Source organism: Phaenicophaeus curvirostris, chromosome 8, assembly GCF_032191515.1.
Source record: "Phaenicophaeus curvirostris isolate KB17595 chromosome 8, BPBGC_Pcur_1.0, whole genome shotgun sequence".
In the NCBI taxonomy this organism is placed as follows: Eukaryota; Metazoa; Chordata; class Aves; order Cuculiformes; family Cuculidae; genus Phaenicophaeus; species Phaenicophaeus curvirostris.
In genome coordinates this window covers 10,206,221-10,328,116 of record NC_091399.1, presented here as the reverse complement: position 1 = coordinate 10,328,116, position 121,896 = coordinate 10,206,221, and the positions used below count along the sequence as shown (strand labels likewise).

The 121,896-nt window shown below is 44.6% G+C and overlaps 4 protein-coding genes across 20 annotated transcripts; all 4 read right to left on the bottom strand.

Moving 5' to 3' along the window:
• Positions 1 to 381: 381 nt before the first annotated feature.
• Positions 382 to 77,901, bottom strand: PRRC2C (proline rich coiled-coil 2C). 15 transcript variants are annotated; one of them, XM_069862373.1, is made up of 35 exons: positions 77,754 to 77,901; positions 56,707 to 56,874; positions 55,319 to 55,496; positions 52,935 to 53,044; positions 49,816 to 49,953; positions 47,582 to 47,832; positions 47,129 to 47,208; positions 43,800 to 43,933; positions 43,629 to 43,716; positions 43,210 to 43,351; positions 42,132 to 42,206; positions 40,736 to 41,363; positions 39,759 to 39,928; positions 38,923 to 39,169; positions 37,689 to 37,899; positions 34,589 to 36,955; positions 33,200 to 33,408; positions 32,138 to 32,292; positions 31,360 to 31,690; positions 30,819 to 30,904; positions 29,680 to 29,868; positions 26,769 to 27,020; positions 21,672 to 21,761; positions 19,867 to 19,968; positions 15,569 to 15,776; positions 14,467 to 14,670; positions 13,659 to 13,780; positions 12,972 to 13,108; positions 11,340 to 11,574; positions 10,754 to 10,876; positions 9,113 to 9,331; positions 7,209 to 7,312; positions 5,773 to 5,899; positions 4,522 to 4,758; positions 382 to 2,244 (listed from the first exon to the last, which is right to left on the bottom strand). In XM_069862373.1, the coding sequence occupies exons 2-35, from the start codon at positions 56,819 to 56,821 to the stop codon at positions 1,984 to 1,986; spliced, it is 8,325 nt and encodes a 2,774-aa protein (XP_069718474.1). In that variant the 5' UTR covers positions 56,822 to 56,874; positions 77,754 to 77,901; the 3' UTR covers positions 382 to 1,983. The 15 variants fall into 15 exon arrangements, with proteins under 15 accessions (XP_069718474.1, XP_069718478.1, XP_069718477.1 ...); XM_069862377.1 differs by having other exon boundaries at positions 10,769 to 10,876; XM_069862376.1 differs by having other exon boundaries at positions 13,659 to 13,771.
• Positions 77,902 to 79,383: 1,482 nt separating this feature from the next.
• LOC138723421 (dimethylaniline monooxygenase [N-oxide-forming] 4-like) lies at positions 79,384 to 86,544 on the bottom strand. Of its 3 annotated transcripts, none has more exons than XM_069862404.1 (9): positions 86,249 to 86,544; positions 84,938 to 85,099; positions 84,463 to 84,651; positions 83,927 to 84,089; positions 83,378 to 83,523; positions 82,818 to 83,017; positions 82,281 to 82,633; positions 81,906 to 81,975; positions 79,384 to 80,142 (listed from the first exon to the last, which is right to left on the bottom strand). In XM_069862404.1, the coding sequence occupies exons 2-9, from the start codon at positions 85,067 to 85,069 to the stop codon at positions 79,755 to 79,757; spliced, it is 1,641 nt and encodes a 546-aa protein (XP_069718505.1). In that variant the 5' UTR covers positions 85,070 to 85,099; positions 86,249 to 86,544; the 3' UTR covers positions 79,384 to 79,754. The 3 variants fall into 3 exon arrangements, 2 of the variants coding, with proteins under 2 accessions (XP_069718505.1, XP_069718504.1); XM_069862403.1 differs by lacking the exon at positions 86,249 to 86,544 and adding an exon at positions 85,995 to 86,151; XR_011337867.1 differs by lacking the exon at positions 86,249 to 86,544 and adding an exon at positions 85,995 to 86,151 and having other exon boundaries at positions 80,019 to 80,142; positions 81,761 to 81,975.
• A 353-nt stretch (positions 86,545 to 86,897) lies between these two features.
• FMO1 (flavin containing dimethylaniline monoxygenase 1) lies at positions 86,898 to 94,393 on the bottom strand. The gene is made up of 9 exons (XM_069862405.1): positions 94,307 to 94,393; positions 92,744 to 92,914; positions 92,366 to 92,554; positions 92,119 to 92,281; positions 91,268 to 91,410; positions 90,723 to 90,922; positions 89,857 to 90,212; positions 89,145 to 89,217; positions 86,898 to 87,904 (listed from the first exon to the last, which is right to left on the bottom strand). Exons 2-9 carry the CDS (start codon positions 92,867 to 92,869, stop codon positions 87,562 to 87,564), a joined length of 1,593 nt encoding a protein of 530 aa, XP_069718506.1. The 5' UTR covers positions 92,870 to 92,914; positions 94,307 to 94,393; the 3' UTR covers positions 86,898 to 87,561.
• Positions 94,394 to 105,765: 11,372 nt separating this feature from the next.
• LOC138723137 (flavin-containing monooxygenase 3-like) lies at positions 105,766 to 113,497 on the bottom strand. The gene is made up of 8 exons (XM_069862021.1): positions 113,363 to 113,497; positions 109,619 to 109,807; positions 109,142 to 109,304; positions 108,109 to 108,251; positions 107,770 to 107,969; positions 107,282 to 107,640; positions 106,753 to 106,825; positions 105,766 to 106,102 (listed from the first exon to the last, which is right to left on the bottom strand). The coding sequence occupies exons 1-8, from the start codon at positions 113,492 to 113,494 to the stop codon at positions 105,766 to 105,768; spliced, it is 1,596 nt and encodes a 531-aa protein (XP_069718122.1). The 5' UTR covers positions 113,495 to 113,497.
• Positions 113,498 to 121,896: the final 8,399 nt, after the last annotated feature.

The window sequence follows — 121,896 nt, the reverse complement described above, 5'->3', positions numbered from 1 at the left end:
GCACAAGGAAGCCTCATGTCAAGGCTCCCCTCCTGCAGGGAAACCTCTGGCTTCTAGTAGCCCCTGGCTGCCAGTCACCTGCTGGCTACCTGAGAGAAACCAGCTGGGTTCACCCATCCTCTTAACAAGCAGCTCTCCCCTAAGAAACAAAATGCAGCTCACCAGCAGGCTGAGACATTGTGCCTTGCACACGTGGGCTGGGCTCCTTCCAGAGCAAGATGGAAGCCTTGTCCTGCGAGACCTGTGCTGGAGAATAAGCCATCTCACACTATTTTTCTTCAGAAGCCTAGTCGTAACACATACTCCGCGCTTGGCACGTGATGTTCATGTGCTCTCCTCGCATCCTGCAGCACTTTGCTAATCACGAGATCACCCGGATACTTTATTTAGAGAATACTTTATTAGTTTCTGTAATCAAACCCATGTAAATAAGACCATACATATTTAATACAGTGCGTTACCCCTGTACAAATGGAAAAAAAATTAAGTTTAACATTTCTAGACCAATATGGCTGTTAATTTCTGTACAATGCCAACTCACACTACAAGTAGGATACTTTTTTCCAAAGTTGACATCACAGCTAAAGTTTCCAAAACTTCAAATTATATATATATTTATATAAAAGATAACCAATCGCAATTCACTAGGCATCAATAGCAGCAACAGCCTCTCCAGCTTCTGCAGTCATTTGAACAAAATTATACACATTAGAGACTTTCAACTCACTCTTCCTTCCAAAAAAGGTTAAAAAAAAAAATCCCAGAAAAAAACAGCAAATTCTGCTACTGATGTGGTACCTGGTGCTTTTTATTAGCTTTTTCAATCATTGTCTGGAAAAAAAATCTCTAGAATAACATTATTAAAACCAGCTCCAGTAAAGCACAGTCACTACTACATATCATAAGCAGGTACAGGATATCTTACATTCACAGAAGTATCATACAGTACTGTCCTACAGCTATAATACTAGAGAATACAATTAAAAAGGCATTTATTCAATTTGATTCTACTTTCCAGCACACTGTGGGCAAGGAGGTGGTGCGACGCAGCTCTGATATAAAGAATGCACCTTGTAGAGAAAACTCTCTTTAATCTGGTAAGATTTCTTTTATTCTTGTGGCACAGTTCTAAGTGCTTGTAGCTGTATACAGACATAAGCTGGTAACCGTTTAAAGATCACTCGCATCATATAAAGATAGCGGGACAGAGGTGAACAGAACAAACTCAACTAGGGATGCAATGAGCCTTTCAGCTTCAGAGGTGAACGCCTGAGGGGGAGCGGGTGTAGAGAACACAGGTGGCCAAGTAGCATTTTCATACAGTGACCTAAATACAGACTATCACCATCCAGGAAGCACCAGCCAGCAAAGCACTGCCTTCAGAGGGAAATTCAACATCATCATCATCACCCTGTGTTAGTGGAAGTTAGAAGTCACCTGGCAAAGGCAACTTTGCCAGCTACATTAATCCCTCTGTTTATCACAAGATAGAAGCTTCTTAAGTTACTAAAATCTTAACACACCTTACTTGGCCCAGCACCATCTTCAGATCTGCATGTTCTCATACTCATGGGCTTATAAAAGATAAATAGCAGCTGAAGATCAGAGCCTGAAGAAAACAGAGTATTCATCTTGTCAGCTAGGAATATGCCTCCCTGACCACCTTCTTCCCTGCCATTGCCATTTCTCAATTTTTTCCACTTTGGGGAGCAAACAGGTGTGTAAGCCAAAACGCGTGCACACGTGTAGGATGGGCACACACCACAAGCAGCCTTCATGCTGTTAGAGAAGATATAAGCCCAAAGAGCCTAGCAGCTCAGCTGGATACGCAGCAGTTTGCATCTGGAACTGCTGACAGCTTCCATGCCCCTTGCCACTGAGCTCTGCAAGGAGAGAAGACTGCTGTCTCGTCCTTTAAGCTACAAATTCATGTTGCTGTAATCTCACCCCTGCTCCCCTTCCCTCTCCACTGAAACACAGCCTCTAAGATTTTGTTTCTTCAGTTTTGATTGCCTGAGGTTTGATTGGTCCAGTTCTAACGGGTTTTGGTGTTGCAGCAGGTGCAGGGGTGGGCTTTTCCTCGGTTTTGTCCTGGCAGACTCCTGAAGAGTCAGCAATTGCCTCAGCAGGTTTGCTCCCGTTCTCGTCCACTTTTTGCGCTTTGCCTCCTATGGGTTTGCTCTGCTGCTGCTGCTCAGAAAAGAACCTCTGGGTGGACTGAAGCACCTCAGCTCTCTGCTTTGCCTTAAGAAAGGGAGAAAAGACATTTACTGAAGAGAGGGCATAGGAATAAAAGTGACTCCACAAAAGTAATTCCTAAATGAGAGGAAGGACTGACCACAGTGACTAGACTTTTCTGGAAAGGCAGTGTCCATTCAGTTCCTTCCCAGATGTCACCACATCTGCATGCTTGGCTCCTCAACAGTAGCTTAACACCATGCCTAGGCTTCTCTTGCTCTTCCTAATCCTCAGCCCAGAAAAGAGGATCAAGGACAACAGTTTGGAGCATTATCAAATACCTTTTTATGCCACTATTAATGCAGAGCTTAAAAAGCTTAACCACTGCCTACCACAGGCTCAAGCCAAAGCCTCAGTCAGTCAGACAAGACCAGAAGGTGTGCATGTCTGCTCACTGCTCGCACCCTGACTACCCCACTGCACAGGCACTGCCGGAACAGAGGGCCACACTCCACCTCCCCTGCCATGTGCTCTGGGCTTCTTGAGCACAGTGTCTGTAGGACAGCAGCAGGACCTTATCTAAGTACCTAAGTTTTTCCTTCTGGTGTTCTGGACACAGACTTCAGCGCCAGCAGTGGGGACACAAATGAACCTGGGTCAAGGCTGCGTTATATATAAACTGAAGCCTTATCTGCTTACCACTCAAAGCCAGTGTTCATTCCAGAAAGCACAGAAGCACAAATTACTGCCTAGCTTCCCTAAATATCCATCCTGTGAATTTTACTGGTAACTGTGAAATTCCACCTTTGTCACTACATGTTTTAGTTCTAGACTGGATCTTGCATTTGTCAGTGAAAACACTGCGCAGACCAGAGCCTTCAGAGCAAACACTTGGTTTTCCTGCCCTGACTCAGGCAAATGGGAGTGGCATGAAGAGTTCAATCTTTTGGAAGCTGCATGATACTGTCAAATGCCTTTTTAAAAATTAAAAAGGTATCTAAACAGTTTGGGTTCCTTGTATTGAGATACAAACAGACACTAAGCCTTGTCACACCTCTCTAAAGACCTTGCATTTTTTTTAATAGAAATCAGGAACAGGGGGGAAATGGGACACAACAGGGACATACACACACACACAAACCAGCAAAAGTCTGGAACAACAGGTCATGGCTTTAATACTGTGTAATTGCTCTAAGTAACTCAATCAGCAACAAAACAGAAAACAAATCTATCCACTCTGCTGCGCAGGACTGCAAGAGCAGTCTGATCTTACTGGAGCCAGACAGACCCCTGAAATCTCTTGCACATATTTCAGCCATCCCCAGAGGTTAAGGCTAGAAGGCTGAAGACTTGATCACAAAAAACCCACTGTGACAGAAAAGCTCAATCTGCATCCTTCTGAACAGTGTCTGCAGGGAGATTCAGAAAACCAGAACTGCATATCAGTATCTCCTATGACTGACTAGATTCAATTCACAATGTAGACTCTAGACAATACACTAAGCACCAATAAGCTAAATCTACAGCTACTGTAAACTGCTGGTAGAAAACTAACCAGACCAAACACTAGAATTTAAGAGACTATCAATTATTCTACAACCAGACATCACCAGGAAATGCACGCTCTCTTTGCTTTTACACCTCAATGGTTATGGCAAATGACAGTAATAAAGATGGTCCTTCATACAATATATTCATGCAAGCAACTCACTCAGCAGAGAAAAGGCTACATGTACAACAGTGTCCCCACACAGACAACCCAAACTGCAGTGATTGCTTCATCCTGAAAGGTCCCAAGTGCTTTCACAAGTTAGCTGACTCATCATCTGCTACTGAAATACTCAATGTGATAGATGGAGTGTATCACATCACTGCATTCTACCACAGGATCCTTCCAGGCATTTCATACCACTGGGGAATGAATCGCCAGGATCTCTGAGAATCGAGGCTAGCTGGAACATGAGAGTTCACACTGCTTCTCAGAGCTGGGGAAGCAGACATGAAATGACACCTAACAGTCACAGTTATAGGCTTCATCACTTATTCAAAAAATTCAAGCTTTTGGAATCTATTTCTGAGATTGCCCTCAACAGCAGCAGCAGCAGCTTTACAACCGCTCACCACAAAATCACTTGAGAAAGGAAGCTCCCTACCAGTCTGAGTCTCAAGTTGTTACTGAAAAGCCAGGGCTTAGAGAAGGTCTGTGTTGAGCTGTTAAAAGGCCCTGCTACCAGCTTTGGATCCAGAGGCATTTTAATTAAGACATGATTTGCAGCCACATTCCTGCCCTACAAACTGTCAAGACTGAACTGGTATTAGCAGCACTGCTGTTCAAATACTAACCTTCACATCTCGTTTAGCCTTCATCGCAGACTTGACCTGACTGCCTCTGGCTCCAGATACTGATCCACAAAGACCTCTGGCCACACGTGGCAAATCAGGGTGGCTCATAAGGCCTGTGGTCATCTGAGACGGCATCTGACTATGCAGTATTACTGGCAGCCTCTGAATAGGCGCTGGGAAGGTGTTAGTGTATGGGGCTCTTACCAATGGAGGGAGCAGGTTAGGTTGAGAGAGCATCTAAGCGGGGGAAAAACAACAAAAGAGACATTTTGCAATTAGAAAATTGCCAACTAGACTGCATGTTGGCATTATCTTAAAGGGGAAAAAAATCCTGCTCTGCCGCCAAACTGATATCAAGAAATAGGCTTTAAGCTAATAGAGGACCTTGCTTGAGCTCCAGCGAAACATAGCCCTGGAGTGCTGCTGTGCCTGGAATTAGTACCAACAACTTAAAATCAGCATGTAATAAGACAGAAGACTCATGCAAAGCAGAGGAGGAGTCCCTAGGGAAAGGCAGCCCTCAAAGGCCAGGTAGTCTCTGTTAGCAGCAATCAAAAAATTTAATTTCAAGTCCTGCAGTCAAACACTTCAAATGCTAAAAAGAAATAGTCTGTATTTTTAGGGAGGCTACGTTTCCCTAGCAGCCAGGCTACAGGCACCAGTAAAAAGGGAAGCACCACCCTTCCTTGTAAGCTGTCCTCTCTGGAATGCCAGAAGCAAACCAAACCCTCTGCCATCAGCCCCACTTTGTATGGACTATAACACCTCCAGAGACCCTCTCCAACCTGAACTGCTCCGTCAGTATCTCAGAGCCACATCTCAGACAGACAACTACAAATCTGCTTTGCCTTTAGAAGTTTAAAATATGCACTGGGACCTGACACACAAAGTTTTCCCACTTTCCTAAACAAATGACCTGCTCTTGCAGGATAAAGCGCACTACAGCTGCATGGGGAAACTAGTGGAACAACTGCTTGTTCTATGTTATTCACAACTTGTAGAAAATCCTCAGCATGCACAGAACTCTCAAAATTAAACACACCACAAAAGCCACGCTACTAGCTAGCAAGATCAGAGGGGTTTTTTTTGCCTTGATCTTGAAGTCAGTTTTCTCACACCATTTTTTTTTTCCTTTAAGGATTCCATTTTGTATCTCCCCATGATAAAGCCTGAGGAAACACAGCCAAGTTACAAAGTCACCAGGTCATACAGAGAAACAGATTTGTTTGTAGGAAGCCACCAGTCACCTACCTGTGGTGCAAATTGTGCAGGAAACGGCTGTGTCATCCTCACAGCGGCAGCTGCTGACTGAAACTGCTTCTGGTAGACAATGCTGTTCATTTTATTAGACTGATTGTTAGGACTTGTAGAACTGGCCCTAGAGAAGGGAACACCAGTTAGAATCACACTGCTCTCATTCAAAGGATGTTTTTGCCTTTGGTTACAACTTAAACAGAAATTGAGCACTGGTTGGGGGAAGTAATCCCTTAAAGAAGCTGGTATCATTCTACTGGATCTACTGTGACTTTCAAATGCAAACAAACTCAGAACATAAGATAAGTAAGAAAACTTAAAGAACGGCCCCCCATCAGAAATAGTTAGGATATAAAAAGATCCTAAAGTAAAGTCTGTATAAAAGTGACCTTTTCCAAAGGTATGTAACACAAAAACTGATGTCAGAAATGTGCTCCTCTTCCCATCCCTGCTATCTTTATGTTCAGCCTTGGCCCTTTACACTGTTTGCTCTATCATGTCAAGTTCAGAGCTTGTCACAACAGGCATTAAGCATGCAGGACAGAAGCTGAGAAGTGCAGCTTCTTCCACCCTGACCTCTGTCAAATGTTTCAAAATGCATTTGATCAGACTTCCAAGAATTCACAAAAAATCTTCTCCCCGTTTTATTTGGCTAAGAACATGACGCTCCACTAAAACTTCTAAGGGATGTCAAAACACCATGAATTACATGGCGTATGAAAGTTTGTCTGGAGGAAGGGCACTGAACACCTTTTGGAGAAACAGGAAAGCAAGCAGCCTTCTTCAGGAAATAGAGCTTGACTCGCAGAGAGTTCCTTATGCAGAGTGTTTGGGTGATAACGTAAAGTCAGTTATCGGGGCACTAGCAGCCAGCTAAACTTCCAACACACCAACATTTTGTAAGTCATCTCTGTTTAAACAGTCTTCACTTTGAATCCTTGAGATCTTTTCTTGACCTTCCCAGTACCTCTACACTTAAGAGCAAAAGCTTATGATAAGCCCTGCTTTGGCTGCTAGGAGAACAGACATCCCGTGTAGAATCTTTAGGCTATATACCATCAGGCCAATTGAGAATTGTTGCCCCAACTGAAATGTAAGCCTTCATCAGGTGTTTTTACTTCGAGCATCGCAGCTGTATTAAGAGGTTTATCCCAAAGTACAGCTTCCCTGCAACCTCAGTTTTCCTGGTGCAATTCCCACATCAGAGTTACACGACTTGTTTAGTATTTTAAACATTATATTTCAGAGCTATACGCTTCCAGCTAAGTACAGATCTGATAACCTACTGGAATGTGTCTTTCAGGCTAAGACTAAACACTATTTTACCTTAGTAGCTCCTCACCTCATACCTTTCAGAATTTGGCTGCTCATGCATGACTAGGTACATTTTCTAGCTCTGATTTCAAGGAATTTTGAGCTTAAGAGAGATTTACCGGAAAGGACTGGAGGTTGGAGTAGTACTTCTACCAGTAACTGGTGGTGTTCCAGGTTTAACATCAATGCCACCTCCAAAGCCCTTCAGGTCCATTTCTGATATCTGAAACATACAGCAGTCAACATGTTGGTTCTTATTCAAAAGAAAAATTAAATTTACTATGTAACTGTTAGCTTATCTAGAAAATAGGTCAGCTAAATGGAGGTGAAAGCCAGACTGCAAACCAGCTTTTTACAATTAGGACAACTCCAGCAGCATAGGAACCCACGTACAATTTTTCTGCACTATTTGGCACTTCCGGCAATGGTGCTGGATTTCTAACAATCTTCCTGCAAAATGAAATGGGATTCATAACCCATTTCACATTTGCACCCCCCAAGAAACATGTTGCAGGGTTAAAATTTCCTTCCCCATTTCTTTGGAAAATGAACACTTATTTCTACATGATAACTGTAGCAAGAAACACTGCTGCTTGGAAGATGCACTCCTAAAAATACAAAGGTGAAAAGGTTTGGCAAGATGCTATGAAGCTAGAAAACTGCACAGTGCAAAAATCACTATGTGCTCTTGATGGGTGACAGGATGAAAATGTCATCTAGGTGATCTGGAATTCTGGTTGCCACTGCTGTCCAAAATACAGAATTTATACCCGAGAGAGAGAGATTCTTCTTAGCACAGCTGTAAACCATTGGACAAGCATCGTCATGTTATACTCCAAAGCACTGTAAAATCTAGCGCAGCTCCAGAGCTAGACTGTTCCCTGCTACATCTGTCAGAAAGCTTAGCTGTGTTCATCTCCAGTGTTACCACCCACCACTCACACACAAGTATACTGCAACTGCATTGTGCTGCATACTATCAAAAAATCCCAAGGTGTTGTAAATCTGTGATTCCACCTAAGACAACAGACCTTGTGACTGGAAGCAAGTTCCACAAATCCCCTCACTGGCAATTACCACAGCAGCTCCAGATAAAGGAGTGAATTCCCTCTTAGGAATTCAAGTTTCCTGCACTATTTCAGTGTCTCCTTTCTAGAGCTGTCATTTAGTTTTATTCAGCTGCAAGACCATCCTTTTCTACACATGGAAGGTTCTGCCTTGCATACAATGCTACTTTCTCAATATGCACCTTGCTGTGCTATTCAGAAAAGCAGAGCCCCATCAACATTAGTGAAGTTAAATTTTGGTTTAATGTCACAGCTGATACCAGTCCACTGAAGACCCTAAACCTCCAGTTTGTTACAAGAGAAAGAAGTGATCCCTTGACATCAACTCTTGGATTCAAATTCCAGGACAGAAGGGAACAAGTTCTAATGTCCTTACAAAGGTACAAGGGGTAACCACACGAAGATGCATAAACTTGTCTCTTGCAGTATTTTTCATTTTAGCTACCTGACTGGAATTCTCCAGGACACTGATCAATCCAGAGGACAGGGCAGTATTAATAAAGACTAGATCTACCCTGCGCTGCGTGTGTTCCCTATCTGAAGGTACAACAGATACATGGCAGAACAGATTTGTTCAGCAGGAGGAGGCATTACAGACATGGTTGGTGAACTTGGTGGTTTGGAAGCGAGTGAGATCTTAGAACTCGTTCTTGGTCTCATACTGCAGCAAAGCAACCAACGTGCATGACCAGAATCAGAAACCAGGCCTGGTAGTGTAATGTTGTTTGCCTGTTGCTCAAACAACATTCTACTAATTTCTACATTGCTTCTACAAGAAATACCCTACTAGACCATGACTAATCTTCATTGGCTATATCTTCCCCTCCCTACCTTGCAAGGTCAAGGCAGGGTTTTAGATGCCAGAGTCAACACAGGTTGCCACTCTAGTTCTATCAAACAGCACACAGCTGTGCCTTGTATTAATTTTTGTACTGTAGATTTACTGGTATTGTTACCTTTCCAGTTGCAGCAATCATGCTGTGCTGAGTTCCTGCTGGGATTAATCCTCTGAAAGGCTGGGTTACTTGTGCAGATCTGCTTAGATTTTGAGCCTGGGCTTGTGGTGGCGTGTGCTGTAGTGGTGGCTGTAAAGACTGGGGTAGGGCAATAAGTGGCTGTGCTGTGGATCCAAAGTTGGGCAAAGAAATCTGTGATCCTGGCAAAGGCATCGTCACCTGGAAAAAGATACAAGATCACCAGTAACATATACACAAGGACTCTCTTCAATAGCTCTATGACTTCAGCCACATTAAAAAAAAACCAGCTTAATGAGTTCATACATTTACCCAGAGAGCTACAAGCAAATAAGTTAATTTGTTTACCCTATCTTTATCAGTTCTAACTTGGGTCTTTGCTTTTCAGAAACAAAGTTGCATGCTAGGTCCTACTTGAACATCATTCAACATGACTTCACTGTACGGAGAGGCAAATTTAACTCAACTCATAAAAGTGGAATTAATTAGCCGTGTGCATGTGTGGATGGGGTTGTTTACTTCAAGTAACTATAGGCATAAGGATACTGTTCGGGATAAAAACTAGATTTTCCTCGCCAGGAGTCCCAACAGCCAGCAATATAAGCTTCAAAAAAACCCAACAAGTTGCAATCTGTCCCCTGCTTGCATTAACATGGAGTGCTGTGGGCACAATTCACCACAGAAGAGTAGTGATAAACATGGAAATACGACAGCCTGCAAAATTATATTCTGAATGTGACTAGGAGAAATACATATTTTCCAGATGTGAAAAACTTACTAAGGCTCTGCTCTGAAGGATAACAGGTTAAAAGCATATCAGCAGCCAAGCTAAGGCTAAGGGTTCTTAAAATGTTATGCTACACCTTGAATAGATGAGATCCAATTTTTTAATACTCATCCAGAGATCAGTGTTGGCAACTTTTCATGTGTTTGAACTAGTCTATTATAATAAACCAGTTCAGCATATTTTTTTTAAAGCCAGTTATAAAAACATTTAACCATAAGATGAAAACCACTAAACAGCATCCTATAAATATGATGGAGTGACTGCCCATAGAAAATTAACAGCTCTTTCACAAAAGAATTGAAAAAGCTTAAAATTGCTGGAGTTGTTTTACAAACCTGCTGACATAGGTTACTGGCTACTGACTTGGTTGTCCCATTTGTCTGTATGATCTGCTGACTTCTCATTTGTTTTCTACATATTTGAGCTCTCTGACACATGCAGCAACTCTGTGGTTTCATCTCGGTGAAACCTGATGTTAAGAGCAGGCCGCACCAATCACGTGGAGTTTGTGTCTCTCCACCATCACTAACTGGTACCTGTCTCCATAAAGGCAGCCTACGCTGCAATCCATTAATAACAACGTGACAGCTAAATCTTTGCCTGACACTGGAAAATGAACTGTTTTAAGAGAAGAACGCCAGAGAAATGATCAGCATGGACTTGTAGGCCGTCCAACTTCTGAGCAATTCACTCTTTCAGTGCTGTTGCGGTAGGTCTCCTTTGCTAACAATTTCTTGCATTTTAGAAGAAATGCAGATTGTCTTAGTCCCCACCTGCACCCTCACCCCAAAAAAAACATCAACAACATGGTTTTAAGAAGAATTTAGGAAATTTACCATGCCATAGTTTACCTGCTGGAGAGCACTGGGAGACTGTGCAGTGTTGTAGAAATTGCTCTGGCCAGGCTGTTGAACTTGCCCAGAGTACAGATTTGAAGCTTGGGTGAGTGTAGCTCTGGCCTAGGAAGAGCGAAAGACACCGTTACATTGAGAATGCATAGGAGAGAAGTTTGGAGACAGCATGGCATGTTTTTCTGTATTTCAACCGGCACAGCAAAAACATAGCATAGGAAGCTGACAATCTGAAGGTTTCAGCTTGTGATAAAGCTCTCATTTACAAGTGGTAGAACAACCCTTTAAATGCCTACCACAAGAGAAATTAAACCTGAAGCTCCAATTAGTGACAGAAGTGCAAGGAGCCTTGTAGTCTGGGGAGTAATTCTCATTTCAGAGATTAGTTTCATAAAGGTACATTAGCATAAATGAACACTCTCTTTCAAAGAGTCTTAAGTTTCCAGCCACCTTGACTACCATACAGTTATCACAGAGCTGACTTGTCCCCAGCCTAAGCAATAATCGATTTATTATTGCATTATCCTTATCAAACTGCTGCAGAAGTTTTGCATTTTGGAGCATTTCCTACCTGGAGAATGTGCGTATCAATAAGCTGGGAGCCTCCCAGTCCTGAAGCCTGACCGAGCTGATGTTCATATAAGATGGGAATAGGTTGTGTATTAGAAGTCTGTTGAAATGCCAGGCTTGACTGTGCCTTAGCAAGCTCCTGGTGCTGCACTGCTGGGAAGTTGTGTAAGGCTGTACCAGACAGAACTACTGGTGATGGCTGAGACAAACCACTTTGCATAAAAGCTTGCTGGGATCTGCAAGAGATTAAAGTATTATACACAAAAATGCACAGAGTGCTCAACAATGAGCCACAAAACATTAAGAACATGGATTATATTCTTTAAACAGAAAAAGAACGCTTATCTCTATTGAACAGATTTTCACCTGAGAAAGGTAGGTTTTTCTATTTACTCTGCATACAGCAAAATAACAGATGCCACGGGAAAAAATGACTAGGCCTTTTATTTAAATGTTAAATTAGCTATTTAGATGTACATGCTAAATTAGTTTTTGCATAACTTAACTATAACATGCAGAAGCCACCAGTTCTTAGCTCCTGAAGCACCACAGGTGAGCAGTTCCACTTGATCATAAACTGCTTTGTTCTCTTCACGTATCTCCACAGTCTAACTTTTAATACAGGTTCAATCACTAGGCATTGACAATTGTAGATTCCAAATGACTGGCTTGTCTTCAAAATAGTAACACAGACAGACACTGTACCTTTAAGGGTGTGGGAAGAATATTCATACCCTTGTGAACAGCACAACTCAAAACTCCATTAACACTGGGATTGTGCATGACTAGGTCAGCCAGAAGCATTTATTTAATCTACTCCAAAAGCTAGAGTGATTGTGTTTCTGCAACTAGCCAACTGTTGGCAACAACTTTTGACAGCTGTGGCACAAGCAATATTTGATCCAATGTCAGCCAAGCACAAAGGCAGGATACACACGTAGTTAACTAAACCTGCTGTGGCTTCAGCCTTCTACACTGCAACAAGGTTTTCCCACAACACATGCAAATCCCTGTAACTGAATTTCCAAAGAAATTTTCTCAAAGTGAAACAAACAAAATTTGTCAGAATTATAACACAGTGAATCAGTTCTGATAAATGCAAAAACTTCTGGAGAGGCTTACGGTGGAAATTTGCCTGGCTATCAATTCGAGAGGCAGTGTTCTTCCTATTATCTTGTGTAGCAAATAGAAAACATTTATCTAGAACATACCCTGCTATCCCTTAGACATGTGAAATTAAGTTTACACCACCCATGGGGTTCAAACTAGGATTTCAAAGTGTTTCAAAGTTATAATGTTGCTTGGATTAGAGAATAACAGACAAATTACTGAACTAAAGGGATAGACTCTTTTATTGTTCTTGGTAAGAAAGACCATTTTCTTCAGCTTTACAGCCTGGTTTCCTAAAGATACAAATATCATAGGTAATTTTTGAACCTACACTACATCTACACATGCTGACTAGCTTGACCGTCTGCATACAGAGTTCTCAGCCAGACAAACAGTTGAAAAGAGATTTTTAGAAGTCAGGAAGATGAGGCAGCTACTGAAGCACAGAACACAAGTCTGCAGGGAAGCAAGTTCTATAAATTAAGCCACTCAAAACCCAAAGAAATTTGCATATACTACCTACCTATAAGGTTGTAAGGAGGAGTTGAACAACTCTTGTGCTTGTGAAACAGCTGGTGCTGCTCCTAAACTCAGCTGAGCTTGATGCTGTCCTTGCAGGGGTGCATAGATGGGGATGGGGATTTGCTGAACTGAAGCAGGCTGCATAAGAAAGAAACCATTAAATATACAAACGCAAAAAGTCATTTAGAAAAGCTACAGTTAGATGTGTGCCAGGATTTGTATAACATCAAAACCCAACACTGCATGCAGAGCATGTATTGCTCCCACTCAGGAAATTACTTTCTAGTTGGATTTTACACTTTTCCTTGCAAGTCACCAATGGAGACTGAATGACTAAGATTTACACACAAAACAACTGCATAAAATTGCATGCACATTTTGTAACACAGAAATTGAGTAAGCATGTATTAACATGGCCACATAAACCCTTCCTGTGAATATGAACTTTTACATAAAGTATATTTGTAACTGAAAGCTTATTCTCTCAACTTCCATGACAAATACTGTCATTCTTGTGAACAGCAGAGATCAAACACCACCCACATGCACCAGAATGAAATGGCAAGGGCAAGCATGACCCCGTTTTTGCAGAGTGTTTAGTCTCATTCTCACCTGCCCCCATCAGCTCATTAGTAGAGATTTAAAGGCATTATGGACAGGGAGGGGGAAAAAAGAAAACCCCAAATACCTGAGAAAGCCCTGGCTGAAAGCCTTGCTGTTGGGCCAGAGAAGGTGGTGCCAAACGTGCATGCTGGGTATTGAATAGATGACTTGTATCCATGTAAAATGCTGGGATTTGAGCTGCAGTACCTCAAGAAGAGCAATATAATTAGTACCTAATTCCAAACATCTCCCCGGTAGAAAAGTTTTCATCAAGAGTTAGACCTGCAGCCACTGTCAGCACTTCTCAGAGTGATACCTACCAGTCAGACTGGGAGACGGAACAGAACTGAAGAGCTGGGTTACAAACCAGCTTTGGTATCTTTTCCCAATTCTCCCCCAGAAGCTATCAGTTTGCCTGGACATCTTCAGAACCATGCAATTCTTGGGGGATAAGCAACACTCTGGCCAAAAAAGGCATTTGGGTGAAGGAAGGGGAAGAACATGCTATACCTGTCATGTAGTTTAAGTTAACTGCACGTAGGGCTTTCTTAAATGAAAAGTGCTGTGATTCTCAACTATCATAGCACTTTATGGAAGAAGTCAAGACTAAATCATTTTTGGTCTTAAAGAGCAATTTAAAATTCTGCATCAGAAAAATGGTACAACTAGAGATTCAAACCTACTTTTCTCAACAAGCTAACAACACAGCATTATCTTTATACTTATGGATAAACCTGTGTATTTAGAGTAAGACGATTAGTGAATATTTGCTTACAGAACACACTCCATCCTTCTGCCTTTACCACAGATTAAACCAGAACTAAATTCAACTCTCCAGCTTCAGAACTCTAAAAAGAGCAGACAGGTGGCTTCTCAGCCACAAATGCTATTACCTGCTGCAGACTGAGACACGTAGACCTGTGGACTTTGCTGCTGCTGGGCAATGAGGGATGGCATGCAGCTCAGCTGGGAAAAGTGACTGGCAGAAGCTAGGCTGCTTGTCTGCAACTGTTGTGGTTTCACTTTACATATATTGGGAGGGTCTGAGGTGCTTGCAGTCTTTGTACTCAGTGAAGAGGTTGTGTATGTTCCAGCTCCTAGAAAGAGAAAAGCAAGTTATGTATCACAAAACAGCCAAAGATATTTCAAAGCCTCAATGATCAGTTTTGAGACAGCTAGGCAAGCACATCACTACCAGTTAAGAACACGAAAACCTAATGCAGCTGCTGCCATTGGTGTAAGATGGACAGGGAGGACAACTCTGCTAAGTTTACTATAGGAAGCACTGCAACCATAATACGTCTCCCTTCTCAGGTAACAGGAGCATACAAAAATACTGAAGTAGACATCTCAGTTATGCAATAAAACATTGCAACATACAATAACCGTGCCTCTTGACTAAAAGTCGAACTCCAAAGAGGCCTTTTCAAGCTCTTCAGCTGAGATTTGGGCCTACGTGCTAATATTCCAAGTTGTGAAAATTTAATTTTTGTTCACTGCAAAGAACCAACGTGGAAACCTGCACTGTTTCTAAAGAGCAGCTGGACATTTACTCTGACTAGCGTGAGGGGGTCTTGGTATGAGCTGTCAAAGCTTTTATTACAAAAGCAAGAGCACAACTGAAAGACTGCAACTGTATATCAGAAGTACCATGTAATCCAACGATCTGCTTGCTTGCCTTCATTCAGCTGATCAAAACGAAGCCAATCAGGTAGCCAATAGGCGAAATCCACCTCCTCTTTCAAGCCCATATAAGTAGCATAGGCAAAGAGATGTTGTCTTAATATTCTTTTCAGCTGACTGAAGTGGAACAGAATAAATATCTCCTTGCTAATGAAAAAGAATTTGGGAAGCAACTGTGCAGATCTGACATTACATACAAGCATCAAAACTTGTTAATTCTGCAATAAACTTAATTCCAAAGGGAATCTAACCTCTTGAAAAACATAACCAAGGAACTATACAACAGGATACCACAATCTTGACATCTAGTACCTGACAGCGAAGTTGTTGGTGTAACTGAGGCCACAGGAATAGGAGGCATTGACGCACTAGAGAAAGAGCTATAAGTACCACTGCTCGGCCCAGCGCTGCTGCTGCCACCACCGCTGCCACCAGCAATGGGAGACGCTGCTGAAGTCACTGGTGAACTCTTCTCTCCCATGTTTGGAGAGTTCTCCCATGCTTTGCGTGCAGACTCCATCTATTTAAAAGAAAACAAAATTTCCTCATCTATTAGGAAGTTTCAACCAGTCAGAACGTCTTCCTCTTTTAACAGCTCTTTTTAAATCAGAAGGCAATTCAGGCTTCATGCGAGCCTCTTAAAAAAGACACCATAATCGTGCAACTCTTCATGCAAAAAGCAAACAGCCTTAAATTGGAGCCTCTTATCTGTTCCAACTGCACATGTGCACAGTTCATCACTTTAACATTCAATACTCAAAAAAGAATCCATTCACACTAATTTGGCTTGGTTTTGTTTGACATGAACAGCAAAAGACACAGTAAGCAAAATAAAGTTAAAAATTCCTCTAAGTACTTCCATGAAGTCCTTTACTTGCAGGTTATTTGGGACATTCAAAGGAAACAGCCCCTTGCTTTCTTCATTAATCATCCGCTTTGAGTGACCATCAAGATATCCAATGCACACTTCGGTAAACATAGTGATAGTCAAGTTCCGATTTCCAAAGCAACTGCTGTTCAAGCAATCGTGAGCTGACAGCTTGTGTGCACTGCTTTATGTTAATGCTAAAAATGCTTCACGCTCCCCTACTTTTGTAATAATTATAAGTCCTGCACAGCAAGGAAGATGAAACTTCTATTTAAGTATTTTATGCACAATTATCTCGCACCAAAATGGAAAGAACAATTGTTATTGGCTGTAGTGAAACAATCTAATTATTACTACACTGGACACACAATTACAAATCTGAACTGAGAATCCGAATTTTTGAGGGACTCCTGAAAAACAATTAATGTTCAGACTAAACTCACTAGTATAAAGGCTCAAACAGTCCAGAGATTCTCTACAATCTTCAGCTGTCCCCAGCTGAACCAAAGATTTTGGTAGCAGAGCTGGATGCCACAGACTGAAATCGGTCATCTGGCCAGGAGCTGTCTTTAATGGTATGTGTGAAGAGGTAAATGTATACTCACCAACAAACCCAATCTCACTGTCTGGATCAACAGAGCTCCCTAAACTAGGGCTTTCTGTCTCTGAAAGTCATAATTTCAACCTACCCTGTTTTACATGAGTTAGGCAATCTGGACAGATCAAACATGACGTACATTATTTGTCTAGACGCTTCACAAGAGATAAAGCAAAGCAATATTGAAAGAAGTGGGTAACAGGTGATCAACACATCCACATGGCATGTGGAGTTCCCCGTGCCTCAAGAGAGGAAAGGAAGATGAGGAAAACTTTGCTACACATTAAACTGTTTGGAGGAAAGTCACCTGTTTTCATTTCTAACACAACCACTCACAGTTTCTCTGCCACAACATTTTCCTACAAACCAGTTCCAATTTGTGTCCTGTCTGCAAATTTCAAAATGTTTTTTGCTTAAGATAGAGTACAGGTAAGACTACAGGCTCCTTTCTGAACACCACGGGCTCTGGTAAGGAAGGTTAATGGTCTTGTGCTGCATTAATATTAATAGAAAGTAAAGAAGTACCTGTGAATGTCTGAATAGAAAAGGTGCAGAAGCTTCTACTACATTGAAGGTGGTTCATGATGTCCTGGAGAAGCTACCAATAAGAAAAGCTAAACTTTACATAGTATATTCTGTCTTTCATTTTCCAATTTGCAATAAAGAACATATAGGAGAGTCCTGAGTTTTCTAACAGCTTTGCTCCTAACAGCTCCTTAACAACCTTCTAACTTCTTAATCCAGAAAAAAGATGCACAGGAGATTGGCACTCTAGGAGCGCCTACACAGCACCATCTACAGACCAGATACGAAGGAGCAAGAGACTCTAAATGAAGTGAAGCTGGGGAAAGCACTCTAATCTCACCGCTTGCTCAGCTACGGGAAAAGGAGAGCACAAGCTGGAGATGATGGTTGCTTGAGGCTTCTTCTCTTCACCGTTTACTCACCGGTGCCTTTGCAATAATGGTCCAGTATGTATCACCCAAAACCTAACTGGAGATAAGTATCAGAGTGCATATCCTTAAGTACGCCAAAGTTTAAGTGAACAGGAAAAAAGGTCAAAACATGTCAGATTCTGGATAAGATGCCTACACAGGAATTTCAGACGGAAACTCAGAAGTTGGAAGAGGGCCAGGCAGCTCAGTTCAAGATTGCTTTGGATCTTTTGCTCAGTTCCTTACCTATAAACAGCCCTATCAGCTATGTCCTTCAGAGGATGTCTGCCTTCAAAAAGGTGTCTTTAGCAAAGCTACTCTAAGGAAACAAGAGATCTCAACAAGCCTTCCTCTGTGAGAAGACTGATCTGGAGGGAGGTGTCCCTGCCCATGAAGATGGATTGGAATTAGATGATCTTTAAGGTCCCTTTGAACTCAAACCATTCTATGATTCTGTGATCTATCAAGGCAATAGTGGCTGAGTTCCCTCTCAAGTCTCCTCATAGAAAGTGTTCTGTGATAGGGACAGAGGAAAGAAGGTGAAAGGATTATTCTTACATGAAGGCAGATCCTGGAGATTTTGTTCTTTTAAGGGAAGGAAGGAAATGTTTTCCTCTTTGCTGCTGCAGAAGTACCTTCTAAAAGAAACGATTATATTGAAGAGGACAACAAAGAGCAGCTCTGGTCTGTTTGGACCAAAGTCCCATTGTGAAAGTGCGGTATTTGCAATACAGAGGTAGAGCCCAGTGGCTGGAACAGAGAAACTTATGCTCAAATCCCTTTTAATGCAGATTTTGATCAGTTCTTCAAGGTAGCCTAAAAACATGGATCTTCAACACATTTTGTTAGCACACACCCAAGATCTACCATCCCCTGAGCAAGCAATCAAATCCCCACACACCAGAAAAATAGAAAAACTGCTGGATGAATGAGACAAACACTGCAGCTTGCTCTGTAACTGAGCAATGTCATATCCTTTGCAGCAGCAACACTCCTACCTGTATTATACGTGAATCAGACACTCAACTGCTCAACAGTTAGAGACTGCTATTTTAGAAAATCCTTTCAGGCGCCAGAAAGTCAGACTGTGGTAAGTTATCATACAGGAATGCAATAGAAAACCAGACTTTCATTAAGTTACTTGCCCCTTTCCAGCCCTCTCCCCGTTTTTGCTGGTCTATTGTTTTACAGTGATGTTACATTTTTTCAGGAAATGAATTGTTAGCAAAAGGAAAGTAAAGATTCAACAAGATATCATTAATAGAGTATCACCTGTAGAGAACATGAGCAAGCAGCTGTCAAACCGCGCCAGTGAGACCAAAGATTCACTGGTATTGACAAGCAAGTTTCTCGAAAGTGTTAGTTTTGCATCCAATCCCTAGTTCTGTTTCTTTTAAAAATTTAGAGAAACTAAGTTCAAATGTCAGTCTTCCTTAATATTAGAAGTAGCAATAATATTTCTACTTGTTCAGTCACCTGTCACAACCACAAAACAGATCTAGGATACCCCCAAAAAGGACCAAACAATTCTACAGATACATCAGCAAAGCTAGAGCCCACTATGTTAGTGAGTTATACAATGCACACAGTCCAAGATCCAACAAGACAGAGAACACCATTCAAAATACTCCACACACTTGCTCTACACAGGGGAACAGAAACCAACAGAACATTATAACACAACAAAACGCATTCTGACTAGCTGATCAAATTGCCCTTCATAGACACGAACACGCCACCTACATTCCTTATTTAGAACTTTAGCCATCCGACTCAAAAGCACATTATCGCTGCACCGAAATCTACAGCTAAGCAGAAATCAAGCTCAGCTTACTAAGTAACTCCTTACAGCCTTGTATACCAAACCAGGCAACTTTAAGCTAAAATCCAAAAAAACCTGTCAGATTCTGATGGTTTGTCTTGAACACTATGGTACAATGCTAAAATCCTAGGCTCTTTTTTTTTTCAGGGCAGTGGGAGCCAAGATTGGTTGAGATGCCAAGTGTTAATGCAAAACGGGGTTAGAGATTTGTAATTTTAATGCATCCTTTGGTAGAGGCTTGTGTTTCAGCCATCCATTTATATGCAAAAGCAGTTCAGCAGAGGAAACAAAGGAAGGCTCTAAAAAAAACGTTTCACCAGCAAGTTTTCCATTAACTTTTTTCCCCTGCATGCAAGAAAATGACCCTTAGAGGGATGTGGTACATACCTTGAGGGTGAGGTCGACGGTAGCGGGAGAAACTGGAGTTAGGCTGGAGCTCTGTTGTAGAGTCTCCCTCCTAGGGAGGGGAAGGGTGTGGGGCAGGGGCACCTGAAAGGCAGGCAACACACATCACATTCTAACTACATCTACTGCAAAAGCCCCAGAAAAGCAAAGCTCAAGCTTTAAGTGAACTACAATTTCTTCAAGGCTTGAGCATTTGGCAGGGAGATTTTGATAAAACAAGGTGAAAATCTGGTAGGTGGGGAGAGGCCATTCAGTAGGTGATGAGATGCTCCTCATCTCTTTATGAGGCTGAAGACTAAAGTTCTAAAGTGTCCATGTCTTCTGCAAAAACAAATACAAATTTTCTGCTTTGGGATTTACTTTAAAGTACCATTTCAGTTTACTGATATGCAAAAATTCTTCCCAAGCCAAATCTGGCCCCTTTTGTACCAATACAGTACATGGGGCTTTGTGACCTTGAGTTGAGATCTAGTTTCTAGGAAAAAAGGAAACCCTAAGCCTCCAAAGTCAGAGGACCATGAAACAAACCAAAACAGACTGCCATCCAATAACTGAGTTCAGTTAGCCTCTCTTCCAAAAGATGAAAGATGTCAAACTTAGGGAAATAAACTTGACATAATGCTATTGACTGTCTTTGTCTAAGAAAACAGATGTATTTCCTAACAGTTTTAAGTGAAATGTATAAGAAAATACTGCAGTTCTGACCATTTCCTTCTCCATTCAGAGCATAGCTAATGTGCTTCCACTGGATGAGATAAGGCTAATCCAAAAGAGACAAATACTGAAGCTTTGAAACGGCTGATAGCACAGATCCTTTGTGGCCAGGAGCCCTCATGTCCTGTGTTGCAAAGCCAATTCCAACATGACACAGGTGAGCCCAGGCTAACATCATTAACACAAAAAGAATTCAGTCTTCCACACTAACCAAAGGCATAGACCACATCACCACCAGAAAATCCAGCAAGAGAGTTCAACCAATATAGCTTCAAAATTGCGTTCAAGGATGCTACAGTAAGCTGAAAAGCATTTATTTGATGGAATTCACAAGGTATCTTCACAAAAAGCAGAGAGCCTACTGTGCAACTCTTTCCTCCTACAGTCAACAAATGACTCGACTCTGAGCTAATTCTATTTCTGCTACTCAGACAACAAAAATCACAAGATCCAACCCGACACCCCAGCATACTCAAGACAAACCTGACTTCCCTAGAAGTCACAGCCCAGCTGGTCCTTTTCAATTGCTGCACCACATTCACACAGCCAGGATCACTGTCTTTGATGACTGCAAACACAGCTCTGTAGCAACTGAACAACCAAAAGCCTGCTGTCTACTTTCAGAAATCACCAAGCTGCTCCCTTCACATACAGCTGCTGTGATTTCAGGCTACAGTTCAAAATGCTTTGTTTGTAAAAGCCCCTTTTCAAACTCGCCTACCGAGCTTTGCTACTGATACCAGGTTCAAGTTCCACCTGCTGCTTAGCGCACGCTTTCTCCTTATGCCTATCCTTGCTTTTTAGATCTGTCCATAGAATCATCTTCTCCACCTTCTGTACTCTTAAGCTCATCACAGTTGTTCAAAAGACAAGAAAATACCTGAAGAATTCCAGAACAGATACTGATCAAACCAAATGTCCTTCAGAGTAAGATTATTGGTCAACGCATAGCTAGTTAACACAAAAAACCCACCCTAGCGACCTGCTGACTGAAGGCACTATTTTGTGCTTTAAAGAAATGTGAAAATATTTTCTTGTCTTCAAAGTCAAGATGATCACTACAATAGACTTACGTTCGTCACCAAAGTCTCCTCCATTTTTGAACTGCTAGTAGCCACTGTGTTAGGATGAGAAGAAGGTGTAGTGTAGTCTGTTACAGACTCCTGTGAAGAAAAATAATGCCATTAAAATATCTCCCTTATCTAAATTCGATTTTAAGTTTCTTGGACAGATGTCAGCCTTTCTACAGGAGGAGTTCACCGAGCAACAGAAGATTAGAATTTCATATCATTTTTTTCTTAGAAGACATGACCAGCAATCCTTGCTGCTGAATTGCTACAGAGGTCAGAAGAATCCTTGGGAGAAGACAGTTTGCCTCAGGATCTCACAATATACATCTGAAGATAAGCCAAAATACAGCCTGTAAAGCAAGACCATACAGTGCCTGCCCTGGGCACTAGGCACTGTGATTGCATAACCAATTATTATTTGTCACCCAAGATGCTTCAGCCACCTGTGAGCATTTTTAGCTTCTTTTAAAATAAAATAAATACACTGGCTGAAAGCTTTCTGTAGCTTTAAATAAATACAGAATTTTCTTGGGTAAACCCAGGACAGGTAAGGCCTTCCAGACTAAAAAGAACACTTGGGGATGGTTGCAATTTGCAAAACAATTATCTTTCAAGTCCTGTCTCTAAAGTCAGAAGACTCAGTTTCTCTGGGTGATGAAGTCTACCTCACAGTTTCTGCACTGCGCTGTGATTTCAAGAACAGGGCTGAAGTTTCCAGTCTACCCAGAGTCTTTCTTTGCAGCTCATTTGTCACAGTTAAAGGGACTTTAACACGCACAGTGAACAAGGTCCACCCTCATGGACTTAGCTGTAGCCACTGACTACTGCAATTGTAGGTATCAACTGCCTGATCAAGTGTGTCATTGATAACACTATCAGCTATCTAGAGAAGGACCTGCAAGGAACAAAAGAGGCACTGGTACTTCTGTAAAGCCCCATTGAGCGTTGTTTTCTTAGTTCTTGACACTGGAGATCTACTGAGCATATTCTGGACAGGCAAGCACACGTTACCAGAACCTGGCCCACAGACTGTTAGATAAATGGTGTGACCCTGAACTAGCCAAGAGCCACTCAACAGCAAGCACTGCCAACTCCAAAGTTTTATATATTTATATATATTTTTTATATTTTTATTTTATTTTTTTTTAATATATAGTTTTTATATTTATATATATTTCTGAAGCCCAGAAAAGGCTCCATCATTTTTTATAGAACCAAGCACCAAGAAGCAATTGAAGGACAAATTAGCAGAACCGTTGATGAGTGCCCGGACTTGCCAACACATTACGATTTTGAGGGCACAAACCACATAATGCTTGTCTAATTGCATTCAAGCAGTATGATAAGCTATCAAAAAAGTCCACACTCCATTTATTCCTCATCTCTATGGAAATGACTCCTGACAGAGTAATTAAAGCATCAAGACACCAACTGGCAGACAACAAAGGATCTTCTTTAAAAGGATGAGCTCATCTGCATAAATTGCCAGGACAAGCAGCTAAACCATTATGTGCACACTGACTTGATTTTTGTGTTTACAAAGACAACAGGAATATTTTCTCCATATATGTATTTCCTTTAGTTGTTAAACTGGTGAAATGAGATATGCCATGTTTTGTTTCCCAACTACACGGTGTACTTTTGTATTTGATTCCAACAGGCAACCTTAATTTGGGTAGAACAAGGCAAGCACAGAACGCTGCTTTAATCACAAGGTCTTTCCAATAAAGTGATAAACTGGCTTATTTGTTTCCTAAGATGCTTGACCACATAAGAAAGCAGAAGTTTGGTTTTCTTTTTTTTTAATATAACATTACTAAAATTCCTTCAAGGTTTGGATGGTAATTTTATAGGGCCTCAGCACTAGAATTCCTTACAGAAGAAACTAGGTCAAGACTTGCTAGCCTTCTCACTTAGGAAGCATACAGCATGAAAATGCTTTTTGACTAGAATTAAAAACAAGCCACCCTGTTAGCTCTGGCATAGTTAGAAGTTTATATGCAATGCTGAACCATGCTATAGGGATGAGTTACATGCTGAACATGCAGTCAAAGCAATTCTTTAGTCATAAGAACACTATTCTGTAAACTGTAGGTTAACCACTATCCTTCATTTACTGGTACATTAAGTCCAGGAATCACCAATTTAATTACAAAAGCTTATGAAGCGATTCTTCTGTATAACTCTTTTACTGAAAAAAACCCATCAATTAACTTATTATAAAACACTAAAAATAGCAAGATCAAAATGCCGTATGTGCTTTTCTGGAGTTATCTACAAGTGATTTATACGTGAAGAAAAAGAACAGGCAAACTTTTTATAACTACCTACTTTGCCTCAAAAGAAGAGATCACAAAACCTGAAGTTACTTTATGAACAAAAGGACAAGACAGACTTTAGGGCTGACCTTGCTATAAAGGAACAGGGTAAAATGGGATTAATCTATTTGATTTGTTCCATACATAAATCACTCAAACCAGAGAGCTTGCCAGATACTCCAAGTTTATTCTCAGTTACAGCCAGTGTCCTTTTAGGCATCATCTCCATAAGACACAGGTGTTAGACTACCTGTACAAACATTTCATTGCTCTGTCCACAACCAGGTACTGATCCCTCCTGCAATTTGAAGGCTCCAAAATTTTAAGAGGTGGTAGGGTGGGGGAAAAGGCAAGGGGTAAGGTTTCTACCCAATTGAGAGTTACATCAGGTTGCCTTTACTCCAAAAATACTGCAAAATTCAAAAGAAACAGCTGCAATTGATTTGGAGCATCATGCTTTTGTTCTGAACTTGTGTCTCACCAACATGAGTTGATTTATATTTATACAGTTTCTAAGGTAAAACTTTCTGTGATTAAATGCACATGCTCCTAAGATGTTTGGTTTGGGACAGATGGGGTATGCTCACAAAGCTTCTGCTTCTGAAGGAGGACACCTGGCTTGACTCTTACAGACCTTTAAAATCCCCAAAAACACTACAGAAGGTGTGCCTTCCTGAAAGCTGAGCAGCAGTCTCTGAGAAGGACATTAAAGTGTGTCAGAAAAGAAATACTTTAGGTTTGCTGAAACTTCAACATTCAACACTCAAACGATTAGTCTAGACTAAAGATGTCATCACTTCTTCCCTCTCTAATGAGGCAATGAGAGGAGTACAAGGCAAGGGAAAGCAGCTGCAATACAATCATAGAAATCAGCATAGAAACTCCAGGGCAGGAGCAGTATTTGAAGCCATTTTAAAAGCAGCATGACTGGTTTACACCTGCAAAATCTAGATGAAGTGCATCTTCTCCAGTAAATCTGCAGGTTGTTGGTTCAACTTTTAAAGATCTAAATATAAAATAGCACAACCGCTTTCCCAGAAAACTTACTGATGCCTCTGGAACTACTCGTAACAAAGGAATCCAAAAGTAAACCTGGAACTGTTGAGACAGGAATATTTAGGCCTTTTATTGAATGCTTCTATTGGCAACCACCTTTCACTCTGGTCTTTCCTCCAGAAGACAAAGCTTGGCACTTCAACACTGTGGTAGTTCAAAGAACAATGGCAATCCATGTTCAACAAAGGCCAGAATGGCACAAAATCCAGACTGCCCTTTTGAAGATCTCATACTTAAAAAAGCTGCAGAGAGGAAACGGTGCTGCTTTTAGTAGAGGTCCTCTATACTAAGTTAGCCTGGAGTAACCAAAGACATGCTTTCTATTCTTATCTTGAGATCTGGTCACAGGAATTTGAAAGACAGTGAGAAAGCAGGAGACACAAACAGCCTTCTTAACAAATACTTGAACATGCTGGTGTTTACAGCTCTACGCTTCCAATTCTGCATATAAAGAGAGCCCTTTATCTGTTTCTGGTGTCAACATGAACACCATTCATACCTTCTTAGAAGACGATAAGAAATACCAGCACTGAATTTTCTTGTGTTTGCCATTCCACTCAAAAAATCAAGTTTGCAGCTACCATGTCGAACACACATATCCTCTTTAAACTCTTGCTCTGTAACAAGACTTCACTGAGACTGCATCTCCTGCTTCTGCATCTTGGCAAAAACTTGACAAAAATATCTTCCCTCCCTCTCCCCAAGTGCAAGTGACAACGGTAAACAGTGAGTGATCTGCATTCCAGATTATTCAACTATCAGTGTAACTTCTGCAGAGGATTGGTCTTGCTAAATGGTATCAGACTATTTCTGCTTAAGACTCGGAAGAGGAATACAAAGATAACACAACAAACTTTAGACTAAACTCACAAAATTGCTTTACAAACATACATGAAGCATTTTTCTTCTACCAAAGCAGGTGTAACTGCTAGCTACTCAAACTGCATTGTATCTTTACCTTCAAGAGATGACAACAACCATAACCCTTGCTCAAGACAATGCTGCCACAGTGAAGGCAGTTCCCACACAGAAGAGCCTCTCCCTGCTTGTTTTTCAGCCAGTGCCATCAGTGCACCTTAAATAAGAACTGAGATGCATAACAATGAATCCTGACAGGATTCCATGCTGACAATTATGATAAGTCCTCAGCATCCTGAAGGAGTACTGCAAGGGATACCTTGACAATATCCAAGCCAACAGGAGCAGACAGACAGACCCTTTAGGCAAACTGAACTGGCCTTATCAATGCTTTAGCACATTCTTTGTTTAGAGATTTCTTTGTTCACAGAACAACACCTAATTTACAGACTGAGGTCATCCATGCACAACCAACAATCACGCATGCTGCTTCACTCCAGTTCCCTGCTGAATGTCAAGCACTCATCTTGCATATGTCTTAAATATTTGAGTTTACAGAATCTGCCTATACCCAGCTCCAGTGCCACTCTACACAGTAAGGCTCACGACAGAGCTTTTACATTCATAAGGCAGCAAAAAGGTTTAAAACTTTCCAAGCCGATCTCTATACAGGGGTACAGCAAACAGCATGTCTGTACCACTTCTGGAGAACTGTTTAATTCCAGCAGTACCGATATGTTTCGTATATGCTATTCAGTGGGCTCTGTTGTCCAAGTAACTTTCACCAGCAGGCAAAACAAGTGCCAAGTAACATCATTGTAATCTATTTTACATAGAGTGCTCAGTAATTTGCCAATATTCTTCTTACCTTTGTGTTTGTTCCAAACTCTGGAGCAGACACAGATATCATCGTTCCTATTTCCGTGCTCAGTTTACTTGCTGCTTTGGTTTCCTTTGTAGTGACAGGTTCTGGACTTCTGATAGTGGTGGGAGATGGCTTCTCCTGTCCCTCAGACTCTCCCTGTTGGGCATCCTTCACCTTCCTGTTCTTTAAAGAACGCTCTTTCCCAATAGGACCAGGTTTATATTCTTTGTTTTCTACCGGACTCAAGTCTGGAAGCTAAGTTAGCATTAACTTGTCAGTTGTGTCTTTCCCACCATGTCCCATCCCACAAGAATATTCTAACATGCTTGAAACAATTTTGTTTAAACTTAAAAGCTTTCCTGAAGGATAAACATTGTCTAACAGAAAAATAATTGGAGACTAAGTTAGCAATACACACATGATATGCATTTTAAATATTAAGCAGCTAAACCACCATTTTCAAGCAATAAACATTTTATGGGAAGTAGCAGAGTTCAAGTAAACTAAGATCTAGTTAAAACCCACAGAAGAAAGCCAGTGTGACTCGCTTTACAAGAAAAGCACAAAAAAGTACAGAAGCCACAGGACTTCGTGTATACGCAGGTTATTTTAATTTTCAGAGAATTGGGATTGTAGAGGGTCTCAGGAAAGCAGAAAAGAAGACCCTACCTTTATTTGAAGATATTTCCATACATGGATGTTGGCAGCATTTTTATGGAGGAACTGAGCACTTAGGGGATATCCAGAAAAAATAAAACACCTACAGACAAGCGTTTCCTTATATCGCAAACACCATGGGTAGAATAACTGCTGCAATTCAGTAGTTCCTTTTTGTGTAGCTGAATTAAAGCAGAATGAAGGGCCTCCGGGAACGTAAATGCTCTGCTGTTTAAATATTCTTTCTGGATGAGACTACTCAGCCGACTTCACTACAGAGCAGCACAAAAAATGCCTTGAAGACAGTCCTTAAAATCTTATTCCTTAAACTCTGATAGTGGAAAAGACAGAAGCTGATAGAATTGCCTCTATGAATTCAAACCAGCTGTTTCAGGATTAGGATTCTCTACAATAAAATGCCTTTGGAGAGGATGGAGTTTCCCATAAGGACCTGGTAGCCTCGGGATGCCAGTGGACATTAGCTTTCAGAGGGAAGGAGGAAAAAGGCAGCAGCAGCAGATGTCTGAGCTCTGCAATGGAGCAATTCGGAACATCAGAACCACCTCTCCCCAAATATTTTTTTTCTCTAACAGTTTACAGAGGCAAAAATTCCTCCAGAATTCAGAAAGGTAAATTGCTTTGTTTCAACTTTCATTGCCAATGTAATACCAACCTCCAAACCTGAATGTAAGTTTGTATTTAGGCTTCATCACAAACAATATCACCATGGGGATGGCGGGTTTGTTGCCTTTTTTTTGTCATCAGGATAGCTAAAGGATTACAGCCCTCTCATTCAGAGGAGGTTAATCTCCAGTGACTTTACCATTTAGTCACATATGACTTTCAACAAAAGCTACAGGAGTCTTGATAGCTACAACCAAACAGAAAAAGAAGAACTTTCCATACAGTGTAAAGCCGACTCTAAGTTTATTCAACTTTGGAGTTCTTTAAGTGATGAGGCAGTTTTTGACATGCTGCTAGTATATCTGAGATAGGGGTTTCAAATGCGCTGGGTTAATACAGCTCACCGGCAGTATTAGCTACTGCATATTTCCGGTCCATACGGGGTTTGTATTTTGCAATCAAAACCATGAACTGCAACATACCACCGAGTGCCTTGTACAGCAGAAGCAAAATAGTTCTATACATGACTGCACTTTCATATTTCCACTTTTTTTTTTTGGGAAAAAAAACCCCAAATAACCAACACAAAGAACCACCTGGTCTTCTAGAAAGACAGAGGTCTTTAACCAAATCAGCATCACTACTAAATCTCAGCCATCTAGAGGGACTGAAACAGCTGGTTCTATAAGTCATCAGCCAAGATCATCTGCCATAACCATCTCTTTCTGAGTAAGGAGTAAGAAGCTGGTGCTCAGTCCTAGGGATGCACAGGTAAGTATGCACTGGAGGTAGAAATAACAGTATACTTTATTAATGCGAAAGGTCATTGAGCGTAAACTAAATGACAGGAGGAGAAAGTATTACTCCTTATGTGTAGTAACAATAGAAATACAAAATGATGATGATCAAATGAAGGCCCTAAATCTCTAGGGGGCAAGCAAAACACTTTAATAAAAGTTTGTCCAGTCTTCCTAGATTGGTTGCAATAAATTATTCAGATGTGTGCATTTGAATTTGAGACTTCAAATCAGAGGTTCTAATATTCCTCTCTTTCCTCAAAACACTACTTTTCCTGCAACTTGATGTATTACTCAATTTGCTAATCTTGCTACAAAGCTAAGCAGGGCATTACATATCATTTACATTACATATCATTACATATCATGTCCTGACAGGCATAGTGGCAAGAACAATACTGAAACTGCATACACAATCAGGGCAAAACCAGAATGCCCAATTCAAAATGGCTCTCATAGCCTGAGCAAAGGAAGCTCAAGAGAAAAATCAAAAAAACCCCAGCTGGATACAGAAACAAAACACTAACCACATCTGTAGTCTCCCAATACAGCTATCACAAATCTGTAATCCCACTCCTGCTCTAGTCACATCCCTTATTCCAAAAACAGAACCAATGGACAAACTCTGCTGGGCTAGGCTGCTGTTTACTTATACCTGCTTCTTGAACTGAACTCCCCATCTTCTCTCCAAGAACCAACTTGTTGATTGTATTAGAAAATATAAAAGGGAAACGCAATTTTTAAAGGTCTATTCCTAACTGGATGAGTATTCTACTCATTATTTTTTTGGCTGAACTTCAAGTTTAAAAATTGGTACTTAAAATAGGATCTTTTACCTTTTGTGCTTTGATGGGTCCAGCCCGAGGCTGTTTCTGTCTTTGCTCTTTCGGTTCTGGTAGCTTGTCAGTGGACTTCTCCGAAAGTACAGGACCAACCTCATTGTCACTGCCACTGGAAGCAGGGGCTCCAAACTGAATAGTTTCTATACCAAGATCGACTCCACTTTCTTGCCCAGGCTTTGTTCCCTAGTTAAATGGCAAACATTTCATGTATTTCAAAAGATTTCTAGATCTGTATTTTTGCCAGCCGTTCAGAAAAGAGCACAAAATATACTCAGCTGAAAAGCACTGAAGGAGTATGTTTACCTTCTATCAGTAAAAGCATTATTTGTTACTGCAACAGATTTGCAAGAGTAAACACTATATGAACGTACACTTCCTCCTCTTCAAGTTCCTACTGTTCTCACAAGCCTAAAAGTAAGAAAAACTAAGGCAGTGAAGAAATATGTAAATAAGACCAACATGACAAACTGGTAGAGAAGAGGGACGAGTGCAATATTAAAACGTCCAGATTCAGGTTCAGAACATTCTCCTAAGAGTTCAAGAAGTCACGTTCAACTCGAGAGGAATAATCAGAAATTACGCAATCAAAATCATCTCCCAAGAGAGTTAAGTCACATTCTAACAGTTCAAAACAATAAAGTCAAGACCAAAAAAGGCCAAGCAAACAAAACCACAGGACTTGAAACATAAAATTTAGGGCTGTGAAAAATTTCATGGGGTAAGTAGAGCCAATATAGTTAGAAAAAGCAGTAGGTGATTTCTATCTCTGATTTAAGAAGGGACACAAAAATCATTTAATTCCTTGGAGACAGCCTGTTTCTGTCTACATTACTAACTGTAGACAAGTTTTCACATGCAAATCAGGCAATATTTTTAGCTCCAAAATGCACTAAATAACTATCAATATAATCCGTGAATGGCCGAGTTCTTATTAAGAGCAGTTTTTCCATGCTGCAATCATAAAAGCACTAGCCTGTCTCCTGTGTTTCTGTATTATCTCCAGACTTCATGGAATTCTATACATATTTAAGTATGTGAAGACCTGGAAAAAATGGATAATCTGTACCCAATCCCAATGAGATATAATTTGGGTAAGCTTCGCATACAGCTGCATTTCTTCCCTTTCTTCTTACCTCTGGAGATGTAGCTGAACCAAAAGATGTCAAAGGCTTGTTCCAAGCACTGACTGAAGGTGGCTGAGGTGGGCTAATGGGTCCCACTGACAATTAAGAAGACAGAATTGCTAAATATGCATTTGAATAAAGTTATCGATTGATAATTAAACTACAGATGTCTTGATTAAATAAGGCTTAGTTAAGACATTTTTAACCAATTCAGCCATTAATATGCTACCTATTTAGCTGCTTTCATGTGGGGCAATCATCACATTTGGAAGCATGATCAAGCCCAACTGAACATGGATTCCCGAAGCGAGTGGCAGCTGCTCATTCATAGTGAATGAAGAACATCTCAGCAATGTAACAATAATGACTGCAAAAAACTCTTTTCAGAGGTATTCAGAGGTTACAGCTCTGCACTTGGGAATGCTGCCCTCTATTCCTTGCGCACAATACATTTGCAGAGAGAAATGAGACATCAGCAGAGAGGACTGGCAACCACATTCTTTAACTACAATGCTTGCCTTCCACCCCAAATTCAAAAGATGTTACTTACATTTCTTGGAGATGTCATTTAGAACAGCTGTAGGAGGCACCTTGTTTTCCCATAATTCACTTCCCAGACCATTGTGAGCCTGGGTGTTTTGCAGAACTTTGCCAGACACAGTGTATTCTGTGCTGGCTGTCCCTCCTGCAGCTTGGTTTTGTGGCTGAACGGAGGTCTGTGGCTGACCTGGAGTCTGCGTTGTACATGGAGGCTGTGCCTGAGCTTGTGCTTGCTGCGCAGCTGCAGCTGCTGCCTGTTGCTGCTGCTTTTTGGCAAATCTGGGTGGGAGCTTTGAATTCTGACCTCGGCCTTTCTCACTTGATCCTTTTTTCGTCCAAACCTGTAAGCAGAAGTCAATTTTATTCTGACAGCTGACAGTTAGTATGGATGCCACTTGTACACTGTAGCAGCAAAAAGCAAAGCAATTAACCCTAACTTAAAGAAGTTTATTTTTAGGGGTATTAAATGCATGAACAACGATTTCTCATCCATTTCCTTCTTGAAATCAACTGATAAAGAAGCAATGTCTATCACATTATGAAAAATGGTGATTTCAGTTTGCCAGTTCACTTGCCTGATAGTGCTCTATCAGGAAGTACAGAACCCTATGAGGACTAATTGAAAATTATTTTAATTTACTAATTCTGAACAACTCAGTATTAATACAACTATCTAGTTATATTTATAAGGTGAAAATATCGCTTCGTTGGAAGGCAGATTCTGTACACTTCACAGCATTCCTACTACTGCAAGGAGCAATTTCCCACTATAAAAGCTGGTCTTGTACCTGCACTGTTTGTTCTTCCTTCTTTCTGCGCTCCTCATCTTGCAAGCGTTTCTGTTGCTTCTTAGACACAACTTCTGTGAAACCATCATCATTCAAGTTAGACTGTGTATCTTCAACTACTGTCACTTCAGGGTGATCATCAATGATCACAACACCTATAGAAAAAGGAAAGGTATGGATCCTGCTGTTTTAACAGCTCCCAATGGAGCACGCTAAACCAAAATCTTTTTTAGAGTGGAAGCTATTTGTCCCAGACACAGATGGTGGCCCTGATTAATGATAAGGTTCTGCTTGCCAAGCTGCTGAGCTTGAAGACAAGGAGTTAAACTTTAAGAACTCTTGAAGTTCCTGTACCACATTCTTCAGGAAATAAGAGCTAAAACATAATAATGAACAATGAACAGCTTTCCTATATATTAGCTGTAAGCTTATCAGTCATAATCACTGTCTCTGCCTATGAAGGTTAAGCAAATTATTAGACTGTGGTGGAAAACAGTATGAATGACAGTTAAGATTAGATGACAGAACTTATCTAAAAACACACAATGAGATTTGCCACCTTTCAGAGGCACACATGTTAGATATAACAAAGGTAGCAAGGGGAGACCTCATTGCTCTCTATAACTACCTGAAAGGAGGTTGTAGAGAGGAGGGTGATGGCATCTTCTCCCAAGTGACAGGGCACAGGACAAGAGGAAATGGCCTCAAAGCTCCACCAGGGGAGATTGAGGCTGGACATCGGAAAAAATTTTTCACAGAAAGGGTCATTGGGCACTGGAATGGGCTACCCAGGGAGGTGGTTGAGTCACCTTCCCTGGAGGTGTTTACGGCACAGGTGGACAAGGTGCTAAGGGTTTAGTGTTTGATAGGAATGGTTGGACTGGATGATCTGGTGGGTCTCATCCAATCTGGTTAGTCAATGATTCTATGAAGTACATAATTATTCTGGCATTTAAAAAAATAAATCACCTCTCCCCTTCTGCAAGTTTTCAAACATCTAGCTCTCTACGCAGCAAACCTATCAGGATGACAAATTCTTGTTAGATGATTATCAATACATACTTGCGTAATTATTAAGATCGAATTGAGACAAGGCATCCACTTTTTCCTTAGGCTTCTTTGGGCCAGCCTTAGGTTCTTCTCTCTTTTTGCCGCTTGCATCCTTGGTGCTCTTTTGCCCTGCAGCAGTAACACCTCCATCCTCCTGATGTAAAGAGGTGGTGGTGGTAGGATCAACACCAGGCACAGTTGCCGTCTGCTCTTCAAATGGCCTAATTAGAAAAAAAAAAAAAAAAGAGAAAACTAATGATCAGCCACAGAGAACACTCAGGAAGGAGCTAACAACCTGATGCAGACCCCATTATAGGGTTCTATGTGTCCACTGTGCAACTTCTTAGTAGGCTCCAGGCTTCTACTTTCACCTCCTCAACAAGAAACAACTTAACAGCAAAAGCTCAAATCAATATCAAATGCCCAGCTGCCGAAAGGAATCACAGAAATAACAGCATAATTTTAAGGTCATCTCCAGCTTGGTCTATGTATTTAGAGGCATCAAAGCTCAACAAGTATGCAGTTCAGCCTACTCCATGAGCAGTAAGGCCTTCCACAGAAACAAAATACATCCCCAAAACCAAAGCAAACCAAACAGACACTTACAGTATGCAATGCGAGCAAATAAAGGAGTACAATACACTTACTCCTCATGCTCATTCACCAAAAGCTATCTGAAGCCCTAACAGTCAGATTTGCAGTATTCTGACTTTGCTGTGGAACCTGGAATACGCAATTTCTGCTTCAAAATCACCTCAAAGCAACAAAAGAATTCTTAATAGTTTTATCTCAGAGGTTAAGGCACTGATCATGAGTTTTTAAGCCCAGGCAAAACCTGAACTTAGAATACAGAAACCTGCAAGCACAAGGGTCCTAGAGTACAGGGCAGGCACTCAAGAAAAATGTCTTTCCCTGCCTCACACTTACCAGACTACTGTGCACTGCATATAGGAAACAGTGGGATAATAGTAGCATCAAATAATTATCAAGTTTCAATCGAATTTAGCTATAAAGAAACAGAAGTGTAGTCTCAATGGCAAGCATGGCTCAACACGCTTGTCTAATTATCTAAAATGCAATGTAGCAATTTATGTAATAACTGCAGAAGTATTCAGGTTAACATTTCAGCTTGCATCTAGGTGTTAAGAAACAGCTCAACTCAAAACAGCACTGCAATTTTTTTAATTAGGCATTTTTAACACTGCACATACAAGAATACTCTCCTCTTAGCTCCATGTTCCAAGTGTCTGTACACAAACAGGAAAGATAAAGTACACAGCCAGAGGTGCACGTGTTTGTCCCACTCTCTTTTGCAACCTAAAATTACTTATGATTTTGAACAACCAGAGAACAACAGAACACCATGCCTATGTGTGCTTCCTAACTGAATCTGGTACTCACCCTCTTTTTCCAATTCTGGGTGGAGGACCACTCCGCCTTTCACTCCTAGGTCCTGAGAAGTTCCTCCCTGGTTTAGCTGGCCCATTGTTGCCACGTCGGTTTTGACGGTCTATTCCAGGCCGCTGACTAGAGAAACTTCTTTTGGCTATTTCCCTTTTTGGAGGTCCAGCATTTTCTCCTGCCTTCACAGCCACCTGTGCTGCTATGTCTGCTGTTTTCTTCTCATCCCTTTCCCGCCTCTCATTGAAGTCACTGCTTTCTGAGGCCGTTTCCCATTCTTCATTCGCCTGGTCTGAAGAATTCTGGTTGGACAAATCTGGTGTCTTACTTCCCGACACATCCGGAGCTGTGCTGGAGGGCTCATTAACTGCACTGCTAACCGTGGCACTTGTTGATGAGTTGACTACTGCCTCATTTATCTTTGATGCAGCTTCCCTTTCTTTTAAGCGCCTAAAGCGTGGTGGTTTATCTTGCCTTGGAGGCCGTGCAGGCCTCTGTCTTCGTGGCCTCTCTCTATTTGGATCAAACTTTCTCTCAAATTTTGGCGGTCTCTTATCAACTGGTATCGGACCATAATGTTCATTTCTTCTTGGAGGCTCCCCATCATCAGGCTTAATGATCTCTGTCTGCCTAGGGTTCCACTGATTGTCTCTGTAGGCTGGCCTCCTTATCGTGGATGGACGCGGAGGACGCCCACTGGGATCCCTGCCACCACGTCTATACATTCCCCCTCTGCCTCGTCTAGAAGGCTCTCCTTTAGGAAGAAATCCTGGTTTGGGTTTGTTATCATCTCTTATGTATGCTTTTTCTAAGGATCTGTTGTCTACTCTGATACTGCTTTCAGATTTGAAAGTTAGGGGTTTTGGAGGCTTCTTGCCATCAGCTCTCTCTTCTCTTTTTGGATGCTTGCCTTTGATTAGGCTGTCTTTGTCTGAAAGCAGCGTGTCACTTGCGCTTTCATGAACTTCGCTGTCAGAATCTGTCTCTGAACCATGCTGCCGCCGACGTTTTGGGATTACTTCAAAGTCAGAACTCTCACTACGAGTTTCACTCTCTTCTCTTTGCCTAACAGGCGTTGAAGGCACATGGTCTGATCTAAGCTTAGGATCTCTGTAGTGTGGGTACTCTCTATTATGGCCTCTACTGCCCCGACCACGTCCTCCATAAGAACCCCTGTAGCTACGACCTCTAGAATAATACTCCCCACGACCTCTGCCTCTGTATCCCTGCTCTGGGAACCAGTCTCTATCCCTTGCCTCTTTCCAGTATGTCCTAGGTGGTAAGCCAGGCTCTCTTTTTACTGGTCTGGTTTCCAAGCGTGGTTTCTCTACAACCTCCTTGCTAACTACCTTCTCAGTCTGCTTTTCTTCCTTCACTGCAGTAGCTGGCTGCTGAACATGTGGCATTGGCTGCTGCGCTGCTGGCAGAACAGGCAGCTGTTGCTGCACTGCAGGGGGAAGCTGTGGAGCACTGGGCTGGGCAGTCGGTAGCTGCTGCTGGACTGGAGGTGTGGGTGGCTGAACCAGGGCTTTGGCCGCAGTCTCTGGTTGATTGCTCTCCTGGCTTGCAGGTGACAGAGCAGCATCCTGGGTGATCTTCTTAGCCAGAGGAACGCTGCTGGAGGTGGATGTCTCTGGCTCAGTCTGAGGCAGTGGTGCTTGAGGCATTTCCTTTTTATCACTTTTTTCGGACTTGCTAGGTTTTTCACTAGCCGTCTTTTCTCCTTCTTTCTCCTTCCTCTGCTCTCGCTCTTCTCTCTGTTCACGCTCTTCCTTCATATCTCTAAGCACAGGTTTTTTAATAGGACCTGATCTTCTTACTGGTCTATCACTGCCTTCATCTCTCCTGCCGTAACCTGGCCTAGGACCCCATCTTGTTTCAGACTTAGGTTTGAAAGTTTTTTCAGGTTTTGGTCCTTCTGATATTCTATTATTGATCAAAATTTCTTTTTTTGGTTTAATCTCAAGTCTCTCAATTGTCTCCTTTGCCTCAAGAGGCCTGTTATTTATTTTAGGGATATTTGTTGCTGTCTCATTTCTCTGGTCATCTGATTTTAGAGAGTGACTTGAACCATGGGAAATGCTTCTCTTTAGCGAAGAGTGACTTTCCACCACAGACACCACCAACTCTTCTGGAGAGCTATGTGTAATTTTCTCATTCACTCCTTCAAAATTAACTGCAGTGTTAGGTGTGTCAGTTTGGAGAGGTTGTATATCTTCCAAAGGCCTGCTTGGGAACTTTTGCACCTCCACCTCTCCCGATTCTCTGAAAAAGTCTGTCTTTGGATGAGTGTCCAGCTGGTTGTGTTCTATAGGATAAGCAGCAGCAGGGACAGCAACTCGTTCTTGCTCCAAGTGTGCATCAGACCTAAGCAGTCAGCAATTAAGAATGTTAGTGTGGGGGAAAGGAACCTGTACTCAAATATTCACTTAAATCTAATAATTTTCTGTTTCCATTAAGGATTAAATGTCAGTTCTAGGAGATAAAAGGTATTTATTTTCATGGTGGCTGCTAGTTGTAGAGGTGAATTTCATTCTATACTGATTAAGAGTTCAGTGTCAAATGCATAATTAGCTTCAGGAATCTATTGTTAATGGCTATACATGCAATTTTAAATTGAACCCCCAAATTAGCAGGCTAATATCAAAAGTACAACCTAGACGGCAGAATGGCAAAAATATTTTTGAGGTACTATTAAGACTCGGAGCAAGCCTTCCTGACCATTCGTTATGCAGCAAAGGTCAAAACTCACTGTCCTACTTTATACCACTTGTACTTAATACACAACTTTTGAAACTAGTATACATTGCTAGTCTACAAAATATTGTAGCAATCACCATTCATCAAATTAAGTTAAGAACTCTAAAGAAGGGGTAAATTGTCTTTCAACACCATATAGTGCACACATCTTTTGTTTTATAGAACAGCACCAAGTATACCACACCCCCACTGCCACAACTCATTTTGAAGTTTTGTGTAAAGAGAAGCTACAACTCAAGTCAGTTTACACTTCATACTATGTTTTGCAATGTAAGTTACACAGCCAGGTGTGTAAGTACATAAGGCCTGAGACATGACATGCAGAAGTACATAACCTTACCTCAAATCATTAGCCTCTTCTAACACTTTAGGAGATGTAGATTGCTGAGGTTCTGCATGGGGGTAGGGGTCTGACCCCCACATCATGCGGGGCTCTGACAAAGGAACAGCGTGCTCTCTTGCCGAGCGAGCTAGGTGTTCAAATGAATCTGAACTAGTTGCTGATCCCTCTATTTGGTCTCTTCTCATCAGTGGTTTCGGAGTCATAATTCCTGTGACAGATTTAAGTTCCAGAATCGAAACAAGTTGAGCATTAGCAAAGAAACCTACCTCAAGACTAGCAAAGCATAATTAGGAGGTACTGAACACTATTTTCTCTCCTCTGATCTCCTTTGTTGAAGTCAAATCTCTCTTTGCTGTCAGTTGATAGGAGAATGACTAAATCCTACTCACCACTAGTGCCCTATGTACCAACAGCAAAAGCTGTCTGCTTCCACTGTAATGTGAAGAATCAGGTCTGCAGACCTGTAAACATGGCCTGAACAGTTTCTGTTGTAACTTCTGAATGGCAAAAGGCAAGATGAGTATATGCACAGGAGTTTTATTTTACTCTACTAAGGATTTTAGGTCCTTCTTTTGGTAGCTTTTTAAAGAAATGCTACAGTTTTCCTTTTCCTTGTGTAGCCTGCTTTTCCTCAGTTCACTCCTTGCATGCATACGGGATATCCATTCTCTTGCTCGTTAGCTGGATTAGTATCTCAGTTACATTAGATGCCAGATTCGTATTATTTATGCACAATAGCTTTCCTAACTGCAAGTCAGATGGCCATTCTACAAATTAAGAGGACTTTTTAGTGCCAAGAACCTGAAAACACAAATTCAGTAAGACTCTAGGGGTGCTAATACATAATATAAACCCAGAAAAATTTCATGGTTTTTTTCAGTAAGCAACGTAGTACCAAGTGCTAACATGTAACGAAACACAAACAGTAAATGCACTATTTTTCTCAGTTCAGCCTAACTCATACCAGCTTTAACATCCATAACAAAGCACGGCTTATGTTGATGGTCTGAATACATCCTAAACTGTCACTATTGTGCGTGCAATGTGAAAGTTGTGATTTTACTTCACAGTCAAAGACATGCATTGACTGTCGTTTCTCCAGTATTACTAAGATCCATTTTGTTTCTAATGACAAAATGATTTAGTTTTCCCTTTAAAAAAAAACCCCACCCATTTGCTGTTACCATACATAGTACGGTTATGGAAACCACACTGTGCTGCCAGATTTTACCAGGATGAATAGGAGGCATATCCATTGCAGGTCTTCCTGACATCATTCGTGGATCCATGTAAGACTGCATCATAATCCACCGTGGATCAAAGCCCATGGAAGCCAGATGCTGAGGATGTGGTTGCATGGGCTGGTAAAGGGGTCTGTGCTGGGGAGGTGGAACAGGGCCACTGGAAGGCTGTGAGGGAGCAGACTGTGGAAGGACACCTTGCTGCTGTTGCTGCCACTGCTGCTGTTTCATTTGCTCCTGCATAACAGAAAACGGTATTACAAGACCTTTTGTTAAGATGAAGGCTTGGGCAGAATTCACACCACCCTTGTTTCCAAGTACAGTTATCTCCATGACACCAAGTATTCTGAAAATGAATCGCAAACATACATCAAGATGAACAAGAAGCAGCAGAAATGCAGACTAGACAATTAAAAATAGCTAGAGCTTAGCTGGTGTTCAGCTGATATACAGAACAACCTACACTTCATGCATACCATTAATGCAAACTGCTCTTCAGACCATAGGACCCAAGTTCAAATTACATTTCAGAGTTTCAGAGTAAGGAAAAGCTGCAGAAAATCATCTGATTCCAGGTTTCATAGGCAATGTTCTACTGTCAGCAACTGATGCAAAAATGGCCATATTTAAAAGCCTCTCTTGCCTTCTGCTCATTCACATGCTTTGCAAGGGACAGGAAGCATTTCAGGCACAGTAATTCCTGCCAATATTATAGATGTTGTGCAAGCAGGAAATCAACAACTTGGGCTTTTAGAAACTCCTATGATTATGTTCTTATTCAGAACAGGGCAGAAGACATCATTCCTTTAATGAACTGGTTAGTTACCTGCTGCCTCTGAAATCTTGGCGGTAATGATTTCTGGAACTGTTTAGAATAGCCTGAGGAAACAGCAGGACGAGGCTGAGATCCTGAGTCTGGCTCACTCTCATGAGTCACCTGTGAAATTTCTTTCTCATTCCGACCGCTGTCTTGGCGGGTGAAAACTGCTTGCTCTTCTGAAAAAAACAAACCCCCAAACCAATCACCAACTCACATATGGGAAACAAGTGAATCTTTAAACTGTGACAATTTCACCAAAATATCAGACAGAGGATGTTCTAAAAATGAAAAGGATCTGCTTTCTCTAACCACAGTCTTGGTTTCCAAATCTAACGAAGGCAAAAAAGTTAATAACCCCTCAAAACAGAATTGTTGTTAATGCATCTCCCATTGTTCCTTTTAAACTCAAATACACTGGGTAATCAACCACTCACATTTAGGTTTTAACCATTATGTGATTTAAGCGCTGTATCAACGCTACCATATTACATTTGAATCAGCTTTTTTATGAACTAAAGTTTGGTTTTACAATCACTATTTAAAGGATAACAAAATCTTATTAAGCATAGTCTAACAGTTCTCTTGTGGCATTCAAGTTCAACTACAGAAAATGCATCAAGTTTAAACGTGCTCTTTTGTGTCTACTCCTCTAGGCTTGCCGAATGAATAGAATAGCTAAAATAATTTACACTGCTTCTCAGCAGCATGAGTTGCTGACTCTCCTTTAGGGAGAAAAGTAAGCCTGATTTCTTTGTGCATTCTTCAAAGCCCAGTCTTAATCACAGAGCCTGATTTTTCGTTTAACATTCTGTTGAGTTGGGCAAACATGTCTAGCTGAAACAACAGTTAGCAGTTGTGTGTCGGGAAAATAAGTGGTCTAGATGCACTAGGTTAAGTAAGCATGCAAATTAGACTTCTAGATTACAATTATGTTCTATAGTGCAGCGTTAAGACAGACAACTCCTACTTGCGTGCAGGCATACCTTTTTCTTCCTTATTATTCCTGGTTTCACTTTCCTGTTTTTCTACTACAGGTGTTGCCACAGGTTCCACAGGCTCAGGAGCCTCTTGTGCTGGTTTCTCCTCTTCTTTCTCTTTCTCATTCTCCTTCTCTTCTGTCTCCACCTCCTTTTCTTTCTCTTTCTCTCCTTCTTCCTCTTTTGCTTTGTCCAGTTTTTCTTTTTCTTCTTTTTCCTTTTCCTTCTCCGTTTCCCTCTCTTTTTCTTTTTCCTTTTCCTTTTCCCTTTCCCTCTCTTTCTCTCTCTCTCTCTCCCTTTCCCTCTCCTTTTCCCTCTCTCGTTCCCTCTCCCTCTCTCTCTCTCTTTCTCTCTCCCTCTCTCTCTCTTTCAGAGGGTCTTCCCGGGAAGGTTTAGTCACACAGCCAAATTTCTCATTTAACCGTTTCAGCTTTTCAGCACAAGCTGCTTTTCGCTGTTCTTCCATTCTTCTTTCTTCCTCTTCCCGCCGCTTACGGGCTCTCTCAACTGCAGCGGATATCTCTGACTGCTGTCTTCTCCTCTGTTTCCAAATTTCATCTTCATCTGGTACTGGTTTAGGGGGAAAAGGTCCCTGCCTTCCAGGTCCTACCTGGCGATCAGGAGGAGGAGGGTGCTGCAATATTAGAATCAGTTAAGTCAAATTGAACATGTATTATATAAACAGCCACCCGAAATACTACGTTTTAAGTGGTTTGGGTTTTTTTGACACATATTTGCATGGCACCTTTAAAAAGCAAGATCCAGAAGAAAAAGCAAGCCCCCACCTTTCTGTTCCAGTACATATTCATGCAACCTGAGCTCACAAAGCAGAGGTAAAAAAAGTTGGGCTCACATCACTCCTCTACTCTATCACCAAGTCAAAGTGACAGCAAAGATGCCCAACATCTTTTGGATTTGGTTACAGGCTGCTCTAAATCACAAAGACTCAGGGCAGATCTCAGACAAAGTCCCCCAAGGAGATCAAAAAAATTAAAGATAGCTCAGGATAATGAAGACTTTAAAAAAGACTGCTGAAAATCAGAAAGAAACTACTACATACGCTTTTCATTTGGGACTTCATCCCCCATCTGCCTCAGCAGCCAGCCCTCCAGCACTATTCCCATATCCCATTCTCTCTATTTCCCAAATGGAGCAAGAGAACTGAAAGCTCTTGCATTTCATTTGCCACTAACAAGATGAGGCTGCTTTACACAATCAGCAGCACAACTGTGTTGGGATGCCATTCTTACCAGCCCCAGGCACTACTACGATCATTTTACTTGTTAAAGAAAAGGCTTATCGCTATGTGAAGCATGTTTTTTACTTTTCTTAGTCCAAATCTCTCTACCACAGCATTAAAGAATTAACTCAAAGAAATAAGGACAATTCCAATCATTCTTACCAGTGGTAGAACAGATTTTGGATGAAGACTGGGACCACCTCTTTCATGTACAGAAGGCTGTGCTGGACCCCGATCCTATCGGATCAAACAATACCAGGGCTAAGCAACCTCATAACGATAGTCAAACTGACAAATTTTTTATTTATTGTTTTCTACTGCTTCTAGATACTACATCTGGTGAACTATCTGCGTATAATACAAATTTGCATGCAAAACAAGGGAATGAACATTTCCACTTTATGTACCAAGACCTAAACAATTTACTTTGAAATTAGAATGTGTAGATTTTCAGAGTTTGTCACTGCACTGTTCTTCCTCAGATCCAATGTAGTATCAAACCCTGAAAGATATGAACTTTGCATGTACAGAAAGTGCAAGAAAAGCCCAATTCAACATCCTTCATCTTCATTATTACTGATGTCAAGAGAAAAGGTTTCTTGGAAATTTTCAGGCAAAGCCAACAGTAGCTTTTCCTGGGTGGAAAAAAAAAATAGGGCTGAAGCAGGCATAAGCTGAGGTGGTTGCCAGTCTTCCTCTACTAAAGGACAAACCAAAAAAATCAAAATGGCTGAGCTGATGAATTCTACATGTTCTGTATAAAATCTATCTGCTGAAATGTGAGAAGTGAGCCAACACATGACTGCCAGGCTGCACGGAAGAAAGTGGGTCATGATACCACAACACAACCCCCACACCTAGGACAAATGTGAGTACCAACTGGGTGCTATTTACTGTGTGCCACTATAAAACATGATGGACACCAGAATAGCTTCATTCATCCTTACAGGAATGGACAGACAAAAGTATCAAGTTAAAGTTTGTCAGTTGAGTCACAGTCTCCTCCCCTCCAATTGAGGATTAGAACACACTAGATAAAGACATGTTATTTTTATTTTGTGACCAGAAGCAACTAAGTTGACTAAGCAGCACACGATCAGTTACCACAGCTCAGATAAGCAGTGGCTAATGCTTTCACTCATGTTCATAACCTTAACTGACCCGGCAGTTTGAAAAGACACTCAAGTGAGACCTCTCATAACAAGGCTGTTGCCAGAAGAGCTGAAAAGAACACACAAACCTGATCAAGCTGAGAGCTTTTGCTGTAAGACCCTTTGGCTGCTGTTATGGAAACCTGGGCGGCAGACTTAGCATTTATCTGTTCTTCTGCTTCCTTCTGTCCACCAGTACTCTGTGAATCTTTTGTTGGTGTTTGTTCATCTCTATGTGCAAAAAAAAAATAAGATTGGAAGATGTACTCCACACGGGTATTTGGTGATTTATCTTCTATCCTCAATGTTCCTTAGCAAGGACAGTGAAGATAATTTCTACTACACATGCAGCTAACTGGAGTCTACGGGCAGCTATGGAATTTAATACAGTATCAAGTTACTGGAATAAGTGCTATTGGAATGAATACTCGCACTAATTTCATTCAACCTTCCCCAAAGCTAAGATACTTAAGTAGCATTCATACACAATTGGCAACAGTCAACTCACCCACTTTCCTTCTCTTTTTGACTACTTCCTTGCTCATCATCATCACTGAAGTTCAACTGCTCAGTGTAATCTACTTCACTCTGAGCACCTGATGCATAAGCAAATATTCAATTAATCTTTCAGAAAGATTAAATATAAAACAACAGAAATCATTAATCTGATGTTTTTTACCTGCCCAGCCTTCATCAGCCTCAGCATCTAGATTATCAAATTTATCAAGTTCTTTAAGTTCACTGGCACTAAGAATGGACGGGCGCTCAATAGGTTCTGAACACCATGAAGGTGGTCCTCTTCCCCTTGGCCCTCTAGGAAAAAGAAACAAGGGAAAAAAAAAGAGAGAAACAAAGGCCACTGTCATTATTTATCCACAAAATGACTAGTTCAAAGGTCATCTTGTACCACAATTAGAATCATAGAATAACCAGGTTGGAAGAGACCCACCGGATCATCAAGTCCTACCATTCCCATCAACCAGTAAACCACGCCCCTTAGCAGCTCGTCCACCCGTGCCTTAAACACCTCCAGGGAAGGTGAATCAACCACCTCCCCGGGCAGCCTGTTCCAGTGCCCAAAGACCCTTTCCATGAAAAATTTTTTCCTAATGTCCAGCCTAAATCTCCCCTGGCGGAGCTTGAGGCCATTCCCTCTTGTCCTGTCCCCTGTCACTTAGGAGAAGAGGCCAGCACCCTCCTCTCCACAACCTCCTTTCAGGTAGTTATAGACAGCAATGAGGTCTCCCCTCAGCCTCCTCTTCTCCAGGCTAAACAACCCCAGCTCTCTCAGCCGCTCCTCATAAGGCCTGTTCTCCAGCCCCCTCACCAGCTTTGTTGCTCTTCTCTGGACTCGCTTCAGAGCCTCAACATCCTTCTTGTGGTGAAGGGCCACAAGAGAACACAGTATTTGAGGAGTGGTCTCACCAGTGCCGAGTACAGAGGGAGAATAACCTCCCTGGACCTGCTGGTCACGCTGTTTCTGATACAAGCCAAGATGCCATTGGCCTTCTTGGCCACCTGGGCACACTGCTGGCTCATGTTCAGTCGGCTGTCAACCAACACCCCCAGGTCCCTCTCCTCCAGGCAGCTTTCTAGACAGACTTCTCCTAGTCTGTAGCACTGCATAGGGTTGTTGTGCCCCAAGTGCAGGACCCGGCACTTGGCCTTGTTAAACCTCACGCCATTGGACTCAGCCCAGCGGTCCAGCCTGTTCAGATCCCTTTGCAGAGCCTCCCGACCCTCCAGCAGATCCACACTTCCATCCAGCTTAGCATCGTCCGCAAACTTGCTAAGGGTGCACTCAATGCCTTCATCCAGGTCATTGAACAAGACATTGAACAGGGCTGGACCCAGCACTGAGCCCTGGGGAACCCCACTTGTCACTGGCCTCCAGCTGGATTTAGCTCCATTTCCCACCACTCTCTGGGCCCAGCCAGCCAACCAGTTTTCCACCCAGGAGAGTGTGCGCCTCTCCAGGCCAGAGGCTGACAGTTTCTCAAGCAGAATGCTGTGAGAAACTGTGTCAAAGGCTTTACTGAAGTCCAGGAAGATACATCCATAGCCTTTCCCTCATCCAGCAGCCCAGTCACTTTGTCATAGAAGGCGATCAGGTCAGTTTGGCAAGACCTGCCTTTTGTGAATCCATCTTGACTGGGCCTGATCACCCTGTTCTCTTGCATGTGCTTCATGATAGCACTCAAGATCACCTGCTCCACGACTTTCCCTGGCACTGAGGTCAGACTGACAGGCCTGTAGTTCCCTGGATCCTCCCTGCAACCCTTCTTGTAGATGGGCACAACATCAGCCTCCAGTCCAGTGGAACTTCCCCAGTCTTCCAGGACTGTTGGAAGATGATGGAAAGAGGTTTGGCCAGCACATCTGCCAGCTCCTTCAATACCCTTGGATGAATCCCATCCGGCCCCATAGACTTGTGGGTGTCTAGTTGGGTAGCAAGGCTCTGACCACCTCCTCTTGGATCATGGGAGCCTCATTTTGCTCCTCTAGCTCCTGGGTTTGTACACAGATGGAACAACTTTCTTTACAATTAAAGACTGAGGCAAAGAAGGCATTAAGTACCTCAGCCTTTTCCTCATCCCCTGTCACTGTTGTTCCTTCTGCGTCCAATAGGGACTGTATGTTCTCCCTAGTCCTCCATTTATTATTTATATATTTATAGAAGGATTTTTTGTTATCTTTCACAGACTTTGCCAATCTGATTTCTAGTTGAGCCTTAGCCCTTCTGATTTTTTCTCTACACAGTCTCACTTACCTCCTGTAGTCCACCCAAGAGGCCTGTTCCCTCTTCCAGAGCCCATAAACATTTCTCTTCTTCTTGATATCACTCAAGATCTCTCTGTTCAACCAAGCTGGCTTTCTCCCCTGCCGGCTTTTTTTCCAGAACATGGGGATGGCTTTCTCCTGAGCTGCTAGGATTTCCTTTTTGAAGAGCTCCCAGCCCTCCTGGGCTCCCTTGCCCTTAAGTACTGTCTCCCAGGAGACTTTGCCAACCAGCCTTGTGAAGAGTTCAAAGTCTGCCCTCTGGAAATTTAATGCTACTGTCCTACTAACCACCCTCTTCATTTCACCTAGAACAGAAAACCCTATCATCTCATGATCACTTTGTCCTAGGCGTCCACCTACTGCCACATCCCCCACAAGGCCTTCTCTGTTCACAAACAGCAGGTCCAGGAGGGCACCCTCCCTTGTTGGTTCATTCACAAGCTGTGCAAGGAAGTTGTCTTCCACGCACTCCAGGAACCTCCTAGACTGCTTCTTTTCTGATCTACTGTACTTCCAGCAGATATCAGGAAGATTGAAGTCTCCCAAAAGAACTATCGATCTAGAGATTGATAGAGGTGTCGATCTCGAGATTAACCCCAGCTGTTAATTATTTAAAGTATACAGTAATGTTCTCTCAAATACAGTATAAATGTGAACTATCATCCACAAGTGCAACTGCTGTAGTTCAGATAACTACTGCTACACCACCAGATGGTCCTCTATGGAAGAGAAAGATTAGATGCTAAAGCCTTGCAAGCACACTTCACAAACAAGCCAAATATGAGCTGACAACATAAACCCATGTCTTGTAGCTTTCAAACAACACACTGCACAGTTGTTGTTTATTCACTTCAGTTATTTCTTTACTCTTTTCATGCATTCCCACTGTTAAAGGTTCTATACCTTCTCCCTATTCCTACAATCAAGTTCTCACAGTCATCCCTTCCAGCCCTTTTGTCCTCTTCCTGATCCCAACCACAGATCACCTGTCAAAGCCTGTATGGTACTGCCCCATAATTCCTCCTGTATGTGCAAAGCCAACTTTAACTATGAAGAAATGCACAGAAAGGAGCGAAACCAATTTTACAATGCATTACTTTAATTGGAGAGTAGTAGAGTTGAGAAGCAGGAATTGACTATTTTCATTATAACAATGGAAGAATCCTTTTACAGGCAAAATACCAATTGAAGTTTAAACGGTGTCCCCAAGTGTGCAAGGTTTCTTACCTGGTGGCCTCGGAATTGGGAAATCTTGTTGGACCTTGCATGGAAGGAGGATATGCCATTCTAGGATACTGATTAAACATCTAAGAAAGGTTTGAAAAAAACAAAAGGGAGCCGTTTGTTAAAAAAATACCATTGCATTAAACATACTGAATCATCAAAGGAATCACAATGGAAGAAAGCAGGATTCTTCACAAGACAATTTGCTTAATATCAGAAGTGTATAACATCAGGTCACCAAGGTGGAGTGATTACAAGTGTTAAATCAACTCCCTGACAAGTTCAAAGCCAGTGTAGCAGGAGTGGCAACAGGCAGATGCATCCTTTGAGGAGCTGGTTGCAATCGCACCCTTCACATTGAGCTCCTATGTGTTCCACGGAAGGAGAAAGGGGCAATCACACTAGCCAATAATCAATTCTTGTTGCTTAAAAACTTTTCATGTGACCATCACTTACATACGGCGGCATCATTGCTCTGTACTGAGATGAGATAGATGGTTGTTGCTGGCCATTCAGCTTGGGTTGAGGGAGCTGTGGTAACCGCACATCCCTCTTCTCTGCTGCCTTCTGGCCATCAGTTTGTTCTGCTGGTGTAGCATTACCATCTTCTTGTCCAAGTGCCTTAGCTTCTTGATCAGTTGGAGAGCTGGCCGAGTTGCTCTTATTACCACCTTCTCTCCAATTAGTAGCATCTGCATGGACAGAATCAGTACGAGAAAACACAAGAATAGACTTTATATTTCAGATCTACAGCCATGCATAATGAAACCCACATTCTTCCATTTCAGTAAAACAGCAACCACATCTGGTACTGAAACAAGCAATGGCCACTTGAGAAAACTGAGGCTGTTTTATAGTCCTCTTCAGCCCTACACCCAGCTGTGTTCCTGAAGGGCAAGAGATAAATTTATAAATTTAGACTGCTCTAGTTGTCCTACTCTACCTCCCAAAACACAATGCAGTTTAGAAAGGATACTGACCATAGCACAGGAGAGAAAATAGATTTAGCTGTGGTAAGTGGGCCACTGTCGACTTCGTGGCAAGATGCTGTTACGAGAAAAATCAAGCTTCTTATGCAGCAGAGGCCTATGATGAAACTTTCAAACAGCTCAAAATGACACATCCACGCATTATCTAAGTGAAGACAAGCACCCAGAGTTTGACTTGTACATCTGAGAAGGATGGAACAGAAGTGATGAGGGCTGTATTTCCGAGTGTGAACATCCAGCAAGATGTTCAAGAAAAATAATGGATTTTAAAGACCTATCACTTGTACCAGGCAGCCCATTAATTTAGGAGTTCCTGCCTGCAGATCATGGGTTGGTACAAAAAACCCCAAATGTAAACTTAGCAGCAGTGCTTAGATCCAAGGGCACCAACAAAAATTCACAGACACATACTGTAAGCAATGTTTCTTTAGGGGCACAACCTCTTTAAAGAGTATTGGGTTATGCTCCTAAGTGTCCATTACAGTTCTTCCACTTTGCTAGGGAGAACAGCTGCTAAAGGTGCGGTACTTGTCAAGCTCATTTAGCTGTCTGCTGTCAGACCTGAAAGAAGGGCTTACTACAGCATGTACAGTGCTGACCAAAACTGTAACTGTCTGCAGGAAGCTGGAACACGCACATAGCTATTTCTCTAATTTGATGCTGGACATATCTTATTTCTTGAAAACTTATTCTTTACATCAAAATCAAGTAAGGACTGGACAAGCATATTGCCTCAGACTAAAACAGATCACAAAAAACTGATGCCTGTAACAGAAATGAGTTAAGAACTCCCTGAGAGGCCAAGCCCTCTAAAGCAGTGCCCATTTTGTCTATCTCTTGCACAACACAGTGCCACCTACAGTGCAGGAAAGGATCCTTAGTCCATCAAACCTCATCAAAACTCCCTGAGAGGCCAAGCCCTCTAAAGCAGTGCCCATTTTGTCTATCTCTGGCACAACACCGTGCCACCTACAGTGCAGGAAAGGATCCTTAGTCCATCAAACCTCATCAAAACTAAGTCTTTGTAGAAGAAAATCTGATTTCTCACTAGCAACAGGCAAAATCTCAAATGTCTCCTCATGAAAAGGATCTGGGGAAGCAATACACGTTTCTTCACCGAGACATACAAAACCAGTACTGTTAAGGTGGTTTTCACTAGACCTTATCTCCAACAGCCGAAACAGATCAACTAGTCAAAGCACCTCAGCCATGAGCTAAAGATGCCTCAGCCTTTCAAATCAGTGTCCTCTTTTGGTATCCTGCAGATTATGCTTCCTATTCAGGATTTCTTAGGCTACTCTGAGTACTAACCATTTGGGGGCAACCCTATGATGACTTATTTAATTAGTTAACATTAGGAGATTTCTTTGAATACATATTTTAGCTGTTGCAACATCTTACAGCTGCAAGTAAGGAAATTCCAGGATTGTGCAACTAACAAATGTTCCTCAGAGCACAAATGGAGTGCGGACTAGGTTGAAAAAATGGCAAGTGACCTGGATTAAGGACCCTATTTTCCACATGCCAGGAACACAGTCAAGCAGAAGAAAGCCCCAAAAAATCTGTTTCTTCAGTGCAGGAGCACGTTGGTTAAAACAATCAATACATTAATTTATTTTGCACAGGGCTCAAGTAATATTTTAGTAAAGAGATTCCTCACAAATCCATGCAATCTCACAGAAATTTGTAGAATATACTTACTTTGTGGTCGCAAGTTGGGTCCTGATCCATGGGGTTCTTCAGGTGCATCTTTCTCTTTGCCTGACTTTTCCTGATCACCAGCTGCTGGCAGACTGGGAAACTCTTGCTGAAAATAACTATTTATTTGAATAGGTGGACCTACACAGACAGATATTCACAAAGTCACAACCTTCTGTAGACAAAATAGTTCATAAAGGGACAAAAGCCTGTTAATCAATTTACTGGTAACAATTCACAGAAGCGAAAAGCAATCCTTGCAAAGCATTCATATTTGCTACCAAAACTGCTGGATTTACCAGGCCAGCTGTCCCACCTGTTGATGTTGAGAAAATCCAGAAACACTGGAAAGCAATAATGGACAACAGAACAAGACTTAACACATGGAGTGCCTGAAGTTCCTCAGCTCTGTTAACACTTCTTTCGCCTTCCTCCCAGACAAACATTTCCCTCATTTTATTCTACAGCTATGGTGAACCCAGGAATACGCAGTTATTCCAAGAGCTTTTAAGACAACTGTTCTAATTACACATGCTTCTTTGGGACTTTCAAAGGTCACAGCTTTTACATTATGAGAAAAGTATCAGAACCGTAGCATTACCTGATTTCTAAACCCCTTAACATCATAATGCTGGACTGGGATTTAAAACTTCTGTTACTCATGACAGGGAAAACAAATATATAGATTGTTCTCCTCTTTAGCAGGTTCTGTTAGTGCATATGGTTAATTAACTGCTCCCCATGGATACTGGCCTATTAGGTCAATGGCATTCCAGTACAATACCATTGATAACCTCACTGGGGAAATATTTGTTCCAACAGCCCAAATAACACCCTGTTCATGTACCATCTCTACTACTAGCTGGTATAAATGACATCTCATTACACTACATTGACTACAGGGCAAACTTACAAAAAAGGATCTGAACATATGCTGCCCAAAACCCCCCAAACCCCATGATATTTTTTTTAGCTAACAGCTAGAAAAGCTTCTGTTCTCTCTGATCTGTGAAAGAATCCTTTGTAACAATAATACACAGGGATCTTGATATATTTTGTTTTAAGATTAAGAGTCAAGCACAGGATAGACTTCTTATTCTCTGTACTTCCTTTGTAAAGGCTTAACACAAAAGACAACTATTTATTCTTCGTGCCTACAAATTGCCCTGGAACCTTCATTCCAGCTTTATCTACCGCAGATGACGTTAACTAGTTTTTGTTAATGGACATTGGACTCTTGATTTTCCCAAGCAGCTACATCCAACTACTTGCTTAAGGGGACTCAAGAACTGCAGTCATAATAGTCAGTTGGACTGCAAGACAAGGGAGCCTCTTCAGAGGTTCAACATTCCTGAGCTCTACAAATCTTGAAAGATGTTTTCTGCTCAAGTGTACACAGTGACAGGAACAATGTTTTAATTGCAAAATAACAGCATCCCCAGTGATCAGCTTCACAGCACTAAAGCTACCAACCTGAAACAGCCAGCAGTTCTGAAAGAAGTTTAAGAATTCAAAGATGTTACAGTAGCAACTAGCCCCAACTGTTAGTCAATGCAGAAGTTGAAAACACAAGCTGTCCCAACATTTTCAACTCTTTCCTTTTGACATGGCCACCACCAGCTCAGGGAAAGATACAGTCTCGCCTCACTCAACTGAAGCCTTACAAGAACACCAGGCGATCGGCTGAATAACTGCTCGAACATCTACAAGGCATCTGGAAAAGCTACAAGTTCTACTGGCCAATTGCAGACCAGGAAAGCATGAGCACAACAAATGTATCCCAAGTTTCAGACTGAGGAAGATATCTTTCAGGTGATGCCAATTCACATTCTGTATTTCTTCTTGAAACAGCAAACCCACTCCTACATTAACTGAATGAAATGAGGGCACCATCTGGGCTTGGCACACAAGCTGCCATGGTAACTGCAACATAATTAGCTAAATGCATTTTGAAGCCACTATTTCCTGTGTCACAGAAATGATCTTATCAGCTTATGCAGAAAGACTGGTATGCAGATCACTGCATCAGTTTTAATTCCTCTCCTCCTCCTTTCTTTTTTCATTCTACAGAACACCCACAAAAGCTTAAAGGAGAGTTCCTATATTTGACAACAAAGGTAACACTGAACATCAGAAAGGGGAGCAAGAAGTGAAGAATCAAAAACTGTCACTTCTAACACTTACTGCAAAAAAAAAAAAAAGGCAAAATCATTAGATATGCGACATTAAACTCCACTGAAATAGCTTAGAAGTCATCCCCATGCAATTCAGATTTTACTATTTTAAGATTTCTATACAGAAGAGAGCTCACTTCAACTTGAAAGCCAAAATTCTATTTTAAAGAAAGCTTGCAATTCTCACATTTAAGGAGTAAAATATATTGCAGGTTATTTTTCATAATGGAGACACAGGAATTCTAAATAACCTCACTATACAGGCAATTTAAAAAAAAACACTCCTGAAGATTTATCGCTGATCTTACACCTGTAACAAAAACACGTGAGCCAAGATTCATACTGATGGATATAGTTCTCTGTCCTTTCATACAATTAAGTTAAAGAACCCCCCAAATCACATCTTTAATGTTAAAGAACCCCCCAAATCACATCTTTAATGCTCTTCCCAGAAAAAAACCCTACTTGAAACCAAAATAACCAAGGAATCCATAAAATACAGGGAAAAGTATTGCTGTAGCAGATATTTACATAGAAGCGAGACTACAACATTTTGCACAAGATGATCCAAAATAATGATTAGAATGACCACCGTTACAGTTGTTCTTCCCTTGCCAAAACTGCATGCATTAACTACTAAGAACTTCCCTCCTCACTATAGCCACACTTGAGATGTTATGCTGTCACCACCACTGCTAGACGAATCCAACAAAGGTGACTCTGCCAGTCTTTAAAAGGCAGACAGACCTGCTGCCAAATCGGGTTGGAGCACATCCAAGTGACTGGGGACCAGCTCACCTTCCAGCAAAGAAAGTTGCTTCCACAGCATTCGTAGTCCCAACTGGCCCAGTCAAGACTCATACAGTTGCTGAGTCTGGGGGTCTCTCACTGCAGAGTTCATAGCCTGCTGGGCCAGTTGAGAATCCTTCTACCTTGAGGATCACTTACCATCTTGTCCACCTGGTTTGGTGTTGGCCCATGATTTGGCAACAGGAGCTGCTTCTGGAGGAGCAGGAACAGCAGGTTTTGGCTGTGTCTGCGGCACGTCTGCTGGTTGTCTGGAATTAAGAGGAAAAGCACTTGTGAAGAAAAGAGGGTAAGCACAGGATGAGACTGCCAGGATTATTACTGCAAAAAGTGAATGAAACTATGTAGCTATGCTAGCTGTATAAAAGTTGTTATAATAACAGTTAAAAATTGGATTAAGTTAGTTTATTCATTCAAGAGTAGATTTCCAGTTCTGAAATCCTCAACATAAGACGGATATGGAACTGTTAGAACAGGTCCAGACGAGGGCTACAAAGATTATCAGAGCAATCGAGCACTTCTGCTATGAGGACAGGCTGAGAGTTGGGGTAGTTCATCCTGGAGAAGTCCCCAAGGAGAACTTACAGCACCCTTCTAGTACCTGAAGGCAGCTTACAAGAAAGCCGAGGAGGGACTTTTTATAAGGGCATGGAGCAACAGGACAAGGGGGAATGGCTTTAAATTGGAAGGGGGAAGATTTAGATTAAAAATTCTTCATGACAAGGGTGATGAGGCACTGGCATAGGTTGCCCAGAGAAGCTGTGGCTGCCCCATCCCTGGAGACTTTCAAGGCCAGCTTGGATGGGACTTTGACCAGCCTGGTCTGGTGGGAGGTGTCCCTGCCCATAGCAGGGGAATTAGAACTAGATGGGCTTTAAGGTTCCTTGCACTCCAAACCACTCTGTGATTCTATGAACAGAAATGGCTGGGCAGAAAATGCTGACAGTCATGAGCAGATTTTTAGCTTTTGAAGTAGCACACTGCACAATCAAACCCTGATCAATCTACAACCATGGAAGGGAATAATTTGGAATAATAATCTCTTGTCTCAGGAGTTAAGACAGGAAAGCACTTAAAGACTGAGAGAAAGAAGGCAAATAAATGTCAAAACACAAAGCAGAAGAAACTGATAAGGAAAGTCCAGAATTGGAGCCCAAAAGTTTAAGTCTATTAAGAACAAAGTCTCAATTTCATCATCTTAACAATGAAGAGGAAGACAAACTTACTTGTACAATACAAAAAACAGGCATATTCATCAAGATCTTTCTAGTCTACACATTCAGTGCGATGTTTAACTTCTTTCAAGAATAGGTACTTCTGAAATCTGCCTATTCAGATAACTTCAGACTCCAAAACATTAGCATCTACCAGTCAAGATTTCCAGCTCAGTAGTACTAAATTTTTGATAAAACAGGAACTAAGGGGCGGATCCAGTAGTCTAGAACCTCTTTATTATACCAGTAAAGAGAAATAGTGTGGTATCACATCCATTAGCTTACAATAAACAATTATCAACGCTTTAAATAGATCCCAAAGCAAACTGAAATTTTTGGGGACTGCCACTGAGAAGTCAGTTCCCTCTGGGTCCTGCAGTGATCAGCCCAAAGCACTTCCTGAAGGTCTCAGAAATGATGTAGGTAAAAAGTAATTGCTAGGGGAAACCTACTGGCTGCTTACAAGGATAACTGACTGCAATTTTTATAATTTTGATTTGTTTCCAGGGATGACTGGAGTTCAAAAAAACCATGTCCTCTTTAGTTCCCACTTAGCTGTATTTTCTTAGAGTTGCACATTTTCCAATAAGACTTTTGGAGAACTAGAATGTACACTCTACTTCATCACACAGAAGTGAAACAAGGAACAAGATTGTTAAGAGTTTGGTTTTTGCAGCTCTACTCTGTTTCAAAGCCAAGCCCATTCAGATTTTGAGCCATCCAAATACTGCCCTGTACGTATACCAGTTGATAAGGGAAAGAATTCGGGCTGGTTCTAGCTGAATTAATCAAAACAATACACAACAGACTGCACTATCCAGGAAAAGGGACTGAGGCAATACCTATAGGAGGAGCAACAACGTGAGAAAGCAGCAGAAAAAATTGTAATCACAGGGAACAACTGACTCGCATGAGCTTCAGCGCAGTGATACAAGAACGAAAGCAAGCTGACATCAAGATGTTATCTTACCCACAACACTTGAGAGGAATACCAAAACACTTTACATGTAAACTGCAGCACTTAGAAGCACACTGAAACATTGGAGAAATATAACAGTAGTTACAAAAATTGTCTGAAGAGTGGATCAAATGCATTTAGATGGTCTGAATTGAGGAGAATTTACTCATGGCCTGAGCATACCTACCTGTTTCTGGGAACCAGTCCCTTCCCCCAATCAGTTTTGCTTTATGTGGTCTTTGAAGCCTTTATCAGAATAATGCCTATCTTCCCAGGCCCTGCCCATCCCTAGTTTTGGGAAAGCTCGAGAGAAATGGCACAGCAGAACAACCCAGATTTCACTGGTCACTTACTTTTCTTCTTCGTGCTGTTCTTGTTTTGAAGCCCACCCTGTGCCATCTTTAGGCACAATATTCACATTAGGGTCATTGCCTTTGTTCTCTGCTTTGAGACTGGGGAGGTTTGCTGGGGGAGGCATCCTCCTGGAAATAGCAACTTTTCCAAGACTCTGTAATCCATGGCGTGCGGCAACTGCATGCCAAAACAGAAAGTGCAAGTTAACAATCCTATTTAACAGGTAGCATTCACGCAGAGCTGCATAAATCAATAAACTTATTGTGCAACAAACTCAAAAAATTTAAGAGTATAATAAGAATTAGAAAATCAACATTTTTCATAATTTAATAATAAAAAGGGACTTTTAAATACTTGGTTTGGGGAAACAACAGTACTTTTTGAACAGCCACTGGGGTTAGCCTGTTCTAGAGATCAGAAAGTATATACGGCCCCACCTTTATACACGATGCCCAGTGACAACAAGCTATGAGGAGCTATTTAAAAATGGGATGTCAATGTCTTAATATCCTCTTGCATGTTGTCAAGCACCATTCTCTTACGCCTTTTGGGGCTTAATGTACCTTGATGAGTCAATGAATATCCACATGGGTCCGGTAAATTTTTTTTGCTGCCAGTTCCAGTTGGCAGATGCTGCTTATGCAAAAACATTCCTACAAACTGCATTTACTCCAGACTACAATGAAAAAGCAACATGAAGCTAACGCACTACATGGGACATTCAACCTACCAATCAACTCGGGTGAACATACTACCCTATGCACGTTGTACCATTACAAACATCTATTTCAACCTTTCAAAATAATACTGTGGAAAACTTCAAGGAAGTTTGAACACACTTTCCCTCTTTCACCCCCTAATTTAGGCAAGCGAGTCAAATCAAACTCAAAGTCTTCCCCCTCTTTCTCAGTTCAAGCAGTCATGAAAAAAATAGGCCTATTCTGGCCTTAATCAAACCTTCAGTGTAAGTTACACCCAGTGTTTGTCTGCAAAACAGACAAAGCACCTGATCAGAAAGTGAGCACTGCCTTCTTGTTAATCAAACACCACCAGCACCAAAAATGTTTTCTGAAATACAGTAAGAAGCACAGCTGGGGAATGGCATATCATATGCTGATAACAAACGGAGACTGGAGCACTATAAAACAGTGCTTGTTTACCTATGTTCTACTTCCTACTGGACTCCAAAAACTGTCTCCCTGAACTGATACTCTTATTTTCAGCTAATCCAAAATAGCAATCAAGATTGCCAGAATTCTTCCACTTAAACTGTTGTATAAAGCAGTTAAAAAATCTTCTTGTGGTGAAGTGCTTGGATACTTTGTACTCTTAATTAGTACTACAGTAATGACGAAAGAGAATGCAAAACTGAAGTCAGTTTACCCACCTGTGGTTTTCTGAGTTTCCAGTGACTTTCCCTTGTAAGTATTAAACAGACTGAGCGTTGCATACTTGGTCTTCCCATCCTTCGCTTTTGTACTCTGGCCTGACTTTTCCGACATTTCGATGGAAACTCATCGAGTCTGGTACCTCCTGTTCACCCCTCAAAATTTGCCTGAAAAGAGAAACACCAGAAAAGTAAAACAATGTGGATGTAAGTCTATGCTTAAGACAGTTCTTAAAACAAAAGAGAACAGCATATTTAACAGTCTTGGCACTGTTTCATTTAAGCATACTGAAGATGCCACAGAATACATCAGCTCAAGAAACACTACATAATTTGAAAGTATTTCCATCTCCACAACATTACTGTGTTGAAATCAGGTGAATCAGCATTTAATTAATCAGGTGAATCAAAATTTAATTAATATAAAACCCTCTAAAAGTAGTAAGTATTCTCCATGATCTCACCCAACCCCTCCAAAACAACAGTATGCAAAGTTTCCACCAGCAGCTAGCTCCTGATGGGGGAAGCTCAATGACCTCACCCTCTCCCGCAGCCAAGCATGGACATACCATTAACTGCGGTACAGTATTGCTGGAATTTGTTGGGTTTTTTTTCCCAGTTAAATCATCTTGGCAGCTAGAGAAACTAAACACGTCGGCTAAGAAATTTTCTTTATCAAAACTAGGAACACTGTATGTTCACACAGGGAAGGTAAACAATTCCTTAAAGTAAGAGTTACACTATTCTTGCAGTAGTAAATTCCAGGGCTATTAGAAAAGATCATCGCTCTCTTCCCTCCTTCCCCCAGAACAGCAGGCCTTAAGAAAAAGAACCCAGTAATTATCACTGATTTTAGAAGGATCTTGCTAGAGTTGCTGCTCATCATGAGGCAAGAACACAAGCGAGCATTCACTTAAACAGAACATTAAATAGTTGATTTATCTTAACACTCAGAGCCCCTGCTACCCTCCTTACAATAACAAGGTTTTATATATTTCCATATGAATTCCAGAAAAGTTATGTATGCTTAAATACCCGTGTTTCATTCTGAAAGCAGACAGCAAGGAGAAAGACAACCTGCTCAAACTCTTTGATGATCAACAAACTCCCTGGTCACACTCAGAGCCTCAGAAGATCTTCAAGAGGAACCTGATCCACACACAAGGCACTAGTGTTTTAAAGAGCCTGCACAGACAAGCAGTCTGAAGAATAAAGCACTTATTTGGTCATAACAGACATTAACCAGTGTCAAAAGATCAAGGAAGCTTCACTGACAGAGGAATTAAAACATTCTCACCCTCCTCTGCACCCTCTACACCAATTTACAAGCTGGTATCAAAAAGATCAAGAAACAAAGACATCAAATAACCTTGGGGTGATCCAGCTTCAGCAAGATTTGGGTCAGAAGCCATGCAGACTGTTGCAAAAGGGACAGTCTTCAGTTTCATATGGAGCCACACAAATGGCTAAGAAACATCCTCCTCTCCTACAAAGTGAAAGCAACTCCCAGATTTTTTTGCCAGACGGGTCAGCATTGGGCCATTTCAACAGAAGGTGTTACACCAACAGCCACTCCTCATGTCATCCAAAACCATGAAAATCTGGATGGAAGCAGGGTGCACCCAGCCCACACCAAGTGGACCACGTAACCAACACACAGACTTTGCATATGGCTGTTACGTCATCTCTTATCTATCTAGAAAACTACAGATTGAGGCTGCAAGCTTTCCTGGGAAGCCACAGCTCACTACTCCAACACCATTAACAGACACAGGGAAGAAAAACCAAACCACAAAGCCTGACACAGGAATTTAGGACAAGCTTATCTTCAGAGCTATCAGTCAAGTACATTTCTATCAGGCATTCACTGTTCACCTATTATTATTCATGGTCACCCAACCACTTTCAGCTATTCTGGAGAGCCGAATACAGGCAGACTAGTTTATCAAGCTGGAGTCTAAATCAGACATTAGGCCCTGCACTAGCCTTTTCTACAAAAAAGGCAGTTTATCTTAAGGTCTTCAGTAAAATGTCTGTGAAAATCTGAAAGATTCCTTCCTTTCTCTGCTACTCACTGCTCACAGACCTGAATTTATGATAGAGTCCACCACAATCACCCTGGAGCATCAGAGGAGAAGGTATTGGGCAGATAATTGCCAAGAGCACATGAGTGGCAAACAAGCTTTCAGGTGTGCATGTAACTGTGGCAAGTAATAAACTGTAATTACTTGACACCTAGCTACACTAACATGCTCTTTCAAGTGAGAACTCATACACAATTTTAGTTTTCAGACCAGAACTCATCCCAGACACAGATTTTTGCAAACAAGTAGCTTCACAATGTTAAGGAATCTAGAAGTGGGGGCAAACAAAAAAAAAAAGAGAGAAAAGATGTCTCAGGTAACTTCCTGCCCCTCCAGTTCACAAAAGCAGCAAAGCTCTAACAGATCCAGGGAAAGCAGGAGAGCTGAAAACAGTCTGAGGATGGTTTAAACTAATGTTGTATTTTTGCCATACTTCTCAAATCCCGTATCATGTGTAGAGCTCAAACATGGAAAATATTACTCAACTCTCTTCTTTAGAATTCATACTTGAACAAATCTTAATTGCAAGAATTGCTCCTGCTAGCACATTTGATAGCTTAAAGAATGGGAGGCAGTGATCATGTTCCCCAATAATGCTTTATGTTACATTTACAAAAATTGGTCTGCTTGTTAAAGTTGAGCTCTATGCCTTTTATAGTGTTAAATTCATACTGTTTGACAAGTTTTCCCAAAGTTATGCTACAATGAAAAAGAATGCTGTAAATGGACTAAAATTGCACATTCCTCAGCAATCTAATTTACAGAAAATAAACTAAGCACTGCAAACTGTACTCTTAAATTAAGCCAGTCAATACATTCATATTTAACTAAGTTTGGATCTGATATTACTTGCCAAAGAAGATACACTTGTAAAATTAGACCTTAGACTGGGTAGTCAAGCCAGGGATGACAAATCTTCCTTCTGAAAAGCCCACCTGGCCCTCTTGCCAGGTCACACATTAAACAAGCACCATCTAACAACAGTTATAAAGAGGTAATTGCATGGTTTTGTGCCATATGAAATGTAATCTGCTCCAAAATATTTGTCTTCTCACTCAACCTTTGGTTACATATCCAGTATTCCTATAGCTGACCATTGGAATTATTCCCTCTGTAGCACCATCTACAAGGTGCTTTAACACAGCAAATGTTTAATTTGTGCATACAATAAGGTCGGCAAGCACTAATCTCAAATGATTCCCAACTTGCCCTAATGCATCTCTCTTGTTATTGTCAGTAAGCTAGCTGTTAGTCTGAACTCTGTTACTCAGATCCTTAAAATTGAAGTGCTGCTGCCTCCTAGGTTTGGACTTGCTGCCATATGAGTAAGAACAAGACAATGCTGTATACCTGAACAGTAGCGACACATAAAAGATGTCAGAACTACTTACCAGAAATAAGTAATTACCATGACAGCACAGAGAAGGACAGGCAACGGTATAAGCAATAACGGCAGCTGGCAGGGTTCACTGCACTATTAGTAAACTTAAGCAAGTCAGCAGTTCATTCCAAATTACTACAGCTACTACTAAGCATAATTACAGATGCCACAATGCTCCCAAAATTCTGGAGCAAAGATTAACTTTCAGCCAACCTAATGTTACCAAATACATTAACTGACCTTCACTGCGGGCTTAAGGTTAAAATTATTACTGTAATTACTGTACCAGACATTTTTCAGACTGCAATTGTTTGGCTTATTTAGATCCTACAACAAACTCAAAAGCACACGTACAGAAGTTAGCACAGTAAGTAGCTGCCACAGATTCTAGATAAAAGGAATCTAAAGGTCTCTCTAAAGGAATATTTACTTTTATCTTGTTAGATGCTTATAGCTGGTAGAAAAGCTAACAATGCAGTACATGCTAGATTGCAGAATCACATTTTAGAAATAATAAAACCTCAGCACCCACATACACAGCACACAGACTACTTCTACTATGTTCCTAGCTCTCCTGATCCATTTCAGAATACCCCAAAATGACTTGTTTAGAATTTAGTTATACTAGTCCATATATGTGAAAACATTGCATTGTGTTGCATCAAGAACAACTGCAGACTAGAAAACATCTTACCTCCACTTTGGAAAAAAGTTAAAATATCTAACAAACCTCAGCAAGTCTTGTCTGGTTTCCTTCTCTCTCTTCCACCATGTCCATTTCAGTAATTTGCACTTTTATTACACATGTGAAAAGCAGTTTTACACACATGCAAGAACAGAAAAGCATCCTGTGTAAGCCACAGTAGTTTGTTGCTTTGGTGAACCAATCCAAACAAGCATGGAAAGGGGAAGAGAGTTGTGTAAAGGTTTGGGTAGAAAGTTAGCTTCTTCATCCACAAATTTTGGCAGGGACAGATCAACTCTTACTACTGCCAGGGGAAATAAGAGTATTCTCTATGTTACAGTTTTCCAATTAATATGTTTCTGTATGTGTCTGAGGCTCAGCATGCACCATTCCTCACCTTTGGGAGAAATATTACTGTTCCCTGTATTTTTCTGGGCAACCCCCACCATATAAAAATTTGTTGTTTGCATCTAGCCATAACTCCAGTTTTCTTAGAAGAGCTTTGTTTCCGGCACACTGAAGCATATGGCTCTGGCATAGTGTTGGAACTAAATTATGCAAGTGAAAAAATGAAGCTTTTTGCCACATACTCAATTGATGTTAGAGGCAGACGTTCCCAAAATCAGTGTTACTCATTTCAAAAGAGCACTGTTCTCAAAACAGACGAACACTGTTCTCAGATAAAAAAAGCAATATTAATATTTTCAGCTAAAAAGGAAAGGTTACATTTCAATTGTAAGTCTAGTGTGTTTAGATTCTAGAACTTCACCGAAGAAGCTGCCTCCTAACTGTAAAATCTAAGCATAATCTGCAGGTAGATATTAAATTCTGAACACCTTCACACCCACGGTCTTCAGAGGAGACTAATTTAGACCATTTACAGACAAAGCCAATTTAGAACAGAGAAACATAGGATACTGGATTCTATGGACCTGGAACTCAAACGAGCCGCCTTCACACTTCATTTGTAAACCATCATCAAGGAACCCTGTTATCTTAAATGAACACTAAAAATATTATGTAATTATTGAACACACAGTTTTCACAGAGAAGGCTGCACATTAATAACAAATGGAATTGCAGGTAAACATACTCACTTCAATAATTTTTCTGACACGGATGTTTATAAACAGTGCACACTAACAATCTTTTACCAATACCTTATATTTATAACCTTCTAGTGACCAAAGACTCATTCCAGGAGCAAGGTTTTCAGGCTGCATTTTTATTAAAAAAGGTTTGGCCATCTACCCCGCTATTAAGAATTCTTAATAGCTCAAGCACTAGCCATCTTCATATGTCATGAAAACAAGCCTCAAATCCCTCCAGTAACATGAGTAGCAAAAGTCTGTCAAATCAAAGTGTCTAAGAAAATGCCTCTAAGGTCAGGATTTCCTTACCCTAGTCCCAAGAGCAATTTGCAGCACAGTTCATTGTCAAGTAGGCTGTTGCTAAACAGGTTGAAATTTGCAGTAAAGATTTTGGGGACTTCTGAGCTCCTGTTTCATATAAGTTGGACACAACTTTATGGCCTATAAGAATAAACACTCTACAGATCTGGGTAGATCTCACTACGATCTATTTGTGAAGAAGAGCTATAATAAGTATTATTTCCTTAGAAAGCCAGGATAATACACATCTCCATCTCCATTTTTCTTCCCCATCTCTAGATTTTGGGCTCACTAGCTTTCAGCAGAGCTCAAAAGAGGGTACATAATGCAAAGACTGCAGTCTATAAATTCTGTGAAGGTAGAAGGCTGAGAAGGAAAAGTAAACCCTTCTAATCACCATCTCCTTCACATCCATCCCCTCAGAGGAAAAATCACAGCAGAGGCAAGTCCCACAGCACTAGACAATCTATAGAGGAATAGTGTTAATGGCCACAAAACACAAAAATCAAAATCAGTATTGTTCCTTAGAACCAAAGCACTGCCACAAGACTAAGCTGCAGCAAAGCAGGCTTTGCTAATTCTACCAAATTACTCCTCATTAAAGCCTAAGAAAGTCTTTCCAAAACACTACCAAAACTAGATATGTCAGGTGGAAAACAGATCATGACAGAAGAAAGCCATTTTAGGACATTATTCCCTAGATGCGCCTTATAAAATGCAGTCTGTGGATGCCAGAAATAAGCATCCACAAATATGCCTGTATCAGTTTTAAGACACCTAACAGCAGTTTAAATATAGCTACTAGGCAATGAAAGCCAATCAAAATTAGCCACCCACAAAAAAAGCCTGTGCAGAAACTAACTTTACCACAAAGCAAACATGAGTTTAAACAAGCAATCTATAGAGTGAGCAAATCTTTTGCTGCCTTACAAGAACTGGAAGGCAGCTTGTTGAATTGCCTCCTGTAAGAAACAACAGCCACCTAGAATATGGCCTTCCAAAAGGACAGCCAGCAACAAACCATGGACATCCCAAGAAACCTACGTAAGATTTTCTCAAGCCTAAAAGGCTGTCCAGAGAGGTTGTGGAGTCACCTACTTTGGTATTCAAACCTGTCTGAATGCAATTCTATGCAACCTGCTTGAGATGACCCTGCTTTAGCAGGGCTGTTGGACTGGATGAGCTCCAGGCCTCTTCCAACCCCAACCATTCTATGGTTCTGTAACTCTAATATCGCACAAACAGAAGTGACCAACATTTTTAAAACACAATTTTAGGACACATCCTGCAGCAGGAAAATATCAGGAGAGACTAAAATAATCTGTCAGTTCTATTCTTCCCCCCCTCCGCCCCCCCAGTGTGTTCTTAAGAACAAAAGGAAAAATGAGTAAAAAACACAGGTAAAAGGACAACAACCACAAAAACCTCAAATTTGTCTCTATCCACAGATTTGAATATATATTTAAAAACATGTGCATGAATATTTCACTTAACATGCACAGAAATCACATTCCTGTGGAACAGCCTTGCCAAAAGAAGCTTGATCCATAGGGTCAACCACAATCAGGATGTTTTTTAAATGCACCCATATAACAAGGAATCAAAAAGCCACAGACAAGATAAACTCACATAGCCAATAAAGCTGTCAAAAATACACTAAGTGTTTTCATGTGTCACACAGCTCCTTTCTTTAGCTCAAATTTCTGATACCTGTACTGTTTATGAAATCATCTCCTTCTGAAGTGACCTCAGGTAACAGAGGTTATGGTTCCCTCTCCTCAAAGGCAGAATGATGCCAGTTCAGCTAGTTAAGAACTCTGGGAAAAGAAAGGACAGTTTTCATTTTGTTTAGTTTGAGTACAATTCTTGGATGTTTATATTCAGAGGATGATATAAAGCTGTAATTACACAAATACCAAACATTATCTAATAACATTACAACTACTCCTACCCAGAGAGTCAATGCTTTCAATGGTTATGTCTTTCTTCCAAATTTTACACACAAGTGACCCAATTTTGGTCTCCTACTTTCTACTCTGCAAGAGAAGCTGTTCATCAACACACTCATACTTTTGCCTTTTACAAGGAAGGAAAGGGATAATACAGAAGGACTCAAACTGAAATTCAGCTACTCTTATGAGCAAAATCCTCAAATTAGGAAGTGCCTCCCTAAAAATTTCATCCTGTTCTCAAAGATAAGCAGAAGATTGTATAAGCAGAAGATGGCTACAGGCTGTTCTGAAGAGACAGACCAGGAAGGAGGGGTGGAGGCATTGCCCTCTGTCTCAGGAAAGACATAGAATGTGAAGAGCTGTCATCGAAAAGTAGGCACAAACAGGTTGAAAGTTTGTGGGTCACAATAAAAGACAGAGGAACCAACAGGAACCTTGTGGTTGGTGTACACTACAGGCCACCCAATCAAGGAAAGTCAACTGATGAAGTAGTCTTCTTCCAGCTACAGGAGGCTTCACGCTCGCAAACTCTCATCCTACTCGGGGACTTCAACCACCCTGACATGCTAGAAAAGTAGCACAGCAAACTGTAGGCAATCCAGGAGACTCCAGGAGTGCACTGAAGATAATTTCTTAGTCCAGCTGATAAAGACCCCCACCTGAGGGGATGCAATACTGGACCTGATGGGGACCAATACAAATAAACTCATCAGTGACATTAGGATCGGAGGCAGCCTGGGCTGCAGTGACCACACACTGGTGGAGTTCAAGGTCCAGAGGGATGTGGGACAGGCAAGGAGTACAGTCAGGACACTAAATTTCAGGAAAGCAGACTTCCAGCTCTTCAAGGAGTTATTCAGTAGGACCCCTGGGACATAGTCTTCAGGGACAAGGGAGCAGAACAGAGCTGGCAAATATTTAAGAACGCTTTCCATAAAGTGCAAGAGCGCTCAGACCCCAGCTGTCAGGCAGGAAAAGGAAGAGACCAGTGTGGCCAAGTCGAGACCTGTTGGTTAAACTCAAGAGGAGGGAACTGCACAGGCAGTGCAAGCAGGGACAGGTAACCTGGGACATTTATAGGGACGCTGCCCGACTGCATAGGGATGAGGTCAGGAAAGCCAAGGCACAGCTGGAGCTGAGCTTGGCAAAGGAAGTGAAGAATAACAAGAAGGGCTTCTACAGGTATGTCAATCAGAAAAGGATAAAGAGAACGTACCCCCACTGATGGCTGAAAACAGTGATCTCATATCAACAGACAAGAAGGCTGAGGTAATTAACATTTTTGCATCAGTCTTCACTGACAACTGCTCTCCTCACCCTTCCTGGGTCATGGGACAACAAGATGGTGACAAGCGGGGTAAACCCCCTCCCCACTATAGAGGAGGATCAAGTTCGTGACCACCTGGGGAACCAGAACATATGTAAGTCTATGGGAACTGATGAGATGCATCCCAGAGTCATGAGAGAATTGGCACATGTGGTTGCCAAGCCAATCTCCACAATATTTGAAAAGCCATGGCAATCAGGAGAAGTCCCTGGTAACTGGAAGAAGGGCAATGTTGTGCCCATTTTTAAAAAAGGTAGAAAAGACGACACCAGGAACTACCAACATGTCAGCCTCTGGAAGATCATAGAACAAATCCTCCTAGAAGACATGCTAAAGCACGTGGAGGACACGGAGGTGATTAATGGCAGCCAGCACAGCTTCACCAGGGGCAAATCCTGTATGACCAACTTAGTGGCTTTCTATGATGGGGTAACCACAGCAGTGGACAAGGGTAAACTGATGGATGTGATCAATCCAGACTTCAGTAAAGCCTTTGAACACAGTCCCACACAACATCCTCCTCTCTAAACTGGAGAGATATGGATTTGATGGGTGGATGGCACAGCAGATAAGAAACTGGTTGGGCAGTATTCAGAGAGTAGCGGTCAATGGCTCAAAGTCCAGATGGAGATCCATGACAAGTAGTGTCCCTCAGAGGTCCGTACTGGGACCAGTGCTGTTTAATGTCTTCATTAGTGATACTGACAGTGAGATTGAATGCACCCTCAGCAAGTTTGCAGATGACACCAAGCTGAGTAGTGCAGTTGCCACACCAGAAGGACAGGACATCATCCAGAGGGACCCGGACAGACTGGAAAGTGGGCCTGTGAGAACCTCATGAGGTTCAACAAGGCCAAGTACAAAGTCCTACACCAGGGCAATCCCTGATTTCAGTACAGGATGGATGACATGATTTGAGAACTGCCCTGTAGAGAAGGACTTGGGAGTGCTGGTTGATGAGAAGCTCCACATCAGCTGGCAATGTGCGTTTGCAGCCCAGAAGGCCAACCGTATCGTGGGCTGCATCAAAAGAAGGGTGGCCAGCAGGTTGAGGGAGGTGATTCTGCCTCTCTATTCCTCTTTTGCAGGACTCCACCTGAAGTATTGTGTCCAGTTCTGGAATCCTCAACCTAAGAAGGAGATGGAGCTGTTGGAACAGGTCCAGAGTGGGGGCTACAAAGATGATACGAGGGCTGGAGCACCTCCCATACAAAGACAAGCTGAGAGAGCTGGGCCTGTTCAGCCTGGAGAAGAGAAGGCTCCAAAGAGATCTTATAGCAACCTTCCAGTACCTGAAAGGGGCCTACAAGAAAGATGGGGAGGGACTGTTTACACAGGATTGCAGCGATAGGTCTAGGGGCAATGGGTATTAATTGGAGAGGGTCAGATTTAAACTAGACATTAGGAAGAATTTCTTCACTATGAGAGTGGTGAGGCCCTGGAACAGGTTGCCCAGGGAAGCTGGGGGGCCAGGCTGGATGGGGCCTTGAACTAGATGATGTCTAAGGTTCCTTCCAACTCTAGTTATTCTATGATTCTGATTCTATGTAATACCTCTGTCTACTTTAGCTTTATAATTACACTTATAAGTGCTCTTCCAGCTGTAGATTCTTCCATACTTGAGATATAAACCCATTACAAGAGGAGATTAAAATCTAAAATGTACAATGAGCTATCAATGAAACACTTAAACAGTAAGTAGTACCTAAGACTGGCTACAGAAGACATGTTATAAATTAATGAACAAAAAGCTGTGGCTTTGAGATGAACAAAGATAGCAGATTTTAAACGTTGTTAAGGTTCTAAAAGACAACAAAACAATTACTTAACTTTTTTTAAACACTTTTTTGTCGTCTTTGTAAAGAGATGGCCATATACTCTAAGCAAGTTCTCTTGAAAATAAACGGTTCTTTCCGAAGCCCTGCACAGAATTCTTTTCACTTCAACAGCATCCAACATTGGTCTTTAAATTCTTAGGTCAGGCAGAATAAGATAGTAAAGAAATAGCTCAAAAAATCCCCCTTATTTCTTTTCTAAGTAAAAAAACTGGATGGACAAAGCAGTGGCACCACTTCTCTAACTAGAAGAGGCTGATTAGCTGAAATTAAGTTTCAGACTAAAGCCATGCTCTTTGAATCTATTTTACCATCTACCTCATGCTACAGTCAATAGGAACTGAGCTCCTTCACAGTGCAATCTGAGCTGAAGTTCCCACCTTGTGACTTAAATTAGCACAGCGGCTAGTAACTTTTCACCAGTACTTTCACTGCTACCATTGAGAAATTCACCAGGAGTCAGCACATATTTAACTTTTACTTGGTAGCTACTGAGATACAAACAAGCTCAAGAGGTAGCATTGGGGCTAAAATTAGCAAGGAGGAGGTACATCACCCCAGAAAAGGAGACTTGAAGCAGCAGCTGCTCCCAACAGACAGTGACTGAGGTCTGGAGTGCAGAGCCCTGCAAACCAGCAGAAGGTGAAAAAGTGACATAAAGGGAGCTCAGGACTGACTAGCAATCAAGCCCTGCCCTTCTTCCCAAAGGGAAAAATACTTCCTCAGCCTACTGCACCCATGTCTTCACATTACAGTTTTCACTCTAGTAATTTTTCTAGCACATTTATATACTTTGTAAAGGAAAGACAATAGCTGTGTATTTTAAAAAGAAGTTTACTATTAAAATAGAAATCAATTTTAAAAAGTATCAAAGTGTTAAATCTGATCTAGTGGTATGTCCCTGCCCGTGGCGGGGTGGTTGGAACCAGATGATCTTTAAGGCCCCTTCCAACTCAAACTATTCTATGACTATGAAATTAAGAAACTCCCCTCAATGTATTTTCTCTCTCCAGCCTAAATACAGATGACAAATTAAGGCTCCAAACCTCCCCTCTTTTGCTTGTCACATTGAACACTATTTCCAGAATTTCTAATAGTAGAATGTAATTCTTTGAATTATCAGAAGTTAGGCAGTGAAAAAGTGCACAAGTATCCGAGTTTTAACAAAAAAGCCTCTGTTGTTGCCTAAAGCTTCCTAGTCATGAACATCATTAGACTTGCCACTGCACCTTCATGTTCCACCACTCATGCAAAGCCAGACAGACCCTCCTCAAACACCTAAAGTACTGCTTAGTAAATTCAAGATAACTTTTACTAAATTAAATACACACGCTCCCTAAAAACCATTCTGCTTAGAGTATTTACATCACAATTCTGAACTGAAAACCCAACATCTGTCATCTCCAACAGCCAGACCTTTAGGCACACAGCACTCTTACAGCAATCTCTCCTACACTTACTTTAGCATTGAAGTATCTGCAAGAAGTGAAATATATCATGTTCAGACTCAGCCTTAAGGCTCTAATCTTCCATGTAGTGAAGAAAAGATTACTGGCATCAAAGATCTAGACAGAAGTGACTTTAATTTGGCTTCTGAGTTTAGAAAATTTACTTTGGTCGTGTTTTCAAACTTCTTCGGAACATGAGGGATAGTTCTTTAGGTTACTATACTGATGGAATTTGCATACAACCAAACAACAAAGAGCATGGACATAAAGGCTGCAGCTGTACACCATAGTTGCATGCATCACAGGTACCATAAAATTATGAGAATCAAAAACCCTGTACACATGCCACTAGACAAAAGGCACATTGGGTTCAGCGTTTACCCCTACTAGAATGGAATAGAATGCAGACAGAATGACCTTGTTATAAACATGCCAACCTCAACACTGATCTAGTATATCTTGCTTCTGTCCCTACAGTCACGGTTTTGGAAGGCTGCATTAGTCCCAGATACTCCTGACTGAAGTTAACATGGAGTCGGCTTTAAAGAAACAGTTCTCTGTGTGTCTCCTGGCAAACTCCAATATCAATGACTGACAGGCTAGCAGAATGAGCTTACAATTCTTTTCAGAGCAACTCCCAGTTTAGGTTGAGGCAGAATAAAGCAGCAATGCAAAGTGGAACTTGTGTCTCACCAATATATGAACAAAAAGCTTCTAGAGCCTAGGAAGACTAAAATCTACATTATATGAGAAGAACAGTCACTAGACTAAAATTTCACCAGTGGGGTACAGTAATCGCATGAAACACACTACTGCTGTCACTGATATTACAAGCATCTAGTTCATTTACTCATTCATTCTACATAAACCAGACTAGCAGAAAGAAACTTAATACCACCACAAAGTAAAAATGACAGATATTAATAACTACTAACTGTACTGTATTAAAAGTATTACTTCAATTACCAGCCCACTTTCAAGCTATCGAAGTACATCTGAATAGCGCCTTTGTCAGAAAGCTTTTTCTAAGATATTCCAGCAGACTGACAGCACATGCCACATGTAAGCCAGAACTAGCACACCATAAAGCTAATGCACTAACAGAAGTTTTTCTTGCCATGTTCCAATAATCCTCAAATATCAGAATAATTCTGATGTTTTGCAAATTATCAAATACATTTCAACTGAAAATATATTTTTTTTCTGAAAATAAGACCCAAAATTTCTTTGCAGTTCACTTTTAAGGCAGATTACTTGATTCCTTCATAGTCTGACAATTTCTTTACAAAGCTTTTTTGTTTGTCACCAGGTATTACAGCAAAATTTTTGCAGATTTTTTTATTTTCCAGTTTCATGCCGTTGGCTAAGAAGCTTTATTAATATGTAAATTTTTAACTGTGGCAGGAACTTTGAAGGGCTGGAAGGAAGCCAGGACAAGAAAAAAATAACGGTTTCTATACAATTAAAGATAGCAACATAATAAGATGCGTTCTCACTACTTCTGGGAACAGAACAATCTAAGTGCTTTCACCAAATTAGCTTTTCAACATGCAAATGCCAATTGAGATTTTCATTTTCAAGATTTGCAAAAGCATTTATTAAAGAAATTTCCATTATTTAGAAGAATAAGAAAACTTCAAAGCTCTCAAAACTGAAACACTGCATATTTGAGAAAAAGATAAGGGAATAAATTAAAGCAAATGCTTGCAGAAACAAGCCATATACCCATTATCCAAGTGCGGTATTCAAATCGTAGGTTGATGGGCAGTGTTTTACACTTGAATACAGAAAAATAACGTAACCTCTCTTACCTATAAGAATCCTTCTTTCAACTGAAAAAGCTACAACTACTCACTAGGCTTCTTAGGTCAGTTTATTCTGACCACAGCTGCTCCCAGTAAGGACAGCTGTTAATGTTTAAGATCACAAATAGTCCTTTAGAAAAAAATTACAAACACACTTAGCATGTTGTCACAAGTACCACTTTGTTCCTTGCTTAATTGCATCATGTCATCCAGCAGAAGTCCGAAAAGGCAAAAATACTGGGATACCCATTGTCCCTGTGCACACAGAAAGCGACGTGGGGAGTCTCCTTCTTAGTGGCATCCCGAGTAGCAGTTGCTCTGGCTAGCTGAGAACTGGGAAGAAAGCAGGAAGTGTGCAGTAGGGCTGCAAAAGAAGCTACACAACTGATGACACAGCGGGATTCTCACACCTGTGCAAATGAGCCTGCTGAAAATACCCAAATGGACAGCACTTCTCTGCACTTGCTACATTTAGATTTCATTGGTGGGTTTGAGGATGCATTTGCAAAAATAAAGGAAACAGAATTGCTTGCACCCTACAGCAAAAAGAGTATGAGCAAGAAGCCTCCACATATTACTGGATTTTCTCTTAGTTCAAAACATATAGAATAACAGCGAGCTGTGTTTCCTTTGTGGCTGTGCCTCAGTAGATCTGACTCCAGCTGCAGGCTGAACAGGGCTCATGATCTGTTCTGCAGGCAGTTGTCTGGGCTGAGGTACCAGAAACAACAGCTGAAGGATGTCAGTCAAAATATTTGGTGCAAAACACTTCCTTTTAGGAACCTGCTGAAGGACAATCAATAGGTACATAAAACAGACCAGATTCTGGACAGATGAGCAGAAGTTGCCGCCATTTAAAATCACTCATCTCTTGACTTTATTTTTTTCCCTTTTGTTTTCATAATCTCACTGCAAAAACCCCTGCACTTTATTACAAACTCTGAAACAATGCCATTTAAACTGGTGGCATATTTTCAATCCTTCCCACCCACCCCATGTTGAACAGGACAGCAGAAGAGGGCAGGATAGATTAAGAGACAAATGTAAAACCATTTTTTGCTGTGAATAATTCAAAGAATCTTTTCAAGAGTTCAACTTCCTGCTACTTTACCACAATTTCCAAGCCCCACTGTAATAATGAACATTTCTTGATAAAAGAAGTGACACTTAGTTTTATCACTCTTCCCAAGGAACCACAACTCATTTTAAGCAGTGGATTCCTCTCCACATCATACCTTTCTATATACCTTTAAAGTATCCCTGACCTCAACTGCAAGCAATTTTTTATACAAAATTTGTTTTTTTCCAAAGCCCCTATTCATAGATCAACCCTTAAGTAACATAAATAGTTACAGCTTCCAGAATATTCTGGAAGCAAATAAGAACCACTCTAGGGCTACATCATTAAGGATTTTCATTCCTTTTCAGAACAGATGTGCCAAAATTAATTCCCTTTTCTCTAGCTATTTTTTCAACTTTCTTCTGTTCACCTTCTCAAGATACTTTTGTTCCAACCTGATGATGGAAGTACTCTCGTCAATATTAGGGATCTACAAAATAAACATTTTTATACAGAGTTTTGTACAAACCTAGCAGGATGAAAAAACCTTTCAATAAGTTACTCTCATCAGCTACATGGCGAGCCAAGCTACCAGTTACCAGCTCCAAAACTTCCTTTGTCCAATAGTCAAATTCTGTGTTGCCCATAACTCCCACCACATTCCTAATCTAATACATATACGTGAAAAATACCCCACAATTTCTCCTGTGTATTAAGAGACATTATAGCATATTTGTTTTTACAGTTTTTTAAATACTCCCACTATGATGGCGAGTACCAGCACTGCAAAACACACCAGGTTATAATACATCATTGACAGCATCAATAAAAAAACTTTACTCTCATGCATAGAAATCCGGCAGAATTTGCTCCTTGGTCTGGTCCAGCTCAGAAAGCACTCATAGCGGCTCAAACCTTTTCCACCTACTGCCTGTTAACCTCTGGATCTCTGGTTACATGTTTTTCCCCTGTGACTCACTAATTTCTTGGAACAGAGATGATCTCCTCCTTCACTGAAAGGATGAGCAGCGTGCAAGAGACACAGCTACAAAAGCCACGTTAACAACACTTCTGGACAACAATGGTTTGCTAAACTAATGGTCTGCTTTAGACTGGAATCTGTAATGTTGTGTTAAAAAAAGAAAAAAAAAAAAAAGATGAGGTGCTAAATTAAAAAAGCCTTATCAGCATAGCCACCTTACGTATCTGCCTTTCAGCACTGCAAAACCCGTTTTCCATGGAAGTTACCTTGCAACAGACAGATGGCTACGAATTAAGTTTAACAACTTTAGTTGCTCTTGGTTCTGTATTTATTCTGCTTAAAAAAAAAAACCAAAAAAAACCCCCAAAACTCCGTGTGCCTTGACATTCTGCTTTCAAGATACAGTAAGTAAATAATTAAGTAATAATTAAGGAGAAGGACCTGGGGGTGTTGATTGACAGGGACTGAACATGAGCCAGCAGTGTGCCCACGTGGCCAAGAAGGCCAATGGCATCTTGCCTTGTATCAGAAACAGCATGGCCAGCAGTTCCAGGGAGGTTATTCTGCCCCTGGACTCAGCACTGCTGAGACCGCTCCTTGAATACTGTGTTCAGTTCTGGGCTCCATGCCACAAGAATATTTAGGCTCTGGATTGTGTCCAGAGAAGAGCAACAAAGCTGGTGAAGGGGCTGGAGAACAAGCCTTATGAGGAGTGGCCCAGGGAGCTGCGATTGTTTAGCTTTGAGAAAAGGATGCTGAAGAAAGACCTTATTGCTCTCTACAAGTACCTGAAAGGAGGTTGTAGAGAGGAGGGGGCTGGACTCTTCTTCCAAGTGACAGGGGACAGGACAAGGGAGAATGGCCTCAAACTGCGCCAGGGGAGGTTCAGACTAAATATCAGAAAGAAATTTTTCACAGGAAGGGTCATTGGGCACTGGCTGCCCAGGGAGGTGGCTGAGTCACCATCCCTGGAGGTATTTAAAAGACGGGCAGATGAGGTGCTCAGGGACATGGTTTAGTGTTTGATAGGAATGGTTGGACTCGGTGATCCAAGTGGTCTTTTCCAACCTGGTGATTCTATGATTCTAAGGCTCAATATAGTATCAAAATACTCCGGGAAAAACATTTCTTTTTCTGAAGTTAAGTGCCTATTACAAAAGCTCTGTCCATGCTGATAGCTTGGTCTGTGGCATGAAAAACATCTCCTAAGCAAAGCGACTCCAGCAAATTAATCGAGCACCTATATCACAAGCCAAAGGCAAGTTTTTCTTACTAGAAGGCAGCTTCCCTATATTTACACACATTGGCAAGAAGAAATGTTATTGTTCCTCCTCACTAGAGCATCTCTGCTGTGTACCAATATATACACCTAGACCCATGTGTACTGGAAGTACCAACTGTCCCGAACACTACTATAAAACAAGCCAGTCAATACATACAATACTTTATTTCTCTACAAAATGAAAGCATCAATGCATTGATCTACAGACAATAAAGTCCCACAGTGGAATATAAGGTGACTTTGAAATAGAAGAAATATTTAAGTCCTAAAGCATTTAAAGTCTTAAATTGGGAGAAAATCATTGACTTCTCAAACAAAATGAGGATATTACTTCACTTCCACCTTAGCTGAAGATTCAAATTGTTTAAATAATGTTTCTTTTGCCAACGAAAACTTAAACTACTACTCCTGCAAATATAAGTCTACAGTCATAATTTTAAAAGAGAAGTTAAAATAGTCAAACACTAAAATCTAGGAGTATTAAAGTCATATGCTTACAAAATATTAATTTTAAAATACGCTGCAGCTGTTTATGTGATTTAATGAGGACAATCTGAAAAGGTTTCCTTTTCTAAGCAGAGAACATTTGATTTGCTAGCTTAATCAAGAACTGCAGCAAAAAAATGGGCAACCTACTAATCACTAGTTTTACTATGAAAAACCACCCAATACCTTCAAGCACAATGAGCCAAATCCTACATCCCAACTAACTAAAAATTGAGTAAAGCTGCCATTTCACCTAGGCATCATCTGTACATTGATTTAAAGAGATATTTAATAGACCACTCTTTGCAGTCACTAGGCACCGGGCAATGCTGCAGTTCACCAGGCACTACCCACGCATTAGATGCACCCTAATATTAAGTGTAGCTATTCTTCTCTCCAGTGTAGTAAGCTCCTGAAAGCACAGCCCACATTATTTACAAATACATACTAGTTAAATTTTATCACCATCATACTTCGTATAGCAGATACATAATGTTGATTCTTCACTGTAATTTTACTGTTAATCAAGACAGTGCCAGATACATAAAAACATGAACAACATGAAGGATACACAGCTGCTCCTTTTAATATGTGTTCACAATCTGTAGTGGACTCGTTTGTTAGCATTTAGTTAGAATGCTATGTAATGGTTGAGGTATTTGTAATAAAAACAGTATTTCTGTTAGCCTGTTCTTCATAGACATAAAAGCTGTCTTCATCTCATTATTATTAGGACTTTGTCTTCCTCTACTCTTTATGTGGTTTTTAAGACTTCTGTCCATTCCATTTTTGTTTCAACAACATGCACATAGTAGTATTTCCTCCCATCTCCCATAACAAATCCCACCTTTCATTTTTACACCTGCTGCTTTCACCCATGGGCAATTTTCTACAGGGTTTTGTGAAACTCACCCCAAAAGGAGGGCATGAAGCTAGGTGCAGAAAAAATTCCCTACAGAAGATGATCAACTGGTTCTACCAGTAAAACACCACTCGCAGTCCCGGCGTTACAAGCCCAACATCCATCCCCAACTAGTGGAAAGGTGGTGCATTTTCAGGGCGGAGTTTTTTTTCCCCTCAAACCCTCCATTACTCTACACAGCCTCCAAAGACGCTCCACACTTCTTCAAAAGAAAGAGAAAGAATATTTTTAATTCGCTTACATCTCCAATTTGCTAAGGGGGTTTGTTCCTCTGCAGGAACTCCCTATGAAAGGGTTTAATCCCCCTGCAAAAGCTACCTTTTTCTTTGTCTCCACATCTAAGCCTCTTATGCATGCCACCCTTATATGGTATTTAAACTGTATTTTCCACCCTCTCTCCACTTTCACATCATTCCCCTTAGTTAGCCTGGAAAAAATCCTGGAACAAAGGGCTTACACTTTCAGTAGCCTAGGACATCAAGGTCTGAAGTCAACTCCATACATCATACTGTTTTGACCTACGTTCCTTCTCTTTACAGACATACAGCACTCATTCAGAGAAAACAAAACCTAAGAGTGCTCCCTTCTGAACTGCATCCTTTTCCTTGCTCCTCCTGTCCTGTTTCACTTTCCCTAGTAGACTTCAGGATGCAGGGAAAAAGAACCTACAGAAGGTGCATACCATAAATCTGTACCATTGAACAAGGACCCCAGTAACCAAGGTAAAGCTTCAGTTTGATGTAACTGTTTTTTTTTTTCACAAGCTGCACTACAAAAAGCCAAGGTTTCTATTCTGAAGTCTACATGACAGTAAAGAAATTATCAATTGCTATTAAACTGCAAAGAGACAGAATATTTTCATTAGCAAAATGCACAGAAATTATTGCATACAGATTTTATAAGCTATTATTTACCCAAGCAATACTTTCTGCAGGAAACACATACTAAGGCAGAGTTTTTAGCAACAAGGACATACACAGAGACCATAATCCTGGCCTTCACACACAAGCACCAGCCTATCCAGTTCTCACCTCAGTTTAAGCAGCCACCTTTTAAGCACACACCTCCACCAAAGCAGTCATACTCCCCAGTCACCAAACAACACTGAGGCACAAATTGTCTTTTCACTCTATACATAAAGTTCAAAGAACTCCCAAAACTTTGAGACTCCTTAGTCCCAAGGAGACTGTGGCACAGTTACACTAAACACCCTAAAACAAGCTTTGAAGGAAAATTCTCTAGACTATGTAATTAAAAAAAAAATCGACAGTCATTCAGATTCTGGCAGTCTGTATTAGACGGTAATCCTTTTGTTTCTCATTGATGGACAAATGAGATCATGTCCTGTTTCCTCCCCCCCTCCTAAAGCAGTTTCTTGTCTGAGCAGAGCTCTTAAGACCAGACAATGGGCACGCCTGATGCCTCGCTGCAGAAAAAACAAAGCTATTAAAAATTACAGTCCTGTTCCCTCTGTTGGAAATAATGCTACTTGCTAGCACCATACCCATCTGACCTCAGTAATCAGAGCGACACAGAAAAACGGTCCTTCCTCAATGATACAGGGTTCAAGACCTTTCACAAAGGAAAAAACTTACAAAACATGTGTGAGACACAAAAAGGAAAGAAATACAAAAAGCCAAAACATTCCATTCAATGACCAATACCATGCTCTCACACAGGCTCCCCTTCCCCATAAGGGGGCCTGAACTGGAATCCATCTGGGCCATCCTTAGCCTCAAAACCTGCCATCCCTACATCCCTCGGCGACGGCTCCCATTATGCCCATCGCGCAGTGCCCACCGACTAGCTGCTTGCATTTCAGTCGTGTCATCTAACCACGCTTCCACCATCCTTTAAGCGGTATCCGTAAGCATGGCCCTGACTCCGCTCAACCCACCCCTACAAATCTTATCCCTAGGTACAAAAATTATACTTTCCCGAACGGTGCATCACTCAGTCCTACATCAAATAACCCACGAGCAGCCTTTCACCGCGCATTTCGAGAACGGTGGACGGATATTTCAGGGTAGAAAACCAGAGCACTGCGCCCTGCATGTGGCTCTGGCACCCCATAAGAAAAGCCTCCCATCCTTCCGCACTGCTGCAGAAAGAATCCCAGTCACAAAGCAAGCGCTGAGGCACGAAGGAGACGGCGGGTTTTCTCGCGCCACCTCCCTCGAGGAGGGCCCATAGCCATTACAAAAGCAGGGACAGGACACCCGAGGACACCCGAGCCCTCCGCGCCCCCGCAAGAGCGGCCCCACCGTGGCGGGGCGGTCCGGCCTCCACGGGTGCCGGGCAGCGCCCTCCCGGGGCCGCGGGGCCCAGCGGAAGCCGCCCCCGCCCGGGGCCATGCGGCGCAGGCCGCTCGCTCGCCGCCGCGGGAGGCGGTGGGGGGGGCGCTCACCTGACGCGCAGCGCGGCAGGGCCGGCGCTCCGGGCTGTCCCCGGGGCCTTCCGGTGTTCGGCGAAGGCGCTACCGCTCCCGGCGCTGCGAACGCCTCAGCCGCTTCTACCGCGCCGAGGGGGCCAAGATGGCGGGCGGCCAAGCCGGCGCCGAGCGACGTCTGACGTCACCGCGCGCCCCGCCCACGCGCCGTCGCGCACGTGGCCGCGCCGTGCCGCAGTCGGGCGGGCGCGCGCGGGGGGGAGGGAGCGGGAGGGGGCGGAGCGCCCCCTACCGGGCGGGGCCGCCCATCCCCGCCCCGTCACCCCCCCCATCCAATCCCCTGTCCCTGTCGCCTTCCGCAGCCCAATCCCCATCCCTGTCCCCATCCCCTTAACCGTTCCTATCCCATCCCCATCTTATCCACATCCCATCTCCATTCCAGCCGCATCCCTGTCCCCACCTCTGTCCCCATAATCATCCCCGTAACCGTCTCCATCCTCATAACCATCCCCACCCACTCCAATCTTCATCCCCGTAACCACCCCCACCACATCCAATCCCTATCCATGTCCCCATCGCTTTTCCCATCCCCAAACCGATCCCTGTCCCTATCCCCATCCCCAAACCGATCCCTGTCCCTATCCCCATCCCCTTAACTATTCCCGCCCCAGCCACATCCTATCCCCATCCCCATCTCATCCACATCCCAATCCCCATCTCTGTCCCCATCCCCATAACCACTGCATCCAATCAACACCCCTGTCCCCATATGCAACCGGATCCCCATCCCTCTCCCCGTCCCCATCGCTTTCTCCATCCCCGTAACCACCCCCACCACATCCAATCCCTATCCATGTCCCCATCGCTTTTCCCATCCCCAAACCGATCCCTGTCCCTATCCCCATCCCCAAACCGATCCCTGTCCCTATCCCCATCCCCTTAACTATTCCCGCCCCAGCCACATCCTATCCCCATCCCCATCTCATCCACATCCCAATCCCCATCTCTGTCCCCATCCCCATAACCACTGCATCCAATCAACACCCCTGTCCCCATATGCAACCGGATCCCCATCCCTCTCCCCGTCCCCATCGCTTTCCCCATCCCCAGCTCAATCCTCATCCTATCTCATCTGCATCCCAACACCATTCCATCCCTGTCCCTGTCCCCATAACCATCCTCATAACCCTCCCCATAACCTTCCCCATCCCATCTGATCCCCATCACCTACCTCATCCTTAACCCCTTCCCCATCACATTCCCATCCCTATCCCCGTGCCCATGTGTGGGGCTGGAACTGCTCTGTGCCTGGTGCTGCTGTGCAGGAGGCTGCCTTGGGGCTGGTGGTGAGGGATGCCAAGTGTGCAGTGCTTGTCCACTGGTTTTGCAGAAAAAAATCTCAGATGAAGGCACCCACAGGCACATGGAGGAGCTCTGCCTTCTTGCCACGGGCTTTAGGGTTCCCAGCAAGCCTGAGGCTGTGCAGGCAATGTCAGGGGTGCTCACCCACTGCTATTTGTCACTGAGGGTGTTACTTCTTAGGAAAGGGCTCTTCCTCTCTGCCACAATGTGGGGTACTGGGTCCACTTGACTCCCCTGATACTTGATAACAAACCATTAAAAAATCCATCTGAGAAAACCATGGGGTTTATTTCTGGTTCCCTATTTCATATCCCAAAAGTTACCATACAAACACAAAGATTGGTACAGGTAATTTGATGGAGGAAGCTCTGGCTAGCCAGGGAGAAAGGCTGCCCCCCTGCACACCAGCCTGTCCCAAAAGGGCTCTTCCCAAAAGCCCTTTGAAGATCCACTCTGGTGCTGGCGCAGTGGGGGCACAGCCCATTTGGGGTCAATGCTCCATGCAGTAAAACGTTGGTGGGAGGAGGCCAGACACCAGGCAGTGCCGGTGACTCCTGCCAGCACTGGACCAGCTCCAGCCCTGCTGACACTACCCAGCAGCAGCACAGCTCCACACCATTCCCAGCTTGCCTGGGAATGCGCCCCACAAGGTTTCTTCTACAGCTGGGGACCTACCCAGGGGATCCAGCCTGGTCGGGGGTATTTAGAAAGGAGGAAACCTGCCATGAGAGCTGCTGACAGTGTCAGGAGGCACATCCAGCGCCGGCTGCTGGAGGCGAGGGAGGAGTCATCCACCACCCGAGTTCTCAAGGGCTTCAGTGTCCGCTGCCACTGAGTCAGGATGGCTTCTCTGGCCCCACTCCACTTTCCCTGTCCCACCAGTCGGTACTGATAGGGAGTGCAGGGACCAAAGAAGATGGCCAGGGCCAGACGGGGGTCTGTGAGGAGCAGCTTCAGCACGCTGGGCTTTACCCCAGCACATGATGCAATTTCGTCAGTGTAGCCGATAAAACTCATCTTCAAGTTCTCCCTCTTGGATGGATTCCTTGAGGAGGGCATAAAAGAAACAAAATCAAATAGCATCATCACATCTTGTTTCCTAGCTCCAAAGAAAGTCAAAAACTCTGGGCTCAAACCTGGGCTGAGCCCCAGCCTCTGGGACCGAGTTTCCTCAGCCCCAAATACACCTAAAGACACCCAATGAGCGCCTTTGGCTTGGTCCCCAGCAATAACCTGGGGCAGGGAATAGGCAAAAGCTTGTTTTGTCTCCACAAACCCTCAAAAACCATTCTACCATAATCCAGCAATCACTGGAATACCACAAATATCCACACTACGTCCTTCACTGAGGTTCAGAGTTTTTGACTGATTTTGAGAGGAAGAGGAGTAGACATTCACAGATAAGACTGCCAAGGGGACTGGGAAAAACTGGGAGATGCAGAAATCTTCCAGTGCTGGGAGGGACTTCCAGGATTTTTATGCTTGAGGCCTCACCTCCCTTGCAGGAGGGAGGATGTGAGCTGATTCTGCTTCTGTGAATTTGGGACTACCTTGAGTTTGTCTCCATTTCACCTTAGACTCTCATGTTTCTGTGTAACAGGATTTGTGAGGACAGTGTGCAAGCCTGCAATAGCCAGGGCTTCTGGTGACAACCTCTGTGGCTCTCTTTTGTCCCAGATTTTCATCCATGTCCTATGAACCAGCCCTGCCTGGCTGGCAGACCTACCCCAACCTGCCCCTTGCCAGCCCTGAGGTCCCCCTCCTTGCTCCCAAAAGCTGTTGCAAGCAGCACATCTGCTATCACCTCACCTGTCCCACAGTCTTGAAGACACATCTCAACCTCCTGTAGAACTGCAGTGCCAACAAGGCAGGACATCAGCTCCCACATAGACGATGGACAAGTTCCAGGCTTATATAATCCTCAAAAACTGCCTCCACCCCACCCCTTCCACCTGCATCCCCAGCTCCAGTGGGCTTTCAGGATGGGCCCCGGCCATGACCCCAGCACTCCTCACTGCCTGGAGCATGTTCAGAGAAGAGAAACGAGGATGGTGAAGGGGTTGGAGAACAAGCCTTATGAGGAATGGCAAAGGGAGCTGTGGTTGTATAACCTTGAGAAGACGATGCTGAGGGGTGACTTTACTGCTCTCTATAACTGCCTGAGAGGAGGTTGTAGAGAGGAGGGGGCTGGGCTCTTCTCCCAAGTGACAGGGGACAGGACAAGGGAGAATGGCCTCAAACTGCGCCAGGGGAGGTTCAGACTAAATATCAGAAAGAAATTTTTCACAGGAAGGGTCATTGGGCACTGGCTGCCCAGGGAGGTGGCTGAGTCACCATCCCTGGAGGTATTTAAAAGACGGGCAGATGAGGTGCTCAGGGACATGGTTTAGTGGCAGATAGGAATGGTTGGACTCAATGATTCAAGAGGTTTTCTCCAACCTGGTGATTCTAAGATTCTATGATTTGGGAGGGAGAAGCCACGAGATGGCACCCTTAGTTTGGAGGAAACCAAACCTCCATCCTGAGATGCTGTGAATGAGGGCATGGTTTTAGATGCCTGGCAGAGAGGAACTGCAGGTTCTGGGTCTTGCTGTAAGCTGCTCCAGAACATTATAACTCAGTGTCTTTCTCTGTTCTCCATAAAGGAGCCACAACAGCATCACCTCACTATGGGTGGTAAGGGAATAAATTCATCCATAAAGAGTTAGATATCCTAGTAGGGTCCCTTGCACAACTGCTGTAAGGACCCCCTTTTCCTGGGGTTATCTTGGCACACAGCACCTGTTGTGCTTGAAGTGTATCACACACCTACTGACTGGTGGCTTCTCCTTCAAAACATCAGCCATCATCTTGCTGGCGGGAGGGAGCTTGTTCCAGCCTGAGAAGAACAGAAAAACAGGAGATCTGAAAAAACACCTGAAGATGAAAAGTTCACCCCCTTCCCATACTCCCAGCCCCTTTATTGAGAGCATTTGTGCTTGCTGGTTACAACAGCATGTGTGGAGCAGCAGGGACATGGGGATGCCGCTGTTGAGGCAATGGCTACAGTGCTATTGATGCCCATGGCCACCATGGCCACTGTGATAGGAGCCAAAATATGCCTGAGGCTCTGTGGACAGCATGTCAGGCTGCCCCAAACCTCCCACCCCAGCAGATCCCTCATCCCTGCATCCCATCTCCCACCTGCAAAGATCCCTGTCACCCAGCGAGCCTGCATTTCTGATCCCACCATCACAGAGCCAGTCAGCTGGACTAAGCCAATGATGGCCAGCGTTGGCTTTTCCAGTTGGGGAAGGAAGATGCGCTTATAGAGGGAACGGTTATCGTCGATGAGACTCCGAACAGACTCATCAAGGAAGGGAAAAGAGAAGTTGTATCCCGTGGCAAAGAGCACCACATCAATGTTTTCTTCAGCTGTCCCATCTTCAAAAAGAGCAGAGTTTTCAGTGAACTCCTTCACTTTTGGTTTCAAGATGACAGTCCCAGAGAGGAGGCAAAAAGGCAGCTCTTCGTTAACAATTATCTTAAAGTTGGAGCTTGCAAGTGGAAAAGAAGAGGACAGCAATGTTAGCATCTGTGAAGGACCCAAAACATCTTTCGAGGCCAGAGTTCCCTTCCAATGGTTTGCTATTCCACAAATATCCCCTGAGATTAAAAATTAAAGATTTAATGCCATTAAAACCCCTTGACCAACCAACAAAACAGTCAGAAAAAAACCACCTTTTTGTGGAAGCCAAGCCATAGTTCGCATGGTTAAACCATGAATTGAACTTCCGAAACCTGATCCTGTTGGTAAGGGCTGATGGGAGAAGCCAAGTGAGAAAGTGGTTGAAGCGGGTGGTGTTGACCATGTCACAGGGGAAGCCATGATCTGAGACTCGACTGATCACCCACGTGCTGCTCCTGGTGCTGAGGAACACCTAGGGGGGAAGGCAGGTCTCAATCCTTCTGCCCAGACATCTCATTGCCAATTTTTGCCCCAAATGGCAAATGCTACCTCCTGTGCTTGGGTGCTGAGAGGGTTACACCAAGGGAAAGAGCTAGTATCCAGATACACCAAACAGTTCATGGTTTGCTTCTGCAAAGATCCCACCACTGCTGAACAGCCACTTTGCTCTTCAGGTGGCCCAAACCCTCGAGGAATTGCAGAGCTTCTTCAACTACCCCTAATATAAAGGTCTATTTACTGAGAAACACAGTAGGCAAAGCTTTCTGTGCATGTCGCAGGCCACTGGCTCTTGTGGCCCCTGGCTGGGCTGGGCACCACCACGGAGCCATACCTTTGCAGCCACATGGCTCAGTTCCACGGAGAGATCGCCACCGGTGTTGCCGATGCCAACCACGAGGACCCGCTTTCCCCGGAAAGCGTCTACATCTTTGTATCCCAGGCTGTGGAGGTACTGGCCTTTGAAGAGAGTGTCAATACCTAGGCAGAGAGCAGGGAGCAACTCCTACTAACAGCATCTTGCCCCAGTCTCATGACCATACAAACTCTGACCCTCCAGCTCCCACCTCTGCTTGCTGCTGAGAATCCCATGGAGGTATTGGCTTCTTGGGTGATGCCACCCTGCTGCACCTCCTTGGCTTGGTCTTACTTCGCAAATTCTTATGCAGGAGCCTGGCTGCATATTTATGAGGCATTTTTCCCATTCCTGGGAGCGCTTCCTGCCATTCCCATGGGGTGAAGGTCTCACCTGCCCCAGTATGGGGGCTACATGGAGCAGGCAGGCTCGTAGAGGAAATTGCAGCCAAGAGACCCATGGGTGCTGGGTGAAACCCTGAGGGGAAGCCCCAGGCCACCCCACCACCCGTGCCAAAGCACGGCTTACCTGGGAAAGAAGCCAATGGTAAGTAGGGCTCCTGGTAATGGCCAGTGCAAACCATGATGGCATCGAAGATGTGCGACTCCTGGACACCATCAGTCTCAGTGACCACCTCCCACTGGCCTGAGGTGGTGAAATCTGGGCGCTTCATCACGCTGAGAGCTGTCGTCTTGCACCAAAGCCCAACAAAACAGCAGTCAGGGACTATGTCCCATTTTGGAGAGTACCTGCCTGCTAAGGGCTGGGACTGCTGGGGGCAGGCTAGGTCCCTGGAGAGCAGCATGTCAACTCTGAAGCTGTTAAATCTCACCCTGCACCTTTCCTCTGGTGATTGCACTGGCAATCACTGGGTGCACCAGGCAGCCCACATTTGAGTAGCACAATTTACAATATGGAGCCAAAAAGGCTGTGTTCAGGACATTGAAAGGCATGTGATCCTTGCTGGATCACACCCAGCATTGTCCTGCCCCACCCAGATGATGCCCTGGTATCTGCAGTCACAACTGGCCCTTCTCCCTGTTGCATTTGGGGTCCCTGCTCACCTTGAAGCGTATGTGCTGCAGGAGATCAAAATTCTTGGCATACATCCGAAAGTACTCCAGGAGAAGACTGTGGGGTAGGTAACTGGGAAAATCCTCTGGGCAGGGGAAGTCACTGAAGCAGGACATCTCCTTGGAGGTGTTGGTGATAACCGAACGGTACACACTGACCCTCCCACTGTCCGTGGAGTCCTGTGTGAAATCAGCGATGCTGTTTACAGGTGTGCGGGGAAGGACTTGCTCCCCTCAAAGTATTTGGGAATTTTTCCTCCTTTTATTCAGATAGAAGAAATAAACCAGGACTAGCTCCCAGTGGCCATGACTTCTGCTCCCTCCACCTCCACCCCAGAGGTGGTGGGAGCCCAGTGCCTGGGGCAGGGAGCATTGTCACACTTTCGTCTTTGCGGTAGGCACAGAGCATCTGGAAGAGGGGACAAACCCAGGGCCAATCCTCCCCACGCAGGCAGAGCTCACTGACCGTGTAGCGCCAGACCCCCCCGATGTCCTCGCTCTTCTCGAAGCAGGTGGGCTCCAGCCCCTCGTCTAGGCAGCACTTGATGGAGGCCAACCCGCTGGCCCCAGCCCCAATGATGGCCACACGCTGCACCATGCCGTCCTGCAGCAGGCGTTGGCCAAGGAACTGGAAATCAAACAGCCCAGTGGTTACCAAAACACCAGTCCCTTCCTCCCATCCCTAGGAAAACACTGCTTGTCTTCTCTGGTTGTAGGTGTCCGTGGAGAACAGTCCTTGGAGAAAGTCATTGCCAGCTTCTGATTTAAGCACTGAAGGTGGATGCTGCTCATTACCCACTGGGGGCCCAGTGATTCCCCGCTTGCAGGGGTGGGGGAAAGGAGGCACTTTTAATCCTTGCTGGACTGCTGCTTCTATGTTTTCTCTTTCCTGGCCCAAACAAGGGAGTGCAAAGGCAGTTCGCAGCTGTCTGCTTCTGCCTGCACAAAGGCATCCACCTGAAACCTTTTCAAGAAAGCATTTCAGCTAAGCTGGCTTGTTTTCACGCTTTCCTTTTTAGTTTCTCATTAAACAGCATTCTCTTGAAAACAGAAAGTTTTTTTCTGTTTTTAAAAAAAGGGATGCCTGGCTGAGCAGGAGCCCAGCACTGCGATTCATGAATTAGACAGCACTGTGGAAGGGCAGCTGGGATTACAGAAAATACAAAAGCTAAGAAACCCAGGAAATGCAGGTTATTGATGGGAGAAACTCAAAGCTTGGCGTGTGCAAACTGACCTGCACCGAGTTTGACTGGAAAGCAAAGAAACTAGGGAAAAGAATGAACCCGTATGAACTTAGATTAGATAACAAACAACTCCTGCTGCAAAGCCTGAAGGAAGAGTCATTTACAGCTTTTGTGTCAAAAGAGCAAGTTAACTTGAACGGGAGCTGGAGGAAGATGCAGAAATACAGGGAAAAGCAAGGGGGATGCAGTTCACACTCCCTTCCCCACCTTCCACCCCCAGAAGCCAGTTGCTCCCAGCCTGAGGTTCTCAGGACAGGACAAGATCAGGGCAGGACATACCGACACTTGCTTGCTTCCTTTTTCCGGAGCCTTCCGTGGCTTTGGGAAAGGGCAGCAACATGCCCAGGGTGCTGAAGCCACCCCTCTTTACCAGTGCTGCCTATGGATGCCTTTGCTCCGGAGGGTCCCAGTGACGCCCCCTCTCCCCACACCAGCAGTGAGGCGAAGCCAGTAGTGAACGCCAAACCCCTGGAGACCCAGCTGCCTGCTTTTAAAGCCTGCAAAACCCAGACGGATAGAAGCAAGGAACAAACCTTGGTGAGGCAACACTGTGCCTTTGCTGCTTGGGCTTCGGCTGAACTTTACTTCAAGTTTCTCTAGACGCAGATTTAAAGGAGAGGCTGAAGTCCAGGCAGCTCACCACGGCCCTTGCACTACTGACCTTTACACCCAAGCTTCCCAGTACTGCTCTGTTTAAATGCACCAGCAGAAATTTCTCAACTTCCCTGCAGAGGTGTCGGTGGAAATCCAAACTGTAATCCCAGGGCGTCTGTTCTTACAAGGACTCCCACACTGCAGCTCAGCGCTGCCCCATCCCTGGCAGCAGCTTGGGGTTAGAATCATAGAATCATAGAATCACAGAATAACTAGGTTGGGTTGTCCTGATCCATCCCCCTGTGCGCTGCCTGTGCTGGGTAGGCACTTGCTTGGCATCCCAGGGAAGTCAGTAAAGCGCGGTCCCTTTGCCCACATGCCAGCAGACAGCATGGATGGGGATCATGGTGCACAGCATAGCCTAATTTTTGGTGGTCAGTGAAAGTCCCTGCAGCCCCAGGTTTGTGGGTTGCCCACAGCATCTCCTGACTCGGCCCCAGCCCAGGCATAACCCCTGCCAGCTCTTTCCGTGCACACAGCGGGACAACAAGACGGTGGCCTGCAGCATGCTCCTGCCACAGCCAAGGAAATTTTATTAACTGAAAGTCTCTCTACACATAAAACAAAGCCCCAGGATCGTGGTGTGTGTGTGTGTGTGTGTGCAGGGAAGGGGTGTTGCGAGTGCTCAGCCCCACAGGGTACCAGCACCAGTCTCGGAGGGAACAAACCCCCGCAGCCAGGGCTCTACTGCTGGAAAAATGCACCAATCCAACCCAGACTGGGATTTTTGTGTCACAGGATTTAAGACTGGAAGAAGGGACAGCCTGACCTGTATTACTCAGCCTAGACAACCTCTTGCTGGACTAAAGACCCTAGATCCTGTCTAATTCGGGACAGGGCCAGACAACATGCTTCTTTCTGGCTGTGACACCCAAAGCTATTTTTCCTGGTCTTGTCCCTGCTTCTCCTAGCCGGTGTGGTCTGGCCATGGCCATGTTACCCAGTTGTGCCGCACAGCCCTGCTCTGCTCACAGCAGCAGGCAGAAGAGCAGCAGAGGGGCAATAAATGCTGGGGGGAGGCTGGCATCTTTGGCTAATTAGGTCTGCAAAGCTGGGGTGAGCTGGAGCAACGAGATGTTTGTGTGGCTGGGTAAAACTTTAAATTTCTTGTGATCTGAAAAAATTCCTTTCACTGTGGTACCCTGTGGCACCCAAAGACAAGGAAAAAAAAAACCCAACCAGGCTCTGTATTCTACTGGAAACCAAAAAACAGGGCAGCTAGGAGCAGGAGGAACCCCATCATAGTCAGGAGAGAAGGGCAGAGGCTGGAGGATCTGGCAGGGACTCGTGTTCTAGTGGGCTTCAGAGTCCGGTCCCACTGGGTGAGGATGGCCTGGCATGCCCCCTCCCAGCATCCAGGGCCCTGCAGCCGGTACTGGTAGGGGCTGCAGGGGCCAAAGAAAACGGTGAGGGCCAGCTGGGGGTCCTTCAGGAGCAGGCTCAGCATACTGGGCTTGGCACCAATGAAGGAGGCGATCTTGTCCATGTAGACCAGCCAATCGATTTTGAGGACTTCATCATAGGTCAGACCAAACCTTAATGTATTAGAGAAGAAAAAAGGAGAAGGGATTGGTGTCAACAGGTCTGAGAGAAACTAGAGGTCTGATATTCTGCATCCCCCGTTGTTATTGCATCTGGAGGCAACTGGGTTCATCTTAAGAAAGGACTGGGTGTACATGCAGAGGGAACCTGTCTCTGTGGGCCCAAATCTTGTCCGTGACACAGCATGTGTAAAGTGGTGCTAGGTCTGGTACACACCTTTTGCATGCACTTCAGCTGGTCTTTCACTTCATCACCCACACGTTATACCTGCTCCCCCCGCTTCACCTTGGTGGACCTTTTCTAAAACACGTTGTCAGACCAGTTGGGTTTTTTTTTTGAAGTTGTTTTCCCTTTGCTCTGCAGAGGAGTAATGTGTATCGTGAAGAAGGTGGCACCCTTCACTTTTCCTCATATTCATTTCTGCCAAGAACTGGAAAAATGTGTGGTGTATTGGGTAATGGCTTCCAGTTCACCTCCTCTGCAAGATTCAGAGCTTCACGTCCCACCTTCAGTGGATGGAAAAAAGTCATGTGTGTTTAGCCTTGTACTGTACAGCAGTAGTTCTGTGCAATTTTGCATTTCATTCTTCTATAGATTTTCTCCTATAGTTGTTGAACCATGTATTAGTATAGCACCTGGTTTCCTATTCTTATTTCATTCAATTCCTAATATGTCTTAGCCTTTACTTTGGCATTTTGCCTGCCCATGAACTACATTCTGCTGAGTTTAGACACCTATTCACAGTGAGACAGATCACCATGCCGAGAGGTGAAACAGTTTTATGTGCTCCTCAGCTTGGCTTATTTTATTTCCTTGCTGAATTAGTACCATCAGGTTACCCAGCATTAGTACCATTGAGATATTAGTGTTAGCTAATTAGTGTTAGCTAATTAGCATTAATTAATGCTAATTAACATTAGCATTTAGTACCATCAGGGTACCCAGAGTTACCAGGGGACCTTGGCCACACTACCCCAACTCTCAAGCAAGGTTTAGTCTCAACCACCCTGAATGAATTTCTGCTCATCATCAACATGCAAAATGTCAGTGTCAAATCAACGGTTATGTTGGCTCAGTTCAAGTGAATAAAAGGTTGTCTGATCTGGGCATCTCCACCTCACCTCTACTATCAGGGAGGAGCCGCAGAGTGTGAGCCTACATGTTGCTGCCCCACAAACTCCAGAGGCTTCTCAATCCACTGAGGAACCCTTAGGGCTCTGGGGAATAGCTTACCATTTCACTTGGTTTTTGCTCTTCTCATATACTTCCTTCTCCATGACAGACTGAGGGGGTAGCTGACATAAGCCTAGAAGAAAAAGAGGAAAGTGTTCTGCAGTTTAACTCTTGGCAGGAACCTGTAAACTCATTCAGTGGTGCAAGTCCTTCCCTGGGAGGACAGGAAAGCCTCCTTGCTCAGATTCAGCTTGGCAGTGGCAATTCTGCCAGAGACCAGCCTTCTGCAGTGATACAAATTCACCCGTACTTTTTCCTGCTCTTACAGATTTGTGCTTACTTTAGAGAGAAAGTACTATCTAGAACAACCTGGTTTAGATCATGGGTTGTAGGCTCAGACACAGGACCACACATCAGCTGAGTCACAGTAAGAAATGGAGCACACGCTCTTGGCTTAAAGCAGGCAGGACACAAAACATTAGCTTAAAAACATCAGCTTAGTGGGCAAAAAAAAAAAAAGGGATTTAAGGTAGATATCATGAACTTGCATGTAGCTTGGAGCTAGCATGCACTCATGTTGCTATAACTCAACTGAAGTGGAATAACTTGGGAAGCCTGAGCCCTAGAAATGCTCCCTTGTCCACTTCAAAGTGAGCTGCTTAACTCTGAGGTCTTCAGGGACAGAAATGCCACTTGGTGCATAGATGGGACCAGACTTGTTCAGTCAAAACTGCATTTTGATACACAGGGGAGCTCACGTTAACTCTCCTACCTTTAAAGACACGGGTCACCCAGCGCGCTTGTATCTCTGTCACAGGCATGATGCCTCCAAGTGGCTTGATCAGCCCAAGGATGGCCAGGGTGGGCCTGTGCAGGTGGGTTGGAAACACATATTCGTAGAGGGATGCATGCTTGTTTTCCACCTTGACGACTTCTTCTTCTAGGAATGGGAAAGAAACTTTGTAGCCTGTGCAGAAGACAACGATATCAATGGGCTCCTCTTCAGGGCAGTTATGAAAAACAACTGAGTTGACCTTGAACTCCTTCACGCCTGGTTTGATGGTGATCCTCCCTGTCAGGATGTAGCTTGGAAGGTCATCGTTCAGTACGGGCTCGCGCACCCGGCAGCTGTGGAGAGCCGAGAGTCTCTGAGCATTGGAGACCTGCCAAGTGTCCTGCTCCTCCCCCTGGGCACTCCAGCCACACAACTCCCTGGTGTCATTTGCTCTGAGCGGACAACCCTGCCTTCCCTCTCTCCAAACAATGACATTTTTCACCCTTGTACAAATGTCACCCTGTCCCGCAGCCTGAGTGACTCGTGGACATCTGCTGTCTCCTTGCTTTGTTCACTCAACTACTCTTTAAACCGTCTCTTTTCAGAGCTGATCCATGCTTTAAGCTTTCCTCCTCCTCTTTTCCCAGGGAGTCTCATGAGAACAACTCCTCCTGGTCCTTCCTGGGCTTTTTCAGTGTGCTCTGTCTTGCACCACATAAGGGCACTACAGCTTATCTTCTCCTGCTGGGCTACAAACTCCCCACTGCAGGTTACCCTATTCTGGGAGTTGGATACTGCACTGGTTGATGTAAATTGCTGGAGATCTCCTCTCTTCCCACAGCACAAGCCCCACCAGGAAGTACCTGTTCTCTGGTTGAAGGCCATAGTTTTCATGATTGAACCTCTGGTTCACCTTGTAGTTAATAAAACTCCGTGAAAGGATTCCAGGGAGGTTGTTTCTAATCAGGTTCATAAGACGAGTGTTGAAAACCATGTCCCATGGGTAGCCATGGTCGAACACGCGGCTGAGCAGCCAGGCACCTCGGCCAGTGCTAATTGTCACCTGGGAGAGTGTGGAGAATCAATGATTTTGGGTGATGAATTTACTGCTTCGCCTTTCTATAGTAACCCCAGAGGGGCACAGCACAGATAGCTATACAATGAAAGAGCGGCAACAGCATCTTTAAGTACTTCTGGTGTCTGGAGACTGAGGCGAAACAGGTGAGAAGAAAACAAGCAGCTTGCTTACAGCATAGGTTTTTGACCAAGAAAAACAGGTTCAGAAATACTATTTGGACACCATGCAGGATAAACCCAATTTGCTGTCCCTGCAGTGATGGCAAACTGAGCTATTGCCATGCTGGAGCACCACCCTCCCTGCACCCCTGGAGTGGCTGGGTGGTGGTACCTTCGCAGCTACACGGCTGGCCTCCACCGCAATGTCCACTCCTGAATTGCCCATGCCAACCACGAGGACCCTCTTCCCATGAAACACATCGGGATGCTTGTACTGCCGGCTGTGAAAGTACTGGCCTTGGAAGAGCTCGATGCCTTGGGGAGAAAGAAACAAAGCGTTTCCTTCCTTGAGCATTCATGGGTTTTATTGGGAAGCAATCCAGATAGCAAGAGCAAGGAAGGGCAATCACTGGCCAGCGGGCACTTAGGAAGGTCCAGCCCTCTATCCCTTGCGCAGAACTGGTGCTTCCTCTCCAAAATGGGATCTTGCCCATCCCTGTGCAGCAGTGAACAGGGACACTTGTGCTGAGTGGGACATGGAAGATGGTTATGTGCAAGACCTGTGGTGGTGCAGTCTCAGGATTCAGCTCTTACAAGATGGGGATGCAAAGGTTCAGAAAAGCCACTAAGCCTCTTATCCTGTCCTACAAGCAGCTTCAGAAAGCACTCAATACCACTGATGACAAGGCAACCCTCTCTATGTGGAGCACTGGGGGGATTCCATCACAGCAGTGATGGAAACAGCCCTATCAAACATGATGTAACTTCACTGAGAGGATCTTGTTCCATCTTGTGTACAGTACAGACAGTTTCCCTGAGGCTAAACCATCCTGCCTTGGAAGTTTGCTCTAAAAGGGCCAGTGCCTGCAAAGACAAAGCTGTTGAAGCATGAGGATGTATTGCAGTTCATCCAGGAGTTTTGAAAAGCAGAAGCAAGGAAAGGAAGGAAGCACTGTCCCAAGGAACTGCCAGCCCTTCTCTACCCAGCCCCTGGAAGTAACCACAGGCAGTCACATATTGTACCGGGAAAACAGTGCAGGGGGAGGGATGGCTCGGAGAAATTGCCACTGCAAACCATAATGGCATCAAAGATGTGCGATGTCTGCTTCCCATCTGCCTCTGTGACCACATCCCACTGGCCTGTGGTGGCAAAGTCGGGGTGTTTCCGGATGCTGATGACAGTGGTCTGAAACATGGAAGCCAAGTGGAATCACCACCAGTGCTCAGCACACATGGGGAGCAGGGCGGTGCCAGAGCACCCATCACTCACCCCAAATCTGATGTGTTCCTGGAGGCTGAAGTGCTTGGCATAGCGCCTGAGGTAGTCCAGGAGCCGAGCATTGGGCAGAAACACTGGAAAGTCCTCGGGGTAGGGGAAGTCAGAGAACGCTGACATCTCCTTCGAGGTGTTGCTGATGACCGATGGGTAGAGGCTTGGTCGGCCAGCCTCAATGTGCTCCTGGCATAGCAACCCAGGGTGCATCAGCCCTGCTGCCCTTCTCCTGGTCACAGGGAGTGCACCTGGGAGAGGTCAGCACCCAGCAAGCTCTTGCACACCTTTCCCACCTGTTGGAACCCAATTGAACCCACTCCCCAGCCTGCAAAGCTGCAGCTCCCATGGGAAGGAGGGCAGGCACCGCCGACTCACCGTGTAGCGCCAGAGCCCCCCGATGTCCTGGCTCTGCTCAAAGCAGGTGGGCTCCAGCCCTTCATCTAGGCAGCACTTGGTGGCTGTCAGCCCGCTGACACCTGCACCTACCACCGCCACTCTCATCCCTGCTGTGTCCACCAGGAACCTAGGCTGCCAACAGGGCTCAACCTGGGAGAAATCCCACAGATGGTCACTACCCTTTCAGGGAGCAGCTGCTGGCATACCCTCCACGCAGGATTTCTCTACATGCCACCTCAAATCTTCATTCTCTTTGCCAAAATTCTGGGCTCTTAATTCACAAACTAGATTAAATGCCTTTAAATGTTCTTTTTCTTTAATTTTTTTTTTTTTAATTAAATCTATCCACTTTTAAAGTGTGCTTGCCGTGCTGCTTTCAAAACCCTGCAGCTACCCTGGAACTTGCTTTGAAAGTTAAGCCACAAATCACTGCCACCTTTTATCTAAAAGTTGTGTTTAAACTATGCCTCCTTATCAGCTTTGCAAATATTTGTGGTTTATCTCTGGAAATCTGCCCCTGCCTTTCTTAGAAAAGAAAAGAAAACATGCATGGGGTCTATTCAGTCCCTGCCTCTCTGGCTGGGTCTTGTCCCCCATCCCCATGGAAGATGCTGCAGGCTCTGGCACGGCCACTGAGGCCATCAGAGGAGCTGTGGGTGCAGCACACCTTGGCTTTAGGGATGCTTTTGTGTCTGTCACCCAAAGCTACTTTGCTGGGGAGGTCTGGGGTGGACAGACAGGTTTTCAGGGCTGCAAAAATCTCAACCCCAGGGCAGCAGCCCCTGGGTCAATGTCCAGCCTTTTAAGGACCAGAATCTTTCCTGATAATGCTGGGCAGTGAAACAAAGGGTGATGGCCACATGGCATAGCTCGGGCTGGACATTGCTGGGGCAGAGGCCATCACACAGGTGCCCTGGGAGAGCTGTTCCAAGCTCTGGTTTAACCCCAGCACCCACAGGGAGCATCCTGCTTGGCTGAGTTATTAACCCAGTGCACTGCAACTGCACTATGGCCAGGAGACACCAGCTCCTCTGCCTGAGAGCCTCTTCCAGCTTCCACCAGACACACGGGATGATGTATTCACCAGAAAAAAAAGGATTCAGTACGAAAACAGGGTCAGCTTTTTCTGCAAAACATCAAATTAACCATGGGCAATTTCAATTTTTAGTGGGAAGGCAGCACCTAATGAATATTCCACTTTACAAGGTTGGACTTTTTATTTTTTTAAACGAAGAAAGCACTAGCAAAAGCTGCTCTTTTTTTTTTCGCTGGTATAGGTGGGGGCTTTTTTGCATGGTGGCAGTTAACTTATGCCAAACATCTCCCAGTTACATATTAATCTAATACCCTACCCTTTTGCAGAGAAGCTAGAAATACCATCCAAGAAACGCTGTCTGTGCTACCCTGTGCCTGTTGCTGCCACACTTCCCATGGTGCCCCTGCAATATTTGTAACAGCTAATCTCAGAAGTCTAATGCTGTGGCATGCTTGTATGGGGCAGGGAGGGATGGAAAGGCTTTGCAGCCCGTTGGGAACACTTACCTCTCAGCCTTGACTGCCTGAGCTCTGTCTCACCACTGCTGCTGCGCGGAGAGTACTTATTGCTCCTGATTTATAGGCGAGATGCAGGCACTCCCACAGCAGTTGCACAACTGGAGTTTGCAAACAGGAGTGGCTGGACTCCCCTGCCATGGTGCAGGGTGAGCCAGACGGCCCTGCTGATGATTCCTAAAGGGGGAATCAAATGGGTGGGAGAGATGGAAGTTGTCCTGTTCTGTTCCACAGTCATGAAAGGAGGACTTCTTTGTGCGGGGGCAGCTCCAGCTGTGGGATGTTTTCACTTGCCTTCCAAAAGGGGCCTGAAGCAGCCAATGGACAGCAGGGTTTTGGCAGGACTTTGCACCCAATGTGCCTTCCAAAAAAGAGAGCTGGTTTTGCAGTCACTGCTCATGGGGTATGGAGGCTGCATCGTGCCAACAGCCACACCGCCTGCTGGTGGTGGGCAAATTGGGAGAGCGTGAAATGGCCACAAATACCAGTGTATCAAGACCCAAAGCACAGTGAAAGTGGAAATGTCAGCTGAAATACCAATGCAGGACACAGCATGCTTCCAGGTATCTCCCATGTGTAAATGATCACGGAAATGAAGAGAACAAGGTGGCTTTGGACAGGGCTTTGCTCTCAGCTGCTCAATAAATTTATAGGTGAGAAAGTATGAAATCCCCACTAATAAATACAGCTGGACACAGAGAGACAGTTGACAGAGGACTGGCTCATTAGGAAAAACAATGTTTAGAGAAAGCCATAGTGATACTTGTGCCATGGGAGTGACAGCCGACAGCTCACCGAGGCTCTGTGAGTGCAGGGGGTGCAGTGAAAGCTGCTGGTCCCACCAAGGGATCACCTTGCCACTCACAAAGGGGAACAATGGGCCCAGATTTCGTAACAGCTCTTTAAGCAGTTTGAATAACTGAGAAGGCTGCAAGGGAGGGGGAGAAAAACCCATCCAAGGTCTGCAGAACAGAGAGTGGTAAATAAAGCAGCTTCACCCAACAGAGACGTCTGTTCAGAGCCTGCATTCTGACCTGCTGAGGCATAGGACAGGCCTGTAGCCCTGAAACTAGATGCAGAAAAAGAAGAGTAATTAGCCATAGGAAGCATCTGCTGAGCTTTGTGACAGACCCAGGCACCTGAATAGAACATTTGGTTTGTGGAGGGACGGGGCTCACCTACCCTGTGCTGAGGCATCTGCGGCACCCAAGAGATATCAGTTTTCTCAGGCTTCCTTAATCCGGAACCTCCTGCTGCTTCTGCCCAGTGCTTGGCTGCAGGGTTTGCTCCCAGAAACACACCAGGAGCACACACCCAGACTGGGGTCAGCTGTGCCAGACACGCTGCAACACAGCTTGGTGAGAGGTAGCTGAGAGTGGTGTGCTTGCCAGGGCTGGAGCCCGTGAAATTGGACTCATTCATTTGAGTTCAGGTTTCAGACCACTGTTAGCAGCACCATGAAACATTCAGATTTTGCTCTTTCAGGCCAATGGGACGTGGTTACTGAAGCAAATGGGCAACAAGCCTTACTCATCTTTGATGCTGCTGGGGTCTGCACATTCTATGTTTCCCAGCTCTCCCTCCCTCTGGACTCTTCATCAGATGCAGAAAAACCTGCACCTGCAAAGGTGCTTGCCTGCACTCAAAAAAAAAAAAATCAAACAAAAAAAAAACCCACCAAAAAAACCCAGAGTAGGGAATCCAGAAGGGCGAATATTTTGTTCTTTATCTGCTCTTGCTTTTTCGAGTTAACCAGTAGGTTAACTCTCTCAGTTACAAGTGACTCTCAGTTACAGGGACATTGTGGCAGCTTGCCGGGTGTGGTGTTAGTGCTTTCAGGAGGGCAGTTCAGGGAAGTTTTTTAAAAGAACAAGTTGTATTTTGGTGTAGATGAGCTACTGGCATAGACATGGGGCCAGATGCCTCTGCTGCAGCTGCTTATAGCAGTGATGGCTCTGGCCCTCCCTAATGGGGACTTGGATCTGGAGGTGCAGGATGAGATGCAGTGAGTGGTACCGCTTGACTCTAGGGCAGAAACACCCCCAATCCCAGTGTCCTGGGATTAAAACTCACTTTCCTGTGACCTGCCTCAGGTCTGTGATGTTCCCCTTCACAAATACCCCTGAGATTGTCTGGCCCAAGTATGCAGCACAAAGTTTTTGTAGAGATGGGCAGTGCGATAATAGGGAGGTAATTGCTTTATTTATGCATGTGCACATGCTTGCTTGGGACACTGGAAAACCCTTGGAAACATAGAGGGAAATTCTCTTTGCTTTACTCACCTCTGCTGCTGGCATGGCAGGGGATGGCATCCTGGGACGCCTGGAATAGTCTGTGCAGAGCAGAGAAAAGACTAGTACAGACAACACATCAGTGGGTTTTTCTGTGTTCTCAGGGCTGGAAAAAGCCCTCATGGCCTGTTGTTCAAGCAGAGCACCCCTTGGTGCCCTTGGGCCAGCCCCCCTGAATTTCTGTCATTGCAAAGACATGAGCGGACATAGCCATACAGGTCCCTGTCCCCATTTCTGAGCAAGCAGGATCTGCTGCCACTCCATCAGAGAAGGAAGGGGGACCCTGCCATCACCATCACACCTGCAGACTGCTGGGGGAAATGGACTTCCATCAAAGGATGGAGAGAGGTCACTAAAGTGATGGCATGTAACTTGGGGAACTGCCTTACCACCTCCCCTCTACCTGACCTGGGGCATCAAACATCAGGGTTTGTCCACATCCTCACATGCTGGGGCACAAGCCCTGTCAGATACTGGGGCTATATCAGTCATGAGGCATCACAGGGAGAGCCAGGAGCAGTAAATAATGGGTGGTGGCTCAGAACAAGAGCCAGGAAGGGGATACTCATGCACCTGACTGCTGGTGAGCCCTTTCTCCCCTTGAGGAGCAAAGATCCTTGACACTGTCCAGCAAGACTGGACTCTGCAGGGGACTTTTTATCATTGAAGTAGGGAAAAGGACAAACTTAGTATATCCATTTAGTCTTAATCAGATAGCAAAGGCACTTTCTCTGCAACATTATTGCTCTGTGTTTATCACCTCTGTTTAAAATATCACTAAGCCAAAAGGGGGCGAATCTGTGTACAAACAAGTCTCAGCACAACCCATTTTGCTGTTCTTCAGGCATGCTGGGGTGAAGGGAGACAAGAAGAGAAAAAAAAACAGAGTTTCTTGTTAAGCCAGTCTCTAAGCAAAGCAAGGTGCTCAGCATTGAGCAGCCACTGCTGCCGCACACACTCAGGAGCTGATGGGATGTGGGGTCTGGGCTTCCCACTGAAACACTTAGTTTTCCTCTCTCCAATATTATCATTGCCACCTCGACTGACCAGAAGGCTTTAATCTAGGTTACTTTACTGCATGTGGAGTTGAGGTTGCCCCAAATGTGGCTATTGCCTCCTGCTTCTTCCCATGAGGCTGTGGGATACGGTGATCCATGACATGAATAGAGGCTGCAAGCAGCTACCTGTGGGAAGACGTTTCTCCACCTCCTGTTTCTTAGAGCCTGGATTTTGGCCGTGAAAAGAATTCTTTATGCTTTGGCCCCAAGGCCAAAATCAGTTTCCTGCTTAAAAAAAAAATGACAAAACCTCTACCCCAAGCAGCAGGGTCTGTTTTCCCATTTACTTTGTTGTTCTTAGCACATAGGGGCCACCGCCAGTGACAAATGCTGGCAGGACGCTTACATTGCTCTTTAATCAGAGCTAGATATGTTCAGAATCTTGAACTCTTCCTGAAACCTCTCAAGAGATATCACTCAAGAGACCCAAAGGATGCACTGGAGCAGATGTGGGCTCTAACAGCTGCTATAGGAGAGGGATTTGTTTGCTAGGAGGAAGGCACAAGCCCCTGCAAGGGGAACACAAGTGTTTTACTTCAACATACTTGGCAAAGTTTAACCTTATTTAACAATAAATCACCATGTTTTCCAGGCATGCGACCTGCAGACTTTGTCAAGGAAAAGCTGCTTGTTAAATCTGTTGCCTCCTATTGTGTTAATGAAACCAGGAGTGCCAAAATTCTTGGGATTGGAGGCTTTAAAATGTGTTTTAAAGTTAAGAGTTTCCCCAGGTAACTACTTAATCTTCATAGGAACAACCCCTGCCTTGCTCACCAATCTTTATATCAGGACTCAAAGCAGATAAATATGTACACTCCAAGTGCAATGGGAGATGTACCCAGATAACATCCACCATTAGGAACGGTTTAGCGTCTTCTCATTGCTTGGAGCCAAACCTGAGTGGTTTGGGATTGGTCTCTGTCATTTCACAGGTAATTAAATGTAACTAATGAAGAGACTGTCAAAGCAAACAATCACAAGGAAGAGAGAGCACATCATTAAAACATGTACACTCCGACCAGAACTACCTTCCTACCACTAGCTGAAGTCACCCATCAGCCTTCAAGTGTTTTCAAAAGTTGGGTCAGTCCAGTTGACCCCTTACTGTCAATATTGACCATGCGCCCACGCCAGACAGTTTGGATGCTTTCAATTCCTGCTGCCTCTCCATAAGCATCTCAAGTGAAGTTGTGCCCATTGCTGACATACCTGTTCCCCAGCACAGGGTTGAGCAGCACTCCTAATTCAGGCAGAGCAGTGCTCCTACACCACCCCAGGCTTCCACCTCAGAGCACTTCTGAGAGTTTATCCCCAGAAATTAGGGTTTTTTTCAGAGGACAAACCCTACAATGCCAAGCAAGGTGCTGCTCTCAGACCACTCAGAGGAGCCAGCACAGACACCGTGGAGCTGAACTGGTTCACATCAGCTAGCAGATCTTTCCCCTCTGATAGCTTCACTAGACCCTAGGAGACAGAATGGGAAGGGACCTCAAGAACATCCAATCCATCTTCTCCTCCAGAGCATCTCTAACTGACCATTACTGTGGGAAGGTTTTACAGAGAACAAGGCCTGGATGCTGTGATACTGAGCAGCTCTAACAAGGCCTTGAAACAGAGAGACAAAAGATAAAGAAATGCCAGCTGAAAGGAATACAACAGCTAGTTCAGTGGGAACAAGTACCAGCTGAGAGAAAAACTACTAAAGAGAACTATCAACATAGTTAACTTGGTTTCTTAGCATGTGCAGTAGTTTAGCCAATAATATGTTAGTAATAGCTTTATGGACAGCTACCTTTAGCCAATAATACACTGTAGATACCCTCGTGGGCACCCAGTTATGTAACCAAAAAGGGTTTATAAAGAAACAGCTAAGCTTAATAAACTGAACATTCGCTGATCATATTGATCTCTGCGTTTGATTCCACGATGCTCCCGTCAACACATTACCACTTTGTTTCCTTCACCTGTTTTTAAAAACTCTGATTTTTAAAATTCTTAAACCTTTGCATCTCCCACACAATTTTCTTTGGGGTGGCTATCAAGTTTCCTTTTCTCTCCACAGCACAGAGAAGCTGACATTTGGAGATAATTGAGGTGGATCTGTGGCATCCCCTCTCCATCTGGTTAAATAGGATCTTTCCAGATTAAGTTGATAAAGGAGCTCTAACTGGCTCATGTTGGCTTGCTAATTGATTTGAGAAGCGGCTGAACACTCAGACTGGCTTGGGGCTGCTCGCCACTGCTGAAAATTAACCCCGTTGGCTGGTGTTTGCTCTTAAAATTTTGGAAATTATTTTTTCAGAGGAAATTATTCTTCAAGGGACAGAGCATTGGATTATTTCTCTGAGAGCTCCACCCAGGTGATAAGACCGGGGTTGAGGAAGCTTGGACCACTGTGGCCAAGGCAGCCAGACTGCAAATAATTAAATGGACTGACGGCATGAGAGGGTAGGTGCCAAGAGGAGGGACAACAGCCCAGTGTGCACAGAGAGACGCAGCAAGGAGACACGATGCTGGTGGGGCAGATTGTGAGACAAACTCTGCCTCTTTTGTCCACTCTGACTGGAGGGAGAAGGAATACATCGACATTGCAGGGTGGAAAGAAAAAACCCTGGAACCTCCAGCTTAACTCATACAACATGGGTCTGGGAACAGGAGTGGTGACACATGGAATAAACTGGCAATAGCTGCTCCTAATGAACATCTGGATCTTAGTCAGACCCAGGACAAGCAGATTAGAATTTGCCACCCTGTATCTGTCTTTTCTAAAGCAAAACCAACTCTCAAATGCTTCCTTCTGACAGCCCAGTCCTCACCTTTGCTGAAGATATCCCATGGCTTTGTTCAGGCTGCAAAATCTGTGATCAGTTCTGCAATACAACCACAAAACCTATTTTGTCTGGAAGGATGAGTGCCCAGAAAATAAATAATGGGTTGGCCAGGTCTGGAGACAAAACTTCTCATTTCCCAGGGATCAACTCCTCCATTCTCTGTGCTTAGAAATACCTGTGGAGTGGGACTGGGCCATAGTCCTTGTGGTGAAGTGCCGTGCTTGTAACACATCAGTCACAAAACACAACAAAATTCATGACATGCATAATAGAAGTATTTTTACTCTTATCTAAAGAGAATGTGTGGCCTGAAGTGGTGTTGGTCTGCAGGACAGAAACACCAGCATTTTCACACTCTTTCACAATAATTCTGATAATCACCACTGTATCTCTCTTCCATGAAGACATTTTGAAAGATTGCGGGGTTGCAAAACAGAGCATTAGCTCTGGGAAGTGACCTTAGGACATCTGGAAAGGCACCACCAGGACTGACCGCCTGGCAGGGACTGTTCCCTCTTCTTTGGAGGGGTCCACCTTCTCCTTGGCCTCTGGGGAGAGCCCCACCACTGCGTCAAACCTGAAATTCCCCAGACCAAATACCAAAATAATCTTCCCTTCACATCCCTCAGGAGTCTTGTGGAAATATTGGCCCTTGAACTTCTCAATATCTGCAGTGAGAAGGGATGGAAAGTGTGTCCAGGGCTCCTGGAGCATTGAACTGCAATACTTGGGTATAACATAAAATCCCAGGGTGCTGAGACTCTGACTTTGGTGGTGATGACATGGCAAATTATATATATTGTGTCAGGAAAGAGAAGAAATGTGGGTGAAGGCAGGGATGAGCTTAGAGGTCTATTTCATTGCTTGGTTCAGGACCACTGCATTACAGACCTGCCCAGGCCTGGGCTCTGATGGAGCTTGAGAAACACATCCATACTTAAAAAAACCCAAACCTATGATAAGTGAACAAATGCTGCAAATGTAAGTTTTCAGGAAAGCATCTAAATGGCCTGTAAGAACTATTGAAACATTGCCTTGCTGCTGAGACAGCAGAAATAGGAGCTGCTGTTTGAAATGTGTTGCAAAAGAGCCATGTTATTTTTTGGCAGACATTTAAAGACTGGGGAAGCTGGGAACATGCACTTCTCCTGGCAGCTCTCCTCTAAAATGCAGTGTCACATGGTGATGGGACCAGCTCAGAAACACATTGTTCCTCACCACACTCTTCTCCCTCAGAAGAAGAACCCAAGCTCAGAAACCACCCCCCAGCACCCCATTTCCCACCACCATGCACAGGATTCATGCAACATTTCCACAGCAAAATGGCAGGGATGCACCTGGAAAAAAAGCTGTGATTACAAATGGCCTTTTTGCAATAAACCCAGATAGCAACCCTGCCCTGGGTGGGATTTTGCCAGCATCTCCAGCTATGGGCTGTGGCTGGGATTTAGCTGGTGAGAAAACAGGGAAGCATCTACAGCTGTCTCTTTTTGTGGGTCCTCTTTCAATACAGAGGTGGGCTTTTCTGGAGAAGTATGTGAGCTGCATAGTAACCCATCTGGAGACCATGGGCCTCCATCGCCTGGCTCTTAGTGACAGCTGCATGGTCTCCAGGATTATCATCAGGTCTAGCTTTTACCAGTAAAACCAGAAACACAAGCAAAACCAGCTGTGACATATTTTTAAAGTTTTAAGACTCATTTTGTTAATACCCAGGACGACTAATCCAACAGTGGTGGATCATTTGTCTCATGCCATACAGCCAAGGACAGCTGCCGCAGCCCGGCTGTAGCCCTGTGGCACTGGACACAGCACTGAGGTTTTGGAAGGGAACAGTGCTGGATGAACACTTTGGGTGCCCCTCTGCTTTTTCCCAGGCCTTAAGGAACAGTGTCTTTCCAACCCCCATAGCAAACCTCTGTTTGCTTCCAGCCAAAGACAGGCTGAAGGCTTTGGTTTCAGCCCCTTCCCTGGGGCATAGACTGGGTCCCAGGCACCAGCAGCCCTAGTTGGCTGCGAATGGGCCAGCCGCCTCCCCACCTTACACCTGCTTGGCCAGTGTTATTGTGGAAATAACTTCCCCCAGTCTTGTACATATACAGTCTTGTGGAAGGATGGCTCGACGACCGAGGACATGATTTGGTAGCAATGAACAATCACAAGTTCAACACTTGTGATTAAGCCTGGCGTTCCCCTTTAAGCTGACCTTGGTATGTTGATAGAAGAAAGTGCATAACAAAAGCACGGAACTCAGCGCTGGAAAGTCCCTAAAAACGTCAAGACCATCGTACCAGCCCCCTTCCCGTGCTTAACATCTTTTAACCAATCTTGTAACTACTTAAGGTGCATGGACAGCACAGTAGGACCAATTGTAAGTTGTTTATTAGCTCGTGCTCTGCTAGAATAAGTATATAAGGAGTGTTGTGTTTATGAATAAAGGAGAACGACTATACTCACATTGAGATTTCATCCTTACTCGGGGTTCGCCTCCCACTCCCACACAGTCTGATCTAGTGGGATGTCCCTGCCCATAGCAGGGAGGTTGGAACTAGATGATCTTTAAGGTCCCTTCCAACCCTACCTCTTCTATGATTCTATGTTAAACCTGCTCCTAGCCATGTGCCTGTAGCAGCACTCTTTAAACAGCTTTTACCTTGGGTGGACTCCAGCAGGATGCATGGGTGTATACGGCGACCAACACCAACCGTCGCAGCGTTAAAAATGGACAGTTTCTCCTTCCCATTTGTTTTGGTGACAACCATCCACTGGCAGAGGGTTGAGAAGTCCTAGCTTTGATTTTGTTATCCTGATGACTGTGATAGGAAAGAAAACTGTAGCCAATGCATCAATTTATTGAGTCCCTGCATGCTGCCGGTGTGAAACAGGCGAAGCTGAGTGCTCTGTTATGCTTTCCATCCTCACTTGCCCTGAGATAGCCAAGCCAGCTGTGAGTAATGGGTCATCTCAGCATTTACTGACCCACACAGGGACAGAGCCTGGCCCCAGTAGCATAGTGCATGGAGAGCAGGCACCTCCTGACACTGATGCTGGTGCTTCCCACTATTTCAGTGACCTCTGGGCAGTGAAAAAAGAGGCTGGGCTGGCAAACTGGTTCTTGCTAGGTGGAATAATTGCTCCAGCAAAGTGAAAATAATAGTTGTGGTGTTTGTTCTGCAGGACACTGTACAGGTTCACTTGATCTTCACCCAGCAGCTGACCTCAGGGTTGGCATGCCCAAGGCATCCAGCAGTAACAATGTCATGAAATGGTGGCTAAAAATCTGGATTTTTGCAGCAAACTGGTAGTGTTGTTGGGTTTGGGAGTTTGGCTGCAGGGTGGGTTTGCACACATGAGAATAGCTGCAGAATGAAGGAATTCAGAACTAGCAGCCAGATATAAGTTCTCTGTGATACTCTGGCCAGCAGTTACACCCTATGATCTGCCCAAGGAAGAGCAGTGCAGCCAAGTGCCAGCCCCAGAGAACCTTTGGGACAGCCTGGCCTGTGTCCATTCATTGACCCGGGGAAGGGGGGCCACCCTGCCAGCTCCCCACAAATTCTTATCGTTCAGTCCTTAACATCATCTCTGCTGACCCTGTGGGTACATCAACACCTTCCCAGTGCGTCCCACGGCTCTCAGTGCCAGTGCTGACAGTTGTCTATTCTCCCAGCTGTACTTTGGCCTCCAAAAGGCAAGGGATCTTAGCAATCACAGCTTTCAGTGTGGGTCCTACCAACACCCTGAGGCTCAGCGCAAGACTAGCAGTGATGCCCCCTCCCACCATGGTCTGTGTCCTAGCTGGTTAACAAGGCAACATCATTAGCTGTAAGGAAAAAATCACACTAATGTGTATAATGCACAGCTTTTTCATTGCTAGAACATTTAAAAAACTGATGAGATGATGCCACTATGTTTTTATTCTTATTTGTTTCTGATACAGTTGCTATATCTGAGATCTTCTGAGTTGGAGTATAGTAATGGCAAAGGTTTGCTGCCCAGCACACGTACACAACAATTGGTCTGGAAGAAATAGGAGCAGGCAAATCTCCTGGGAAGAGGAAGCACATTAGCGGGGTACTTGGGCAGAAGCAATAAAAAGGGAATGGCAAGCATCCTCTCGTCTCATTTCTGGAGCTAGAACTTACAGTAATATTATTTTACATTTACATGGTGGCCTTCACAAAACCATGGAGCATTCTGCAAAGCTACAATCTATTGCTGTATGGAGGAGAAATGCCTTGCTGCCCACAGCTGTCTGCGGGCAAAGTGATTCCTGGGAAGCACCAAAATTACACCATGGGCTGGTTCCTCCCTTGGCAGGGAAACTTGAAGCAAAACCACACAGGGTGCAGCCACATCAGGAGTTTGGCACCTTCCCAGAATCGGTCCAGCTCCTCCCTTCTTGCTTAGGTGAGGGGGCTTGAAGGCTTTGCCCCCACTCAGGGTGGGTAACGGGCAGGTGGCACATCCCCACCACTGCTGGGCAAACCTTGGGGTTGGCCCAAGAAAAAGGGGGAGCCAAGGCATGGGTGCCCATCCAGACTGTCGCTGTGATGTCAGTGATGCCACTGGGAAGTGAAGCAGCTCAGAGAAGGATTTCTCCAAGGATGCTTTCACCAGGACTGCAGCAATCGGGGCACTAGGTTACACAGTCCTTTTGGCTAGCAGACATGGTTCATCTTAGTTTTTGGATGCTCACACTGTTCAGCAAAGCCCAGATATTGTTCCAAAAGCTGATGAACTGTTTATATACCAGAGTATTCCTCTTAATATTTTAATATGACTTTTTTTTTTCATTTGGACATGTTTTCCCACTGGTGGAAAAAAGTAGATCTTTTTCTTTGCTTCTGAAAATTGTATTTCAAAAGGGTTAGTTCAGGCAAGGTTGTTTTAGCCAGAGTACAAGCTCTACACCAAAACCTTTCTCAAAACCCAAACGTGTTTACTCCAGTTTTCCACCAGAAAAAGGGACAGGAGACATGGAGATTTAAAGATGTGTAGCAGCGCACCACTGCTTGAGCACATTTAGAGTGGTAAAATAACCAACATTACTTACTGGGGCTGGTATTTACTCTCTTTCATATTCCCAAATTAACCAGGTGGGTATATTGCACCTGATTTATCAATGTCATTTTGTAGGGATCTTTTGATAAACTATTTTTTAGGGTAATGAGCAGGGCAGCAGCACACATTGCCAAGCAGAGAAAGCATCTCAGGCACGCATGCTGCTCAGTACTCCCGCAACCTTCCCCATACCCCTCCAGGGTCCCCTAGTAGTAAAGCACAGCAAGGAGGAGGAGCAGGAGGAAGAGCACCCCCAGCACCCCCCGGCAGGGGAAGGAGGTGCGGGTGTCAGGGGTGACACGTGTCTGTGTAGCCTGCAGTGTCCGATCCCACTGGGTGAGGATGGCGTCTCTGGCCCCACTCCACTTCCCTGGGCCCCTCAGCCGGTACTGGTAGGGGGTGCAGGGGCCGAAGATGACCTCCAGGGCCAGCCGGGGGTCTGTTAGCAGGAGCTTTGGAACGTTGGGTTTCACACCGATGGCAGAGGCCAGCTCATCCATGTAGGTGATATAATCCGTCTGCAGCGTGGTGCTGTTCCTGTACCTTGGGGGGAGAGAGGAGAGGAAAAGAGAGGCTGTTTTAGGTTTTTATCCTTTATTTTTAAATTGTTTTCTTTAAGCGCAGTGCATGCATAATCTGCCTCCTGCTCTCCCCTGCCAAAGCTGAGGAGCAGAGCTGCCTGGGGCTCATGGCTCCAGGGGATGTGCATAATTGCTGCTGTTTGTGAAAGAACCTGGGTCACAAGAAAACATTGCATTTTGAAACTTCCTACAATGCAACAGTTTCTAAAACCAAAAGAAAACATTGCTTGGGCCAGGTTCAGCTTTCACTGGTAATATTCGTATTTTTGAAGTATTTCTTCACTATTATATTGGATAGACTCAGAGAGGGGGAAAGCAAGGCACTTTCACGGTCTTTATGAAACAAAAGAGTGTCACTTTTAAGAATAATGATGGAAATGTTCTGTTTCTGCTGGAGCCTAACCCAGTGTGTGAATGAGAAATGGCTTTTCAGCTTGATAACACTAAGTGATGGCAAAAAAGCATTTTCAGACAGGAAAACTTTCCATCATGAATTTTCCACACGAACTTGCCTGATTCAGGCCTCCACGGTGCCTATATCCAGCTCACTTGGAGCTGAGACAATGGCAGGGCTCTTCTGCCAGCACTGGGAGTTGTGTAAGCTGCACTTACCACTTGAGCTTCTTTCCCATCTTCTCATCAATGTCATCCATCATCTCACTGGCTGAGGGGAGCGTGCACTGCCCTGGAAGGAGCAGGAAGAGCATCAGCAAGGGGAGATGACACTCGGTAGATCTCTCCTGCAGAAAGTGGGGTTTGAAGGGATCAGCTGAGCCCTTGGGTGCCTCTCTTCCCATTGGTGTCAAGATCTGGGCTTGGATCAACCTTGGAAGCTGACAATGTGATAGCACTGGCTCCCCTGTCCTTTAAGGTATACAGAGATACAGTTCTTCCCTAGACAGCCCTGCCATGGAGACCTCATTGCCATCTGCAGCAGGCTGAGAGGTGACTTGCTGCTGTGGTGCAAGGCACCCCATCACATGGAGATCCCATCCTGGTATTTCTGGCCACACTTTGTTGTGTTCTTCAGTGCTCAGGCACTGACCTAACTTTCAGTTTGAAGCTGCATGTCATCGCTGGAAAATGCTACTTCCTGTTAACAGAAGCTAAACCTTTGCCCAACACGTGTCTATCTACCTACCCTGAAACACCTTGACTGCCCAGCGGCACTGAAGGTCTGCTGTTGGGATGATGGGTCCGAGAGACTGAACCAGCCCAATGACTGCCATGGTTGGCTTCTCCAGCTGAGGAGGGAGGATGCCTTTATAGAGGGTAACTTGGTTATCCCTGCTTTTGATAATAGAATCATCCTCCATAAAAGGGTAGGAGTAACTGTAACCAGTGGAGAAGATGACCACATCAACATCATCCTGCACAGTCCCATCCTCGAACAAGACAGACGTCTCTCTGAACTCTTTCACATTTGGCTTTATCACCACCACGCCACAGGCAATGCGACTTGGGAGGTCATCGTTGAACACCGGCTCCTTGCGGGAAGTTCTGCAAGGGCAAAGGTTGTGGGGCTGTCACAGAGGTGGCTTCTGCTGCTGGCCCAGGATAGGCACGGACCAGCCCTGCAGAGAACCGTCACCCCTGAGGGGCTCGGGGAATGGATGGCCCTGTGCATACCTGTCCAGTGGCATGAGGCCGAAGTTCTCATGCTTGAAGAATCGGTTCATGCTTCTCACATACAGCCAGTCACTGAGCACCCTGGGGAGGATGTTCCCCAGCCAGGTCCGGAAACGAGTGACGAGCAACATGTCCCATGGATAGCCATTGTCCCAGACGCGGCTCATCACCCAGGACCCACTTCGGGAGCTCAGGTAGACCTGGAGGGACATCCAGGTAATCCAGGTAGAGGTGGCTGCCAGCCCCCAGGGCTGTCTCAAAGAGGCCGTGGCACATGCTCAAGCAGACAGAGATACCTCCCCTTCCCTTTCCCAGTGGCTCTGGAGTAGATCCTCATACCTGTGATGCCACAGTGCTGAGTTCCACAGCAATGTCACAGCCAGAGTTGCCCAAGCCTATCACCAGCACCTTCTTCCCTCTGAACTTCACTGGCTCCTTGTACTCCCGGCTGTGGAAATAGCAGCCTTTAAATTTCTGTATTCCTGGGGAGAAGAACAGAAAAAGTCCTAATTCACCCCAAGAATTAAAAGGAGAAACTCTGCTGGCCTTGGGATATCCCCTTCCTGTAGATGCTGCTGGAGCATCTGTCTAAGTGTTTGTCACAGCAGATGTCTTCTGTGCACAGAGTGATGCTGTGGACTTGAAGTCAGATAGGATTTGTCACTGGCTTCATTCAATATTTGCAAAAAAAGAGTGTGCAAGCACTGGATACTTTTGCAGGGTGTTTCTGTACCCCAAAAGGGCACTATCGCAACCCCAACATCACTTCGATGTGCCCGGACAGCCACACTCCATCCTCTCAGTGTGCCTGTGCACCCTTGTGGTAGTGACTGACAGGGAAGCAGCTTTCATTTTTAAAAGAGAAGTTGGCAAAGGACCTGAGGGGAGCTTTCCTAACCAGTTAATGCCTCAAGCCCATGTCCTCCACAACCCCAGCACCAAATATTTCTTGCCAGAGAAAGATTTCCCAATTATGTGCCTGTGCATAGAGAGGCAAATGCTAGCGGCGTGACACACATGGCATTTGTACTACAAATCAGGAGGAAATGCCAAAAAAAAAGTAGTTTACAAAATCCTTTTATGAAAAATCTTCAGTTAAAGGAAACAGCCTAAAATGTTTTGTTTTTTTTCTTTTTTTTCCCCCGGGAAAGATTAATATTGCACCTTGTTTCATAACTCAGTTTGGATATTGAACTTCTTTTCTTAAAAAAAAAACAAACCCAGAGGTTTTGATTTCCTGAACTAGCCCCCATCCCCAAAAATATTAATCTCCCTTTTATTGCTGAAAAGGTGTTTTTTCTGGGGAAGAACATTGTGATGGAAGGTCAGCCTGGCTGCGTCTCAGTGGGTGAATTCCACAAGCACCTCTTACCTGGGAAGTCAGTGAGGGGGAGGTTTGGGTAGACGTGATGCCCAGAGCAAATCATAACTGCATCAAAAACCAGTGTCTCTTCCTTCCCATCTCTTTGGGTCACCACCTCCCACTGCCCCGTCACAGAAAAGTCTCGGTGTTTTTTAACCTTGGTGACCAGGGTCTTAAAGGAAACAAAAGAAAGAGATCCTTTGGTGTCTGTGGAGCAGACCAGGAGGTTTAGGGAGTCAGTGGGATTCAGAGGTCCCAGGGAGCCCAGAGGATTTTTGCCCCTTGAATTTCATGCTGGCAGCTCTGGGGAGTGCATAGAGAGGGGAACTGCTGAGACCTGCTTTAATAAAAACAGGAGGGTTTTCCCCAGGATATTTTTCTCCCAGGGTCTTCCCTGCAAGAGGGAAACCTGGGCACAGAGGTGATGTCTCTCCCACCCATGTCCCCCCACTACTAGCTGCCCCTCTCCAACTCCAGGTGTTTCACCTTGAAATGTATGTGCTGGAGGAGGTCAAAGTGCTCGGCGTACTTGCAGATGTACTGCTGGAGCCTGGCATTGTGCATGTAGTTGGGGTGGTTGCCAGGGAAGGGGAAGTCAGGGTAACACATCATCTCTTTGCAGGAGTTGGTGAAGACAGTGCGGTAGATGCTGGCTCTGCCTTCCTCTGCCTGGTCCTGGAGGGAGAGGAGCGCAGACATGTCATGGAACAAATCCTCCTAGAAGCTCTGCTAAAGCACATGAAGGACGTGGAGGTGATTAATGGCAGCCAGCACAGCTTCACCAGGGGCAAATCCTGTATGACCAACTTAGTGGCTTTCTATGATGGGGTAACCACAGCAGTGGACAAGGGTAAACTGATGTATGTGATCAATCCAGGCTTCAGTAAAGCCTTTGACACGGTCCCCCAAAACATCCTCCTCTCTAAACTGGAGAGATATGGATTTGATGGGTGGACGGCACAGCAGATAAGAAGCTGGTTGGGCAGTATTCAGAGAGTAGCGGTCAATGGCTCAAAGTCCAGATGGAGATCCATGACAAGTAGTGTCCCTCAGGGGTCCGTACTGGGACCAGTGCTGTTTAATGTCTTCATCAGTGATACTGACAGTGAGATTGAGTTCACCCTCAGCAAGTTTGCAGATGACACCAAGCTGAGTGGTGCAGTTGCCACACCAAGGACGGGATGTCATCCAGAGGGACCTGGACAGACTGGAAAGTGGGCCTGTGAGAAACTCATGAGGTTCAACAGGGCTAAGTGCAAGGTCCTGTGCCTGAGTCAGGGCAATCTCCAATTTCAGTACACGATGAGGGATGACGTGATTGAGAGCTGCCCCGCAGAGAAGGACTTGGGGGTGCTGGTCGATGAGAAGCTCAACATGAGCCACCGTGTGTACTCACAGCCCAGAAGGCCAACCGTGTCCTGGACTGCATCAAAAGAAGCGTGGCCAGCAGAGCAAGAGAGGTGATTCTGCCCCTCTGTTCCTCTCTGGTCAGACCTCATCTGGAGTACTGTGTCCAGTTCTGGAATCCTCAACATAAGAAGGAGATGGAGCTGTTGGAACAGGTCCAGAGTGGGGGCTACAAAGATGATACGAGGGCTGGAGCACCTCCCATATGACGACAAGCTGAGAGAGTTGGGCCTGTTTAGCCTGGAAAAGACAGGGCTCTGAGGAGATCTTATAGCAACCTTCCAGTACCTGAAAGGGACCTACAAGAAATCTTGAGAGGGACTGTTCATAAAGGCTTGTGGTGATTGGATGAGGGGCAATGGGTATAAACTAGAGAGGGGCAGATTTAAACTAGACATTAGGAAGAATTTCTTCACCATGAGAGTGGTGAGACACTGGCCCAGGTTGCCCAGGAAAGTTGTGGCTGCCCCATCCCTGGAGGTGTTCAAGGACAGGTTGGATGGAGCTTGGGCAGCCTGATCTAGTGGGGTGTCCCTGCCCAGGGAAGGGGGATTGGAACTGGGTCATCTTTAAGGTCCCTTCCAACCCTAGCTATTCTATGATTCTATGTCCTGTCTGAGAGATGTGACCCCTTCCTGTTCTGAAGCCCTGCACCAACTCATCCAGATACCATCACCCTCAAGGGGAAAAGCCACAAAAAGCTATCAAGTGCAATAACCAAATAACCCTCTATGAGAACAGAGGTGTACTAAAAGGCTGGGGGAAGGTTTGCATTGCCCAAGGCATTTAGGAGCTGGTTACATGTACATCTGCTATGGAAAGCGGAAACCTCTGGGAAAGGGAATGCTGAGGAAGAAACTTAGCAGAGCCTCTCCACCACATGTCCAGAAAGCATCAGGAGGTCACATGCAACACAGCTGCACACATGCATACTTGAAATCTCACAAGAGACAAGTGGTGTGGGACCTCCCATTGACCAGCTTCCTCCAGGGCTGCCTGTAAAGCTTCCAAAACCCGCAGGCACTCCCGGGCATTGCTCCTTTGTGCACACAAGTGAAGGTAGAAGCCCAGCTGGACACATTTACTTTGGCACAGTGGCTCAGCTACTTGTGCTTTATGCAACCACAGGGCAGGTCTGGCCAGGGATGTGGACAGAGACTTGTGTCTACTGCTGGCAATGCCCATGCCAGCCGGTCAGCATCCCACTGACATCTAGAAAGGCAGCACATGTGGGATTGACTGAAATGCCCAAGACTGCCGTGCATGCAGTGGGGCCTGGGCTGGCCTGGTCAGGTCCTGCCCAAAACAGCCAGCCCCACACATTCCCCTGTCCCCATCGCGAGTGCACCAGCTATAGAATCATAAAATCATAGAATCAGCAAGTTGGAAAAGACCCACAGGATCATTGAGTCCGACCATTCCTACCAAACACTAAACCATGCCCCTCAGCACCTCATCCACCCATCCCTTAAACATCTCCAGGGAAGATGACTCAACCACCTCCCTGGGCAGCCTCTGCCAGGGACCAATCACCCTTTCTGTGAAAATTTTTTTCCTAATGTCCAGCCTAAATCTCCCCTGGCAGAGCTTGAGGCCATTCCCTCTTGTCCTGTCCCCTGTCACTTAAAAGAAGAGGCCAGCACCCTCGTCTCCACAACTTCCTTTTAGGTAGTTGTAGAGAGCAATGAGGTCTCCCCTCAGCCTCCTCTTCTCCAGGCTAAACAACCCCAGCTCTCTCAGCCGTTCCTCATAAGGCCTGTTCTCCAGCCACTTCACCAGCAGCTATGTCTGCTCTGACACTCAGCACTTCACAGCACAAAACACAGCTAATGCATTTCCCTTTCCTGATGGCTTTGACGCCAGTACGGAGCTGGGAAAATTGCAGTAAGGCTTCCATGCTCTAAAATTTGTATTTAGGTTGGCCAAATGATTAACAACTTTCAAGAAAGAAACAAGTGAACAAAAACAAAGTAAAGGAGGAACTTAAGTGTTTTTGACTTTTCCCTTCGATGTTGCCATTTTGCTCTGAAATTCTCCACTATAAATATCAAAAAGCACTGCCAAACTTTCTGGAGGAATTTACTGGAGTCCTTCCCAGAAAAGACAGAAACCATATGGTCCCTGTTTTAAGATGAATCAAATGTTTCCAATCACACAGAACAATTTTTCTGCCCTCTCTGCCTCTACCCTGGGGTTTAACTCAATTCCTTTCCCTAATAGCACTCTGCTCTTGCAGCCACAATCTGACCCCAAACACATCCCTTGGGGCCAGCCTGCCAGGCACAGGTATGTGGTGCAAGGTGGCTCTGGGTCTGAACCTCTAACTATTAATTCGGGTTCCTTTTTAGCTCCATGGTGCTTGGCCACTGTGTAAAAGCAGGCTGAGACCTACTTTGAGCAGCAGTGAGTGGTCTCCAAGGTGGGGTGACAGCTGGCAACCCTGCAGGGAGGCTTTTGCAGGGCCTAAAGACCTGCATTTTAGAGCAGTCTCTATCTTCATGTGCTTTGAAGGGAATGGGAGCACATAGTTGGAGAAGCCTGAAGGATTGCAGCCCCCAGAATCTAGCAGCTCCCTCTGTTCCCCAAAGGAGAGAGGTTGGCAGTTCAGACGTGACTTGGCTCAGCAAGCCAGGAGATGGCCAGGCTGTTCTCAGGGTAAGTGAGGGGACCTGGGGATCTTTACTGAACCAGCCAAGACCTCCCATGTGCAGCCACCAGAGCAGAGCAAATGTGTACAGGCATGCAGGGTGGGTGCAGCCTCCCAGCCCCGAGGACACCAAATTCCGCAGCCAGCTCTGAAAATAGATAGCCAAAGCCACTCACCGTGTAGTACCAGAGCCCCCCGATGCTCTCGCTCCTCTCAAAGCAGGTGGGCTCCAGCCCTTCTTCCAGGCAGCACTTGATGGCCGCCAGCCCACTGACGCCCGCGCCCACCACTGCCACATGCCTCACCATGCTGTCCTGCCTGTGAAGAAACATCGTGGGACAAGGCTGTGCTGGAGCAGAAACCAGCTGGACACACTCACTCAGGTGGGTCTGCAGCCCCAGCAGTGCCCCGCAGGAGCAGGGCACTCCCTCTCCAGCACAACTTCCCCAGCTCCTTAAATATCCCAGGGGTTTCTTGCTGATCCTTGCTCACCCGCTTCCTGTGCAGCCTCCAGATGTGTGGGTAAGTTTGGGGCAGAGTGGAAGAGCTTTCCCTGTACCCAGGGGCTCTCTCATGCAGACAAGCGATAGCTCAGAAGGAGATTTCCCCAAAAGAGCAGAGCTCTTTTATGCAGTGCTGCACAGGAGGCAGGGCCAGCACTAATGGACTGTTTTGATGAGTGACTTGCACTGTTTGGACTTTAACTGTAGCACGAGGAGTAGCTGTGGGTGCAGAGGTCCTAAATTAGGAAATAAAGTGAAATGAAATTATTGCAAGCTAGAGTCCAGGGTCATTAAGCAGCAGTGGCCACCCTGGGCCTGTGGGACAAGCAGCATGTCTCATGCATGTCCATAGATACCCCTCTCCAAAATGGAAGGGCAACATCTGTGTCACCAAGAACAGCAGGTAGAACCAGGCTGCTCAACCTCACCCCATCCCTCCACCACTGCAGTTGTTGCCCTGCAAAGAGGGGAGTTACAGTGACACCCCAGGGACCAGAGACCCTGGCACCAGGCAGGTTCCTGTTCGAAGCATCTGACCGCTTCCCCTCTTTTAGTTAAAGGAGCAAGTAAGTTTCAGAGGACATCTCAGAGGAAGGACTAAATGCAGGCAAGTGCAGAGGAGTCCATTTGCAGATCCCATTCCATCTCTGTGATCTTCATATAAGTCTCATTGTGTGAGTTCATCCATTAAATCCCTGCCTTCAGACAGGTCCTGAGGTAGAATCGTTCTGCTGGGAGTACGCCTGTCTGAAAGACCACAGTGTGAAGCTGCTGGAGCCTTGAAAGCTAAGGTGGACTGTTAATTCATCGTAGATTAACCTGAAATAAAAGAGAGCAGAGAATGCCAGAAAGATGATTGAACAACCAAACTGAAAAGAATTAAAATGCTCATTTTAACACTATCTGCCAAATTGGTTGGGCTTTTCAAGCTTGGGCTTTTTCAAAGCTGATCACTTTGGAGTCATGGTTATGATGACTTAATACAAATAAACTGCCAAGGCATCTTCATGGGTTCCCAACCCAGGAGAGGTGTGGATCCTCACCTGCAGGGCATGACCTGGAGGAGGAATTCTGTGAATTAAAGCATTTGTCAGCAAACTGCACCCAGGAGTGATACCCAGTGAAAGCACACGCCTTCTCCTCTGGACAGGAAAAGTCAACCCCAGGCAGAGGGAGAGGAACAAAGGTGCAGTAAAAGTCAATAATTCACCTGGAGTGACTCAGCTGCCAAAGGTCTGAACGAGGGAGAAGCCACGGACCTGTTGGTTCATCATTTCACAGCTGCCATTTTCCACCAAGAAAAATAATTGGACATATTTTCCCTCTCTAAGAAAACAAAACAAAGGGAAGGAGAACTGCAGTTGTGGGAAAGCAGGGAAAAGGAGAAAAGTTAAGGTGTCCAAAAAAAACCTTGGGGGTGGGAGGGGCATAAAAATAAAAAAAATTCAACGTCTCTAGTGGCACCAGAGCTAGTTCTGCCCAGTGTCTACAAACACCTGTTTGACTTTTATCATATGCTACAGGAAAGCAAGAGTGGAAGAGGGCTCCTAACCTCCCAAAGAGCAAGAACAGTTGGAAAAAGCAGTCTCGCCTGCAAAATCTTCCCTCTCCCAGCCCGAAGGTGTCTCACGCCAGCAGCAGGGCTCAGGCTGGTGCTGTTTCCCTGTGATGCTCAAACAGGTCACAGCATGACAACAGGAATCCTACTGGGGACAACCTGCAGTGATGGGAGCCATAAGAAGCCCGTGGCACAGTTGGCCTTAGCACACACTGGGATCCCAGCCACGCACACAGCTTGTGTGATCACAGCTCTGTTTGCCCTGGCTGCTGTGCCAGTACACCTGTATTCATTAACTGGGGGCTGAGGTGGGTGGTGGGTAGGGGTCAGTGGCAACCACAGTTCCCATAGAGCCACTCTCAACTGTACTGCTTGAAGTATCAGCAAAGCAGAGTGAAAAATCCACCAGTTTTGATCCATTTGCTGCATGCACAAGTCTTATGAGGAGTGTCTGAGGGATCTGGGGTTGTTTAGCCTGGAGGAGGCTGAGGGGAGACCTCATTGCTCTCTGCAGCAGCCTGAAAAGAGATTGTGGTGAGATGGGTGTTGGTTTCTTCTCCCAGGCAGCAAGTGATAGGACAAGAGGAAGTAGCCTCAAGTTGCACCAGGGAAGGTTCAGATGGGATATCAGGAAAAACAGTGGTAAAATACTGGCAAAAGCTGCCCAGGGCAGTGGCGGAGTACCCATCCCAGAGGTGTTCAGAAAACATGTAGACATGGCACTTCAGGACCTGGTTTAGTAAGCATGGTGGTGTTGGGCTGATGGTTGGACAGGATGACTCTAGAGGACTTTTCCAACCTTAATGATCCTATGCAAATGCTCCCTGGGGCAGCAGCCAGAGAGACACTGGGCACACACCCTGGCTGCGAGGCTGGGCAGCACTTCGCCCGTGGGCAGCACTACCTGTGCTCCAGCTGGACAAGTCTCTGTGGCACTGGATGCAGCACAACGCCCACATCAAGAGCCAGATGCTTCCCCAAGGGGCATTTCAATTGAAACAGCTTGGAAAAGGAAGATCTCTCACAGCACTGAGGGGGAATAAACCTTCATAACAGCAATCACCCCGAGGCCAGCCAGGAGCAGCCTTCAGCCTTGAGGAGGGCACTCTGATCTCTGCTGGAGCTGTAGAGGGGCTCCTGACTCTGTTGGCAGCCAGGGATGAACCAAATTTGCCCAAGGTGCCACTAGCCCAGCTGGGGAGCAGTGGGGCTCTGCACCTCATGGGCTGCCTCAGACTCTGCTCAGCCCTTTGATGTGCAGCTACATCGTTCAACCATCTTTGAAGTGTGAAATGAGAAGCACCCAGTGTGGGAGGCTGGGCAGAGCCCTCTGGAACAGCCAGAAGTGCTGGGGCTCACCATGCCTTAAATGAGTTTTTTTTTAGGTACAGCAGTTGCAACAGTATAACAAATCTCACAGCATCTATCTCAAAGACATCTCTCCTCTAACCCCTTTGCCTTTGCACTACGACCCAGCCTTGGAGCTCAGTGTCCTGCAGACCTCTAATCCATCTCCATGCCCTCCCTGGGACTCATCCTTAGGCAGACCCTTTTTCTGTCTTTCCTCATTCTTTCTCTTGCCCTTGTGATATTTTCTAGAAGTATTGTCTGGATGCAGGTAGGATCTTTAGAGAACCCAGAAACTACTGAAAGCATCAGGCAAAATCTCATGGGAAGCCACAGCTGCCCCCATTGTAGCATAAGCTGCTCAAAGTTACCTTGCTTTCAGGATATCACAGAATCACTAAGTTGGAAAAGACCCACAGGATCATTGAGTCCAACCATTCCTATCAACCAGTAAACCATGCCCCTCAGTGCCTCATCCACCCAACTTTTAAATACCTCCAGGGATGGTGAATCAACCACCTCCCTGGGCAGCCTGTTCCAGTGCCCATGAAATTTTTTTCTGATATCTAGTCTGAATCTCCCCTGGTGGAGTTTGAGGCCATTCCCCTTTGTCCTGTCACCTGTCACTTGGGAGAGGAGGCCACCCCCCTCCTCTCTACAACCTCTTTTCAGGTAGTTATAGAGAACAATAAGGTCTCCCCTCAGCCTCCTCTTCTCCAGGCTAAACAACCCCAGCTCCCTCAGTTGCTCCTCATAAGACTTGTTCTCCAGCCCCTTCCTCAGCTTCGTTGCTTTTCTCTGGACATGCTCCAGAGCCTCAACATCCTTCTTGTGGTAAGGGCCCCAGAACTGAACACAGTATTTGAGTTTCCTAAGCAGAATGCTATGAGAAACCGTGTCAAAGGCTTTACTGAAGTCCAAGAAGACTACATCCACAGCCTTTCCCTCATCCAGTAGGAGAGTCACTTTGTCATAGAAGGCGATCAGGTTAGTTTGGCAAGACCTGCCTTTCGTGAACCCGTGTTGACTGGGCCTGATCACCTGATTCTCTTGCATGTGCTTCATGACAGCACTCAAGATCACCTGCTCCATGACTTTCCCTGGCACTGAGGTCAGACTGACAGGCCTGTAGTTCCCTGGATCCTCCCTGCGACCCTTCTTGTAGATGGGCACAACATCAGCCTCCAGTCCGGTGGAACTTCACCAGGCGGCCAGGACTGCTGGAAGATGATGGAAAGGGGTTTGGCCAGCACATCTGCCAGCTCCTTCAATACTCTTGGGTGGATCCCAACCGGCCCCATAGACTTGTGGGTGTCTAGCTGGGCAAGCAAGTCTCTAACCGCCTCCTCTTGGATCATGGGAGCCTCATTCTGCTCCTCTAACTCCTGAAGTGTATACACAGAGGGAACAGCTTTCCTTACTATTAAAGACTGAGGCAAAGAAGGCATTAAAGTACCTCAGCCGTATCCTCATCCCCTGTCACTGTTGTTCCATCTGCATCCAATAGGGACTGAATATTCTCCCTGGTCCTCCTTTTATTGTTAATGTATTTACAGAAAGATTTTCTGTTATCTTTCCCAGACTTGGCCAATCTGAATTCAAGTTGGGCCTTAGCCTTCCTGATTTTTTCTCTGTATGATCTCACTTCCTCCCTGTAGTGCACCAGATGCCTGTCCCTGCTTCCAAAGCTCATAGACATTTCTCTTCTTTTTGATGATCTCCCTATGCAACCAAGCTGGTTTTGTTCCCCGATGGCTGCTTTTCCAGCACATGGGGATGGCTGTTCCTGAGCTGCTAGGATTTCATTTTTGAGGAGCACCCAGCCCAGATCCCACAAGATTTGGGGGGTGCCTCAAGGGGAGCACGAGGTCTCACAAGAGTTGAAGGAGGATTCGAGGAGGGGAAATTGGGGGTCCAGGGCGCACCCAAAAATGGGGGCACCCCAGAAGTTGGGGCTTCTGGGTGCATTTTGAGGGGAAATTTTCATTGCCAACCTCCTAAGAACCCCTAAACTGAGTCCAAGCCCCCCAGAACCCTCAGGGGAACCTAAAGACTTCACACCAGCCCCCCAAAGCCCCCAGGAACCCCCAAACCCACCACACCCTTCCCTCAGACCCCCCAAACCTTCACAGATCCCCAAGCCCCCAACCTCAGCTGCCCCCAATGCCTCCCAAAGCCCCTGAGGACCCCAAAATTCTCTCACGGGAGTCGAGGTATGGCTGAGGGGGAGCGCAAGATCTCATGAGAGTTTGGGGCACCCCCAAATTTCAAAGCTCCTAACCCCAGGAAACCCCAAAATCCACAGCCCCCCCAGATCTGCTGCCAGGGCAGTAGAGGGGGGGCACTCCCAAAATTTGGGGCTCCTGGGTCCGTTTGTGTGTGTATAAGCGTAAGATCTCTTGAGATTTGAGGCAGAGGCTGAGGGGGAGTTGTCCTGATAAAGCTGGCCCAACGTAAAGTACTTTACCTTTGAAATACATGAAGGCTAAAAAGGAAAAACTGGCCTGGTCCAGGAAAACACATGGAATTCAAATCCCACACAAGGGAGTGTTTTGAAGTGGCAGATGCATGGACAGCAAGAATATTTCCCTGCTGAACATCCACATGCAATCCTGCTCCAGTGAACTCCCTCAGCAAGCAAGCGAGCCCATCAAAGTCAATCGACTGCCAATACACCCAAGGGTGCTGCACAGCGTGGCATTCCCAGTGCCAGAGCCTGGGTCACATACCCCCAGCTGTCTGCCTTGTTCTTTCTTCATTTTAAACACTGAAAAAATAAACCATACACAGCACACGGCAACCGATGAAACACTTTAATGCAGACAAGGCTGGTTTACACAGGGTTCCTCCAGCTTCCCTGTGCCTGGGCAGAAGAGGCCAAAGTGTTCCTGGATATACATACACTGTCCCCGGTCACACAGCAACAGGGCGACCTTGACATGGTCCAAGTGAGACCACATGTTCAGGCTGGGCATGGGCACATGAAGGAGGGCAATTCGCTTCCCACGCAGCACCGAGAAGAGGGACCTGTGAGAGGGAACATGGAGAAAGGAACGGTAGCAGAGAAATGACGGGAAGCGTCCCTTGGCCCCAAGACAAAAGCGCTTTCCTCCTTCACCCACATTTCCTTCTCTGACCTTCCAAGCTGCCGCGCTACAGCACACCCAAAGAAAGCCGAGAAGAGAATCTCCTTCAAAATAACGGCTAAAGTTTTCCCATGTCCCCCTGAAAGTAGACCATGAGGAACTGGAGAACTTGCAAGATGGAAAGTGGTTTCAGCCGACTGAGATTCATAAAAGCCCTGAGAGAATTTGTTTTAATATTATTTTTAAAGCCCAGATGGGCTTTTTACAGCTTGTTTAGTTCAACTGTCTGTGCAGAATCATTAATCACGTAGCTTGGTTACTCAATCAACAGTTCTCTTCAAAGGCTGCCCAAAAGAAACAGAACATGGAAGGTCTGGAGGGGCGAGGATTTGGATGCTGGGGGAGGCATTCAATTTCTAATAACTCCAACAGCTTTTAGAGAACTCGTCTATAGCCTTCCGAAACACAACAAAACCCAAACCTGTTGCTTTCCAGGTAGTTTAGTGCTTGATCTACGTTAAAAGCCGATTAGGTGCCTTAGTAAAAGGCCCACAATGTTTTTGTTTTACAGGTAATTTGTACAGCCTTATGCAGCCCTTTTCAGCTGAGCCCAGCACAGCTTCACTTGGCAATTCAGCTGGAGGCTGCCTGCCACAGCAACGGCTGCTTTCAGAAACTCCTCCTGCAGCTCCACACCTCTCCCCTGACAGTGCTGCATCTTTCCCTCTCTGCTCTTCAGCTTGCCCTAAAGACAGTCCTCTGTGGAGGCATGTTAAAGACAAGCAAGCTTGCAGCTAAGCACTAGCCTGCACACACAGTTGCTGTATGCACGCTTCATTCATTAGCCAGGACAATTTTGTTTCTCGCATGAAAAGCAACACTTCCCTTCGCACAGGTTCTGCTGAGAAAAACATTTCATCCTAATACTGTTGTTTGCTCTGGTGTTCGCTAAATGTGATGCCATCACATGCAATGTTGAAGTGGAGAACGCTCCAGCCAGGGCTGTCAGCTCAATCAACTGTGATTAGCAAAGACAAGTAATGAGAAAGCCACATACCTGAACGCTGTTGGCATGGAGGGCACCGACACATTGCTTTTCCCTCTCCCTTGTATGCCCGCACATCACCCTCTCCCACAAGTCAGGATCCTGCAGGGGCTTTTCACGGATCCTTCTGTCAACTTCTCTCTGCTGCAAGAATGAAGGGAACAAGTTGTTATGGCAAACCTTACCAAGTAACTGTGCTCTAAAGGAACCATCCCCTGCAACTCTCACCACCATGCATGACACCCCAGCACCTGGTGAGTTCCAAGCTATGCCAGACTGATTTCATTCACACCTCCACCTCCAAACAGAGCCCCTCCTTCAGCTCTTACAGCCCGTTCTTCTCCTTCACAAAACCAGGATTGGGAATCAGGTTTTAATTGCATCCCAAGAGAACCCTCAGAGCCGCATGCAAATTCTTACCAAAGAAACAGTCCTAGCCCCCTTGCCAGCCCCAAACAGAAGAACACTCATGATGTACATTCTCATGTTTCAGCAGTGGAACCTCTTCCTTATTAACCAGCCATCAGCATTTCTCTCCACTTTGATTCTAGCTGGCTGCTTGTCTTGCTCTGCTTTTCTCTGCATTGTAGCCCATCCTCTGCCCACTCTAGAGGAGAAGAGAAAGTGGAGGTCAGCTTTCGCATGGCTCTGAGGAGACACACAGTCTGTGGAACACTGTTTACATCAGTGCATCACCCACCTTCAATGTGCCCCCTCCCTAGGCAAGGGGCGTCTATAACACAACAATCCAAAGGCAACAGGGGTTACTGCAGTTGGAGAATCCATAAACTTAATCCATAAACTCAATCCATAAACTCAGTCTTCCCCGCTCCAATTTAAAGCCATTTCCCCTTGTCCTATAACTCCACGCCCTTGTAAAAAGTCCCTCCTCAGCTTTCCCGGAGCCCTTTTCAGTACTGGAAGATGCTCTAGGGTCTCCCCGCAGCCTTCTCTCCTCAAGGCTGAACAACCCCAACTCTCTCAGCCTGTCCTCACAGCAGAGCTGGTCCAGCCCTCGGATCATCTTTGTAGCCCTCGTCTGGACTCGCTCTAACAGGTCTGTGTCATTGGCATGTTGGGGATTCCAGAGCTGAACACAGGGCTCCAGGTGGGGTCTCACCAGAGTGGAGCAGAGGGCTGGAATCCCCTCCCTCACCAGTCCCATGGCTTT

Bases quoted from the DNA above. Each gene is read 5' to 3' on its own strand.
- PRRC2C (XM_069862373.1), bottom strand. From the start codon at position 56,821: ATGTCGGAAAAGTCAGGCCAGAGTACAAAAGCGAAGGATGGGAAGACC. The intron at 49,954-52,934 runs GTAAGTGATCCT...CTGTCTGTGTAG, and splicing joins CAAACCAGGTGGACAAGATG to GTCCACCTATTCAAATAAAT. The intron at 39,170-39,758 runs GTAACTAACCAG...TCTGTTATGCAG, and splicing joins CAAGATTTCAGAGGCAGCAG to GAGCAAATGAAACAGCAGCA.
- LOC138723421 (XM_069862404.1), bottom strand. From the start codon at position 85,069: ATGGTGCAGCGTGTGGCCATCATTGGGGCTGGGGCCAGCGGGTTGGCC. The intron at 84,652-84,937 runs GTCAGTGAGCTC...GATTTCACACAG, and splicing joins GGGGGGTCTGGCGCTACACG to GACTCCACGGACAGTGGGAG. The intron at 83,524-83,926 runs GTAAGCCGTGCT...CTCTCTGCCTAG, and splicing joins ACCATTGGCTTCTTTCCCAG to GTATTGACACTCTCTTCAAA.
- FMO1 (XM_069862405.1), bottom strand. From the start codon at position 92,869: ATGAGAGTGGCGGTGGTAGGTGCAGGTGTCAGCGGGCTGACAGCCACC. The intron at 92,555-92,743 runs GTGAGTCGGCGG...TTGCTATGCCAG, and splicing joins GGGGGCTCTGGCGCTACACG to GAGCACATTGAGGCTGGCCG. The intron at 89,218-89,856 runs GTAGGAGAGTTA...TTTTTCTTCTAG, and splicing joins GGTGACCCGTGTCTTTAAAG to GCTTATGTCAGCTACCCCCT.
- LOC138723137 (XM_069862021.1), bottom strand. From the start codon at position 113,494: ATGGTGAGGCATGTGGCAGTGGTGGGCGCGGGCGTCAGTGGGCTGGCG. The intron at 108,252-109,141 runs GTAAGAGGTGCT...TCTTCTCCCCAG, and splicing joins CCCCCTCACTGACTTCCCAG to GAATACAGAAATTTAAAGGC. The intron at 107,641-107,769 runs GTATGCACAGGG...TTGCCCTTGCAG, and splicing joins GGCCTCATGCCACTGGACAG to AACTTCCCGCAAGGAGCCGG.